Source organism: Chiloscyllium plagiosum, unplaced genomic scaffold (genome assembly GCF_037043375.1).
Source record: "Chiloscyllium plagiosum isolate Xiang-an unplaced genomic scaffold, Cpla_swu_hap1 HiC_scaffold_48, whole genome shotgun sequence".
In the NCBI taxonomy this organism is placed as follows: Eukaryota; Metazoa; Chordata; class Chondrichthyes; order Orectolobiformes; family Hemiscylliidae; genus Chiloscyllium; species Chiloscyllium plagiosum.
In genome coordinates this window covers 33,439,256-33,583,434 of record NW_028270186.1, presented here as the reverse complement: position 1 = coordinate 33,583,434, position 144,179 = coordinate 33,439,256, and the positions used below count along the sequence as shown (strand labels likewise).

The following is a 144,179-nucleotide window of genomic DNA, read 5'->3' as shown; positions in this document are numbered from 1 at the left end:
AAGTATCCGACCGTTAGCCCAGTACCCCATCTTTCTATTACTCTTACCAAAGTGAATCACCTCACACTTAGCTACATTGAACTCCATTTGCCACCTTTCGCCCAGTTCTGCAGCTTATCTATATCCCGCTGTAACCTGCCACATCCTTCCTCACTGTCTACAACTCCTCCGCCTTTCGTATCATCCGCAAACTTACTCACCCAACCTTCTAACCCCTCCTCCAGGTCATTTATAAAAATGACAAACAGCAATGGTCCCAAAACAGATCCTTGCGGAACACCGCTAGTGACGGCACTCCAAGATGAACATTTGCCATCAACTACTACCCTCTGTCTTCTTCCAGCCAGCCAACTCCTAATCCAAACCTCCAACTCACCCTCAATGCCATACCTCCGTATTTTTTGCAGTAGTCTACCATGGGGAACCTTATCAAACGCCTTACTAAAATCCATATACACCACATCTACTGCTTTCCCCTCGTCCACCTCATCCAATCCAAGAGATAAAGAGAAACTTCTTCAGCCAGAGAGTGGTGAATCCATGGAATTCAATGCCACAGAAGGCTGTGGAGGCCAGGTTAATGAGTATATATAGGATTGAGATGGACAGGTTCTTGATTGTTAAGGGGATCAAGGGTTATGGCGAGAAAGCAGAAGAATAGGGTTAAGAAACTTATGAACCATGACTGAATAGTGGAGCAGACTCGATGGGCTGAATATTTCAATTTCTGTTCCTATGTCTTATGGCCCTCATCATGCCTTGTATATTCACATTCAGAACATTTATGTAAATAACAAATAACAAAGGTCTCAGCACCGACACCTGTGGCACACCATTAGTTATAGACCTCCAGTCTGAGAAACAATCTTTAACCATCACCCTCTGCTTCCGACCATCGAGCTAATTTTGAATCCAATTAGCTAGCTCTCTCTGGATCGCATGTCACCTAAACTCACTGACTAACCTGCCGTATGGGACCTTGTCAATCGTCTCACTAAAGTCCGTATACAGATCATCCACTGTCCTACCCTTATCCATTCTCGCAGTTATCTCTTTGAAACAATTTAAAAGATTTGTCAGACATGATTTCCCGCACACTAATCCATGCTGACTATTTCTAATCAGACCTTGCATTTACAAATGTTGGTTCATCCTGTCTCTCATTATCGTCTCCAACAACTTGCCTAACACTGATATCTCACTCACTCACTAAGAGCTCCCTGGTTTGTCTTTGCTACCTTTCTTAAACAATGGAACCACTCCAGTGGCAAACGATGAAGCACAAATCTGTGCAAGAGCCTCTGCAATTTTTTCCCTAGCCTCCCATAACATCCGAGGATGGACATGTTCTTGCCCAGGGGATTTATTCACCTTATTGTGCTTTAAGGTAGCAAATGCCTCCACTCTGATAATATGCTTGCAGATCAAAACATTCCCACTTGCTTTCCTTATTTCCTTAGTAAGCATCATTTGCTCCTGATTAAACATGGAGAAGAAATATTCATTAACAATTCCCCCCACCTCCTGGTGATTCCACACAAGGACAGCCATGCTCATTAGTAAGGGGACCTATTCTATCCTGAGTCACGCTTCTACTCTTAATATGGCTAGAGCACCTCTTGGGATTATCTTCCACCTTTTCTGAGAGATCCATGTCATGTCCTTTTTTTGGGATTCTGATTCACCTCTTACGGGTGCTTCTACACTTTGTGTAGTCATCTAAGGATTGACTTAAGCCCGATATCTTAAACCCAATGTATGCCTTCTTTAATGTCCTTATCAGATCCTCAATATCCCTCGCCATCCAAGGATCAGGTTCCCCCTCAACCACCGTCTATCTAATGAAAATAATCCCAATTTGTTCAATCTCTCTTCATGGCTGGCACCCTTCTTACCAGGCAACATCCTGGTGAACCTCCTCTGCACACTGTCCAAAGCATCCACATCGTTCATCTGCCTTACCTACTATACTTCTTGCATTAAAACTACAACTCCCTCTGTGTTCATCCTCCGCTTCCTGCCTCCTCTTCCCCTCAGTCATGCTGATTTCATAATCTCGTTACTTAGGCTTTAGTTACTACCTCCCTTCTTTTCACCAAACAGATTTGTTTCCCGATCCCTGCCACATTAGTTTAAACCCTTCCCAACAGCGTTAGCAAATGCACTCCATCGAACATTGGCTCCACAATGTAGATGTAGACCGTCTACCAGATATAGACCGTGCAATTTGAAATAATCCCACCTCCCCCAGAACCGGTCCCAATATCCCAAAAATCGGAACCCCTCCCTCCTGCACCATCTCTTCAGCCACACATTCTTCCTGATTATTCGATCATTCCTACGCTGACTAGCACTTGACACCGGTAGCAATCCTGAGATTACTACCTCCGTGGTCCTACTTTGTTAAGTTGGTTCCTAACTCCCTAAATTTTTCTTGTAGGACCTCATGCCGACGGCACATTAATGTGGGGAGAGATCATTCAGGCACACAAAGTATTAGGGATACTATATTAGACTGATGAATGGACTCTGTAACCCCAAATAATGATGATCTTCTTCATGTTTTTTTTGAATGTCCTGCGTATTGTAACCTGCACGCCTTACTATGTCCAAGTTTACTTTTCACCCTATTATCTGTGCGTCCTTGCTTACTGTCATCTGCCTGTACTGCTCGCAAATAAAGCTTTCACTGGACTTAGGCACATGTGACAATAAATCTAATAAATTAATTATTTCTCACCCTAACAGTGTCTCTTTTAGAAATATGTGATAGTCGCTAACCCTCACGTTTCAGCGTAATCATCCCTCGTTGTCTCCTACACGACAGATTAAATACTCATTTCCATCACTGTCTCCTCATGGAATCATCATCTCATGGACTAGACTGCTAATACTAGCTTGAGTTGTATCAGTGTTAATGAGATCGTGCCTTACAAAGGAGATCATACCTATTCACAGTGCCCCAAATACTCTCTCATCAAGGCCCTACAAATACAGAAAGACGGCTTTACTTATGCACTTGAATCATATTACAATAAAGGGCAGCATACTATATAAGATGCTAATACTTCCGGCCTTGGGTGTGCTATTTTTGATGACTCATGATCAAGGACATTTAGGTCCTTTTGAAAAACAAAACTTCTCAACCTTGTACTGTTTAGTCAATACAAAATGAGATGCATGCTGTTTATTTCTCACATCCAAATCATTTCTATGCCTTGCAAATTGTTGTGGTTCAAACACTGAAACTTGTGATATCCCATGGACTGCCTTCAGTCCATAAAGTGCCAGAAGCTCAGCATTGCTTCCACTGACCAATTCTCAATCCATGTGGTATATACAGATCACCCCGTCTGCAACTTATCAATGTACTCTAACTTCCTTTGCTCACTTGTTAACAACAATGTAAAAAAGTATTCTGCAAATTCAAATACACCACTCGCACTCTTTCTCTCTTGTGGATGTATCAACTAACACAAACTCCACAGGTTTCTCAACGATGATTTCCGGTTTCTCAGTCTAAGCTGACTGTACCAAGTCACATCATGATTCGAGTGTCGAGTGTCGAGTTATAAAATTTCTCAGAAAAGATTCTAATATTTTCCTCAGACCTAACATCAAAGTACCTTTTTTTGTTTTACCTCCCACTCCGGTTTTAAGTATTTAGGATAACAATAACTACTTTCCAGTCTGCAGGAACGAGAAATTCCAGAGTTTAAAGAAATTTGTAGGTAATCAATACTTCTTACTTGTCGTTACAACATTTAAAATACATTTGGATAAGTACATGAAGAGGAAAGGTTTGGACGGATTTGGGCCAACCGTGGGCAGGTTGTTTGGAATTGGAATAGTCAGCATGGACTGGTTGGACCGAAGGGCCTGTTTCTGTCCTGTATGGCTCTATAAGTCATTCACTTGCTGTAATGCCACTTCCCTGAAAACTCGGATGGAACTCATTTGGTGCAGGAACTTGCCACCCTTCAATTCAATTAGTGTTTGACTAAATTCACTTTAGTAATTCTAATCATGTTCTTATTTTCACCAGTCAATCTGTCCCATATTATTTCTAGAAGAGTTTTGGTATCTTCGATTATGGAGACAACACAAAGGTATTACCCTCAGCAGCAGGCAGAGATGGATTCCGTCACTGTGTGAATACATTGGAGATGGGAGATGATGGACGTGACACCCACTCCTGCTCAGAAAGTTCCCGAATCAAGACAGTTCAATGAAACTGTCACTTCCTGGTCACTGACAGCATAGTCCTCTCCCTCGTGGGAGGTTACAGGTTATGCTGAAACTCATTTTAGAATCAAACTGACTTCACACTTTGCATAGGTCCAGGTCGAGGTAAGAAAAAGTTTGTGATCAAAATATGTGTAACGAGAAGAGTTGCCAGAAGAGAATTGTAACTGGAAAGGTGTGGATAATGGTTTATTCAGAAACAGTGTTGAGGCAGAAGTGAAGACTAGGAATATCGTGAAGGTGGGAGTGGACAGGTTTTGTGGTAGACGGAATATTGAGATATAAATCCATTCAGGATAAAATGGGGTAATCGTGGTTATGAACACTTGCGTTTCTCCTCAGATGCTTGTAAGCGAGGGATATGAAATTCATGGCATAGAAATGGAGATTGTGATTGAAAGCGAAGAAAATAGTTTGGATCTTTGCCAAATATACACTACAGAGAAAACGATGACATTCACAATGGGTGAGAGAATTAGTAAATGGGCAGAGATAGACTCACCAGGAACACCAACAATAGCGAGGATGGGATAGTAACCTGCCTGAATAGTCATCATTACACAGCGTCAATAGAATGTTGTTACTACACTGAAGTCTCCTCCACCACAACAACTTCCAATATAAAAATTGCTTCTGGGCACGACTGCCCTGAACATACACAAGAAATACGGATTTCCCTCGGTTTTACTCTCACAGCTCTTACCAGTTAATTGTTATCGTTTACACTATGCAATTCTATAATCTGTTTGTCAAGATGCAAAGACCTTATTGCACAATTTATATGCCTTTTCTTTTTGAGATTTTTTGTAGCCTTAGCGCAAAAGTAAGTGTTCTGTTTAAAATTGACCTGTGTATGGGGATTCAAGGGTCAGACACAGTACGTATTTTTCATGGGTTAAGAAACAGAAAAGATTCGAAGACAGTGGCTGTGGAGACTGACGAGGAGTATAGTGACATCCCTGCCAGTCCCCAATGTTTTCTTGATAGATAGAATAAAATAAAATGCAATGAAAGAAACAGAATATATTCAGAAGAAGGAATTGCAAGTGACAATGTAAACAAAACAGCATCATTTCAAATGGAATGGCTGAACAGTGATGGTGTGTGTGTGTCTGTGTGTGAGTATGTAGTTAGGTAAGATTGTTCATATGTGTGCAAAACATTCAGAATGAACGAGAGACATACTTAACAAACATGATGCATGTGATGTACAAAATTTATAAAATAGTAATATGTTATTTAATCTTCAGCTGAGATGTTATGTTCCTCTAATCTCAACGTACCGTCTGCCTCCTGCCCCTTTCTGGCATTTCCTGATCTAATCTTTCATTCTTATCGGATGGATGTTATAAATTCCTGCTTCTGGTGTTCCACCTTGTTTCAGTTAATCCATTTTCTACCAGGAAACATATACTGGGTTCTGTCAACAGTTGGTGTCTGTCATATTGATGGAGATAAAAGTTCTGGCATCAAACCCAGGATTTCAACAGGTTAATCTGTTGCACATACACTGTACAAAGGACCATAGCACAAAGGAATTATCAAACCAAATACGGAAGCACATCTACTTCTATCAATCATGTAGACTTCCCTATTTTTACATCTCCACGTCTATATTCTCTCTCTGTCTCTATCTTTCCGTCTAGTTAATAAGTCCTCCAATCGTTCTTCGTGTCCCATGTCTCAAACCCCCCTCCTTCAGTTTACATCTATTTCTCACTTTTGGATGAGATAGCTTATAATTGAGTAATGTAACTAAAAAGACATGAGGGTGGCGTTGGCCAGAGTTAGTTGGAAGGGGAGCTGAGCACGGGAATATGGTGAAGCAGCAATGACAGGAGTTTCTGGAGATAATTCAGCAGCAAGTCAGAAATTCATCCCAAGTAAGAAGAAAGATATTCAGCGGAAGACAAGTCAGCCGTGCGTGATAATAAACTCTGGGACAGCATAAAAGTAACAGAAAATGCACACAATGTGATGAAGATTATTGGGAATTTAGACGATTACGAAGCCTATAAATTCCAGCACGGATAACTAAGAACAGCAAATGGGAGGAGAGGGTGAAATACGAAATTACGCTTGTTAATCATGTAAAAGAACATTGAAAGAGATTTTTAGATATATAACAAGGAAGACAAGGAGTAAAGAGCAAACAGAGGAATATTGGAAAATGAAGCTTGAATAGTTACGGGAAGCAATGGAATGGCAGAGGAATTGAATACATTGCAACAGTCTTCACGGTGGAAGACACCAGCAAAATGTCAGAACTTCAAGACAGTCAGAGTTTAGAGGTGAGTATAGTGACCACCAGTAAGGAGAAAGTGCTGGGGAACGAGAATTTGGATCAATCAGTGAGACCAGTTGGAGAACACCCCGTAGTTGTAAATAGATGCCGAAGGTGATTGTGGAGGCATTGCTGGCGATTTTTCAGGAAACTTTGCAGTGAGGGAGGACTGGCAAATGTAAGGAGAGAGGGACACAGAAGACAGGAAATTACAAATGGCCAGGCAAGTTGAAACTGTTGTATAAAAGGACTTAATGAATCCTTACGTTTATGAATAGATGCGTGGAGAATAAGAACAAGGAAGTTCTAAAGTATATTGGACGTGGTGTGATTAAGCTACAGCATAACAATAGTGAAATTTACAATACTATTGCGAACAGCAGACTTGAAAGTACAGTTAAAACAAAGGAAATCATTTCGAAGCGGACAGGAGCATTCGTGACAAAGAGGCTGTTTCCTTGACCCTGTAGTGAGAATGTTGAGATAAGCTTGTCAGTAATCAGACTAAAATAAAATGTATAGAAAGCACAATAAAATCTGTTGCTGTGGATATAGCAATACACAGCAGGTCAGACAGCATCCATGGAACAGGAAAGTCAACATTTCAGGCTGGAAGACTTCATCAGGATTGGTCCGGGGGAAAGGGAGCCGGGAAGAAAATAGAGGGAGAGGCGTGGAGCTGGGGGAAGGCTAGATGGGATGACGATAGGGGATGCAATAGGGGGATAATGTGATTGGTCAGTGGGAAGGGTGCAGCGGATATGCGAATAGAAATCTGGACAGCTTAGATCAGGTAAGGGAAGGGGAACATGGAATAAGGCTGTGGGTGGAGAGTTCTGAAGCCAGTGAAGTCAATATTGAGATCAGTGAACTGTAAACACTCAAGCTGAAAGATCAGGTTCTGTTCCCTAGTTTCTATTTGGCCTCACTCTGACAGTGGAGGAGGCCAAGGATGGATCTGTCGCTGGATGAGCAAGGTTGAGGGGTGGGGGTTAGGGAGCAATTGAATGGCAACTGGAATGTAGGGTTGGTTAAAGCGTGCAGAGAGCAGCTGCTCCATGAATATGTCCCTGAATCTCCCTTTGGTCTCCCTGATAGAGGGGAGACCACATCGGGAGTTGGAGGCGTGCTTGGTGGTGCAGGATCAGGCTCTGTATGGAGCACCAGTGCTCTAAACACAACAACCAACCCAACATTCCAGTTCACTTCCATTTCAATTCCCCCTTCAACTCTTCCGGGGACATGCCCATCCTTAGCCTGTCCACTGTCAGAGGAACACCACCTGAGAGTCTACCTTTGAAGCTGATACCCAATGGCCTCAATATTGACTGCAGAAGCTTCAAAATCCCTCCACACGCAGCCTTATCCCCTGTCCCTTCTCCCTGACCAGACCCACCTGTCTATCTTCTCACTCACATATCTGCTCCATCCTTCCCACTAACCAATCACAGTAACCTCATAACTACATGTATACACCACCATCATACCTACCCTTCACCCTTCCATATCCCATCACTCCGTTTCTGGGCTCCCCTCCCCCTCGCCAGTCCTGACGAAAGGTCCAATATCAAAATATTGCCTTTTTGCTCCTCTCATTCTGTCTGGTCTGCTGTGTTTAGCCAGCTCCAAGTTTATTAAATCTGGCCTCTCGCACCTGTAGTACTTACTCTCTCCAAGTTGTGGAACTATGTCGTCTACATGTAAGAAGAAATACATTTGGGCATTTGAAAAGATCGCTGACTCATTCCTCATTTCTGAACAACCCAACACACACCTTCCAGATGAAGCAGCATTTCACTTGTAATCTTTCAATCCTGTCTCCTGTCATTGCTGCTCACAATGCAGTCTCCTTTAAATTGGGGAGACCAAACAGAGACTGCATTGAGGAACACTCCCACTCTGTCTGTAGGAAGAGCCCTGATCGTCTCATTGTTTCCCATTTTAATAACCTACCTTGCTCTCATGCTAACATTTCAGTCCAGGGCAGCTGCAATGTTCCAATGAAGCACAACCCAGGCTCGAATAACACCTCACATTTTACTTTGGTACGTTACAGCCTGTAGGAGTTTGTATTCAATTCCATAACTTCACAACATGACGTCATTATGGCTGTACTCAAATCTTCCTAAATTCCTTCTCTTGGTCTCCCAATGAACTTGCCCTGTTTGCCAATCTTTTGTCTTGCACGCAATTAAGGAACCCAATTCCCCCCTTTACAATCTAATGTATGCTCATTTCCATAACTATGTTAAAATGAAGACAGATGTGGTAACTGGACCCAAAGTGCTCTCCGACTTCATTCACTTAGCCGACCTCGTTTTCTGAGGGCAGGTCTCGTGTTGCATCCGCCTGAGTAGCATAGAGCCCTCTACATCTTGATTTAGGAAACTTTCTTAGACATTTTGACAAATTCCACCCCGTATGGTCCTTTTACACTCTGGGTGACCTAGTCAATCCATGGGAAGTTAAAATCTCCATCCAATACTACTCTATTATTTTTATAGGTACCTGCAATCTCACTACGCATTTTTTCCTCTCGTACCTGCTGGCTATTTGGGGGTCTAGAACACCATCCCAGCAGACTGACCATCCCCTTTTTGTTTCTAACTTTTAAAAATATTGCCTCATTTGAGTACCGCTTAACAATATCGTCTCTTGGCACTGTTTTTAATGTTCTCCCTAATCAAAGGGACAACTCCCCCTCCTCACTTACTTGTCCTTCTGTCACGCCTGTAGCTTTTGTATCCTGGAACTCTGAGCTACAAGTCCTGCCCTTCTCTCAGCTATGTTTCTGTTCTGGCTATAATATCCCAGTCCCCAGAGCTAATCCATGGTCTGAAATTGTCTGCCTTACCAGTCAGGCCTCATGAGTTGAAATTAATGCCCTTTAAACCAGAAGTATTTTCCCCCCTATGCAGTGTCCCAGATATCCTGGATAGGAAATTTGCTCTCGATGGCTGATGTATTTTCCCCTGACTAGTTGATGGCCCCTAGCTTATTTAGAGTCTCAACTCCCTGCCAAACTAGTTTAAATCATGCCAGGTAACACTAGCAAATCTCCTCCCAGGGATACTGGTGCCCCTCTGCTTCCAGTGCAAACCTTCCCCCGGTACAGGTCACCTCTACCCCAGAAGAGATCCCAATGACCTAAGAACTGGAAACCCTGCACCTTACACCAGCTCCTCAGCCACACATCCTTCTGACCGATCTTTCTATTTCTATCCTCACTAGTGCGTGGACTGGGAGTCATCTGGAGATCATTAACGTCAATAACCATTTTTAAAAAACTTCTTACCTAAATCCCTGTAATTATTTCACAGGGGCCTATCCCTGTGTCTACCTCGGTCACGTGGGCCGATGTGCACAATGACCTCTGGCTGTTCACCCTCCAGAATGTTCAGTAACCGCTCAGAGACATCCTTGACCCTGGTACCTGGGAGGCAACACACCATCCTGGGGTCCCTTCTGCAGCCACACAGTCTTCTGTCTGTCCCCCTCAAAACTGAGTCTCCCATAAGTATTGCGATCATTAGAGATGATCTGGCAAACATAGACTGGGAGGAACTCCCTGCAGTTGGGTCCATGTTAGGAAAGTGGAGTATTTTAAAGTGATGCAGTGAGAATGCAAGGCCAGTGTGCTCCTTGAATAGTGAATAGTAAAGGCAGCAAGTCCAGCGAATACTGATCAAGTGATATCGTGAGTTTGATAAAGAAAATACAGTGCAATACAATCAGGTGAAGCCCTTCACAAGTATAGAGAGTGCAAGGGGATTGTGGAAAACGAGGGACAAACAATAGTCATGAAATATATTTGGCAGACACGTTTGTGGAAAAACCACAAGTATTTTATCAGCATCGTGAGAGTAAAAGGATTCCCAGTGAAAGAGGGAGGCCTGTGAGTAACCAAAAGGACAATCTGTACATGGAGCCAGAGGAAGTAGGCGAGGTCTTCAATGAATACTTCCCATCTGTATTCACACGGGACAAAGACATTGTAACCGGGGATTTCAGTTGGGATGCTGAGTTTGCAGAATATGTTAAGATCAATAAGGAGGAGGTATTAAATATTTTCACAGGCATAAAGGTGGAGAAATCCCCAGTACCCAATGAAAAGTATCCCAGGCTGCTATGGGAGGTAAGGAGGAGATTGCTGAGGCCCTGGGGGATATATTTAATACTTTGCTAGCCACAGGTGAAGTGCCGAATGACTGAAGGTTCACTAATGTGGTTCCTTTGTTCAAGAAGGGCAGCAGGAATAGGCCAGATAATTACAGAGCAGATAGTCTGACAGCAGGGGGAGGTAAATTATTGGGAACAATTCTGAGGGACAAGTTGAATCAATAACTGGAAAGACAGGGATCGATTAGTGATAGTCAGCATGGATTTGGAAGAGGAAGATAATGTCTGATGAACTCAGCTGAGATTTCTTTGAAATTACGATTGAAGAGATTGATGAGGGCTGTGCAGATGTTGTGGTTTACATGGAGTTCATTAAGGCCTTTGACAAGGTCCCAGGTGGAAGGCTGGTCCAGAAGGGAAGAGCCCATGGCATCAAACGCAAGTTGGGAAATTAGATCCAAAATTGTTGTGTGGGTTGGTTTTGTGATTGAAAGCCTTTGCCCAGCGGGTGTATCACAGGGATCTGTGCAGTAACCATTGCTGTTCCTTATGGGCATTAGTCACTCCGATGTGAAGCAGAAGGTATCATTAGTAAGTTTGCAGATGACATGAAAAGTGAGGGCGTTGAACACATTGAGGGGGATGGTCTCAGGCTACAATCTGAACATTGAGGCTGGGACAGAATTTCAAGAGAGTCATTTCAATTGACAAGGCAGGCATGAACACAGCAGGCAATGAGGGAAAACGCATCAATTAAGCTGCATCTACTTTAATGTAAAAGGCCTAACAGGTTATACAGATGAACGCACGGCATGGATGGGAGCATGGGACAGGGATATCACAGGAATTACAGAAAAACAGCTGAGAGTGCAGGGCAGGACAGGCAGCTCAATGTTCCCAGGACAGATGCTCCAGGAAGGATAGAAGGGGAGGCAAGAGAGGAGGGGTATTGGAGTTTTTGATCCGTGAAAACATCACTGCAGCACTGAGAGAGGATATTCCTGGGGATCGCCCAGTGAAGCTGTATTAGTGGAACTGAGAAATTATACTGAATGATCAGTTTAATATGACTGTACTACAGTCAGCGAGAAATTGAGCAGCAAATATGCTGGAGATCTCAGATATCTGTAATAATGATAGGGCTGTAATGGTCGGGGATTTTAACTTTCTAAATCTAGACTGGTATTGCCAGAGTGTTCACAGCTTGGATAGAAGAAATTTGTTCAGTGTGTTCAAGAAAACTGTCTCAGGCAGTATGTAACTGGTCCGACTGGAGGAAAGGATAAAAACTGACCTCCCTTCGGGAAACAAGGGAGAGAAAGGGGCTGAAGAGTTCTTGGGGGAGCACTTTGGCAAAGTCACCACAATTCTATTAGTTTGAAAATAGCGATGGAAAAGGACAGGCCTGGTCCACAAGTTAAAGATCAAATCTGGCCTTGCCCCAGTCCAGAAGGTATTCGGCAAGACTGTCCAAAATTTGATTCGTGGAGGCTATTTGAAAGTAAAGAGACGTCGGGTAAGTGGGATTCTTTCAAAAGAGAGATAAATTAAGATTTCAGGGACAGCATATTTCTGTTAGTATGAAGGACAATGCTGACACAAATGGGAAACACTGGATGACTTGGGATATTGATGTTCTGAGCTGAAAATGTGTTGCTGGAAAAGCGCAGCAGGTCAGGCAGCATCCAAGTAACAGGAGAATCGACGTTTCAGGCATAAGCCCTTCTTCAGGAATATTGAGGTTCTGGTCAAGACAAAAGGGGACACGTGTCCTATATAGCCAGCTGGATTAAGTCAATCTCTTGAAGAACATTGTGGGTGTCGTAATACTCTTAAGAGGGAAACCATGAGGGCCTAAAGGGGAACTGACAGCTTTGGCAGATAAGGTTCAGGAAAATCCAAAGAGATTCTACAAGTATATTAACAACAGAAGATTAACTCGAGACAGAATGTGACCCCTGAAAGATCAATGAGGCCATCCGTGTGTGAACCCACAGGAAATGGATGAGATCCGAAACAAAAATTTCAAGTCAGAACTTACTGTGGAAAAAACACTGGGAAAGCAGGGAAATAAACAGTGATGATTTAAAGTCAGAAGTTACTGTGGAAAAAACACTGGGAAAGCAGGGAAATAAACAGTGATGATTTCAAAAGAGTCTACATTGACGAACAGGAGGTGATGAAGGTTTTAAAACGCATTAAAATTAGACAACTCCCAGGGAACTAATCAAGTACATCCCAGGACATTGGGGCAAGTTAGGGAAGAAACTTACAAAGATATTTCTATCACTGACAGCCACGGGTGGTGAGCTGGGAGCCTGGAGGGTGGCTAATGTTATACCAGCATTTAGGAAAGGCCGCGAGGGAAAGCCAGGGACATAAACACCAATTAGCTTGATGTCGGTGGTGCCAATGTTGTTGGAAGCGATTCTGCGGGACAGGAGTCACATGCATTTGGAAAGGCAATGATTGATTAGGGATAGTCAGCATAGCTTTGTGCGTACAAAGGAGTGTCTCTCAAACTTGGTAGAGTTTGTTAAAGAGGTGACCAAGGAGATGGATGAAGACAGAGCAGTCGACGTTAACTGTCCTGACTTCAGCAAGGCCTTCGACAGGGTTTAGCCTCGTGCACTGGTTATTAAGATTAGATCACATGGGATCAGGTTGAGCAAGCCAAACAAACACAAATGAGCTTGACAGTAGGAGACAGAGGATGGTGGGAGAGGGTTGTTGTGCAGACTTGGGGCCTCTGACCAGCGATGTGCCATGAGGATCGGTGCAGGGTCCATACATGTGAATTATTGACATAAACGAGAATATATGAATTAGTGTTAGCATGTTTCTGGATAGTAAAATACGTGTTATAGTGGGCAATGAATATAGTTATCAAAGGTAATCTTAACCAACTGAGGCGTGTGTCAAGAAATGAAAGGTGGAGTTGAATTCAGGTGTTGGAATTTGTTAAGACAAACCAGGGAGGACTGACACAGTTAATGGCAGTGCTCTGTTCAGTGTTGTCTAACGGAGAGAGACCAAGGGGTACAGTTACATTGTTCCTTGGTTGTGGCTTCACACGTGGAGAAACAGAGAGGCTGGAGAAGCTGGAAAGCAAAACAGGGCGATGAGATAGCTTTGGCAGATAAAGTTAAGGAGAATTCAAAGAGATTCTACAGCACACAAGTATAAAAAAGCAACTCGAGATTATCCTTCGTATTTCCCTTGGGCGGAGGTGGCCGAGAGGTGACCTTATAAAGGTTTATAAAACCATGAGGGGTATACTTAATGTGAATAGTAAAGGTTTCTATCCCAGGGTAGTGGAAATCCATTACTAGAGGGCAGAAATATGAGGTGAGAGAAGAAATACTTAAAAGTGACCAGAGGAGAACATTTCCACATAGAGAATGGTGCATGTATGGAATGAGCGTCTGGGGAAGGGGTAGAGAAAAGTAAGATTACAACATGGAAAAGACATTTGGGCAGATACATGGAGAAGAGAAGGTTTGAAGAAATATGGACCAAACACATGCAAATGCGACTCGTTCATGAACAGTAGTCAGCATGGACTAGTTGCATGGAAGGATAATAAATGCAGTACATTTCAAATATGGGGAGGGACAATAGGGAAGGTGGTGGTTACAGGGACAGGCACTGTTGTAGGTGTTACAAATTATTGAAGTCACTGGTCCACGAGACATGGAATATGTACAGTGTTGGAGGGGGAACACAGAACAGAAAGATCCCAGGCAGCTTTCCCACCCACTCATGGGAAGCCTGCTTTCCCCTTGTTGTCCTGATGCTCACTAAGACGTCACAGGCATGGATTGATAACTGTGACACTCCTGATACTGTCTCAGAACAACAAAACTTTCAGTAGACGTGGTGATTGAGCCTGGGGTGTGTCTGTACACTGCTCCCCCTCCAGCACTGTTAGCTGATGTTTGGAGCCCTCTCGCTGCTCTGTGCACTGTGAGTGATCTTACCTCAGTGCAGAGTTTATTGAAGGCTCCAGATCTCCCTGCCCTTTGTCTCTCTGGCTGACAAACCATCTTCAATGTGGTGATGGATGGGACACCCAGCAGCTGGGAAATCTAATGAGTCAGGAACTTCCAGAGTACCTACAGGAGACAGAGAAATAGACGGAATGGGAAATTAGACTGATGCAGTGAGGGTTACACATGGAGAATAGTACTGTGTCCCACGGAGATCTGGAAAATCCCAGTCTCCATCCCTGGCCTGTGCAGGATTCTGATGGCTCAGAATCTGGAGTAGCTGTAAGAGTGAGAGACACTGACAGAGGCAGCAATTAGGCCCACACAGTGAGGGATACCACATGGAGAGAGACTGAGTGATATCACCAGACTGCAGGAAGGTATCAGGAACAAACAATCATGAAGGAAAACAGGTTTAGCTTCATGATACACTGGTATCAGTGTTCAGGGATAAATAGCCTGTGAGCAGACAAAGTAATGGCCTAGTGATATTGTTGCCAGAGCATGTATCCCAAACCTCAGCTAATGTTCAGGAGAGGCAGGTTTGAACCACCTTATCTGAAATGGTGGAATTTGAAATAAATTATTTTTAAAATAGTAATTGACCATCTATAAATACCATTACTGATGTACAATAAATCCAAACACTTGTCATTCAGAGAAGGACATCTGCCCACCCTCAGATGGTCTGCACGACATAGCCACAGCAAAGTGTTTGCCTCCCAATTGCCCTCTGAAATGGCCGAGCAAGCTAATCAGCTCAAGGGCAGCTAGGTCTGGGCAAGAAAGGCTTGTCAGCCAGAGACACCCACATCCCATGCCTGTTTTAATAAATAATCCATTAGGATGGGGTCCCACTGGAACTGAGCTGGGACCAGTGTCCAGGCCAATCATGTCGGTAGGTTTATGGACAGGGCTTTAAACTGAAAGAGGGTTCAGGTGAAAGGAGCTTTCCAAATCCAAATAGAAAAGATGACGCATGTGAACAGCATGGGGATGTGGCCGAAGACAAGCAGAAAGTTACAGGAAGGGACAGATTTTAACTAAAACTGTGTATCAGTGAATCGATTTGTGACAGGAAATTGTGGGAAAGAGTAAATTATCTTTTTTTTTGGAATGGACAAAGTCTCTGCAGCAAGGTAGACTGATTTGTGATAAAGAGATAAAAGAGATTTAGATACCAGGGAGACATGGTTACAAGACGAACAACAGTTGGAACATAAATATTCAATGGTTCACAACCTTGCGGAAACTCAGGCAAAATGGGTAATGCTAACAATAATGGATAACAAAGGTATTACAGAGAAAGCATTTGGCATCAGATCATGAAGTAGAGTCAGTCTGAATGTAAATTCTGGCGACTACTTGCGAAAGACACAAGCGGCAGAACAGTTTTCGGCCACTGAACAACATTTCATTGCTCATCATTTGCATGAAAGAGGAACTCATTGGATTTTTTAATAAAGGCATTGTGATAATTTAGTGAAACTTGAGTATTCATATAATCTTGGCAATCATACTGGCAAGAGTGATATTCGAAGAAGAGATTGTGGAATTTTTTTCAGTGTTTCTTTGAATAACACATTATGCAACTGGCTAGAGACGTCACTATCTCAGTGCGACCGTTGTGTCATGAAACTTAGTGAGTAATGCCACCTGGGGAGATCCTCTGGGAAATTGTGTAAAGTGCAGTTTAAAGAAATACAAAGTTTTAAAGTGAATCACAGAAAGGACAAGCTACATCTGGAAACAAAAACAGCCAATTACATGAGTTTGAGAGGAGACCTGACCAAGGTAAACAGGCTAAACAGACTGAAATATGTGTCTGTAAATGAACAGTGGAAAACATTTGAAGGAACAGTGTAAAACATTCAACAAAAGGACGTTCCATTGAAATAGAAAATCCTCAGCAAGAAATTCCCACCCATCCCTCACTCAGGACAAAATGGATCATATCAGATTATGAGGCTTAGACGATTACCACAAAGTACTTAAAATCCTGAAATGAGAGAGAGTTTAAGCAGTAAGTTTTAAAGGGATTGCAAAGGGAGGAGGGCAATGGGAAGGGGAATCATTGTCAGGGTTTAATGACACAATAGGAACAGGGAGAGGTGAAGATGCTGGAGGTGGTGAGAGAGTGGTCCGGGCCTGAACAGTGTGACAAAGCAAGCTGCAGCTGGAGGAGTTTGCAAAGGTAGGGAGGGACGAATGCATTTTTATTTATTTATTCATGGGATGAGGGTGATTGGACCAGCATTCTTTGCCCCACTGCTAATTACCCAGAGGGTAGCTCAGAGTCAGACATACTGCTGTGGGTCTGGAATCACATGTCAGCCAGACCAGGTTGGAATGTCAGATGTCCTTCCCTAAAAGAAGCTAAGTGAACCAGCTGAGTTCTTCCTACTGATCAACAATGCTTTTATGGAGGCCGCACCAATGTCCTGTACAGCCACAACATGACATCCCAACTCCTACTCTCAATGCTCTGCCCTATGAAGATAACCATCCCAAACAACTGCTTCACCAGCCTGTCTACCAGTATCGCCACTCTCAAGAAACTGTCTACCTGCATCCCTGGGTCTCTGACTGACAACACTACCCAGTGCCCGAACATTAACTGTACAAGTCCCGCCCTGGTTTGTTTCACCAAAATGTAACACTTCACATTTATCTAATTAAACTTCATCTGCTATTCTTCAGGCCACTATCCCAGCAGTACTGTTCATCTGTTGTTTCATAGATAATCTTCTTCACTGTCCACATCACCAGCAATTTCAGTGTCACCCCAAAAGACTTACTTACCAGGAAACCAATATTCCCATCCAAACCATTTATCCAAATGACAAACAACAGGGGACCCACTACACCGCCGGTCACATGCCTCCAGTCAGAAACACAACATGTCTCCCATCGCCCTCTGTCTCCTACCATCAACCCCAATTTTGTAACCAGTTTCCTTGCTCCTCCTGGATGCCGTATCCTTTTACAATGGTCGAGGCTTATTACCCAGTTTACCACACGGAACGTAGAACACTGAACAGTACAGTACAAAACCCTTCGGCCATGATGCCATGCCAACCTTTTATCCGTGTGTAAGATCAAACTAACCTACATACCCTTCATTTTACTGCCATCCATGTGCCTATCCAAGAGTCTATTAAATGTCCCTCATGTATCTGACTCTCCTACCACCACTGGCAGTGCATTCCAACCACGCAACACTCTTTGTAAAGAACCTTCCTCTGAAATTTCTCCTTACCCATCCACCAATCACCTTAAAATTATTTATGCCCACTGACAATAGCCATTTATGCCATGGTATAAAGAAGTCTCTCACTATTCACTCTATGTCTCACATCATCTTGATCACCTCTACCAAGTCGCCCCTCACCCTTCTTCACTTCAATGACAAAAGGCTTACCTCCCTGAACGTTTCTTCGTAAGACATGCTCTCCAGTAAAGGCAACATTCTGGTAAATCTCCAATTTACCCTCCATAAAGCTTCCACATCCTTCCTGTAATGAGGGGATCAAAACTGAACACAATATTCCAAGTGGGGTCTAACCATGGCTCTATAGAGGTGCAGCATAACCTCACACTTGAAAACTCAATCCCCCAGCAATTGAAAGGCAACACAACATATTCCTTCTCAACAACCCTATCAGCTTAGATGGCAACTTTGAGGGATAGATGGATGTGGAACCCAAGATCTCTCTGTTCCACAACACTACCAAGCATTCTGCCTTTAACCCTGTATTCTGCATTCAAGTTAGACTTTCCAAAATGAATCATTTCACACATTTCCAGATTAAACTCCATCTGCCACTTCTCAGTCCAGCTCCGCATTCTGGCAATATCCTGCTGCAACCTACAACAGACCTCCACACTATCCACCACTCCACCAATCTCCATGTCATTGGCAAAATTACTAACCCATTCTTCCACAACCACATTCAAGTAGTTTATATAAAGAATCACAAAGAGCAGAGTTCCTGCAACCGATCCCTGCAGAACACCACTGGTCACCGAGCTCCATGCTGAATGCTTCCCATCTATCATCACCCTCTGTCTTCTATGAGGCAGGAATTCCATATCCAGACAGACAGGTTTCCTGTATCCCATGCCTCTGTATTTTCTGAATGAGCCATAAATTTGTTTTGTCACATTCTCGAAGGATTCAATAAGATTTGTGATGCATGACCTGTCCCTTACAAAGCCATGCTGACTATCTCTAATCAAACTATGGTTTTCTACGGAGTCATAAAGCCGCTCTCTCAGAGTCCTCTCCAATAAATTGCATACCACAGACATAAGAAAGTGGAGGTCTGAAATTCCCAGGATTAGCCCTATTCCCTTTCGTGAACAAGGGAGCAACATGTGCCGCCCTCCAATCATCTGGTACGACTCTGGTGGACAGTGTGGGTGCAAAGTTGAAAAGTGTGGTGCTGGAAAAACACAGCAGGCCAGGCAGCCTCCGAGGAGTTGGAGAATCAACGTTTCGGACATAAGCTCTTCTTCAAGCCTTTTCTCCTAGTGTGGGTCCAAATGTCATCGCCAAAGGCAATCCCTTCCCTCGCAGTAACTTTGGGCATATCTGGTCTTGTCCAATAGACTTATCTATCTTTAAGTTTTACACAATCCTCAGCACATCCTCCTTCTCAACATCAACCTGTTCACATATATCAGTCCTTTTCACGCTTCCTCACAAATGACAAAGTCCCTCTTAGTAGTGAATACTGAAGCAAAGTATTCATTAAGGTCCTCCCCTACCTCCTGTGATTCCAGACACATGTTCCCTCCACTATCCCTGACCATCCTCTTGTTCCTCACATAAGTGGACAATGCCTTACGGTTTTCCTTAATCCTTCCCAAAAAAAGATTTTTCATGTCCCATTCTAGCTGTCCTAAGTCCATTCTTCAGTTCCTTCCTGGCTATCTTCAGAGAGTCCGCAGAGTGTGGAAACAGGCCATTTGGCCCAACAACTCCATACAGACCGTCTGAAGAACATCCCGCCCAAAACCATTCCCCCACCCTATTATTCTCCATTTTCCCTGACTAATGTGTCAATCCTGCACATCTCTGAATACTATGGTAATTTACTATGGCTGATTCACCTAATCTGCACATCTTTGGGTAGAAACTGGAGCACTTGGAGGAACCCTACACAGATATAGGGAGAACTTGTAAACTCCACACAGACAGTCGCCCGGGGCTGGAATCGAAATCGGGTCCCTGCTGCTATAAGGCAGCCGTGCTAACCATTGAGCCATCGTGCCGCCCCCATATAACCCTATAGAGGTCTAACGATCATAGCGTCCTCAACCTTAAGTAAGCGTCGTTCTCCCTCTTGACTAGATGTTCTACATCCCTTTGAACCTTGTTAAATGCTTCGCTAAAGTCCACGTGGACAATGTTGACTGCTCTGCCTTCATCTATCTCTTGGCCATCTCCTCGAAGAGTCAATCTGGTTTGTGAAACATGGTTTCCCACTCACAAAGCCATGCTGACTATCTCTAATCAGCCCTTGCCTTTCCAAATATATGTAGCTCCTTTCTCTCAGAACCTCCTCCAACATCTTCCCCATCACTGGGCTCACGGGGCTGTAATTTCCTGGCTTTTCCCTGCAATCCTTTAGTGATGGAACAGCATTAGCCGCCCTCCAGTCTTTCGGCACATCACTGCGTCTGTTGATAATATAAATTAAAATATCTCTGTTCGTAATACTACAATCTCTTCCCTAGCTTCCAACAATATTCTCAGATCGACCTCATGAGCTACTAAGAATAGATCTCCCTTTACTTGTTTTAATATTCCAGCACTTTCTCTTCTCTGTTGAGGATTCTTTCCAAGACATCGCAATTTATTTCCCAACGTTCCCGAGCTTCCATGTCTTTCTCCACAGTAAATACTGACAAGACTTTTTTTTCGTTTAATATCTCACCAACCTACTCTGGTTCCACACATAGGTGACCTTATTGATATTTAAGGGGCCCTATTCTCTACCAAGTTACTCTTTAGCCCTTATTGAAACTTGCACAAAGGCTTCTGAAAATTCAAATAAACCATATTCTCCGTACCAACATCCTTATCTATTCTGCCATTTATATTCACACCAACAAATAAATCCAACAGGCTCAAAAACAAATTCTCTTTTATAAAATGTGTTTCTAAGGGTCCAGTTATTTTTTATTGATATGTCGTTTCTTACTCATTTCAGCATGCTCCTGACTTACTGTCAGGCTAACAGTATTTGTTTTTAGACTGGAAACATAAAGGGTTGTGGGAGTTCTTGTTTATCAATCTGAAAAAAAGTAGCTTACAGGGTCATCAAGTAATAGAGAAGGCAAATCAAATGCTGTCATTTATTACAAAGGGACTGGAGTCTAAATATAGGGAGGTCTTACTAAAACGATGCAAGGTACAAGTCAGACCACACCTAGACTATTATGAACAGTGTGTGTGCCCGAAGGTAAGATATTCTTGTATCAGAGGCAGGTCAGAGAAGGTTCACTCGGCTGATGTTGGAAATGGAGGGATTATATAATAAGAGGTGGAGTAGATTGAGAATGAACCCATTGAAGTTGAGAAAAATTAGAGAGAAACTGAATGAAACATGCAAGATTCTGAAGTGCTTTGACCGGTTAAATGCTGGGAAGTTAGAAAATAGAACAGTGCAGCAATAGGCCCTTCGGCCCACCTTGATATCATTCTCAACTCATCCTATCTGTATGTACATGGTCCATGTCACTCTATTCTCTGGCTGTTCATGTTTCTGTCTAAATGTCACTTCAAAACTTTACTCACATTTCTGTTTCTATGACCTCGCTTGGCAACTTCCACTCTCTTCCAACCCCAACCTCACTATCAAACCAGCAGACAAGGGAGGCGCGGTAGTAGTTTGGCGCACCGACCTTTACACCGCTGAGGCTAAACGCCAGCTCGCGGACACCTCCTCCTATTGCCCCCTTGACCATGACCCCACCTCCCACCACCAAACCATCATCTCCCAGACCATCCATAACCTCATCACCTCAGAGGACCTCCATCCGCCGCCTCTAACCTCATAGTCCCACAACCCCTCACCGCCCGTTTCTACCTCCTGCCCAAAATCCACAAACCTGACTGCCCCGACCGACCCAATGTCTCAGCCTGCTCCTGCTCCACCGAACTCATCTCTGCATACCTCGACATGGTCCTGTCCCCCTTAGTCCAAGAACTCCCCACCTACGTTTGGGACACCACCCACGCCCTCCACCTCCTCCATGATTTTCGCTTCCCCGGTCCCCAATGCCTTATCTTCACCATGGACATCCAGTCCCTGTACACCTCCATCTCCCATCACGAAGGACACAAAGCCCTTCACCCTTTCCCACCGTACCAACCAGTACCCTTCCACTGACACCCTCCTTCGACTGACTGAACTGGTCCTCACCCTGAACAACTTCTCTTTCCAATCCTCCCACTTCCCGCAAACCAAAGGAGTAGCCATGGGCACCCGCATGGGCCCCAGCTATGCCTGCCTCTTCGTAGGATATGTGAAACAGTCCATCTTCCGCAGCTACACTGGCACCACCCCCCACCTTTCCACTTTACCAACACCTTCCACCCCGACCTCAAATTCACCTGGACCATCTCAGACTCCTCCCTCTCCTTCCTAGACCTTTCTATTTCTATCTAGGGCGACCGAATCAACACGGACATTTACTATAAATCGACTGACTCCCACAGCTACCTGGACTACACCTCCTCCCACCCTGCCTCCTGTAAAAACGCCATCCCATATTCCCAATTCCTTTGTCTCCGCCGCATCTGCTCCCAGGAGGACCAGTTCCAATACCATACAACCCAGATGGCCTCCTTCTTCAAAGACCGCAATTTCCCCCCAGACGTGATCGACAATGCTCTCCACCGCATCTCCTCCACTTCCCGCTCCTCCGCCCTTGAGCCCCGCCCCTCCAATCGCCACCAGGACAGAACCCCACTGGTCCTCACCTACCACCCCACCAACTTCCATATACATCGTATCATCCGTTGTCATTTCCGCTACCTCCAAACGGACCCCACCACCAGGGATATATTTCCCTCACCTCCCCTATCAGCGTTCCAAAAAGACCACTCCCTCCGTGACTCCATCGTCAGGTCCACAACCCCCACCAACCCAAACTCCACTCCCGGCACCTTCCCCTGCAACAGCAAGAAATGCAAAACTTGCACCCACACCTCCCCCCTTACTTCCCTCCAAGGCCCCAAAGGATCCTTCCATATCCGCCACAAATTCACCTGCACCTCCACACACATCATTTATTGCATCCGCTGCATGCGATGTGGCCTCCTCTATATTGGGGAGACAGGCCGCCTACTTGCGGAGCGTTTCAGAGAACACCTCTGGGACACCCGGACCAACCAAAACAACCACCCCGTAGCTCAACACTTCAACTCCCCCTCCCCCTCCACCAAGGACATGCAGGTCCTTGGACTCCTCCATCGCCAGACCTTAGCAACACAACAGTTGGAGGAAGAGCGCCTCATCTTCCGCCTAGGAACCCTCCAATCAAAAGGGATGAACTCAGATTTCTCCAGTTTCCTCATTTCACCTCCCTCCACCTTGTCTCAGTCAAATCCTGACTGCAGGGGGCTGTCGAGGCTGGGTCAAGAATATTTACAGCAGAGATGGTCAGATGTTAATTAAACAGAGAAACAAGAGTTTTGTAGAAAAGGCAGGTAAATAGAATAGAGGATCATCAGATCAACCATGATCTGACTGAAGGGCAGAGCATACGCAATGGGCCAAATGGCCTAATTCCGCTCCTACATCTCGTGGTCTGAACTCAAACTCAGTATGTCTTGCATAACATTATGGGTCTCTGCTCACAAAACTTCTTTATAATGGCATTATTGGATATTTATTATTACACATCGTTTGATCTACACAAGACAATTTTGTTGATGGTTCCTTGATATGATGTTATAGAAAACCATCTCATATACAATCCAGGAATCCATCCGTTACAGCCCTGATACTCATCAGTTATCCAGTCGGGGTGGAGACCACTATCACATACAGTCACTGTACTGCCCTTGCTACAAGTACATTCAGTGTCCTGACTGTAATCACATTTACATTACCATCACTGGTTGGTGCATATAAAAGAATTCCTGCTAATGATTGCTGCTGTTTGCTTATTCTCAGCTCCACTCAACTGGACTCCAACTTTTGATCTTCAGATCCACGTAACTGTCTCATTAATTCATTAACCTCATTCTTTCTTCACAACTTGTTGATGTTTTGCCTCGTCTGCCTCTTGGGACTAGATTGGATGGGGATATCTGGTCGGCATGGATGGGTTGGACTGAAGGGTCTGTTTCCATGCTGTACATCTCTATGACTGTATGACTCTAACGCAACAACCCTTCAATATTCCCTCCCCAGCGATGGTGATTCTGCAGCTACATCTCCGGAATGACAATTCCATCATATCTGTTCACTGTCATTTCATCTGCCCTGTGGCGAATACAGGGAGTCATTCCTCAGTAGTGGGGGGTTGAATGGATGGGTACAGAGATAGGGAGGCTACAGGGGCTCGAGGATTTTAGAGTTAAACAGAGTTACACCTGGTCAAGAATGTCGTGGGACAAAGGGGTTTGGGGATTGGAGGAATTTACAGAGATAGAGGGAGCTGGATTAAATTCTGGAAATAGGGATAGGGATGGATGTAGGGAGAGGGAGGCAGTCTGAGAGGCACAGACGGGGCTGTTTCATCTAGGAGATTATTGTGCATACTAACAGAGATATGGAAGGTTGTCGTGACTGAAGACGTTTACAGATAGAAGAAAGCTTCTAGGCTCTGAAGGTTACTGAGATCGGAAGGCAATGGAGAATGCCAGGTTGGCGAGTTGGAGACAGTTACACAAATGGGGAGCGTTACACAAACTGAAAGAGGTTCCTGTGGTTGCGAGGGGTATGGTGTCGTGAATGAGGATGAAATTTAACAAGATAAAGATCAAAGAATTGGAGAAGGATAAGGAGATTACAAATTTTTCACAGCTAGGGAAGGGTTATAGGAGCTGGAGAAGATTACCTAGGTCGGGACCGATAGAGAGGTTAAAGACAAATACATTGACATGTAGGATGATATTGATGGGAGGAGCTTACAGGGATAGACAAGACTGTCAGGGTTTACTGGGATGAAGGAATTTAGTATCTACTGGAGAAGTTTAGGAATTAGTGTGTTTGGGACTGGAGAACCTGACAGAGACAAAGACAGAGGTGTGGTGCGGACGAGAGGAGATTACAAACAGAGGTAGGATTATCGGGACTGGAGGATATGACAGAGTTCATGAATACAGCATGGGCCAGGATTGATGCCTGCAATCCCCTGTGCTGTCGCATTGAGGGCCAGTACAGCAGAGGTGAAAGCAGGACCCTCACAAGATGGTTGGAATGAAGACTAGAATGTTGCTGTTCCTTGCCCAAATCTGTATCTATGTCCCGTCTTCCAGGTCTGAATATAGAAATCTACTACCTCCACCCGATGCTGTTTACTGTGAGTGATCTTACCGGCTGCAGGATTTACTGAAGGCTCCAGATCTCCCTTTCCATCTCTCTCTGGCTGACTAACCAGACTCAATGAGGTGATGGATGAGACAGGAGTTAGGATCATCCGGATTACCTGCACGAGACAGAAATAGACAGAATGGGAAATTAGACTGATGCAATGAGGATAATTCATGCAGAGTGGCACTGAGTCCAGCAGAGATCTCGAAAATCCCAGTCTCCATCCCTTGCCTGTGCTGTTGCATCTCTCTGGAGTGGACAATTCTGTTGACTCAGGATCTAAGAGGGAGAAATGCTGACAGAGGCAGCAAATAGTCTGACACAGCAAGGGATACCAATTGGAGACATACTGAGTGACATCACATTATTAGACACTGCATTAACAGGGAATTGTTTGAATTGGTAACAAAGGCACTGGGATAATTGAGGGGATTCAACCTTCCTATCTCATCATCTCTTTGGTGGTGGATCACAGACGAGACTGACTCTCTCCCACTCTCGGGGGGGGGGGGGGGGGGGGGGGTTCTGGAGCTGGCTGTACAGACCGATGTGGCTTTCCACAGACTCTGTTACACTCTGTTGCGGAAGGTGGCCATGGGAAGGGGGTGGGTGGGGCGTTGGTGTGGTCACGCACTCCTTGTGCTGTTTTCCCCTGGATTCTCATTCTCCCCACAGAAAGTCTCGAGGTGCTCGACACCTTCCCAATACTCCTCCCCCACTTTGGACGGTCTTGGTCCAGGACTTAACGGATTTGATTAAGAGATGAAAAAAAACCTATCAATTCTGAAGAAGCCAACGTTTAGAAATGTGGACACATTTGTTAAAGAGATCGCTAGGTAGTCTCCGAGCAGGAGGAGTGCAGTAGGAAGAGGAAATATTGTCAACGTTTAATCAGATGATCAGAACAGGGAGAGGTGAAGGTGCTGGAGGTGGTGAGAGTGTCACAGAGAGGGGCAAAGGCCTGAACAGTGTTACAAAGCCAGTACGATTTGCTGCAACTAGCGTTGTTTGCAGAGGTAGGGATGGACATCTGTTTTTTGGTTGATTCATTCATGGCCTGAGGATGTCACCGGATGGACCAGCATACATTATCCCACTGCTAATTGCCTAGAGGCAACTCAGAGTCAGCCATATTGCTGTGGGACTGGAGTCACATGTGAGCCAGACCATGTAAGAATGCCACGTGCCCCTCTCTAAAGGACATACGTGAACAAGTTGATTTTTACCAGGTAATCAACAATGCTCATACAGTGGCCTCACTAATATCCTGTACAGGTACACCATGACATCCCAACTCCTACTTTCAATGTTCTCCCCAATGAAGGTAACCATTCCAAATGCCTGCTTCACCAGCCTGTCTACCTGTGACACCACTTTCAAAGAACTGTGTACCTGCATCCCTGAGTCACTGATTGACAACACTACCCAGGGCCCAAACATTAACTGTACAAGTCCAGCCTGGTCTGCTTTACCACAATACAACATCTTGCATTTCTCCACCTGTTATTCCTAACCTCACTGGTCCAGCAGTACTGTTGATCCCATTGTACTCATCGATAACCCTCTTCACTGTCCACTTTATCACCAATTTCAGTCTCACTCACAAACTTGCTAACCATGACTCCTGTGTTATCATCCAAACTGTTTATATAAATGATGCACAACAGTGACCCGGCACCGAACCCCATGGCACACCGTTGGTCAGTTTGAGCGGCAACCCTCTATGAACACGCTCGGTCTCTTACCGTCAATCCTGTTTTGTATCCCGTTGGTGAGCGCTCCCTGGTTATGTGTGATCTCAACTTACTAACCAGTCTGCCATGCAGAACCTTGTCAAAGGCCTTGCTAAGGTCCATGGAGACATCATGTCCTGCTCTGCTTTGATCTCTCACTTGTCTACCTCCACAGTGAGGTTTGAGACATGGTTTCCCATGCACAAAACCATGCTGACTGTCATTGATCTGTCCTTGCTTTCCAAATGCATGATGATCGTTTGTCTCAGAATCTCCTCCAACAACTTACCACCGCTGTCATCAGTCTCACTGGGCTGTAGTGGCTGTTGATGAAAAACATATCTCTGGGAGGGGCCCTGTAATTTCCTCCCTCACTTCTCACAAGGCACTGGGGTACATGTGATCATGTCCCATGGTTTTATCTAACCTTTTGCATTTTGAGACATCCAGCACCTCCTGTACTCCAATGTGCACTCTTTTGAAGACATCACTATGTATTTTCCCAAGTTCCCGAGTTTCCATGTCTTTCTCCACAGTAAATCCTAACACAAAATATTTGTTCAGTATCTCACCCATCAGCAGTGATTCCACACAGACAGCCTCATCGACCTTTCAGGGGCCCTATTCTCTCCCAAGCTAATTTTTAGCCCTTGTTGAAACTTGTCAAAATGCTTCTGAAATTTCAAATACCCCTCTACCGCAACTAGACTCCCCCACCCTTATCTATTCTGCATTTATGGTCACACAAAAATATAGAATCCAACAGATTGAAAAATATTCCTCTTTTATAAAATCATGCGTCTCCCATTGTTTCTAAGCATCCAGTCATCATTTATTGTCATATCCTTTATAACACATTCCAGCACGTTCCCGACTTACTGTCAGGCTAACACTATTTGGTTTCAGACTAACAGCAGAAAGGGTTGAGGGAGTTCTTGTTTACCAATCTGAAAAAGGTAGCTAATAGGGTCAGCAGGTAATAGAGAAGGCAAAGCAAATGCTGGCATTTATTACAAAGGGAATGGAGTTTAAAAATAAGGAGGTCTTGCTAAAACGATGCAAGGTACAAGTCAGACCACACCTAGATTATAATGAACAGTATGCATGCCCTAAGTAAAGACATTCTTTTATTGGAGGCAGGCCAGGGAAGCTTCATTCAGCTGATCCTGGAGATTGCGGGATATTCCAATGAGAAGAGGTGGAGTAGATTGACCTTGAACCCATTGGGGTTTTGAAGAATGGGAGAGAAATTGAATGAAACATCCAGGATTCGGAGGGGCTTTGACAGGTTAGATGTCATTAAGTTAGAAAATCGAACAGTACAGCAGAGTAATAGGCCCTTCGGCCCACCATGGCTGTGCTGACCATGATGCTATTCTAAACTAATCCCATCTACCTGCACATGGACGATATCCCTCTATTCTCTGCCTGTTCATGTTTCTGTCTAAATGCCACTTCAAAACTTTGCTCTTGTTGCCACCTCTCCCACCTCCTGGGCAGCTTCCACCCTCTCGGTAAAGAAAACTGGTCTCATTCATCTCACTTAAAACTTCTCACACTCACCTTAAAACGAGGCGCCCTAGTATTTGATATTTCTACATTGGAAGAAGGATTCCAATTATTCACACTATTCACGCCTCTCCTAATGCTATATACCTGTACCCGGTCACCCCTCAGTCTCCGATATTCTCGCAAAACAATCCAACTGCGTCCAACCTCCTTAAAGTAAACACATTCTCATCCAGGCAACATTCTGCCAACCCTCTGTTGCAACCTCCTTCCTGTAGTGTGGCGATTAGAATGACACGCAACCTTCCAAACATGGCCGAATGAAGTTTCTTTCAGTCACAACATGACATGCAAACGCGTGTACTCAATACTGTGACCAATGAAGGTAAGCATACCATACTCCTCCTTTACCACCACATCCTATTGTGATGTTATTTTGAGGGAGCTACAGATTTGCATCTAAGGTCATCTGTTTATCAATGTTTCCATATAGTCAATTAGTGCACTTCTCTCTTCTATTTGACTTCATAAATGCATCACTTCACATTTGTCCCGATGAAATTCGATTTGCGATTTCTCTGCACAGCGTTCCAGCTGATCTACATACTGCTGCAACCTTTAACACTCTTCCTCATTATCCACAATTCCCCGAACTATCCCTGATCATTACATGCCTTTCCAAATGTCATCTGCAAAATACTAATCAAACTGCTGACCTTTTCATCTGAATCACAGATATAAATTACACACAGACATCACAGCACTGATCCTTGTGAAACACCATTGACCACAGACGTCCAATCAGAATTCACCACTCCACATGCCTCAGACTACAATCACCAAGAAAATATTGCATCCAACTTACCAACGAGCATGGACTGTGATTTGATCTTCCAGATGCCCCTTGCTATTTGGAAGCTGTCCATTCAAAATGACTCTATATTTTGATTACCAGATTAACTTGGCTGTCTCACCAATGCACTGACTGCATTCTGCACAACAAAACGGGACCTTGTTTGGTTTTTTGCTGATCCTGCCTCAATCCCTACAACCCCTCAATAATCACATCCCAGCCATGATCATTCTGCAGCCACCCCTCCACAATAACAGTTCGATCATATCTGTTCCCTTCAGTTAATGCTGTCATTCCATCTGCCTTGTTGCAAATGCATGGCGCGTGTCACCGAGAGAGGCCTTTGAGGGATGGATAGAGGTCACAGAGTGGGAGAGATGTTTGGGGGCGCGACAATGTTGCAGGGTTAAACATAGTTACAGTTGCTACAGAATGTTCGCAGGAGAAAACATTTTATTGTTTGGAGGAAGTTAGAGAGATAAAGCGTCTTTGATTAGACTTCAGAGATAGGGATGTGTGTAGGGTCGTGGATCGTTACATGGTCTATGTTGATCAGGGTGTAGAAACATTCACATGATTCCAGGACGTCGTACATTTAACAACAGTTGTGGGATCTGGAGAATATCACAGCGATAGGGAGGATGGTATGGACTGGAGAATATTACAGGGAAAGGGAGGGTGGTATTGACTGGAGAATGTTGCAAGCACATGGAAGATGATATAGACTGGAGAATGTTGTACGGATAGGGAGGAAGTTGCAGACTGGATAAAGTTAGAAGGAGAGATGATTTTATGCACTGATAGGTATGTCAGAGAGTGGTGTGCATGCTGCAAGATACGACAGGGATAAGGAAGCTTGTAGAGATGGGAGGAGAGAGTCGTAGAGAGGCTTATGAGAGACCAGATTCACTTATGAGCATAGGAAGTGCTACAGTGAGCGGAGCGTTTTGCAGACATAAACGAGGATACAATGGCACGAACTGAAGGAATTGAAGAGATTACACAGGCTAGGAGTGTTGTATGCAGTGGAGTAGATTAAACTGATAGGGATGGTTTTAGAGACTCAACAACGTTAGGAAATAATGGGGGTTGCAATGCTGAGAGCGGGTTTCAGCACGGTGGAGGATAAAGACCTGAAGGAGCTTTCACAGATAGCGATGGCTTTCGGGTCTGGTGGGGGCTGCACAGTACAGGGAATTGTAGTGGCTGGAGATATTTACACAGATAGGGAGAGTATTAGTGGTTGGCTGAATTCACAAAAATAGGTCTGCAGGACACGACAGAAATCAGAAGGGTTGTATCAACTTGATGGTGTACACAGGCAGGAAATGTTATGGGGGTTGGAGCAGCTCACCATGACAGAGAGACTCATGGAGACTGGAGATGTTGCAGAAAGATTACTCTGTTTAATTGTATAGAACTCCACATAAGTCTGTCCTGCTTCTTTCTTTATGTTTCTGAACCGCTGTCGATACTGGTACTAATCCATAAGCACTTACAATAGCCTGTTCAACATGTGCATAATCTCCTGACCACTCATGAGGCAGCGCTGCAAATACCTCACTGGCTCTGCCTAACAGCTTAGACTGAACTAGCTTTACCCACAAGACCTCAGGCCACTCCATCTGTCTATCCAATTTTTCAAATGAATTACAGAGGTCCTTGAATGTACAGTCACAGGTCGATAGGATAGCAAAGAAGGCACTTGGTATGCATTCCTTTATTGGTCAGAGTATTGAGCACAGGAGTTGGGAGGTCATGTTGCGGCTGCACAGGACATTGTTAGGCCACTTTTGGAATACCGTGTGCAAGTCTTGTCTCCTTCCTATCAGAAGGATGTTATGGAACTTGAAAGGGTTCAGAAAAGATTTACAAGAATGTTGCCAGGGTTGAAGTATTTGAGCTGCAGGGAGAGGCTGAATGGTCTAGGGCTGTTTTCCCTGGAGCACCAGAGGTTGAGGGGTGACCTTATAGAGATTTATAAAATTATGAGGGGCGACCTTATGGAGATTTATAAAATCATGAGGGGCATGTATATGATAAATAAGCAAAGTCTTTTCCCTGGGGTCAAGTGTCCAGAACTAGAGGGCATAGGTTTAGGCTGAGAGGGAAAATATATAAAAGAGACCTAAGGGGCAACTTTTTCACACAGGGGATGGTACGTGTTTGGAATGAGCTGCCAGAGGAAGTGGTTGAAGTTAGTACAAGTGCAAAACTTAAAAGGCATATGGATGGGTACATGAATAGGACGGCTTTAGAGGGAGATGGGCTGGGTGCTGTTTGATGCGACTGGATTGTCATGGAGAAGTTGGACCGAAGGGCCTACTTCCATGATGTACATCTCTATGATTCTCTGACTTTAATTGCTGAAGTTTCAAATCACTCCAGGCAGTTAGAGACTCAGATAGAATTGTAAGGTCTTTTGGAGGTTCCACAGTTCGGGAGGTTTGTAGGGACTTGATGATGTTGTAAATGGAAGTAGAGTTCTCGGGACTGAAGCATGGAACAGAATAGAGAGACGCGCAGGGGATTACAGAGATATGGTGGCCAGTGGTCTCTGGTGGAAGTTCCATGTAGAGGTATGGTTTTTGGAACTGTTGGACTTTGGAAAGATAGGTAGATTTGGAGTGGCTGGAGAGGTTTACAGATGCATGCAGAAATTTTAGTGACTGGAGCATACGGAGATGGTGAGGGCTGGAGGAGATGCAATAATTTGGATAGACTGCAGAAGCTGGAGGTGTTCTCACAGAAAAGGAGAATTGTAGGTATGTCAGGAGTTTACAGAGATAGGGGGTTGGAGCATTCTCAGTAATTAGTGGTTTGGAGCACTGTCGAGACTGGGGGAGGTTTCAGAATAATGGAGGAACAGAGCAAAACGAAGTGTTCCCAAAAATTATAGAACATAAACAGGTCATTTCAGTGCTGTGACATTGAGGGTCATCAGGAGGACAACTGTCTTCATTAAAATGTACAGATCCTCAGGGGAATGGACAGGTAGATGCTGAAAGGATGCTTCCTTCTCCTTATGGGAGATAGGCAGACAAGGAGACTCTGTTTGACAAAGGTGGAGAAGAGGGAGTTGTCTTTTTCTTCCAATGGCCCAAACCTACTTCAGGTTTGTTCCCACACAGCTGAAAGGAAAGCAATGCGATAACAAAGAGCAAGGTCGGTTGGGACTGCAGGAGATACGAGACGAAGGCCAGGTTAGAAGGGCTGGAGGGAGTGAGAGAGAAGGGAGATGTTCAACAGCTGGAAGGGTTTACAGGGAGAGGACACTGTCAGGACTGGAGAACATGACACGCTCACTCATGAGAGGGAGATAACGATATGGCTCAAGGTCAAACACAGCAGGAGGATCCCAAGCTCCGGACCTGTCATTTACTCAGGGAACTACTCTCACCCAGTCTGGTGCCAAGCTCCACATGCAAACAGCATGAGGTTTCCCAGTTCCTGGTGCTCAGAGCCCAATGCACTCACCCCTGAACCAGTCGGTGAAGTATTTACATAGTTATACATTCTCCAGAAATCCTGTGTCCCAGCCGACATAAACTGGAAATTCACACTCTACCAGGCAAAGACCATCTGCAATCAGATTCCCTGGTGATACAATCCTCTGAGTGATAGTCTGCAGAGAACAACAGAATCCATGAATCCCCATTGCATGGGCCAGGGTCAATGACAAAAGTTTCATTCTTTCAAAAATGACAACTCCTCAATTCCTGCATCTCACAAAACTGCCGTTTAAAAATGTTAAAATAAAGAACATTCCAAATGAAGGCTTTGATGAGGTGAGCTCTGGTCAGTAACATAGTTCTGGATGTTACGGAGAGTGCGTTCTACCAAGCACCACCAGGTCAGTGTCAGGCACACAGACAGAATGGAAAAATAGATTCACATTGGAATTCACATCTCCCAGCCTGGGAATTTGAAGCTGTGCTCACCCATTTCGGTAAAGATCTATAGAAACAGGACATCAGAACCAGAAGACTGGAGGTTGGCTATCGTGTTGCTATTATTTAAGGAAGGCAGTAAAGAAAAGCCAGGAAACTATAGACTGTTGAGCCTGACATCAGTGGGCAAGATGTTGGAGGGAATCGTAAGGGACAGGATGTACATGTATTTGGAAAGACAAGGACTGATTAAGGATAGTCAACATTGATTTGTGAGTTGGAAATCATGTCTCACAAACTTGATTGAGATTTTTGAAGAAGTAACATAGAGGATTGATGAGGGCAGAGCGGTGGATCTAAATGGACTTCAGTAAGGTGTTCAACAAGGTTCCCAATGGGAGATTGGTTAGCAAGGTTAGATCTCACGGAATACAGGGAGAACTAGCCAATTGGTACAGAACTGGCTCAAAGGTAGAAGACAGAGTGTGGTGGGGAAGGGTTGGTTTTCAAACTGGAGGCCTGTGACCAGTGGAGTGACAGAAGGATTGGTGCTGGGTCCAATACTTTGCATTATTTACGTAAATAATTTGGATGTGAGCATAAGAGGTATCGTTTGTAAGTGTTCAGTTGACAACAAGATTGGTGGTGTAATGGTCAGCGAAAGAGGTTACTTCCGATTACAATGGTATCTTGATCAGATGGACCAATGGGCTGAGAAGTGGCAAATGGAGATTAATTCAGATAAATGCGAGGTGCTGCATTTCGCAAAAGCAAATCTTTGCTGGACTTATACACTTAATGGTAAGGTCTGACGAAGTGTTGCAGAACATAGGGAAATTGGAGTGCAGGTTCATAGCTCCTTGAAAGCAGAGTCGCAGGTAGGTAGGATAGTGAAGAAGGTGTTTGGTATGCTTTCTTTTATTGGCCTGAGTATTGAGTACAGGTGTTGGGAGGTCAAGTTGTGGCTGTACAGGACATTGGTTAGGTCACTTTTGGAATATTGTGCCCAATTCTGGTCTCCTTCCTATCGGAAAGATGTTGTGAAACTTGAAAGCGTTCAGAAAATATTTACAAGGATTTTGCCAGGATTGGAGGGTTTGAGAGATTGAATACGCTGGGGCTGTTTTTCCCGGAGCCTCGAAGGCTGAGGGGTGACCTTATAGAGGTTTTTTAAATCATTAGGGGCATGGAGAGGATAAAGAGACAAAGTCTTTACCCTTGGATGTGGCAGTCCAGAACTGGAGGGCATCGGTTTATGGTTAGAGGGGAAAGATATAAAAGAGACTTAAAGAGCTTTTTTTTTCCCCCGCAGAGGGTGCTACGTGTATGGAATGAGCTGCCAGAGGAAATGGTGGAGGCTGATACAAAGACATCTGAATGGGTATATGAATAGGAAGGGTTTGCAAGAATGTTGACCAGAGATGCTGGTAGGTGGGACTAGATTGGATTGGTATATCTGTTCGGCATGGACGGGTTGGACCAAAGGGTCTTTTTAACTCTAAGAGGGGCTGAATGGTCCAATCAAAAATGATCTGTGGTCAAATCATAACTTCCTTCAGGTTCCACAATCTATTCTTGGTTCCATCTCGCAGGCTCTATGAATCCCGCTCCCTCTACACTCCTACAGGACCCACGTCCATTCCCATGTTTGTACCATCCTCCAGGTTCTGCAGCCCTTCCTGCCTCTGTAACATGGCCCGGACACAACAGCTCTTCCTTCTTCTGCAAAGTTCCCCAGAAGAGTACGAGAGGCCGGTGGCATTTACAGAGTTCGGGAGGGATATTGGGACTGGAGGATTTTGCAGGCATTAGGAATATAGGGACTTGAGGAGGTTTCACAGTTTATGAGTGTTGTAGGGACTGGAGGAAGTTACAAAGATAGGGATGGTTTCAGATTGGAGGATTCTGCAGAAAAAGAACTTTACATGGTTAAAGGCAGGATACTTAGCAGTGTGCATGAACAGAGGGTTCCTGTGTCCCTGAAGTTACTCCCCAAGTTGAGAGGGTGTTAAGAAGGCATACGGTGTGTTGGCTTTCATTAGTGGGGGATTGAGTTCCAGGGTTTTGCTGCAGCTCTATAGAGACCCAGTTACACCACACTTGGAATACTGTGAACAGTTCTGTTCTCCCCATTATAGGAAGGATGTGGAAGCTTTAAAGACAGTGCAGAGGATACTTAGCAAGATGCTGCCTGGGATCTTGATCAGATGGACCAATGGGCTGAGAAGTGGCAGATGGAGATTAATTCAGATAAATGCGAGGTGCTGCATTTCGCAAAAGCAAATCTTTGCTGGACTTATACACTTAATGGTAAGGTCTGAACCTTACCATTAAGTGTTGCTGAACATAGGGAAATTGGAGTGCAGGTTCATAGCTCCTTGAAAGCAGAGTCGCAGGTAGGTAGGATAGTGAAGAAGGTGTTTGGTATGCTTTCTTTTTTTGGTCTGAGTATTGAGTACAGGTGTTGGGAGGTCATGTTGTGGCATGCCCATTGAAGGTAGGTTGTGGAAGCTCGGGCTTTTCTGATCGGAGTGAAGAACGAAGAATGGTGACATGATAGAGATGTACAAGGTAAAGAGAGGCTGAAAATGTGTTGCTGGAAAAGCGCAGCAGGTCAGGCAGCATCCAAGGAGCAGGAGAATCGACGTTTCGGGCATGAGCCCTTCTTCAGGAATCTTCAGGAAAGAGAGGCATCAATTGCGTGGATAACCAGAGACAACTTCCCATGGCAAAATGGCTATCACAAGGGGACATTTTTTTAAGGTAATTGGCGGAAGATTTAGCTCAGATATCAGAGGTAACTTATTTACACAGAGTGTGGTGGGTGCGTGGAATGGATTGCCAGCTGAGGTAGTAGATTCAGACACATTACGGACATCTCAGCAACTCTTGCATAGGCACAGCGATTGTAGCAAAATGTAGGGTATGTAGGTTTGTTTCGTCTTAAGAGTAGGATAAAAGGTCAGCACAATATCGAGCGCTGAAGGACTTGTCCTGGGCTATCCTATTCTATGTTCTAAATAGCGAGTGTTATGAAGGCAGGAAGAGGTTTCGTGAAGCTGTAGAGGATGGGGTCTGAATGAAGAGACACAAAGAGGAGGCGTTGCTGAGGTTGTATGAGGTAACAGAGACAGAGGGTTGTGGAGACTGGAGGTGGTTTCACAGGGAGGGAGGAGCACAGAGCCACAGCAGGTTACAGAAATGTGGAGAGCTGTAGGGCCTACAGCGGTTTCATGGAGCTGGGGAGGTTGGGAGGAATGGAGCAGTTTACAGGGAGAAGGATGTTGGTAGGATGGGGTGTTTTACACAGACAGGAATCTTTCAGGTGAATGGAGCTGAGTACAGAGATAAAGTGGGTTGTACAGATTGGAAAAACAAACAAACCTATGGAGGGTAGTCGTGACTGAAGATGTTTATAGATACAGGAAGGCTTAGGTTCTGCAGGTTATTTAGACATGGAGGGTGTGGAATCAGACAGATTTTCTAAGTGATAGAGAAGCAATTTTGGTTGGAGACAGTTTCACAGATTAGGGAGCATTAGTAACCTCCAGTTTGGTCAAAGTGGGAAGGGTTGTAGGGGAGGGTGATGTTTACACATGTAAGAGCTGGAGAATATTATGGGAATGAGTAGATGGATGGAGACACTGGAGGAGCTTACATTGACAGGGTGGGTGCTGGCAATGAAAAGATATCACATAGATGGTGGGTCTTGTAGGAGCTGGACTGGAAGAGTCACAGGTATTGGAATGACTTCTGCAGATTGGGATTGTTACAGGGACTGAGAAGATCGTAGGGTCTCCACAGATTGATCGTGTCTTTAAGAATAGAAGAGTTCATGTAGATATGGAAAGCTTAAACCCAACGCATGCAGTCTTCATTTCAAGACCAGAGCCTTATTACCCCTCATCAGCCGAGGATCCCTAACCCTGCCAGCTTTTCCCTTTATCCCAATGGAGCATACTGGCCCTGGATACTTGATATCACACTTTGAAAAGCCTCCCATTTGCCAGTTGTTCCTTTTCCTTCAAACAGACTCAACCAATCGATTAGAATCATAATATGGAGGTGCTGGTGTTGGACTGCGGGTGGACAAAGTTAAAAATCACCCGACATTCGGTTCCAGTCCAACCGGTTTATTTGAAAGCACTAGCTTTCAGAGCACTGCATCTTCATCAGGTGGTTGTGGAGCACAATCCTAAGGTACAGAATTTATAGCAACAGGATGGCAGTGTCATGGAATATAATATCAAACAAATTTAATTTAAGCCTTTCATCTGTTACAGTGATCACCAGCGCTTCCAAAGCGAGTTGAATTATAACTGGGCGTTGTGCAATTTTAAATTTACGGCATTATCGCTGGCCAGATCCTTCAGAATGGCCCCAAAGCTGGCCCTGTTCCAGTTTTCCTCTTCAATCTGTGGACCTGCTGATCTTTTTCCATAACTATGTTAAAACGAAAACAGTTGTGGGCACTGGACGCAAAGTGCTCTCTGAATGACACTTCAGTCACTTGCCCGACCTCGTTTTCTGAGGGGAGGTCCAGTGTTGCACCTGCCTGAGTAGAATAGGGCCCTCTGCATGTTGAGTTAGGAATCTTCCTTGGACACATTTGAAAAATTGCTCTCCTTCCAGGTCTTTTATACTCGAGGTGGCCCAGTCAATACAGGGAATATTAAAATCTCCAGCCTGCACTTCTCTATTATTCCTATAGTTATCTGCAATCTCTCTACACATCTGCTCCTCTGGTATCTGTTGGGTCTACAACAGTCTACAATACAGTCCCAATAAAGTGGCCACCCCTCTTCTTCTTTCTAACTTCTAATCATGTGGAAGTTTAAATGAATATATGTTTTAAAAATTGGAATTAACAATCCATAAATAAGTATTGATAAAAATCCAAACACTTGACCTTCAGAGAAAGACAACAGTTCGCTCTCATGTGGTCTGCACGACATACCCACAGCAAAGTGTTTGCCTCTCAATTACCCTGTGAAATGGGCGAGCCAGCTGCTTAGCTCAAGGGCAGCAAGGGATGGGCAATAAAGGCTGGTCAGCCAGAGACACCCACAACCCATACCTGATATTATTTTAAAAATCCATTCAGATTGTTCCACTGGGACCAGTGTCCTGGCCAGTCACGTTGGTAGGTTTATGGACAGGGCTTTAAACTGACAGAGAGGATGCAGGGACAGGCTTCAGGTGAAAGGAGCTTTCCAAATCCAAAGAGAAAATGTGAAGCATCAGAGCAGCATGGGGAATGTGACCGAAGACAACAGAAAGGAACAGGATGGGACAAAGTTTAACTCAAACTGTAGATCAGCAAATCCATTTGTGACAGGAAATTGTGGGAACGAGTAAATTATGTTTTTTATTAATGGACAAAGTCTCTGCAACAAGGTAGATGGATTTGTGACACAGAGATAAAAAGGATTTAGACACCAGAGAGATGTGGTTACAGGCTGAACAAAAGGTGGAACATAAATATTCAATGGTTCACAACCTTGCGGAAACTCTGGCAAAATGGGTAACACTAACAATAATGGGTAAGAAAGGCATTACAGAGAAAGCATTTGGCATCAGATCATGAAGTAGAGTCAATCTGAATGTAAATTCTGGCTACTACTTGCCAAAGACACAAGCAGCAGAACAGTTTTAGACCACCGAACAGCATTTCATGGCTCGTCACTGCAATAAATAGGAATTCATTGGAATTTTTAATACAGGCATGGTCAACATTTAGTGAAACGTCAATATTCGCAAAGTCTTGGACAATCACACTACAAGAGTGATATTGGAAGAGTAGTACAGAGAATTTTTTTTCCCAGTGTTTCTTTGATTAACACATTGTGCAACTGACTAGGGACATAACTATCGCAGAGTGACAGTTGTGTGATGACACTTCGTGAATGAGTAATGTCACTTGGAGAGATCCTCTGGGAAATTGCGATAAAGTGCAGTTTAAAGAAATATAAAGTTTTAAAGTCAATCACAGAAAGGACAAGCTACAACTAGAAACAAAAATAGACAATTACATGAGTTTGAGAGGAGAACTGACCAAGGTAAACAGGCTGAACAGACTGAAACATGTGTCTGTAAATGAACAGTGGAAAACATTTGAAGGAACAGTGTAAAACACTCAAAAGGACATTCCACTGAAACAGACCAAACCTCGGCAAGAAATCCCCACCGGTCCCTCACTCAGGACAAAATGGATCATATTAGATTATCAGGCTGAGAAGATCACCACAAAGTACTTAACATCCTGAAATGAGAGAGTGTTTTAGGAGTAAATTTTGAAGGGATTGTAAAGGGTCTGCTAGCAGGGGGAGGGCAGTGGGAAGGGGAATCATTGTCAGGGTTTAATGACACGATAGGAATAGGGAGAGGTGAAGGTGCTGGAGGTGGTGAGAGTGTTACAGAGAGTGGTCAGGACCTGAATGGTGTTACAAAGCCAGAAAGGATTGCTGCAGCTGTGAGGTGTGTCAGAGGTAGGGATGGACATATGTATTTTTATTTATTCTTTCATGGGATGTGGGTGTCACTGCCTAGACCAGCGTTCTTTGACCCCATGCTAATTACCCAGAGATTGCTGGGGCCCTGGCGGATATATTTAATGCTTTGCTGGCCACAGGTGAAGTGCCAAATGACTGGAGGATAGAAAATGTGGCTCCTTTATTCAAGAAGGGCAGCAGGGGTAGGCCAGGTAATTACAGAGCAGATAGTCCGACAGCAGGGGGAGGGAAATTAATGGAAACAATTGTGAGGATGAATCAACACTTGCAAAGGTAAGGATCAACTCGGTTTAGTCATCACGGATTTGGCAGAGGAAGATACTGTCTGAAGAATTCAGTTCAGTTTTTTTATTAAAATGGTGCTTAAGTATATTGATGAGGGCTGTGCAGATGATGTGGTTTACATGGACTTGAATAAGTCCTTAAACAAGATCCAACATCGAAGGCTGGCCCAAAAGGACTGGGTTCCAAGGCAAGTTGCCAAATTGGATGTAAAATTGGTGGATAGAATACTTTCACCAGTGGATGTACCACAGGGAACTGTGCAGGAACCATTGCTGGTTATTCTGTCAAATAGTAACTTTGAAGTGAAAGCAGTAGGTATCAAGAGTAGGTTTGCAGATGACATGAAAGGTGAGGGTGTTGTTCACAGTGAGGAGGATGGTCTCCGTCTGCAGTCCGATGTCAATCGGATGATAATCTACGCAGAGTTTAGTTCTGATTGAAGTGAGGTAATATTCTGGGGGAGGTACGATAAGCGAAGGACAGACATAATGAATGGTAGGACCATGAGGAGTACTGAGAAATACAGGGACGTTGGTGGACAAGTCCATAGATCCCTGAAGGTGTCAGCACAAGGAGTCAGGGTGGGAAAGGCATCTCAACTGGGAGCAGGAGAGGGACCCATATCCTGGTGGGGTGAATTGCTAGAGCTGCTTGACAGGATATAACCTAATCTGGAAGGGTGTTGGACCTTAAACAGTCGTAAGGCCGGAAAGAAAATTTGAGGCTGGTACACAAGTTAAAGAAAGCGATTTCAAAAGACAAGGCAGGCAAGAACATAGCAGGGAATGGGGGAAAACTGGTTATTGAACTACATGTATTTCAATGCAAGGGGCCTGACAGCTAAGGAAGATGAACTCGGGGCATGGACTGGAACATCAGACTGGGATATAATAGTTATCACAGAAACACAGCTGAGGGAGGGGCAGGGCTGGCAGCTCATTGTTTCAAGGTAGAGGAACTGCAGGAAGCATCGAAGGGGAGGCAAGAGAGGATGTGTGGTGGTGGGTTTTGATTGCATGAATCATCACAACAGTACTTAGAGAGGATATTCCTGTGGGATTGCCCAGTGAAGCTATGTTAGTGGAACTGAGAAATAAGAATGGGTCATCACTTTGACACGACCGTACTGCTGACGCCTAATAATCTGTGGCAGACTGAGGAACAAATATGTGGGGAGATCTTAAATATCAATCATAATAATAGGGCTGTTATGGTAGGGGTTTTTGAACTTTCCAAACCTAGACTGGGACTGCCAGTGTTTGCAAGGGAGGAATTTGGTAATTGTGTTCCAAAAAATCTCCCAATCAATATGTAAATAGCCTGAAAAGAGAAACGGCAAAGCCTGACCTCCCCTTGGGAATCAAGGTAGGGAAAGGGACTGAGGCGTTAGTGGGAAAGCATTTTGTCAAAGTGACCACAGTTCTACTAGTTTGAAAATGGCGATGGAAAAGGACAGCATTTTCCATCAGCATTCTGACAGCATTCGGAAACACTGGTTGTCTATTGAGGGTCTGGTCAAGGAAAATGAGGCACATGTCAGGTATAGCCAGGTGGATCAAGGGAATCCTTAAGGATCACAGGGGCTGTGGGAATACACTGTGGGTGGAAATCAGGAATGCAGGAAGGGTACAAGAAATAGCCTCGGCAGAGAAGCATAAGGAGAATCCAAAAGTGATTGTATAAATATATTAAGAGTAAAAGAGTAACTTGAGACAAAATTGGGGCATTTAAAGATCAATGAGGTAATTGATGTGTGGAACTACAGGATATTTGCTAAGACCCTAAGCATTTTTTTCACGCCAGAACTTACTGTGGACTAAGACTGGGGAACTCAGGGAACAAGAGGAATACGTTAAACCACAATTGGAGTTCTCTGCAATTCCAGTCTCTCTGCTCTAGGAATGATGCTGTGAAAGTAGAAAGTGCTCAGAGAAAATTGACAAGATGTTGCCAGAGTTGTTGCTGAATAAGATGAGGTTATTTTCCCAGGAGCATTGGAGACTGAGGGGTGACCTGACAGAAGTTTATATAAACATGACGGGTATGAATTGGGTAAACATTCAAGGTCTTTTCGCAGGGGTTGGGTAGTCCAAACCTAGAGGGCATAAGTTTAAGTTTAGAGGGGAAAGGTTTAAAAGGGACCGAAGGGACAGCTTTTTCATGCATAAGGTGATGCATGTATGAAATGAACGGAGAGAGAATGTAACAGATACAGATACTATGACAACATTTAAAAGGTATCTGGATAGGAATATGAATTGTAATGGTTTAGTGGTACATGGGCCAAATGCTGGTAAATGAGATGGATTTATTTAGATCTTCTGGTCAGCATGGACGAGTGGGACCGAAAGGTTTGTTTCCATGCTGTAGATCTCTGTGACTTGAAAAGAGTGCATGTTGTAGAAGAGGTGGTGCTGGAAGTTTTAAAACACAAAGTTATGGAAAGCCCCAGGACCTGATCAACTGTAAGACAGGCGATGCTAGGGAAGAAATTGTGGAGCCCCGAGCAAAGGTATTTGTACCATTGATAGCCATGTGAGATGGGCTGGAAGGTTGGAGGGTGGAATGATTGACAGTGTAGGAGGTTTTCTAAGATTACAAAGGGATCTTGATGAGTGAATGGGCTGAAAAACTGTAGAGGGAATTCAATTTGAATAAATGCAACGTAATAAATTTGGTAAAACAGCTGGGATGGGTTTAGTTTGAGATTATGTTTTCTACCAACTGTAGGGTCTGTTTCCATGCTGTACAACTATGACAAGAATATAGTTTTGGTCCATTTTTTGAGATACGCTGTGATGGAATGCTAGGGAACTAAAGACCAATTAGCCAGATGTCAGTGATGGGTAGGTTGTGGAAGTGATTCTGCCAGGTGTTTTAAAAAATTCTCAAGGTCAGGTTCGTAGGAGAGTAGTCTGACACAGAACAAACGACCAAGAGGCGAGTCTGCTAGAATATGAGCATTTTATTCCCCGCAGCGTCGCCACAACCAGGTCTCATACTTACAACGGGTCTGGCTTATACTCACTCTACATGTTACCGGAACTGGGAGCCGTCAGTTCTCGTAGAGCGGTTGCCAACAACCCACGCTCGGCGGTTAAACGTAACCCCGGAGCAGACTCCCGGGTCTGGCTTATACTCACTCTACATGTTACCGGAACTGGGAGCCGTCAGTTCTCGTAGAGTGGTTGCCAACAACCCACGCTCGGCGGTTAAACGTAACCCCGGAGCAGACTCCCGGGTCTGGCTTATACTCACTCTACATGTTACCGGAACTGGGAGCCGTCAGTTCTAGTAGAGCGGTTGCCAACAACCCACGCTCGGCGGTTAAACGTAACCCCGGAGCAGACTCCCCGAACTGGAGACTTTTCCAGCTGATATACTCTTTTCCAGATATAAACATTCATGTGAACAGCAGAGCAAGGCTAAAAAACACATTCCATTCTGGTTACATACAGATAAGAAGATTCACACGGGGAGGTGTGTAATAAGATTCACACGGGACTAAGCAACACCTCCATTCCGGTTAGATTCACACATGTATTGGGACATAATTTTTAACCGTTTCACCACATTCCACTGCTTGGCCCAATACATGTGTTACATTATGATTCACACATGTATTGGGACATAATTTTACACCACACCAGGCAGGAGTTACATCCATTTACAAAGGCAAGGATTGATGAAAGCTAGTCAGCACAGCTTTATGCGTACAAAGTTAGGTCTCACTGACTTGTTTGCTTTTGTTGAAGTGTTGACCATACATTGTCTACACTAAAGTCAGCAGGACCTTTGACAGGGTTCAGCATGATATACTGGTTCAGAAGGTTAGATCACATGGGATCAGGGAGAGCTAGCCAACTGGATACAAAATTGGCTTGACTGTTGGAGACAGAGGGTGGTGGAAGGGGATTGTTGTTCAGGCTGGAGGCCTGTGACCAGCGGTGTGCTATAAGTATCGGGGCTAGGTCCACTGATATGTATCATCTACATAAACGATTTGATTGAGAATATAGGAGTCATTGTTAGTAAGTTTGCAGATGATCAAATTAATAGCGTCGTGTGCAGTGAATATGGTTATCAAAGGGGCTCTTGAATAACGGGGCCAGTGGACCAAGGAATTAAAGATGCAGTTGACGTATGGTGTTGGGTTTTGTTGAGACAAACCAACGAGTACTAACACAGTTAATGGTTTGACCCTGGACAGTGTTGTCGAACAGAGAGAGAGACCAAGGGGTGCAGTTACATTGTTCCTTGGAAGTGACATTGCAGTTGGACAGGGTGGGGAAAGCAGTATTTGATGCACTTTCCTTCATTGTCCAGAGCTTTGATATGAATTGGAGACATTTGTAACATTGTCCTAAATATTTGCCTTCGGCAGAGGAGGCTACGGATTGACCTTATAAAGGTTTATAAAACCATGCGGGGCCTCAGTAAGGTGAAAAGCCAAGGGTAGGTGACTCCAAAGCTAGAGGGTGTAAACAGGAGGTGAGAGAGCAAGGATTTAAAGAGGGAGCTGAGCGGCAACATTAGCCACAGAGGATGGTGCATAGATGGAACGGGCCGCCAGAGGAAATGGGAGAAACGTGTACAATTACAACATGGAAAAGACATTTGGGGAGATACATGGAGAGGAGAAGGTTTGAAGCGATAAGGGCCAAACACAGGCAAATGCGACACGTTTAGTATAAGAATCAGGGTCAGCATTGATGGGTTGGAGTGAAGGTCCTGTTTCCGTGCTACATGACTCTGTATCCAGTTAAAGAGGAGGAGACTACTGAGATAAGACATGTTGTAGACACTGAAGCAAGTTACAGCGATAGGGATGGTAGGCTGGAATGCAGTACGTTTCAAATTAGTGAAGTGACTATAAGGAAGGGAGGAGGTTACAAAGATACCATCTGTCATAGGATTTAAAAAATGATTGAAGACATTGGTCACCAAGATATGACATAGATTCAGTGTTGCAGTGTGGGGTTAGTCTTAGTACAACAGACCTTACATTATGGGCAGGGATTGAGCCTGGGGGGCATGTCTGTATTGTGCTCCCCTCTGGCACTATATCCATGTCATGTCTAGTTTGCCGATGATTGGAGACCTCTCATTGCTCTCTGCTCTGTGCACTGTGAGTGATCTTACCTTGCTGCAGGATTTATTGAAGGCTCCAGATCTCCCTGTCCTTTGTCTCTCTGGCTGACCAACCATCTTCAATGTGATGATTGACGAGACACCCAGTAGTTGGGAAGTCTATTGAGTCAGGACCTTCCTGAGCACGTGTAGGAGACAAAGAGATAGACAGAATGGGAAATTAGACTGATGCTGTGAGGGTTACACATGGAAAATAGCACTGTGTCCCACAGAGATCTGGAAAATCTCAGTTTCCATCCCTGGCCTGTGCTGCTGTGTCTCTCTGGAGTGGAGAATTCGGTTGGCTCAGGATCTGAAGATCCTGAGCGAGAGACACAGACAGAGGCAGCAATTAGACCGATACAGTGAGGGATACCACATGGAGAGAGACTGAGTGATATCACCAGAGTGCAGCAAGTTATCAAGATCAAACAATTGTGTCGGAAGAACGGGTTTAACTTCATGATGCACTGGTGTCAGTGTTCAGGGATGGGCAACCATTGAGCAGGTGAAGTGATGGCCGAGTGGTATTACTACAGCACGTATCCAAAACCTCAGCTAATGTACAGGGGAGAAAGGTTTGAATCCCACCATCAGAAATGGTGGAATTTGAAATCAATAATTTAAAAAATAGCAATTAACAATCCACATGTAAGTATGAGACCATTGCTGATGTACAAAAAACCCCAACACTTGTCCTTCTGAGATGGACATCTGCCCATCCTAACATGGTCTGCACTACATAACCACAGCAAAGTGTTTGCCTCTCAATTACCCTCTGAAATGGCTGAGCAAGTTACTCAGCTCAATGGCAGCTAGGGCTGGACAAGAAAGGCTGGTCAGCCAGAGACACCCACATCCCATAGCTGATTTTTTAAAAAGTAATCCATTAGAATGGACCCACTGGAACCGTGCTGGGACCAGTGACCGAGCCAATCATGTCGGTCGGTTTATGGACAGGGCTTTAAACTGACAGAAAGGATGCAGGGACAGGGTTCAGGTGAAAGGAGCTTTCCAAATCTAAAGAGAAAAGGTGAAGCATCGGAACAGCATGGGAATTTGGCTGAAGACATTCAGAAAGGAACCGAAAGGGACAGAGTTTAACTTAACCTGTACATCAGTGAATAGGTATGTGACAGGACATTGTGGGAAAGAGTAAATTATGTCTTTTTTTTCGCATGGACAAGGTCTCTGCAATAAGGTAGAAGGATTTGTGACACAGAGATAAAAGAAATTTAGACACCAGGGAGACATGGTTACAGGGCGAACAAAAGGTGAACATAAGTATTCAATAGCTCACAACCTTGCAGAAACTCAGGCAAAATGCGCAACGAGAACTATAAAGGATAACAAAGGCATTACAGAGAAAGCATCTGGCCGCAGATCAAGAAGTAGAGTCGGAATGTAAATTCTGGCTACTACTTGCCAAGGACAGAAAAAGTAGAACACTTTTAGCCACCGAACAGCATTTCATTGCACATCACTGCATTAAGCAGGAATTAATTGGAATTTTTTAGCAAATATATTGTGATAATTTTGGGAAACTTCAATATTCACATAATCTGGGACAATCACACTGACAACAGTGATAGTGGAAGGGGAGTACAGATAATTTTTTTCAGTGTTTCTTTGAATAACACATTGTGCAACCAGCTAGGGACGTAACTATGTCAGATCGATGGTTGTGTGATGAAACTTAGTGAATGAGTAATGTCACCTGGAGAGATCCTCCGGGAAATTGTGATAAAGTGCAGTTTAAAGAAATATAAAGTTTTAGAGTGAATCACAGAAAGGACAAATTACAATGAAAAACAAAAATAGCCAATTGCGTAAATTTGACAGGAGAAGTCACTAAGGTAAACAGGCTAAACAGATTGGAACATGTGTCTGTAAATAAACAGTGGAAAACATTTGAAGGAAACGTGTAAATCACTCAAAAAAAGTTCATTCCATCGAAACAGACAAAACCTCAACAAGAAACTTACTCCTGTCCCTCACTCAGGACAAAATGGATCATATTAGATTATGAGGCAAACAAGATCAGCAAAATGTGCTTAAAATCCAGAAGTGAGAGCGTGCTTTAAGAGTAAGTTGTAAAGGGATCGCAAAGGGTCTGCTCGCAGGAGGAGGGCAGGTGGAACGGGAATCATTGTCAGGGTTTAATGACGTGACAGGAACAGGGAGAGATGAAGGTGCTGGAGGTGGTGAGAGTGTTACAGAGAGTGGCCAGGACCTGAACGGTGTTACAAAGCCAGTACAGATTGCTGCAGCTGGAGGGGTTTGCAGAGATAGGGAGGGACATTGGAGGGAGAGGATCAACCAGCTGCTCATCCAAAACCACTACATCAGTGGCCACAGGATTTTTCGTACACACTATTGACCATACTCAGGCCATAGGATTACTCACACACAGTATTGACCATTCTCAGCCCACAGGCGCATTTACATAAAGTATTTACGAATTACAGGCCAGAGGATAATTCACACACTGTATTGACATCCTCAGGCCACAGGATTATTCACAGATAGTGTTGACCATCCTCAGGCCACAGGATTATTCACACACAGTTTTCAGCATTCACAGCGCACAGGATTATTCATACTCTATTGACCATGCACAGGCCACAGTATAATTAACAAACAGAAATGACCATGCAGAGACAACAGATTATTAACACACAGCATTGACCATTCACAGGCCACATTATTACTCACACACAGTATTGACGATTCACAGGCCACAAGTTTATCAACACACAGTATTGACCATTCTCAGGCTTCTGGATTATTCACACACAGTATTCCCCATTCATAGGTCTCAGGATTATTAACACACAGTATTGACCATCCTCAGGCCACATGTTTATTCACGCAGAGTATTGAGCAGTCACAGTGCACAGAATTATTCACACTCAGTATTGACTATCCTTAGGCAAAGGTTTATTCCCACACAGTATTGACGATTCACAGGCTACAGGATTATTCATACACATCATTAAATAATCATCCGGACGGATGATGGTCACACACAACATTGACCATCCTCAGGCCACAGGTTTATTCACACACAGTATTGACCATTGACAGTCCAAAGGATTAACTGCACACCGTGTTGACCATCCTCAGTCCACAGGATTACTCACATACAGTACTGACCATCCAAAGACCACAGGATTATTCACTCGCAGTATTGACCATTCACAGCCCACAGGATTATTCACACAAGCATTGACCATTCACAGGTAACAGGATTATTCACACACAGTTTTGATCGTTCTCAGGCCAAGGGTTATTCACACACAGTACGAATGATTCACAAGCCAGAGGATTAGTCACACACAGTATTGACCAACCTCCGGCCACAGGAATATTCACAAAAAATATTCAACATTCTTAGGACACAGGATTAATCACACATTGTATTGATCATCCTCCGGCCAGAGGATTAATGGACACACTGTTTTGACCACTTACAGGTCACAGGATTATTCACAGACAGTACTCACTATCCTCAGGCCACAGGATTATTCACACACAGTATTGAGCATTCACAGTGCACAGGATTATTCAACACTTTGTATAGTCCATCCACAGGCCACACGATTATTAACAAAAAGTATTGACGGTTCACAGGCCACAGGATTATTCGCACACAGTTTTGACCACCCTCAGGCCACAGGATTGTTCACACACAGTATTGACCATCCTCAGGCCAAGGGTTATTCACACACAGTATTGACGATTCACAGGCCAGAAGATTATTCACCCATGGTATTGACCATTCACTGTCTAAGGATAATTCACACACAGCATTGACCGTCACAGGCCACAGGTTTATTCACACATAATATTGAGTATCCTCAGGGCACAGGATTATTCACACACTGTATTGACCATCCTCAGGCCACAGGATTATTCACACACAGTGTTGACCATTCTCAAACCAGAGGATTACTTTCACATGTTATTGACCACCATCAGCCCACAAGATTATTCACACACATTATTGAGCAACCTCAGGCCACAGGAGTATTCATAAACAGTATTGAGCATTCATAGTTCCCAGGATTATTTAAACAGAGTATTGACAATCCACAGTCCACAGGATTATTCACACAAGCATTCTCCAACCTCAGGCCTCAGGATTATTCACACACAGTATTCACCATTCACAGTTCACAGCATTACCACACACAGCATAGACCGTTCACAGACCACAGGATTATTCGCACAGAGCATTGAACAACCCCAGTCAACATGATTAATCTCACATAGTTTTGACCATTCTCAGGCCACAGGATTGCTCACACACAGTATTGACCATTCACAGGCCAGAGGATTATTCACACGTGGTTTAGATTAGATTACATTACAGCGTGGAAACAGGTCCTTCGGCCCAACAAGTCCACACTGACCCGCCGAAGCACAACCCACCCAGACCCCTACATTTAACCCTTACCTAACACTACGGGCAATTTAGCATGGCCAATTCACCTGACCTGCACATCTTTGGACTGTGGGAGGAAACCGGAGCACCCGGAGGAAACCCACGCAGACTCGGGGAGAACGTGCAAACTCCACACAGTCAGTTGCCTGAGGCAGGAATTGAACCCGGGTCTCTGGCGCTGTGAGGCAGCAGTGCTAACCACTGGGCCACCGTGCCGCCCAAAATGCTATTGACCATTCACTGTCCAAGGATAATTCACACACAGCATTGACCATCACAGGCCACAGGTTTATTCACACACAGTATTGAACATCCTCAGAGCACAGGATTATTCAGTATTGACCATCATCAGACCATTCACACACTGTATTAACCAGCCTCCGGCCACAAGATTATTCACAACGGTATTGACCATCCACAGGCCACAGCCTTATTCCCACACTTTATTGACTACTCTCAGGCCACATGATTATTAACTCACAGCATTGACCATTCTCAGGCCAACAGGATTATTCCCATACATTATTAACCATTCTAAAGCCACAGGATTATTCACTCACAGTATGGACCATCCTCAGGCAACAGGATTATTCACACAAAGTATAAGCAATCCTCAGGCCACATGATTTTTCACACACAGTATTGAACATTCACAGGCCACAGGATTATTCGCACACTGTATTGAACATCCTCAGGCCACTGGATTATTCACACGCAGTACTGACCATCCTCAGGACACACTAGTATTCACAACAATATTCAATATTCCCAGCCCACAGCATTATTTACACACAGTATTGATTGGAACATGGCCACAGGATTAATGAACACACTGTCTGAACCATTTACATGGTCACAGAATTACTTCCACACAATATTGACTATCTTCAAGCCACAGGATTGTTCACACACAGTATTGACCATTCTCAGGACACAGGATTATTCCCACACAGTATTGACGATCCTCAGGCCACAGGATTATTCCCACATAGTATTGACCAGCATACGGCCACAGGATTAATGAACACACTGCCTTGACCATTTACAGGTCACAGAAATATTCGTACCCAGTATTGACCATCCTCAAGCCACAGCATTGTTCACTCTCAGTATTGACCGTCCTCAGACCACAGGATTATTCTCACACAGTATTGATCATCCTCGGGTCACAGGAGTAGTCACACACGCTATTGACCATCCTCAGGGCACATGACTATGTTCACACGTATTGACCATCATCAGGCTACAGGAATATTCACTTACAGTATTGACAATTCTCAGGTCACAGGATTGTTCACACACAGTATTGACGACTCACAGGCCAGAGCATTATCCATACATGGTATTGATCATTTACTGTCCAAAGGATTATTCACACACAGTATTGACCATCCTCAGGTCAAAGGTTATTCACACACAGTATTGACGATTCACAGGCCACAGGATTATTCCCATACATTATTGACTATTCTATGGCCACAGGATTATTCACACACAGTATGGCTGTCCTCAGGCAACGTAATTTTTCACACAATGTATTGACCATCCTCAGACCACAGGATTATTCACCACTGCATTGAACATCTTATTTAACACACACAGTATTGACTATCCTTCGGCCCAACGGTTATTCCCACACAGTATTAACCATTCTCAGTCCACAGGATTATTCGCACACAGTATTGACCACCATACGGCCAGAGGATTAATGAACGCACTGTCTTGATCATTTACACATCACATGATTATTTCCACGTAGTATTAACGATTCTCAGGCCACAGCAATGTTCACACACAGTGTTGACCATTCTCAGGCCACAGGATTATTCACACATGGTATTGAACATTCACAGTGCACAGGATTATTCCCACACAGTATTCACAATTCTCAGGCCACAGGTTAATTCACACACAGTATTGACAATTCTACGTCTACAGGATTACTCCACACAGTATTGACCATTCACAGTCCACAGGATTATTCACACTCAGTATTGACAATCTTCGGGTAGCAAAATTATTCACACACATTATTGACCAGCCTCAGGCCACAGGATTAATTACACACTGTGTTGACAGTACAGAGGCCACAGGAGTATTCACACACAATATTCAACATTCTCAGCCCATAGGATAATTCACTCACAGTATTGACGAACATACGGCCAACAGGATTAATAAACACATTGCCTTGACCATTCAGTACAAACAGTACTGAACATGCACAGGCCACAGTTTATTAACACCCAGTATTGACCATCCACAGGCCATAGTTTATGAACAAACAGTATTGAACATGCACAGGCCACAGATTATTGATACACAGTATAGACCATCCACATTACAAAGGATTATTATCACACAGCATTGACCATCCACAGCCCACATTATTATTCACTCACAGTATTGACCATCCTTAGGCAAAGGGTTATACACACACAGTACTGACGATTCACAGCCCATAGCATTATTCACACACAGTATTGACTGCCCTCAGGTCACAGGATGACTCTCACACAGTATTGATCATCCTCAGGTCAAGGGTTATTCATATACAGTATTGACCATCCTAAGACCATAAGATCATTCACACACAGTATTGACCATCCTAAGGACATAAGATCATTCACACACTGTATTGACCAACCTGAGGCCACAGGATTAATGAACACATTCTCTTTACCAATTAACAGGTCACAGGAATATTCCCACACAGTACTGACAATCCACAGGGCACAGGATTATTCACACACAGTATTGAACATCCTCAAGTTCAGGATTACTCTGACACACTATTGACCATTCACAGTCCACAGGATTGTTCACATATAGTATTGTTTATACTCAGTTCAAGGATTAGTCAAACACAGTATTGATGATTCACAGGCCAGAGGATTGTTCACACACAGTATTGACTAACCTCAGGCCACAGGTTTATTCACACACTGGATTGACTAAACACAAGCCACAGGAGTATTCACGCACAATGTTCAATATTCTCAGCCAACAGGATTATTCAGATATAGTATTGACCAGCATACAGCCACAGGATTAATGCACGCACTGTCTTGTTCATTTACACGTCACAGGATTATTCCCACACAGTATTGACGATTCTCAGGCCACAGCAATATTCACACACAGAATTGACCATTCCCAGGGCACAGGTTTATTCACACACAGCATTGACTAGCACATGGCCACAGGATTAATGAATACTCTGTCTTCAACATTTACACGTCACAGGATTATTCCCACATAGTATTGACCATCCTGAAGTCACAGGACTATTTACACACAGTATTGACCATCCTCAGGCCATGAGTTATCCACAGAACGTATTGACAATCCTCAAGGAACAGGATTTTTCCTGCACAGTATTGATCATCCTTAGGCAATAGGATTATTCTCACACTATATTGACCATTCTCAGGCCACAGGATTATTAATAAATGGTATTGAATAATCTCAGGCAACACGATTGTTCACACACGGTATTGACCATCCTCAGGCCAAGGGTTATTCACGTAGAGTATTGACCATCCTCAGGACACAGTATTATTTGCAAACAATATTGACCATGCACAGGCCACAGATTTTTAACACATAGTATTGACCATCCACAGCCCACATGATTATTATCACACAGCATTGACCATCCACAGGCCACATCATTATTCACACACAGTATTGCCTATCCTTAGGCAAAGGGTTATTCGCACACAATATTGACCATCCTTAGGCCAAGGGTTATTCTCACACAGTATTTACGATTCAATGGCCATAGGATTATTCACACACTGTATTGAGCATTCACAGTGCACAAGATTATTCACACACTGTATTCACAATTCTCAGGCCACAAGTTAATTCACAGACATATTGACCATTCACAGTCCACAGCATTTTTCACACACAGTATTGACCAATCTCAGGCAACAGGATTATTCACACACAGTATTGACCATCCTCAGGCAAAGATTATTCACACCCTGTATTGATGTTTCATAGGTCACAGAATTATTCACACCCAGTATTGACCATTCTCAAACCACAGGATCATTCACACACAGTATTGACCATCCACAGGACACAGTATTATCTGCAATCAGTGTTGACCATGCACAGGCCAGAGATTATTAACACACAGTATTGACCATCCACAGCCCACAGGTTTATTATCACACAGCATTGAACATCCACAGGCCATATTATTATTCACACAGTGTATTGCCCATCCTTCGGCAAAGGACTATTCAGACACAGTATTGACAATTCACAGGCCACAGAATTATTCACGCAGTATTTACCATCCTCAGGCCGCAGGATTATTCATACAGTGTATTTGCCATTCACAATTCAAAGGATTATTCATACACAGTATTGACCATTCTTTGGCTAAGGGTTATTCACATGCTGTATTGACAATTCGCAGGCCACAGGATAATTCACACACAGTATTGACAATCCTCTGTCCACAGGATTACTCTCACACAGTACTGACCGTTCACAGCATTTTTCACACACCGTATTGACCATCCTCAGACCACACGAGTTTCCACACACATCATTGATCATCTTCAGGCCACAGGATTACTCCCACACAGAATTGACCATCCACAGGCCACAGATTATTAACAAACAGTGTTGACCATCCACAGGCCACTGGATTATTAACACACAGCATTTACCATCCACAGGCCACATTATCATTCACACACAGTATTGACAATCTTTAGACAAATGCTTAATCACACACAATATTCAGCATTCACAGTGCACAGGATTATTCACACACTGTATTGACCATTCACATTCCAAAGGATTATTCTCACACAATACTGACCACCCTCATTCCACAGGATTACTCAGCCGCAGTGATGATCATTCTCAGTCCACAGGATTAACCACACACCGTACTGATTATCCTAACCCACAGGATTATACAAAAACTGTATTGACCAACCTCAGGCCACAGGATTATTCCCACACAGTATTGACCATGTTCAAGCCTCAGGATTATTCACACGACATATTGAGCATTCACAGTGCACAGAATTATTCACACACTTTACTGACCATCCTCAGTCCACGGGATTACTCACACACAGTATTGACCAGCATACGGCCACAGGATTATTCACACACAATATTGACCATCCTCACTTCACAGGATTATTCACACACAGTATTGACCATTTTCTGTCCACAGGATTATTCACACACTGCATTGAACAGACACAGGCCACACGATAGTTCACACAGAGTATTGACCCACTACAGGCAACAGGATTAATTACACACGCTTTTCACCATCCTCAGGCCAAAGGATTATGCCCACACTGTATTGATCATTCTCAGGCTTCAGGATTATTCAAACACAGTCTTGATCATTCTCAGTACTCACGATTAATCATGCATAGTATAGACCATCCTCAGGCCACAGGATTAATCAAACACAGTATTGATCATTCTCAGTACATAGACTTATACACACACTGAACTGACCAATGTCAGGCCACAGGATTATTCACACACAGTATTGGCCAAGTTCAAGCCTCAGGATTATTCACATACAGTATTGAGCATTCACAGTGCACAGGAATATTTACACACTATATTGACCATCCTCAGTCCACAGAATTACTCACACGCAGTATGGACCATCCTAAAACCATAGGATTCTTCACACACGGTATTGACCATTTACAGTCCACAGCATTACTCATACACAGCATCGACCATTCACAGGCCACAGGATTATTCACACACACTATTCTACATCCTGAGGCCTCAGGATTTTTCAAACACAGTACTGACCATCCTCAGTCGACAGGATTACTCACGCACAGTACTGACGATTCAGAGGCCAGAGGATTATGCACACATGGTTTTGACCATTCACTGTCCAAAGGATTATTCACACACAGAATATGACCACACTCAGGCCACAGAATTATTCACACATAGTATTGCCCAACCACAGGCCACAGGATTATTCACACACAATATTCAACATTCTCAGCCAACAGGGTTATTCACACACAGCATTGACCAGCATCTGGCCACAGGATTAATGAACACACTGTCTTGACCATTTACAGGTCAGAGGATTATTCCCACGCAGTATTGACCATCCTCAGACCACAGGATTATTCACATACAGTATTGAACATCTTCAGGGCACAGGATTATTCCCACACAGTATTTTCAATCCTCAGGCCACTGGATTATTTCCATCCTGTATTGACCATCCTCTCACAACAGGACTTTTCACACACAGTATTGAACATCCTCAGGCCACAGGATTATTCACACACATTATTGACCTTTCTCAGCCCAGAGGATTATGCACACACTATATTAAACATCCTCAAGCCACGATTATTCTGACACTCTATTAACCATGCTCAGGCCACAGGATTATTCACACACAGTATTACCCATCCTTAGGCAAAGAGTTAGTTACACACAGTATTGACCATCCTCAGGCCGCAGGATTATTCACACTGTGCATTGACCATTTACAGTCCAAAGGATTATTCACACACAGTATTGACCATTCACAGTCCACAGCAATATGCACACATACCATTGACCCTTCACAGGGCACAGGATTATTCACACCCAGCATTGAACAACCTCAGGCAACAGGATTAATTACATACAGTTCTGACCATCCTCAGGCCACTGGATTGTTCACACATAGTATTGATCATCCTCAGGCCAAGGGGTTTTCACACACGGTATTTACGATTCGCAGGCCACAAGATTAATGAACACAGTATCTTGACAATTTAAAAGCCACAGGATTATTCATACACAGTATTTACCACTCTCCATCCAAAGGATTACTCACACACAGTATTGATCATCCTCAGGCCAAGAGTTTTTTTACACACTGTATTGACCATTCACACTGCAGAGGATTATTCACACACAGAATTGACCATCCTCATACCACAGGATCATTCATTCACTGTACTGACCAACCTCAGGCCACAGGAGTATTCACACACAGTATTCAACATTCTCAGCCAACAGGATTATTCCCACACAGTATTGACCAGCCTATGGCCACAGCATTAATGAACACGCTGTATTGACCATTTACAGGTCACAGGATTTTACACACACAGTATTGACCATCCTCAATCCACAGGATTATACACACACAGTATTGAACATCCTCAGGCCACAGGAGTATAAGCACACATTATTGACCAGCCTCAGGCCTCAGGATTAATCGCACACAGTATTAAACAACCTCAGGCCAGAATAATATTCACACACAGTACTGACTATCCACAGACCACAGGATTATTCCTACACAGTATTGATCATCCTCAGGCCGCAGGATTATTTTTACACAATATTGACAGTACAAAGGCCACAGGATTACTCACACACAGTATTGACCATTCACAGGCCAAAGGGTTATTCCCACACAGTATTGATCATCCTCAGGCCACAGGATTATTCACACACAGTATTGACCATTCACAGGCCACTGTCTTATTCACACACAGTATTCTCCATCCTCAGGCCACAGGATTATTCACACACAGTATTGACCATTCACAGGCCACTGTCTTATTCACACACAGTATTCTCCATCCTCAGGCCACAGGATTATTCACACACAGTGTTGACCATTCACAGGCCACTGTCTTATTCACACACAGTATTCTCCATCCTCAGGCCACAGGATTATTCACACACAGTATTGACCATTCATAGGCCACTGTCTTATTCACACACAGTATTCTCCATCCTCAGGCCACAGGATTATTCACACACAGTGTTGACCATTCATAGGCCACTGTCTTATTCACACACAGTATTCTCCATCCTCAGGCCACAGGATTATCCACACACAGTATTGACCATTCACAGGCTACTGTGTTATTCCCACACAGTATTGGTCATCCTCAGACCAAAGGCTTATTTACAAACAATATTGACCATGCACAGGCCACAGGATTACTCATAGTATTGACCATTCACAGGCTACAGGATTATCATCACACTGCATTGACCATCCTCAGGCCGCAGGATTATTCACACTGTGCATTGACCATTTACAGTCCAAAGGGTTATTCGCACACAGTATTGACCATCCTTAGGCCAATGGTTATTCACACACAGTATTTACGATTCACAGGTCATAGGGTTATTTACACACAGTATTGACTGCCCTCAGGCCACAGAATTATTCACACTCTGTGTTGAGTATTCACAGTGCACAGGATTATTCACACATAGTAATGAATAACCTCAGGCAACAGGATTAATTACACAAAGTTTTGACCATCCTCTGGCCAAGGGTTATTCACACACAGTATTGACCATTCACAGGCCAAAGGATCACTCACAAACTGTGTTGACCAATCTCAAGCCACAGAGGTATTCACACACAATATTCAACATTCTGAGCCCACGCAATTATGCACACACTTTATTGACCAGCATGCGGCCACAGGATTATTTACACACTGTATTGATCATCCTCAGGCCACAGGATTATTCACACATTTTATTGACATTTGTTAAGCCACAAGATTATTCTCACACAGTATGGACCACCCTCAGGCCAAAGGATTATTCACACACAGAATTGACCATCCTCAGACCACAGGATTATTCTCACACAGATTGACTATCCTTAGGCCACGGGATTATTTACACAGAGAATTGATCAACCGCAGACCACAGGATTATTCTCGCACAGTATTGACCATCCTCTGCCCACAGGATTATTCACATACCATATTGTCCATCCACATGCCAAGGGTTATTCACACACAGTACTGGCCACACAAAGTGAGAGCGTTAGAGGTGTTTGGAGGAGCTGACAGTGATGTGGAGTGTTGTTGCGACTGGAAAAGGGTCTGAAAAGGATTTGACAGTGACAGGGTGGACTGTAGTTATTGTGAAAAACTACAGAAATAGTGATGATTGTACTGAGTGCAGGATGAGATTATTGAGATTCGGCATGTTATCAAGACTAGAGCAATTTTCAAATATGAAGAATCATCAGAATTGGAGTAGGGATCAAACTAATAGTGGGATTGTGGGCGGGGTTAAGGTTACAGAATTACAAGCATTCAAGGCCCTGGCACAGATGAGTTGGACCGAAAGGCATGTTTCCTTGCTGAATGACTCCATCCCATGACAAAAGTCAGCGTGATTGGGGGAAGTATGAAATAGAAAGATCCCAGGATTCAAAACTATCTCCTTAGGGGAGGCATGCTTTCCCCTCTGTTGTACTGATCCTCACTAAGAGAGCACAGGCCTGGATTGATAACTGTCAACTTGCTATATTGACATAGGAAGGCTCAATGCAGCAGAGATGAAAGTAAAGAAGAGAGTGGGGATTGAGCCTGGGACCATCACACTCTGTGTTCACCCTTCAACTCTGTATCTATGTCATGTCCTCCATACCAAAGATCAATCGCTGAAATGCTCTCTGCTCTGTTCACTGTGAGTGGTTCTATCTCGCTGCAGGATTTCTTGAAGGCTCCAGGTCTCCCTTCCCTCTGAATGAAATGTATCCCAATCTGCTTTGGGAGGTAAGGGAGGAGATTGCTGGGGCCCTGGTGGATATATTTAATACATTGCTGACCACGGGTGAAATGCCGAATGACTGGAGGATAGCAAATGTGGTTCCTTTGTTCAAGAAGGGCAGCAGGGATAGGCCAGGAAATTACAGAGCAGATAGGTCACCCCATTAGAGGAACGATGTGTAAGATTTGGAAAGGGTTCAGTGGAGATTTACTACGATGTTACCTGGTATGGAGGGAATGTGAAATGAGGAACTTGAAGCTGTTTTTGTTCGAGAGAAGACGTTTGGGATGAATTTATTGAGACATTAAGATAATCAGAAAGTGTAATGGATTGGACAGTGAGAGCCTTTTCCCTCAGATGGCGATCTGAGGGGGGATAGCTTTAAATTGAGGGGTGAAAGATATATGACAGATGTCAGAGATAGTTTCTTTACTCAGAGTAGTAGGGGCATGGAACAAACTGCCTGCAACAGGAGTCGATCTGCTAACCTTAAGGGCATTTAAACGGTCATTGGATAGTCACATGGACGAGAATGAAATAGTGTTGGCTACTTGGGCTTCACATTGGTTCCACAGGTTGGCGCAATATCGAGAGCCGAAGGGCCGGTACTGTGCAACCATGTTCTATGTTCTAGAAGGAATAAATCTAAGGTGAGAGGGGAAAGACTTAAAAGGGATTGGAGGAGAGCTTTTTTCACACAGAGGATGGTGCAGGTGGTAGAGAAAAGTACAATAACAACACGTAAAAAAGATTTGGGCAGAAACATGGAGAGGAGAAGGTTTGAAGGGATTTGGGTCAAAAGCAGGAAAACGCGACTCGGTCAGGGACTCTGGTCAAGATGGACTGGTTGGATTGAAGGAACTATTTTCGTGCTGCATGACTCAGGCTCCTCCTCCAATAACTGGAGACAACCGAGATAAGGCACGTTGTAGACACTGAAGCAAGTTACAGAGATAGGGATAGTAATCTGGAATGCAGTACGTTTCAAATACGTGGAGTGACAGAGATACGAACTGTTATCGGAGTTAAAAATTATTGAAGACACCGGCCCACAAGACATGCCATAGGTGCAGTGTTGGACTGTAGCAAGTTTTAGTACAACAGAACTTAAAGTAGGGGTGGGGATTGTGCGTGGGGTGGGCCTGTACTGTATTCCCCCTCCAGATCTGTATCGATGTCATGTCTTGTTAACAGAGGTTTGGAGCCTTCTCATTCCTCTCTTCTCAGTTATCGAGACTGGATGAAGTTATCAATACTGAGGGTTGCAGCGTTAGCAAGGAATCTTCAGACTGGCCAAGGTTACAGGTAGAGAGAGTTGTTGGGACTGGAAGAGGTGACAGTCCTCAATAGGATGGTACACATTCACGGATGATTTTAGTGACTGCAGGAGGTTACAGAGTTAAGAAGGCTAGTAGCGACGGGAAGAGGTCACAGAGATAGATAAGATTGCAGAGATTGGCCAAGGTTACAGATCTGGGCAACGGTCACGTGGCTTCATAATTTACACAAAGGGAGGATGGGCAGAAATGTCTGTGGGAGCTGGAGGGGTTTATAGGGATGGTAGAAGGTTCATAGGAGTGAGGTGCTGTAGGATAGGATGGAGGAGTGCTGTGGGGACTGGAGAAGTTTGCAGTGATATCATATGATGGAAAGGCTTGAGGAAGATACATAGATGGGGCGATTGGTAAGGGCTGGAGGATATTAAAGAGACAGAGTGGGCTGTAGGTACTGGACATTTTGACAGAGATAAGGATAAGGTAGTGTTTGGGGATAATGACCATAATTCTGTACGTTTTGAAGTCATGATGGAACGAGTTAAGGATCATGCAGAAGTTATGTGTCCAAATTTGGGGAATGCTACTTATCATTTCATTATCACTATCACTGATCATTATTACTAGTATTAGACAGGATGTGAAAAATATAGACCCAGAGGAACTATTTGCAGTCGAGCTACAATTGGAAAGAGGGAGTATTTTCAAGTGATACAGTGAGAATTCAGGGCCAGCGTGTACCATGAACAGTGAATGACAAAGGCACCAAGTTCAGCGAATACTAATCAAGTGATATTGGGAGTTTGGTAAAGAAAATACAGTGCAATAAAACCAGGTGAAGCCCTTCAACAACTATAGAGTGCAAGGGGGTCCTTAAAAATGAGGGGCACTCAATGGCCATGAAACCTCCTTGGCAGACACTAGTAAGGAAAAGCTACAAGATATTTTATGACGAGAGTCAGAAGAAGAAGATTCCCAGCTAAAGAGTGCGGCCTGTTGGAAACCAAAGGGACGATCTGCGCATGCAGCCAGAGGAAGGAGCTGAGGTCTTCAATGTATGCTTCCCATCTGTATTCACACAGGAGAAACATACTGTAGCTGGGGATTTCAGTCAGGATGGTGAGACTCGAGAACATGTTAAGATCAATAAGGAGGTATTAAATGCTTTCACAGGCATAAAGGGGGAGAAATCCCCAGTGCCCAATGAAATGTATCACAGGCTGCAGTGGGAGGTAAGGGAGGAGATTGCTGGGGCCCTTTTGGATCTCTTTAATACTTTGCACAGGGATATTGGGTAAAAATTGGGATCAATTCTCAGGGACAAGATGTATCAACATTGAAAAGGAAGGAATAGATTCAGGACAGATTTTGTAAAGGAAAATCCTGTCAGATGAATTCATTTTAGTTTTTTTGAAAAGTTATCTAAAAATATTTATGAGAGCAGTGCAGACGATGTGGTTATCATGGCGTTCGGTAAGGCCTTTGACAAGGTCTCAATCAATATGTAAATGGCCCAACTGGAGAAAGGAGTGAAACCTGACCTCCCCTTGGGAAACAAGGTAGGGAATAGGACTGAGGTGTTAGTGAGGGAGCACTTTGGCAAAGTGACCGCAATTCTATTAGTTTGAAAATAGCTTTGCTGAAAGACAGACCTGGTCCAAAAGTTAAAGTTATAAAATGTGGCAAGACAAATCTTATAGTATTAGACATGAACTTGTTTTAAAGTTGATTAGAGAGTTTATTTGCAGGTAACGGGAATTCTGACAATTGGGAATATTTTAAATGTGAGATAAATTGAGCGATTACCACCAGCATGTTCCTGTTAGTGTGCAGCTCAATGCTGACAGCTTTCGGAAACACTGGCTGTCGACTGAGACTCTGGTCAAGGAAAAGGGGGCACATGTCAGGTATAGCCAGCTGGATCAAGGGAATCCCTGAGGATCATAGGGGCTGTAGGAATACTCTTTGGATGGAAATCAGGAATGCAGAAAGGGGACATGAAATAACTTTGGCAGATAAAGTTAAGGAGAATCCAAAGATATTCTACAAGTGTATTAAGAGCAAAATAAGAGCTCGGGACAAAACCGATATCCTTAATGATCAACAAATCCAACGATGAGTGAAACTACAAGATCCTAAACAAATATTTCACTTTGGACCTTACTGTGGATAAGGCCTGGGGCGCTCAGGGAAATAAACAGTGTTTGGCCAGAACACTATTGGAATATTGTGTATAATTCTGGTCTCAATGCCATCAGAAGGATGTTGTGGAACTTGAAAAGGTTCAGAAGAAACGAATAAGGATGTTGCCAGGATTGGCAGGTTTGTGCTACAGGGAAAAGCTGAATAGACTGGGATTATTTTCACTTTAACATGGGATGCTGAGGAGTTATCGTATAAAGGTTTCTTAAAATCATGATGAACATGGGGTCAATAGATAAGGACTTTTCTCTGGTCGTGGGTTGGGGGGGGGGGGGGTGTCCAAACCTACAAGACATAGCTTTAAGGTGAGACGAAAAGATTTAGTAGGGACCAAAGGGACAGCTGGGATATGTATGATATAAACTGCCAGAAGAAATGGTGGAGGCTGACAGAAGTATATTTAGCAGGCATCTGGATGTGTATATAAATAGCAGGATTTTAGAGGGATATTGGCAAAGTTCTGGCAAATGGGATGAAAAACGTCATGGAGGAGATGGACCAAAGGGTCAGTTTCTTGCTGTACATCTCAATGACTCCATGTCTTGAAATGAGTCCACATTATAGAAGAGGCGGTGTTGGAAGTTTTAAAACATAGAGGTAGATAAATCCCCAGGACCTGATCAAGTGTATCTCAGAAAATTGTGGGAAGCTGGGGAAGAAATTGTAGGGGCCTGAGAAGTGATATTTGTGGCATTCTGATGGAAGTTTTCTGAGATTACAAAGGGATCTTGATGAAATGCATGAATGGCTGAAAAACTGCAGATGGAGTTCAATTCGGGTAAATGCGAGGTAATACATTTAGGTTACAACAAACAAGGGTCAAGCTTCCACAATTAATGGTAGGGTCTTCAGTAGTGTTGTGCGCCTTGGGGTTCAGATATGTAGTTCTTTGAAGTTTGCCACAAGGAGAGACAGGATGGTTATAAATGGTACTTGCCTTCATTGCTCAGTCATTCGAGTTTAGGAGTTTGGGAAGTCGTGTGTAGATTGTACAGGACATTGGTAAGGCCTGTTCTGGAATACTCTGCCCAATTATAGGAAGGATAATAAGCTGGAGAGGGTTCAGATCACATTTACCGGGATGGTGATGGGTATAGAAGGTTTCAGTTATAAAGGAAGGTTGTATAGTCTGGGACATTTTTCACTTGAGCCTGGAGGTTGAGAGGTGAGCGTATAGAAGTCTATAAAATAATGAGGGGTATAGATAGAGTTAAGGTGACTTGTCTTTTTCCCAACAGCAGGTCATTTTAGAACTAGGGGCTAATTTCTTAAGGTTAGAAGGGAGAGATTTAAAATCAGAAAACATAAGGAGCAAACTGTTACAGAGTGTGTTTTGTGTGTGGAATGAAATTCCCAAGGAAGGGGTACAATTACAAAGCTTGAAATATTAGTACAGGAATAGGAAAGGTTTGAAGGGATGTGATCCAGGAACAGGCAGGAGGGACGAGGTTAGTTTAAGATTATGATCGGCATCAACCGAACAGTTAGTTTCCGTGCTGTATGACTGTCTGACTATGAAAATAATGGTGTGGCCTTATTTAAGAAAGACTGCAAGAGGAAGCCAAGGAACTGCAGACTGAGGAGGCAGAAATCAAGGATGGGTAAGTTGTTGGAGATCATGCTGAGACGTAGGATTTACATGCATTTGGAAAGACAGGACTGATTACAGACAGTTAGAGTGGTTTTGTGCGCGGGAAAACATGTCTCACAAACTTGACTGAGTTTGTTGAAGACGTGACTAAGAAGATAGATGAAGGCAAAGCAATAAATGTTGTTTCTGGGTTCAGCAAGGCCTTTGACAGGGTTGAGCAGAGTACACTGGTTAGTAAGGTGAGATCACATGGGATGAAGGAGAGCGAGCCAACTGGATACACAATGGGTTTGATAGGAGGAGGTAGAGGGTTGTTCTTCAGACTGGAGGATTCGGACCAGCAGTATGCTGTAAGGATTGGTGCTGGGGCCACTGATGTGCATCATATATAGAGAGAGGATCAGGGTAAAAATATAGGAGTCACTGTTAGTATGTTCGCGGATACCAAAATTAGTGGAAGAGTGGGCAGGGAATATAGTTATCGAAGGGGATGTTAATCAACTGGGCCAGTGGCCAAGGAATGAAAGATGGAATTTAATTCAGGTGTTGGATTTAGTTAAGACAAACCAGATAGGACTAATGCAGTTAATGATCGGGCCCTGGACAGTGTTGTCGAACAGAGAGAGACCAAGGGGTGCAGTTACACTGTTTTGGAATGGCATCACAGGGTGACAGCGTGGGGAAAGCAGCATTTGGCACACTTGTCTTCATTGGTCAGAGCATTCAGTACATGAGTTGGAGATATTTGTAACATTGTCGTCAATATTTCTCCTGGGCAGAGGAGGCCACGGGGTGACCTTATAAAGGTTTATGAAACCATGTAGGGCCTAAGTAAGGTGAAAAGCCAAGGGTAGGTGAGTCCAAAGCTAGAGACATAAACGTGAGGTGAGAGAGCAAGGATTTAAAGAGGGAGCTGTGCGGCAACATTTTCCACAGAGGATGGTGCATAGACAGAATGAACTGCCAGAGGAAATGGTAAAAACAAGTACAATTACAACATGGAAAAGATACTTGGGCAGGTACATGGAGAGGAGAAGATTGGAAGGGGTATAGGCCAAACACAGGCAAATGCAACTCATTCCGTTTAGGAAACTTCAAACAAAGAGTCATGCAGCACAGAAACAGACCCGATGTCTCCAGTTATTGGAGGAGGAGACTGTCGAGACAAGGCATGTTGTAGAGACTGAAGCAAGTTACAGCGATACGGATGGTCATCTGGACTGGAGGTTTCAAATATGTCAATTAATTGGTAAGAGGGGAGGAGATGACAGAGATAGGAACTGTTATAGGAGTTAGAATGATTGAAGACACTGGTCCACAAGATGACCCATAGATACAATGTTGGAGAGGGATTAGAGAACAGAAAGATCACAGACAGCATTACCACTCTCTCATGTGAGGCCTGCATTCCCCTCTGTTGTCCACGTGCTTACCAAGATAGCACACGCCTGGATTGAAAACTGGGAACTCCCGATGCTGTCTCAGTACAACAAAACTTAAAGTAGGGGTGGTGACTGAGCCTGGGGTGTGCCTGTACTGTGCTCCCCCTCCAGCACTATGTCTATGTCATGTCTTGTTAGCTGATGTTTGGGGCCTTCTCATTGCTCTCTTCTCTGTGCACAATGAGTGATCTTACCTGGAGTAGGATTTATTAAAGGCTCCTGACCTCCCTGACCTTTGTCTCTCTGGCTGAACAATCATCTTCCCAACCAGCAGTTGGCAAGTCTATTGAGTCAGGAGCTCCCTGAGTACCTGTAGAAGACACATAAATAAGCAGAATGGGAAATTAGATTGATGCTGTGAGGGTTACACATGTAGAATGGCAGTGAGCCCACAGAGATCTGGAAAATTCCAGACTCCATTCCTGGCTTGTGCTGCCTCATCTCTCTGGAGAGGAGAATTCTGTTAGCTCACGATTTGGAGTAGCTTCAAGAGTGAGAGATGCTGACAGAGGCAGCAATTAGACACATACAGTGAGGGATCCCACATGGAGAGATACTGAGTGATATCACCAGAGTTCAGGATCAAATAATTGTGCGGGAAGAAAGGGTTTTGATTCATGTTGCACGGGATGCGCAACCTGTGAGCAGGCAAAGTGATGGCCTCGTGGCATTATTGTGAGGCAATTTATCCAGAAACTCAGCAAATGTTCTCTGGACACAGGTTTAAATCCAGCCATTGCAAATGATTGAATGTGAATTAAGTACTTCAAAAAAGATACAATTAAAAACCTGTAAGTGAATATTAAACAATTGCTGATGTTAAGAAAAATCCATCGGGTGCATTCCTGTCTTTAGTGAAGTAATCTAAGGTGGGACTGGTATATCTCATGTATTACAGAAACACATCTGAGGGAGGGACAGGACAGGCAGCTCAATGTCCCAGGGGACAGATGCTGCAGGGAGGACAGAAGGGGAGCTGAGAGAGGAGGAGAGCTGCTGGTTCTGACTGGGTGAACCATCCCAGCAGGACTGAGAGAGGATATTCCTGTGGGACCGCCCAGTGACGCTGTGTCCGTGGGATTATTCAGTAACAATGGGTCTTCCCTTTCCTCTGATTGTTCTACAGACCCCGAGAGCCCCGCCCTCCTGCACCTTGACCTTCTCAAGATGGCGGCCGCCAGCGCTCCCTCTTCCCTCAAACAAATGGCGGCCGTGACCCTGGGCCCCTTCCCTGATCAGAGACCGCCGCCTCCTTACCCGGGCCTGGAGGGTCTTTTCCGAGTTATTTTTAACCTGTATCCAGGACTTGTGAAATCTCTCCGCTCCTTTCTCCCAGCGACGCTCCCACACACCGGCTCTGAGCGCCGCTCTCTGAAGGCGATCGCAGCCGCTGCCGGAGAAAGCAGCTCCATGTCTCTCTCTATAATGATCAATGTGACACTGCGCATGCGTCTGAGGTTTCCGGTGAGTTTATAGAGAATATTCATAACTGCACAGAATCATGGGAGAAATATGTGTCATTAACAACTGTTTGTGTCGACTTAGAGACATAGAGCTGTCTAGTATGCGAGTAGATTGTTCGGTACAACTCAACCATACCGGCCAAGTATGTAAATTACCAGTCGTTCTGAATTTGAAAAGAAGTTTCTTACTCAATTTGTGCAAATCGATTGGAAATATGTACGTTATCGGATTTACATCACAACTATTTCTTAAAATCTCACATTGATTTATGAGAGAGGTTTAACACTCCACTACGTAGCGACAACGATCAATCCTGCAAAACAGTTTGCTTTCTGACCAATCCTGAAGCGTGCACTCCCGAGAATGCTTTGGCCCCTCTCCTCACTCACTCTAGTTGGAAGACCAAGCCGCTGCTTGGTCCTCCAGTTCCGCCCCTTCCACCCATTTGCAAAGTTGATTCGGGAGTGACTCAGCAGCTAAGCACGAGAAACATTAAGGGACAAGGGAAGTTAGAGTCGATGTCTTGTGATGCGGTGAAAATATCCCGAATCTTGGACTGGGAGGCTGGGTTCAATTCACAGTGAGTGCAGATGTGTCTAATAACAACTTTGAACAGGTTCATTCGGAAAATCATGGGAAGTCAGGAATAGAGTAAAAACAATAGAAAATGCATACAATGTGGTGGGGTTTTCAATGCTCAGATGATTTTAGTCTTTACCAAGTGTTTCAAGGCCCCAGTGGGTCCCAGTACAGACTATTCCACTCCACCTAGTACACAGCCAGATACCACGATTGGCGGGCAAAGTGTTGTGGTGGGATACAGGGGTGCTTTTCTGCAACTCCCTCGGTTTGGAGGTGAAAGTAGGTGAGAAGAAGCAGGGTTTTGTATGGAGTTACCTGTTGCCCTCCTGTTGCAGCAACTCGTTATTGCCCTGACTCGACCTCATACATTTTTGGTAGAGATCAGTGACATTTCGTAAGCCAACATACAAGATCTGTCACTCTGTTTAAGACAGTGGAAATCTCTTGTAGCACAATAGTCAGAACAATACAGCGCAGAACAGGCCCTTCAGTCCTTGATGTCACGCCGACCTGTGAGCTGTTCTCAGCTCGTCCCCCTACACTATCCCAAAATCACCCATGTCCTTATCTAAGAATTGTTTAAATCTTCCTGATGTTGTTGAGTTGTCTATATTAGCGGGTAGTACATTCCACAACCTTACCACTCTCTGAGTAAAGAACCTGCCTCTGACATCTGTCTAAAATCTATCACTCCTCATTTGTAGTTATGCCCCCTCGTGCATACTGACATCATCATCCTAGAAAAAGACTTCCACTGTCTACACTATCTAAGCCTCTGATCATCTTGTATGTCTCAATCCCCTCTTAGCCTTCTTCTTTCCAAGAAGAACAGGTTCGAGTCTCTCAGCCTTTCCTCATAAGACCTTCCCTCCAGACTAGGCAATATCCTGGTTATTCTCCTCTGCACCTTTTCCAATTCCTCCCGTCCTTCCCGAAATATGGGCACCAGGACTGCACACAATATTCCAAGTATGGCCGCACCAGCGTTTTGTATATTTGCAGCATGATATTGTGGCTCTGGAACTCAATTACTCCATGAATGAAACCTAACACACCGTATGCAGCCTTAACAGTACTATCCACCTGGGTGGCAACTTTCAGGAATCTATGTATATGGACTCCGACATCCCTCTGCACATCCACACTACCAAGAATCTTTCCATTGACCCAGTACTCTGCTTTCCTGTTATTCTAAAGGGCATCACCTCAAATTTAGCTGCACTGAACTCCATTTGCCACCTCTCAGCCCAATTCTGCAGTTTATCCAAGTCCCCCTGCAACCTGTAACACACTTTCACACTGTCCACTACTCCACCGACTTTAGTGTCATCAGCAAATTTACTTATCCATCCACCTATGCCTCCGTCTAAGTCATTTCTAAAAATTACAAACAGCAGTGGTCCCAAAACAGATTTTTGTGGCACACCACTAGTAACTGGACTCCAGTTGAATATCTTCCATCAACCATCACTCGCTGCCTTCCTTGAGAAAGCCAGTTTCTAATCCAAACTGCTAAATCACCCTCATTTCCATGCCTCTGCATTTTCTCCAACAGCCTACCATGTGGAACCTTATCAAAGGCTTTACTGAAGTCCATGTACACCACGTCAACTGCCCGACGCTCATCTACATGCTTGGTCACCTTCTCAAAAAACTCAATGAGGTTTGCGAGACATGACCTGCCCTTGACAAAACCATGTTGATTATCTGAAATCAAATTGGTGTTTGCAAGATGATTATAAATCTTATCTCCTATAATCCTTTCCAAAACCTTTCCTACAACACAAGTCAGGCTCACTGGTGTATAATTACCTGGGTCATCTCTACTACCCTTCTTGAACAAAGGCACAACATTTGGAATTCTCCAGTCCTCTGGTACCAAACCTGTAGACAATGACGACTCAAATATGAAAGCCAAATGCTCTGTTATCTCCTCCCTAGCTTCCCAGAGAATCATCGGATAAATCCCATCTGACCCAGGGGACTTATCTACTTTCACTCTTTCTAGAATTGATAACACCTGTTTCTAACTAATCTCGATCCTTTCTAGTCTAATATCACGTACCACATTCTTCTCCTCTACAATATTCTCTTTTCCCTGAGTGAAAACCGATGAGAAATGTTCGTTAGCACATCTCCGATCTCCACAGGGTACACACTCAACTTCCCACTGCTGTCTTTGATTGGACCTATTCCTACCCTAATCATCATTTTATTCCTCACATAGCTATAGAAAACTTTAGGATTCTCCTTTATTTTATTTGCTAAAGACTGCTTGTGTCCTCTCTTTGCTCTTCTTAACTCTCTGTTTAAATCCTTCCTATCTGATCTGTAACTCTCTATCTCCTCATCTGAACCATCTTGCCTCATCAACACATAAGCCACCTTCTTCTTCTTATCAAGCAATGCAATTTCTGTAGTAAACCACGGTTCCCTTACCATATCACTTCCTCCCTGCCTGACAGGGACATACCTATCAAGGACATGCAATATATCTTCCTTAAACCAGCTCACAGTTTCATTGTCTGCATCCCCTGCATTTTTCTACCCTATTCTATGCATCCTAATTCCTGCCTAATCGCATTATAATTGTCCTTGCCCCATTGATAACTCTTGCCCTGTGACATGTACCTGTCCCTTTCCATTGCAAAACTAAATGTATCTGAATTATGGTCATTCTCTCCAAAGTGCTCACCTAAAACTAAATCAAACACCTGGTCTGGCTCATTACCAAGCACCAAATCCAATGTGGCCTCCCCTCTTGTTGGCCTTTGACATACTGTGTCAGGAAACCCTCCTGTACACACTGGACAAAAACTGATCCATCCAACGTACTAGAGTTATAGCATTCCCAGTCAATGTTGGGGAAAAGTCCCCCACAATGGCCACCCTGGTACTTTTGCTCTTAGCCAGAATAATTTTGCTAATCCTCTCTTCCACTTCCATGGAACTCTGTGGAGGCCTATAAAAAACTCCAAGCAGTGTGACCTCTCTTCTCCTGTTTCTAACCTCAGCCCACACTATCTCACTAATAGAGTCCTCATCAAAAGTACTCTCAGCCACCGTTATACTATCGTTGACTAACATGACTTGCATGGACCCATTGCAGTGCTTCAAACTCCATGAATCAGCAATACTCTGTATGATAGACAGACTCAGTTCGGAACCTCCTCTGTTCTTAAGACCTTATACACTGCCTGCATTCCTCCGTTTCCCCTTTGCATGTTCCTTTTCCAATCCACCCCACCTGCATCACTCCACAATTGGAGCTGTCAAGGCCAGAAGTCTGTGGAATAGCCTCCCTAACCTTTTCTATCCTCCTTTTAAAATGTATTTTAAAATCATTCTCTTTAATCAATGTTTTGATCATCCATGAAGCACCTTAGGAGATTTGCCATTGTGAAAGATTCCATACAATGCAAGTATTTGTTGTTTTTGCCGTACATTAGGAGAAACAGGAATGATGCATTCAAAATTCTAACAAGAAAGTCACTGATAGACGCAGTGTATAGGCCACCAAATAATAACATCACATTGGGATGGGCAATAAACAAAGAAATAACTAATGCCTGTAAAAATGGTATGGTTATTATCATGGGTGATTTTAATCTACATGTAGATTGGTCAATCCAGCTCAGTCAGGGTAGCTTTGAGGAGTTTATTAAGTGTATCTGTGATATTTTACGTGAACAGTATGAAATGGATCTACAAGGGAGCAGGCTACCCAAGATCTGGCCCTGTACAATGAGACAGGAATAATTAGTGATCTCAGAGTTAGGGATCCTCTCGGAAGAAGTGATCACTGTATGGTTGAATTTAATACATATGGAGAGTGTGAAGATAAAATCTAATACCTGGGTCCTTTGCTTGGACATGGGGAACTACAATAGAATGAGGGAGAACCTGGATAACGTAGACTGGAAACAAAGATTTTGTGGTGAGACAGTTGATGAGCAGTAAAAGATTTTCATAGACACTTTACAAAGTCCTCAGCAAAGGTATATTCCAGTGAAAGGGAAGGACTGTAAGAAAAGACGTTCTCTGCGATGGGTATCTAAGGAAAGTGATCAAATTGAAAGGCATACAAACTGGCCAAAACCAGCATGAAACTAGAACTGGGAAAACTTTAAAGGTCAACAGAAAGCCACAGAAGAGCTACAAAGAAATGTAAGATAGAACAGGAGAAAAATAAACTAGACTATAAGGACAGAGAGCAAAAGTTTATATAAACATACATAATGAGAAAAGAGTGGCGAAAGTAAATGTTGGTCCTTTGGAAAAAGAGGAGAATTTCGTTATGGGATATCACAGTGGAGGATACTAATATCTTGCCAGTAATTAACAAAGAGACAAAGGTAGGTGAGGATTTGGAAACTATCATTATTGCAGAACAGCTAGTTTTGAACTGTTGGAGGTAGTTGAGCTAATAAAAGAAAATTCTCCTGGCCCTGACAGAATGTATCCCAGGGTACTAAAAGAGATGCCAGGAGAAATAGCAAATGCACTGTCAGTAATTTTCCAAAATTCACTGGACATTGTGGCAGTCCCAGCAGATTGGAAAGCAGCAAAAGTGACACCATTATTTCAAAAAGGAGGTGGACAAAATTACCCCAGTTAGCTTTTTGTCTGTAGTGGGAAAGATGCTTGGGTCTATTATCAAGGAAGAAATAGCAGGGACTCGATAGAAACTGCAGACACAGGGTTCATGAAGTGCAGGTCATGCTTGACAAACCTTTTGAAATTCTATGAAAACATTTCGAGCAAGGTGGACAATGGAAAACAGTGAATATGGTGGACCTGGATTTCCAAAAGGCCTTCAACAGAGTGCTGTGCAAGAGGCTGTTGTATAATATAAGGGTGCATGGCATTAGGCGTGGAGTATTAGCATGGATAGGAGATTGCTTCCTGTTAGTCAACCAAAGTGTGGGGATAAATGTGTATTATTTTGGCTGGCAATCAATGACTAGTGGTGTGCCTCAGGGATCAGTGTTGGGACAGCGATTATTTAGAATTGATACTGATGATTTGGAGTTTGGGACTACATGTAGGGTGTCAAAGTTTGCATATGACACTAAGATGAGTAGCAGGACAATGTGTGCAGAGCTCTGTGAAAAGTATGGGAGAAGCTTTGTAGCTCGGGTGCTCGCTGTTGTGGTTCTGTTCGCCGACCTGGGAATTTGTGTTGCAGAAGTTTCGTGCCCTGTCTAGGTGACATCCTCAGTGCTTGGGAGCCTCCTGTGAAGCGCTTCTGTGATCTTTCCTCCGGCATTTGTAGTGGTTTGAATCCGCCGCTTCCAGTTGTCAGTTCCAGCTATCCGTTGCAGTGGTCGGTATATTGGTTTCAAATCGATATGCTTATTGATTGAATCTGTGCATGAGTGCCATGCCTCTCTGAATTCCCTGGCTGTTCTCTGTTTGGCTTGTCCTATAATAGTAGTGTTGTCCCAGTCGAATTCATGTTGCTTGTCATCTGCGTGTGTGGCTACTAAGGATAGCTGGTCTGTCGTTTCGTGGCTAGTTGGTTTTCATGGATGTGGATCGTTAGCTGTCTTCCTGTCTGTCCTATGTAGTGTTTTGTGCAGTCCTTGCATGGGATTTAGTACACTACATTGGTTTTGCTCATGCTGGGTATCGGGTCCTTCGTTCTGGTGAGTTGTTGTCTGAGAGTGGCTGTTGGTTTGTCTGCTGTTATGAGTCCTAGTGGTCCTAGTAGTCTGGCTGTCAGTTCGGAAATGCACTTGATATATGGTAGTGTGGCTAGTCCTTTGGGTTGTGGCATGTCCTCGTTCTGTTGTCTTTCCCTTAGGAATCTGTTGATGAAATTGCGGGGGTATCCGTTTTTGGCGAATACATTGTATAGGTGTTCTTCCACTTTTTGCAGTAGTTCTGGTGTACTGCAGCGTGTTGTGGCTCTTTTGAATAGTGTCTTGATGCAACTTCTTTTGTGTGTGTTGGGGTGGTTGCTTTCGTAGTTCAGGACTTTGTCTGTGTGAGTGGCTTTCCTGTATACTTTTGTGGTGAATTCATCAGGTGGTTGTATGTTTTTAACTTTGTCCCTCACTCTTATTACTTATGAACAGCAACAAAAGCCACGAAGCAGTGCGCATGCTCCATCCAACAATGGTCCCCGGATGATTGATGTCAGGGGCGGAGCTGGAGGACCTGGCTAGGCAGTTGGTCCTCCGACCAATCAGTGAGCATGGGGCGGGACTTGGCTATACCACGTGATCAGCCTCGCGGACAGCGCAAATGTGCGGGCGGAGAGTTGTTGGTAAGGAAAGGAATAAGGAAAGGAAGCGGGAGGGAAGTGGTGTCGGTATGGGCTGAGAGATTTTGCAAACATTTGGTGCACATCGGAAAATACAAATTTGAAATTTAGTATCGTTTTTTGCAGTAAACGGAAAAATGTCTCATTTAGCGATTGACTCGAGTAAGCGCCGCCATCTTTATGCGGGGCAGCAATTCACTGGACACGTGCGGCCGCCAGCTTTGTAGGGGGCAAAGTTCAGAGGGGTGTCTGTGCAGCCTTCTCTGGTAGAGAGTCATAGGGCAAGATTTACACAGAGCACATTCAAACACAGAGAAATTGATTTTTTTTCTCTGGATTTGTTTCGTCATTCATTTAAATGATTTGGATATGAATAGAGGCGGTACAGTTAGTAAGTTTGCAGGTGACACCAAAATTGTTGGTATTGTGGTCAGTGATAAAGGTTGTCTCAGAATACAACGGGATATTGATCAGATGGGCCAATGGGCTGGGGAGTGGCAGATAGGGTTTAATTTAGATAAATGTGAGGTGCTGCATTTTAGAAAAGCAAATCAAAGCAAGACTCACACACTGAATTGTAAGATCTTGGAGAGACTTGCTGAACAAAGAGACCTTGGAGTGCAGGTTCACATTTTCTTGAAAGTAGAGTCACAAGTAGATAGGATAGTGAAGAAGGCATTTGGTATGCTTCACTTTATTGGTCAGAGATTTGAGTAAAGGAGCTGGACAGGACATTGGTTAGGCCACTTTTGGAATATTGTGTACAATTCTGGTCTCCCTCTTATCAGAAGGAGGCACTGAAACTTGAAAGGTTTGAGAATTGATTTTCAAGGATGTTGCCAGGGTTGGAGGATTTGAGTTGCAGGGAGAGGCATAATAGGCTGGGGCCATTTTCCAAGCAGTGTCATAGGCTGAGGTGTGATGTTGAAGAGGTTTATATAATCGTGAGGGGCATTTAGATTAGATTACATTACATTACAGCGTGGAAACAGGCCCTTCAGCCCAACAAGTCCACACCGACCCGCCGAAGCGCAACCCACCCATGCCCCTACATTTACCCCTTACCTAACATTACGGGCAATTTAGCATGGCCAATTCACCTGACCCTGCACATCTTTGGACAGTGGGAGGAAACCGGAGCACCCGGAGGAAACCCACGCAGACACGGGGAGAACGTGCAAACTCCACACAGTCAGTCGCCTGAGGTGGGAATTGAACCCGGGTCTCACGCGCTGTGAGGCAGCAGTGCTAACCACTGTGCCACCATGGATAGCGTAAGTAGACAAGGTGTTTACCCTGGGGTGGTGGAGCCCAGAACTATAGGATATAGGTTTAGGGTGTGAGGGGAAAATTCAACAGGAGCCTAAAGGGCAACAAAAATTGTAATATTTCAAAGGCATTTGAATAGGAAGGGTTCAGAGGGATGTCGGACAAGTGCTGGCAAATGGGAATAGATTAGGTTAGAATATCTGGTTGGCATAGATGTGTTGGATAGAAGAGTCTGTTTCGGTGCTAGACATCTCTGACTGTGGGATCATAAAAGTGAACACTGCTCTGATTCGGCTGTGAGACCCTTGATGTCCACTTGTTCATTATCTAGCTTCCTCAGTCTCTTGAGTGTATTTTATGTTTACGTTCACAGACCTTTCTGTAAATGAATTGTCCACTGCTGCCTGGCTCCTTGCCATATTACAAAGGAGGTAGTACTGGATGTCTTAAATCGTAGCAAGGTGGATAAATCCCTGGGACCTGTTAAGGTGTATCCCAGACATTTGTGGAAAGCGAAGAAAATGATGGCAGTTCCCCTCCCTGAGATATTTATATTGTCATTGGTGACAGGTGAGGTGCTGGAAGACATGTGTTGTTATTTTAAAAGGTGGTAAGGAAAGGCCAGGGAACAAGAGAACAGTGAGCCTGAAGTCAGTGGTAGGCAAGTTGTTGGAAGGGATTCAGAGGGACAGGATTTGCATGTATTTGGAAAGACGAGTAATGATTAAGGCTAGTCAATATGGCTTTGTGTGTGGAAAATTCTCTCTCTCTAACTTGATTGAGTTTTTTTTAAGGTAGACTATGGACGTTATCTATATTGACACTGAACGATGTTCCACAAAGCAGACTGGTTAGCAAGGTTAGATAACATGAAATGTTGGGAGAACTTGCCATTTGGATACAAAACTGGCTTGAAGGTAGGAGGCAGAGGGTGGTGAAAGAGGGTTGCTTTGTGGACTGGAGGCCTGTGAGCAGCAGTGTGCTGCAGGAATGGATATTGGGTCCTTAAATAATTGACTTGGATGTGAATATATGAGATATGGTCAGTAGCTTTACAGAAGACAACAAAATTGGAGGTGTCGTGGACAATGAAGAAGGTTAGTTCAGAATGCAACAGGATCATGCATAACGACACCCAGCTCCCTCTGAACAGCAGCATGATTTCACAATTTCATCATCCAGTTTGCTGTTAGTCCGACCAAAATGGCTGAACTCACATATCCCAACATTGAACTCCATCTGCCAGACCCTTACCCACTCACTTAACCTATCTGTATCCTTGTGCAGACTGACAGTGGCCTCTGCACACATTGCTCTATCTCATCTTTGTATCAAATGTGAACTCTGACACCGTACACTTGGTCCTCAACTCCAAAACACTTATGTAAATTGCAAACAGTTGTAGTGCCAACATAATCCAAACACCTGTTTATCCCCATTCTTTATTTATTGTTGGTTAATCGATCCTGTATCTTTGATAATACATTACCCATAATGCTGTGCATCTTTACCTTATTCAGCAGCCTTTTATGTGGCAACTTATCGAATGCCTTCTAGAAATCCAGGTGCACCACACCTCCCGAGTCCCCCTTGTCCAACGCACTCGTCGTATCCTCAAATAATTCCAGTAAATCCTTAAACATGACCTGCCTTTCATGAATCCATGCTGTGTTTGCTAAATGAGACAATTTCTACCCAGATATAGATATCTCAACACTACCTCCTTGAGAGATTCAAGCATTTTCTCCACTACAGAAGTTAAGATAACGCATCCTTTTTGAAAAATAGTGGCACTGCATTTGCAGCTTCCAGTCTGTCAAAACCATCCCAGAATCCAACAAATTTTACTGAATTACCATGAGTCTATTTGTTATTCACCCTTTTCCCCCCCCAACCCCATCCCCAAAACCACCACCCCTGCCATCTCCTTCAGTCCCTGGGATGCAATCCATCAGAGCCAGGAGACCCATCTACCTTTAGACTGTTATCTCTCAACATTACCTCTTTACTGGGAATGATTGCTTCTCTGTCCTCATCTGCCATTGCCTCCATAGGCCTGCGACAACAAGAGTACACAGACAGTATGTTCCTGTTAAGGCCGAGACTGGTAGGTGTAGAGAATGCTGCCTATCGAAAGAAATTGAGGGCCTGGTCGAGAAAATGAAGGAGGCATATGGCAGGTACAGAGAGCTGTTTCTGTGTGAATCCCTAGAGGAGTGTAGCGGCAGTAGGAGTATAGTCGAGGTAAACCAGGAGGGCAAAAAGGGGACATGAGATAGCTTTAGGAAATAGGTTTAAGGAGAATCCAAAGTGATTGTACAAATACACTAAGGACAAACGAGTAACCAGGCAGAGAATAGGTACCCACAGAAATCAAGGCTGTCTGTGGAACCGCAGGAGGTGAGAGCGATTCTGTATGAGCGGAGAGGTTTTACAAACAAAATGTGCACATCGGAAAACATATAAATTTGAACGTCCCAGTCTCGTGTTTTCAGTAAACGGGGAATTGCCTCAGTGTGGCTGCAGGCATGGGTGCGCGCCGCCATCTTTATTCGGGGCAAGAATTCAATGGACATGTGCGGAGCTGCCAGCTTTGTAGGGGGCAAGGTGCAGCCAGGCGCATGTGCAGCCTTTCTCTGGTACAGAGTCATTGGGCAGGATTTACACAGAGCACATTCAAACTCAGAGAAATGGTTTATTTCTGGATTTGTTTTGTCATTCATTTAAATGATTTGGTATCGTAAATGAGTTTGCAGGTAATACAAAATTGGAGGTATTGTGGATAATGAAGAAGGTTACCTCAGATTACAATGAGATATTGATCAGATGGGGTTTAATTTAGATAAATGTGAGGTGCTGCAGTTTGGAAAAGCCCTGGAGACGTTTGCAGAACAAAGAAACCTTGGAGTGCAGGTTCATAGTCCTTGCAAGTCAAGTTGCAGGTGGATAGGATGATGAAGAAGGTGTTCAGTATATTTTCCTTTATTGATTAGAGCATTGAGTACAGGATGTGCGAGGTCATGCTGCTGTACAGGACATTCGTTAGGCCACTTTTGGAATATTGTGTGCAGTTCTGGCCTGCATCCTATCAGAAGGGTTCTGTGAAACTTGAAATGTTTCAAAACAGACTTACAAGGATGTTGTTAGGGATGGAGGATTTGAGCTGTAGGGTGAGGCATAAAAGGCTGGGGCTGTTTTCCCTGGAGTGGCATAGGTTGAGTGGTGATGTTATGGAGATTTATACAATCATGAGGGGCATGAATAGAGTAAATGAACAAGGTGTTTTCCCTGGAGTAGGAGTGTCCAGATGTAGAGGGCATTGCTTTAGGGTGAACGGATAAAATTTCAAAGGGACCGAAAGGACAACTCTTTTATGCAGTGGGTGGAATGAGCTGCCAGAGGAAGTGGTGGAGGCTAGTACAATTAAAACATGTTAAAGGCATCTAAATAGACACATGATATGATTAGGAAGCATTTACAGTGATATGGGCCAAGTGCTGGCAAATGGGAATAGATTAGGTTTGGATATCTGGTTAATATAGATGAGTTGGACTGTAGGGTCTGTGTTGGTGCTATACATCTCTGTCTGTGGGATCATAACAGCTTATACTGCTCTGCTTCATCTCTGGGCTCCCTCATGACCCCTTTGTCAATATCTAGCTTCCTCAGTCTCGAACAATGCGTGTATATTTGGTCTGTTTAGTATTTTACTATTACTTTTACAGACATTTTTGTAAGTTAATTTTTCACTGCCGCCCAGCCCCTGACCATCTGCTGCTTATTAATTTTTTTCTGGAAAATCTTTGACAGTCAAGAATTCTTTTTTCCAATAAGCAAGTGCATTTTCCTTCCATTTCTAACTATCAAATTCTGCACCATTTTCATTCCCTGTAATCCGTTTTGCACTCCCTGAAACATCAACTGTGTTTCTCCCTCCACAGATACCAGTGATTAATGCCAAATCCCTGTTGCCTGTGGAGAGGGTGATGTTTGACTTTCTTGTACAGCTGCAGTTTGTGTGGTGAAGACACTCCCACAATGTGGTTGGGTAAGAGACATTACAGAGTATTCACTACTGCAACAGTGATGATTTGAAGATAATGTCCAAATCAAGAACAGTTTGTAGTTTTCTCATCATGCTTATAATTTCACAAAAATACTATTGGGAACTTTAGGCATAAGGTCAGAGACTGATGATATTGGGTCAGGTGACCAAAAGCATTGCCAAATAAGCAGGCTTTGAGGAATGTCTTAAAGGAGGAAAGCAGACCTGTGAGGTTTTGGCTGCGAATTTCAGAAAATGTTGCTTTGGCAACTGTAAAAGCAGCCACACAGGTGAAATAATGAATGAACAGATCAATGGGTGTTTCGAACACAATGGGTTGTCGAGGTCTTCAAGGATGTGAGATGCAGCGAGCTAGGGATGATCACAACCAGGAATTAAATCAAGAATGAGAATTTTAAATTGAGGGATGTGGGCCAGATGCTGGCAGATGAGACTACATTGGGTTGGAATATCTGGTCGGCATGGACGGGTTGGATTGAAGGGTCTGTTTCCATGCTGTATATCTCTGTGGCTCTATGTTGTTGATTATGAATAGGAGCCTTTTGATGGATCAATATGTTTTGGTACAAGGGAGTACTTGGGCAGCAGAGATTTAGTTTTTCTTGAGATTACAGGGAGGTTGAATGTGGGAAGCTGGCCAGGAGTGTGTTTGGATAATGAATTCTGGAGATAACACAAGGTGGATGAGAGTATATGAGCTGAGAGAAGGGTAGAATCAGCTAGAAATAGTGATCTTGGAGTGGGACTGGGCTGTCACCCTCACCTTACCTCTGGAATTCAGTTGGTCGTCAGGTTGTGAATCAGGGCGGTAACACAATCGGGAGCTGAGTGGCCATGGTGGAGCCTAAAATGAGTGTCGCTCAGCTGGCTGTTGCTGAGCAACTGCTGCTTGGTGACATCTTCCATCACTTTACTGCTGATCGAGTGTGGACTGATAGAGGGAAATTGGCTGGGTTGGATTGCCCTGTGTTGAACATGTCTGGCAATGTTCTACATTGTCGGTAGATGCCAGTGGTGGAGCGGTACTTGGCTCGGTTGGTGGCAAGTTCTGGAGCACAAGCCATCAGTATTATTGCCAGAATATTGGCAGGGCCCATAGCCTTTGCACTACTTAGCCATTTCTTGATGTGATTCAAACTGAATCAAACTGGTTTAAAACTCACATCTGTGATGTTGGAAACCACTGGAGAAGGCTGAGGTGGATCATCTCACTTTACACTTCTGGCTGCAGTTTGCTGCAAATGCTGTCATCTTATCTGGTGCATGGATGTGTGAGGCCCCTCCATCAGTAAGGGTGGGGATTTCTGTGATCCTTCCTCCAGTGAGTTGTTTAATTGTCCATCACCGTTCACAACTGGGTGTGGCAGAACTGCAGAGCTCCGATCTGTTCCATTGGTTGTTGGATCGTTTAGCTCTGTTGCTTGCTGCTGATGCTGTTTGAAATGCAGATGGTCCTGTTTGGTAGCTTCACCAGGTTGGCACTTCATTTTTAGGTCTGCCTGGTGCTGCTCATGGTATGCCCTCCTTTACTGTCCATTGTGGTGGGTGAGAGCAGGATTTACAAACCCATGAGATTTCAGATTGTGCTGGAGTACAGTTCTGCTATTGTTGATGTCCCACAGTGCCTCAGAGATATCCAGTTTGAGATCCTACATCTCTTCAAAGTCTGTCCCAATTAGAACGGTGATAGTGTCACTCAACACAATGGAGGTTTTTCTCAACTTTCAGCCAAGACTTGTGTCTCCAAAAGGAATGTGTGATGGTCACTCTTACTGAAACTGTCATGCACAGATGTATCTGTAGCTGGTCAATTCATAACAATGAGATCAAGTATGTTTTTCTCTATTGTTGGTTCCCTCACCACCCGCTGCAGACTCAGTTGAGCAGCTATGTCCTTTAGGACCTGACCAGCTCAGTCAGTAATTCTGTTGCAGAGCTAGTCTCGATTGTGGACATTGAAATCCTGTACCCGGAGTACGTTTGACACCATTTTACTTCCTCAGTGCTTCCTTCAAATGTTGTTCAACATGAAGGAGAACTGATCCATCAGCCAAGGGAGGAGGGGATGTGGTAATCAGCAGGAGCCATGAGATTTCCTGGTGTCCGGAGTCAATGCTGAGTACTCCCAGGGCAAATCCTCCCTGTCTGTGCCACGACCTCTGCCTGGTCTGTCCTGCTGGTGGGGCAGGACATATCCAGAGATTTCAGGAGAAAGTGAAGACTGCAGATGCTGGAGATCAGAGTCAAGAGTCTGGTGCTGGAAAAGCACAGCAGGTCAGGCTGATGAAGGGCTTAGGCTCAAAACATCGATTCTCCTGCTCCTCAGGTGCTGCCTGACCTGTTGTGCTTTTCCATCACCACAATCTCAATATCTAGGGATGGTGATGGTGGTGTCTGGTCATTGTCTGTAAGGATTGATTTCATGAGTATGACTATGTCAGGCTGTTCCTTGATTGGTCTGTGAGACAGCTCTGCACAGTTTGGCATCAAAATCCAGATGTTCGTCTGGAGGACGTTGCACCATCGAGAGGGCTGATTCTGTGGTTGTATTAAATGGTGCCTTCTTAGCTGCCGAGTGGTCCATCCAGTTTCATTCCTTTGTTGAGACTTTGCAGTGATTAATACAGTGAGTAGCTTGCTGGGCCACTGTCAGGTTGGCAGGTTTTTTTTTCCGCCATTGACAATGATTCCATGGAGATCAGGAGATTCCTAATTCCAGGTATTTTTTTCTTGAATTCAGATTCCACATCTGCCAAGATGGGATTCGAACCAGGACTTCAGTCGTTTGTTTTAATATTTTGGATAAAATTTAAACACATTACGTTTGTTCACTCACTTTAAATATCACTTACCCAGGTTTTGTTTCTTTGTGAAACACTGTTCATCATCCTGTCTCCTCCATCCTTCGCTCCAACAACAAGAGTTTGGAGTACATGGAGTTTCTCTGTCACTAAGACTGAGATAATCTGATCTGCTGCATCCCTCCCTCCCACTAGCCCACTGAGTCAAACTGCCTCACGTGGTGCTCCCGTTTTTTGTCCTAAACTTGCATCTTTCTCCAACCTCATGTCAAGCCTTATCAGAGCTCATCTTGACCTTTTACCCTAATCTCACTAAATCATAGACTTTCCAACTCTCATTCCTCCTCCTCCTCCTCCTCCTCATCAGTCTCCCTCACCGATTCATAGATATTGTTCCTTGTTCTGTCTTTTCTGGTTATGTCCTTCTCTCCCAAAATCCTGCTCCATCTCCACTCTCCCTTTCCTTTCTGAATTCTTTGCATTTGGTGTCCTTGGTCCCTTCTGGATTTTACGTACATACTACGAGGAAGTGACATTGTGTAAAAGTACCATGTTGGGTTTCACATGTACACTGACGATGCCCAGCTCTCCCTCCTCATCATCCCTCTCCATTACTCCACTGTTACTCAGTTATCAAACTGCTTACCACATTCCCACTACTCGATTAGGTGCAGTTTCCTCCATGAAACATTGTCGTGGTTAAACCCGTTGCCTGATAAATTCCTTTCCCTTACTGCTGAGCCCCTCCCTCTCACTGGGAACTATGCAGCAGAACTACACTCTTCACAATATTGCAGTTATATCTGACGCGAAGCTGACCTTCTGATCAGACATCTACACAATCCCAAACACCAGGAATTCCAATCTCTTAAACATTGCTTGTCTCCTCCTCATCCCAGCTCCATTGCGACTTAAACCCCTTACCCGTGTCTGTGTTGCCTTAAACTTGACGAATCCAAAGCAGAGCCCTTAATTCTTTGACTGGCTCAGAATTTGGTTTCAGGCTCCCCTCTCAGTATTTACGTTCAGACACATCAGTACTCATTCTGTCAAACCCCTTAAGAATCTGGTGGTGCGGTCTGATTGTGGCTGGTGGAAATGGCAGAGGCTGATGTGTTGTATTTGGGTGGAAGCTAAGGACTTGGGGGGGGGGGGGGGGGGGGTATTCTATCCTCGTTGGAGATGCGGGTTTCAAAGGCAGAGGTGCAGGAAGTGGAGGAGATATAGTGGATGGTATTGACCACATGGGAGTGGAAATTGCAGTCCTTGAAGTACGGGGCCATTTGGTATGTTCTGGCCTCACTGGAACACAGCAGTAAGCATGAGACAGAGATGTTGGCCAGGGAACAGGCTCGTGTGTTAAAATGGCAGGCAGCTGGAAGCTTGGGGTCTGTTTTTGCAGCAGAACGGAGATCATCTGTCGCCATTTCCGCCAAGGCCACTGAGATGCTGCCAGACACCAGTTCCTGTCCCCTCCATTAACAGCTATGCACCCTCCCAGCCAGATCATAATCCACTCCTTTGTCTTTCCAAAAGTTCCAGTCTCTCTCTGGGTTCTGTCCCTGCCTATTATTTACTGTTTAACCCCTATCTCCTGCGTACAAAGATCTGCAGGTTAGTTTAATTGGCTAAGCTAAATTTCCCATAGTGTTCAGGGACAGGTTAGGTGCATTAGTCAGGTGAAATATACAGAAATAGGGTAGGGGGATGGGTCTGGGTGGGATACCCTTCGGAGGGACCTTTTGGGCCGAATGATCTGTTTCCACACTGTCAGGATCCTAATTTTCCCAGCTCCCATCAGTTCTGAGGCAGGGCCACTGGACAGATTTCTGTTCCCAGATGCTGCCAGACCTGCTGAGCTTTCCCAGCACCTTCTGCTTGCTGTTCCTGATTGACACCACCCATACACCTTCCAGGTTTGATTCAGACAGGGGGAGGATCCCACCACTGACCTCACAATGGGGTCCAGCTGATTGATGGCAGCTTCGGACCAATAGGAAAAGGTGGCGGGACTGGTGGACAAGTCGAACCAGCTGGTCATCCAAACAATGGGAGTGAATGAGGGGCGTGGCCAGTGGGATGACACGTCACCAGTAACTCGGTAGATGCAGTGCCATGTGACTCGGCTGTTAGTGAATATGGGAGAGGCAAACAGGGAAGGGGAGAGTGGCCTCGGAGACACAGAGATAATGAGTCACTTTAGACTGGGAAGTTTTAATTACACTCTGTGCGGTTCGTAAGTCTGAATTAGAAACTCTAAATCCCGCCTTTGCAGCAGATTGGAAAATGGCTGCGGCCCTCAGGCGGTGAAAGGTCCTGGGGTATGGCCGCCATTTTTATTGGAGGCAAGATACAGTGAGGCACATGTGCATGTCCCCTTCCTAGGATGGGTTGGGGGCGGGGGGGAAGCGTACGATTTCAAGAGAGGCATTTACACATCAAGCACATACCAACAGAAAAGTATGTCTTTATATTCTTCCTGCACTGACTGTGAGTTTTGTTTTGTGAATTCATTTCATAGGATATTAAATCCTAACAATTGAGGCTGGGATCTCAAAGCAAGTTTTTTACAGTCAATGGAGTCATCAGGATCTGAATATCATTAGCATTTAATTGTGGAAGGAGAAAGGTTTGTCTGTTCTGTTTGAGGGAAGATATCTCCAATATTTTTGTTAAGCAGAAAGATGTACAAATTCGTGGTTGGATCACCCATTGGGTGTGTGCTCTGTTCTGGACCCTGCAGCTGAGGAAGGAGATATTGGCCTGAGAGGGAGCACAGATTTATCCAAATTACACCTCGCCTCTTTGGAAGAACTCTCAGATTGAGACCCAATCATCTACTTTATGAAAAACTTCATATTTTCAATTACCTTCAAACTTCCCATTAAAAATCCTTTCGGACTCAAATTCCAGTACCTATTCAGGTGGAATGTTGCAGCTTCTGACAACTGTCTGTTCATTCAGAAACTGCTGAGGTCCATGTTGACTCTGGGGTTACAAAGGGCTGAATTGAAAGATGTGGTGCTGTCCCTGAGCTCCCATTGAGATGCATTGGAACAGTACAGGAGGCTGAGGGGAGTGTAGGTGTGAGCAGACAATGAAAATGACAGGGCTGCAATGAGAGTGCTGCTTGGCTCAATGAGAGTGTTTTGGAGTTGGGTGTAAACAGACTGATGTGAGACAGGGAGAAGGTGAAGCTGAAACTCAGTTTTAGTTCAGGCCTTTCAGAAATTCACATGGTCCCAATGGAAACAGCCAGTTTTTAAGTGATACCTGCAGAGTATTTGTTAACAGTTTTTAAAGTATTTTTCCTGAGGGCAGTTGAGAGTTAACCACATTGCTGTGGGTCTGGAGTCACATGTTGGCCAGACCAGGTGAGGATGACCGTTCCCTTCCCTACAGGACATTAGTGAACCAGGTGGGTTTCTAACAATCGACAATAGTTTCATGGTCATCATTCGCCTTTTCATTCTAGATTGTATTCAATTCCGATGCCACCATCAGCCATGTTGGGATTCTATCCCTAATCCTCGGAACATTGCACATGTCACTCATCTGGCAGGAATACCATTAAGCCATTGCCTCCCTTTTAGCAATGTTTAAAAGAAAGTTCCATCATTCTAGGTGTACAGTGTGAGATAAAATACTGCAACGTCCATGTGTCAGCCTCTCCGAAAGGTCAATCAACAGAAATTTGTTTGGGGGGAAATATTTCACTTTTTTGGGGGGGCTTATTAAACAAAAATGAATCCAAATAAAAATCTTATGCCACGGACATGTAATTTCTGAAGCTGGAGGGGGATTACAGAGACAGGGAGGGTTGTGGGGCCAGAGGGAGATTGTTGTCCAAACATCACTGTGGTGTACATGGACTGCAGCATTTCAGGGAGGCGGTTAACCACCACTTTCTCCAAGACAAGTGAAGGTGGCCAATAAATACTGGTCTGGGCAGCAAAGGCAACCCCCAGTGAATAAAACCAAGCAGTGACCTCTCTGAGCTGACTTGCTGTGAAGTTAAAAACCTCTCTGGAAATGGAGTGGGCAGAGAAGAGAAACAGAGACATTTCACAGCTGCCCTCAGAGAGACCTCACCCTTGGAAGTACTCCGAGCCGGGGATCAGCACAATGAGTTTCAGTCTCTTCAAATATCAATCTTAGTCGGTTTTATTTTATTCAATCTACAATAGTGAGTAAGGTGAGGATTTATTTGTAATGTCTTATGGTCTCTTGATTAAATGTTTAAGATATGAAACGTAAGCATGAAGTTATTCTCGGGCAGTATTTTTCGAGCAGTAAGACTGTGCCTTTGTCTTGGTCTGTAAATTGTTAAGGTGGAGAGATGGCCTGTTGTAGAGTGGCTTGCTGTTCCTGTCGGATGTGGGAGATTAGGGAGAGTTTCAATGATCCTGATGATTGTCTGCAGGAAGTGTGATTGCTAATCCTATTGGATCGCATGGATTGGTGGAGGAGTGATTAAAGGCAGCGAGGAATTGACAGGAGCCAGGGGGTGTGATAGGTCGCAGTGTCAGGAATGCAGGATACTGCAGACACAGTCAGGTAGATGGATTACCGCCAGGAAAGCTAGGAGGGGTAGGCAGGAACTGCAGGAGTCTCCTGTGGCTATCCCCATCTCGGACAAATATACTGTTTTGGAAAATGAAGGTGAGAGGGAAAAGATTTAAAAGGGATCTAAGGGGCATCTTATTCATGTTGAGGGCAGTGCAAGTATGGAATGAACTGCCAGAGGAAGGGGTGGAGGCTAGTACAATTGCAGCATTTAAAAGGCATTTGATTGGGTACATGAAGAGGAAGGTTTTAGAGGGATAAGGGTGAACCGCTGGCAAATGGGACTCCATTAACACACTCCGTTATTGGTCAATGCATTGAATACAGAAGCTGGGACGTCATACTGTGGCTGGACAGGACGTTGATTAAGCCACTTCTGGAATTCCGTTTTCAGTTTGAATTTCCCCGTTCTGGGAAGGATGTTGTGAAACCTGAAAAGGTTTGGACAAGATTTACAAAAACGTTGCCAGGATTGGAGGATTTGGCCTACAGGGAGAGGCTGAATAGGCTGGGGCTATTTTATCTGGAGAGTCAAAGACTGAGAGGTGACTTCATGAAGATTTATAAAATCATGACGGGCATGGATAAGGTGCTGGCGTCCTTTTCCCTCAGGTTAGGTGCGTCCAAAACGAGAGCACATGGGTTGAAGTTGAGAGGGCAAAGATTTAAAAGGGATCTAAGTGGCAACGTTTTCAAGCTGAGTGTGGTGTGTGTATGGGAGGAGCTACCAGATGAAGTAGTGGAGGCTGACAAAATCACAACATTTAAAAGGCTTCCAATTGGGTACATGAATAAGAAGGGTTTCGATGGATACAGGCCAATAGATGGTAAATGGGAATCCATTAGTTTAGGATTCTTTGTTGGCACGGACTAATTGGACCGAAGGTCTGTTTCTTTGATCTTAATAAATTAAGATGCATTCCTCTATTTTGTGGAGAGCTAGCTGAAGCACAGATAATTATCCTTGGAGCTGAAAAGGTGAAGCAGTGATTTCGATCTGGTGCAGATTTGGTTCCAAGGTCTTGAATTTACAGAGAGAGAGAGAGAGAGGAATTGTTAACACGGTCACAATTTTTAGTAACTACTTTCAAGTAATTGGCAAATAATACAAGGTGAAAATGTGAACACTATTTTACTCAAAGTTATGAGCACCTGGAACAGTCTGAACGACACAGATTCAGCAGGTATTCTGAAACAGACTTGGAATTTACTTTGTAAGGAAAGATTTGGAGGGCTGTGGGCACATGGGAGGGGACTTGGGACAGTTTTGCAGCATCTCCAGAGGGAGAGAGTACAGCCCCAATGGGCTGAATAGCCCCCAGGCCCTGTGCTCTGTGATACTGCCCCATTCACTGTCAATTATGAAGCTCATCTCAGGGAAGAGAGAGGGATTAACCCTCCACTCTCATCACAATGAGGCCCGGCTGATTGACGGCAGCTCTAGACCAATGGGAGGAGAGTCTGTGTGGTCCTGCAGCCAATGGGCTGGATGAGGGGTGTGGCCAGCAAGACAACACCTGTCCATGAGCTGTGCGGATGCAGTGTCACTGTTTGGGGTTGGGAGAGACAGCAGAGACTGGGACAGATGCTGTTGGACCTGAATTACAAACTCCCGGTAAATTAAAACCAAAAGAACTGCGGATGGTGTAAATCAGAAACAACAACCAGGAGGTTCTGGAAAAGCTCGCAGGTCTGGCAGCATCTGTGAAGAGAAATCAGAGTTAAAGTTTAAGATCCGGTGTCCCTTCCACAGAACAGATGTTACTGAGAATAAAAGTCAGTTTATGTGCAGAAAATAGTGTGGGGGGAGGATAAAAGGAGTAAAGGATAGGTGGGGATAGAGTGAGAAGAACAGTTGGATAAAGGATAACCATCTGGATGGGGGAGGGTGACTCGGTGTTAATGGAGACTGTTAATGGCTAACCATAGGTAATGTGTAATGGCAGGCTGTGAGAACAAGGCCTGGTGTGTGGGGTAGGGGGCTACGACATGACGTTGTTAACCTATGGTTAGCCACTGTCTCCATTGTAAGCTGTTGCCCACCTATATCACTCCACGATTGAAGCTGCCAAGGACACAAACCTTTGGAATATCCTCCCGAACCCCCTCTGTCCGCCTTAAAGATGTATCTAAAAATCGTTCTCTTTAATCAACGTTTCCATCATTCATGAAGCATTTTAGGAGATTTGTCAATGTGAAAGGCTCCATACAATGCAGGTAGTTGTTGTTATTGTCTGACATCAGGAGAAACAGGGATGAGCCCTCTCTCTTTCATACCTGATGAACAACAGCAAAAGCAGGAAGCACTGAGCATGCTCCAGCCCACAATGGACCTCGGATTATTGATGTCAGCGCACGACCAATAAGAATGGGGGAACGGGGGCTAGAGGTGCCAGTTAGTCCTTCAACCAATCGGAGTGAATGAGGGGCGGGACTATACTCAACCACGTGATAAACTTCACTGACAGCACAGTGTTGTTGTGGCCAAGGCATTGGAAATGTGTGAAGGTGAAGGGCAGGGGAAAGGAAAGACATATTGACCAGGAAGAGGAGGAAATTTTCATGGTATGGGATGAGAGGTTTTACAGAACTTGAAAAGGTTTTACAGCACATTCTAAAACGCAAATTTGAAAATCCCAAATTCTGCACCATTTTCCCTCCCTATAATGCATTTTGCACTCCCTGAAATATCAACTGTGTGTTTCTCCCTCCACAGATACCAATGATCAGTGCCAAAGCCCCATTGCCTGTGGAGAAGGTGATGTTTGATTTCCTTGTACAGCTGCAGTTCGTGTGGTGAAGGTGCTCCCACAATGTGTTTGGTAAGAGCTGTTATAGATTATTCACTCAGTAACATTGAAGAGTTGACAATGTATGTGCAAATCAACAACAGTTTGTTTTTTTTTATCATGTTTATAAATCCACAGAAATACTATTGAGAACTTCTGACGTAAGGCCACAGATGGGGATATTAGGTCAGGTGATCAAAAGAATTGCCAAATAAGCAGGTTTTCAGGAATACCTTAAAGGAGGAAAGCAGGTCTGAGGGGTTAGGGTGGGAATTCCAGACCGCGTTGCCTTGGCAACGGTAGAAACAGCCAGACAGTTGAAGCAATCAATAAACTCATCGTTGGGAGTCTGAAAGAAAATGAGTTGTCGGGGTCTCACAGGTTGTGTGGTGCAGGGAGACAGGGGTGTTCACAGCCAGGAATTACATCAAGGGTGAGAATTTGAAATTGTTGCTTGTTAATAGGAGCCTTTTGATGGATCAACAAGTTTTGGTACAAGTGAGCACTTGGGCAGTCGGGTTTTAGACACTCTTGAGATTACATGTAAGTTGAATATGGGAGGCTGGCCAGGAGTGTTTGGATAATGAAGTCTGGAGATAACACAGGGATGGACGAGTATTTCGGTCAATGAGCTGAGACTAGGGTGGAGTTGGGTGATGTCACTAATGTAGAAATAGTGCTTTTGGAGTTGGGCTGCTCCTCCTCCTCATCACTCCCCCTCACCAAATCACATATTGTTCCTTGTTCTATCTGTCTGTCTTTTCTGGTTATGTCCTTCTCTCCCATTCTGCTACAAACTAATATTTGACCCCACCGTTGTTGGAAAACCTGCTCCATCCCGACTCTCCCTTTCCTTTCTGAATTCCTTGTATTTGGTGTCCCTTAAGGATCTCTCCTTGGTCCCTCCTGTTTCTCACCTACATACTTCCAGGAGGTGACATCGTCCAAAAGCACCATGTTAGGTTTCACATGTACACTGACAATGCCCAGCTCTCCCTCCCCATCATCCCTCTCCATTACTCAGTTATCAAACTGCTCATCACGCTCTCACTACGCGATTGGCTGCAATTTCCTGCAACGGACCGTTGCAATGATTGAACCCATTGCCTTCAGTTGCTATTACAAATTACTTTCCCTTACTGCTGAGCCCCTCCCTCTCCCTGGGAACTATCTGAGGCAGAACCGCACCCTTCACAATATTGCTCTCATATCTGACCCCAAGGTGACCTTCAGGCATCTACACAATCACAAACATCAGAAATTCCAATCTCTTAAAATGTTGCTTATCTCCACCTCATTCCAGCTCCATTGCTAATGAAACCCCTGACCCGTGTCGGTGTTGCCTTAAACTTGACGAATCCAAATCAGAACTCATGATTCCGTGACTGACCCAGAATCTGGTTCCAGACTCCCTCATGATGGGAAACATCCTCCCAGTATTTACCCTGTCAAACTCCTTAAGTATCCTGCATGTTACAATGAGATCCCCTCTCATTCTTCCCAAATCCAGTGAGTAGAGTCCCAACTTCTTCAGTCTTTTCTTAAAAAATAATCCCTGCAAACCAGGGATCATCCCAGTCAATTTTCTGTGAAATGCCTCTGATGAAATGACGTATTTCCTTAAATAAAAGGACCAAAACTTCTGTCATTTCTCCAGATGTGGTCTGACTCGCACTTTATAAAGTTACTCTCAGGTATATACTCCAAACAACTTCCTTTAAACTTGTACAGATGTTGTTGGAAATGTTCAGCAGGTCATGCAGCATCTGTGAAGGAAAATCAGTTAAAGTTTCTGGTCTGGTCACCCTTCCTCAGATACGTTAACTCTAATTTATTTTCGCACCTGCTGTTAGACCTGCTAAGCTTTTCCAGAAACTTCTGTTTCTCTTCCTGGTTTCCAGCATCTTCAGTTGTTTCGGTTTTCACATCCTTTAAAATTGCCATCTCTCCTCTAGAATTTGTCATTTCCACATTGGAAAAAAGATTCACATTTGTTTGTTCTCCCCTACCCTGGGAAAAAAGAAACCATGACTAGTCACCCTATCATTGCTCCTCATAATTTTATAAAGTGCGATAAAGCCACCTAAAATGTCCAGTGCTGCAGGGAAATAGCCTCAGCCTATTCAGCCTCTCCCTATGGTTCAAATGTTCCAATACTGGCACCACAAGGTAAAACTTTTCTGAACTCTTGCAAGTTTCCCAACATCTTTCCTGTAACAGGGAGACTGGAATTGAAAGCAGTCTGGGGATTCCAAAAGTGGCCGAGCCAATAAACTGTACAACCGAAACATGATCTCCCAACTCCAATACTCAATGTACTGCCCAATAACAGCTAGCATACAGCACACCACCTTCACCGACCTGTCTACCTTCAACCACACTTTCAAGGAACAATCAACCTACACTGCGTGGTCTGTTTGTTTGTCAACACTTCCCAAGAACTTGTCATTAAGAGGTTTAGTCCTCTTCTGGTAACATCTTTCTGAAATCAGGGAGACCACAATTGAATGCAGTATTCTAAAACTGGCCTCACCAATGCCCTACTCAGCCACAACGTGACCTCCTAACCCCTATACTCAGTGACAGAATCCCTACAGTGTGGAAGCAGGCCTTTCGGCCCATGAGACCATACCAACCATCGGAACAGCATTCCACCCTAACTCTGTAACCTACCATTACCCAAAGCTAATCCAGCTAAAGTGCATGTCTTTGGAATTGTGGGAGGAAATTAAGAGCACCCAGGGAAGCCCACGCAGACACACGGGGAGAATGTGCAAATACCACACAGACAGTGGAATCAAACCAGAGTCCATTTATTGACCAGCACATTCCATTAAAGGTCAGTGTCCCAAATGCCACATTCAGCACCTGATCTCCCCGAAACTCCACTTTCCCGGAACTATGCAGTTGTTCTGAGCCCTTCAGAGGAAATTAAGGTGAGGAGGAGAAAACACGAACAGGGTTGAGTTATAGATCTATAAAATAACTCTCCATCTTCCCCCTCTCTGTTCCCCCCTGCCTCCCCCCACTCTGTCTGGTTCCCCCCCTCCTGTCGGTCAGTCCTTTGTCGGCTCCCCCACCTCGTCGGTCGTCCCTCCCCCGTTGGTCTGTCCCACAATCTGTCGGTCTGTCCCCCCATCTTTTGCCCCCTCGGTGTGTCCCCCCTCTGTCAGTCGCCCCCCTGTCGGTCGCACACCCGTCTCTTTACCCCTCCATCGGTTGCCCCCTTCAGTCTGTTCCCCCTCTTTGTCGGTCGCCCCCCCAACTGTCGGTCGGTCGCCCCCTCTGATCCCCCTGTCTGTTCCCCTCCTCTCTAATCCCGCTTTCTGTCCCCATCCATTTCTGTGCCTCCCCTCTCTATCCCCCCTCTCTGTCCCCACCCATTTCTGTCCCAACCCTCTCGATCCATCCACCCTCTCCTACCCTCCGTCCACCCCCTCTCTGCCTACCCTCCCCTTTCAGCCCCCTAGTTCTGTACTCCCCCCTCCGCAGGGAAAATATCTTGTCTATTTACCCTATCCATGCCCGGCCTGATTTTAAAAATCTCTTTCAGGTCACCGTTCAGCCTCTGACGCTCCAGCGAAAACAGCCTATCCAACCATGGCAACATCCTTGTAATTCTTTTCTGACCCCTTTCAAGTTTGAGAACATCCATCTGATAGGAAGGAGACCAGGATTGAATGGAATATTACAAAAGTTGCCGAATCAATGTCCTGTACAGCCCCAATATGACCTCCCAACCGCTACACTCAATGCTCTGACCAATAAAGGCAAGCAGACCAACTGCTGCCTTCACTATCCTATCTACTTGCTACTCTACTGTCAAGGAACGATGAACCTGCACTCCAAGGACTCTTTGTTTAGCAGCACTCCCCTGGAACTTACTATAAACTGTATAAGTCCTGCTAAAGTTTGCTTTTCCAAAATGCAGCAGCTTGCATTTTTCTTAACTGAACTCCTCCGCCCATTCACCCTTCTGATCCAGATCCCCTTGTACTCTGAGGTAATCTTTTTCACTGTCTGCTACACCTCCCATTTTGATGTCATCTGCAAACTTACTAATAATACCTCTTATGTTCACATCCAAATCATGGATATAAATGGCGAAAAGTAGTGGATCCAGCACCGATCCTTGTGACACTCCACTGGTCACAGGCCTTCAGCCTGAAAAGCACCCTCTGCCTTCTACCTTCGGGCCAGTTCTGTACTCCATGCGATCCAACCTTACTGACAGTCTCCCATGAGGAACATTGTCAAACACGTTACTGAATCCATGTAGATCATGTCCATGCTCTGACCTCAGCAATCCTCTTTGTTACTTCTTCAAAAAAAACTGAGTCAAATTCATGAGATATGATTTCTCATGCACAAAGCTGTTAATAGTATCCAGTATTTAACTCTGTACATTCGGGTCTGCGTTGCCCAGTTATAGGTGTTAATATTCTGGATGAAGTTTAAGTACACCAGCATTTTGTCAGTGAGTCTGTATTGAGTCCTGTTAATGTCACCAACACAGGTGAGTTCCTTTTGAAAGGCAGTCTCTGTATTCCTTGCCCACCAGGAAATAGTGTAAGTGTCCTTACCTCTGGACCAGGAGGATCAGGCTCAGAGTTGTGTAAAAGCATCTTTGAAGAGGCTGATTAGTAAACCTGCCCAAGCCACCAGGCCATGCTGTCTCCCAGCTGTCCCTGCCTGAGCCTCCAAACAGAACCTTCCTGTAGTTTCTCTCCTGTCAGACTCTCCCATTGCTCAGTTTGTCCAGGATCCCCTCTTGCTGCTGCACTGCTCCTGTCCCTCAATGACCTGTCCATCCCCCAGTGTCATCCACATTCATTCACTGTTCACAATCCCATTGACCCAGTCCTCCAGCCACGCCCCCTCCACTCGATAGAGACGGCTCAGTGGTTAGCACTGCTGCCTCACAGCATCAGGTACGCGGGTTAGATTCCGGCCATGAGCGACTGTCTGTGTCGAGTTTGCGTGTGCTCCCCGTGTCTGAGCGGGTTTCCTCCTACAATCCAAAGATGTGCAGGGGAGGTGAATTGGCCATTCTAAATTGCCCATAGTATTATTTACATTAGTTAGGGGGCATGGGTCTGTGTAAGTTACTGTTTGCAGGGTCAGTATGGACTTGTTTGGCCGAAGGGCCTGTTTCCATACTGTAGGGATTCTGATATATTGGGCAGCAGCTGCTGTCAATCACCCGGACTCCTGTATGATCGGGAGCACGTGCTGTAGGAGGGAGACCAGTGCACGGTCGCAGTGCTGGCAACTGTGGGAGTATGTGCAGTCTTGGGTCAGTGCCTGGGAAGGAGGCTGTGGGTGTGAGGAATTAATCTATCATTAGCAGCGTCATCCCTCTGGGAGCAGGACCCAGGGAAATGGCCCCTTTCTTGCTACCCTGACATGTGATCAGACTATCAGTGGTGCAGCGTTTTGCAGAAAATTATCAGAACTCTTTTGTGAAGAGTCAGAGTTGTTATGGAAAGGGACAAGGATGGGCCTGCAATTAGAATTCTAATTTGGCTCATTTTAGTAAGATGGGTCTTGGCCAGAGTTGCAGGAAGCAGTGCATGCAGGATGGTTCTCATCAGGAGCTAGGAAACTGAATTCGAAGAGAGAGTGTGTGAGAACTGGGTGTGGAGGAAAGGAGTGGGGCGATTGGTTTGGATTTCAGTTCACAGAAGAGAGAAATTGTGAGACTGAGGCTTAAAGCTTTGGAGGAACAAGGAAGCTACAGTTTAATACTACAATTGTCTTATGAATTTCCATTCTGTATTAACAGTGGTAACTTGTGTGCTCTGTTGTATGGTACTGAAAGAGTGGATTTGCAGATGAGAAATTCAAATTGAACTTCATGTTCAGATGTGATAGTTACTTGATCCGTGCCGATCTGAATATCATTGGCCTTTTCATCTGGAAGGAAAGGTGTGTATTCTGTCCATGGGCGAATATTCCAAATCTCAGTGTGACTGCAAAAGTACTGAGACACAGCCAAGTCCATGTCAGCATGATGACTGGGGAGAGAGATTCCATTTGTTTTTGAAAGTCTGGAAAATCATGGCACATTTCCCAGGAACAATTAAGCCACAACTTTGCTTTCTAGAAGGACAAGTCTTTAATTAATAATGCAACCAGAAAGACACAAGGATACCTGCACCATGGGAAACACTATGAAAACGGGATTGTTGTAAAGGAGTTCATTCTCGATCATGGATTCTAATCCATTGACATTGTCACGTCGGTTCCAGCGCTGTGGGGAAATTGTGTTGCATTATTTTCAGTACACATTATACCTTACATAAGGGCATCAGTTTAATTTAGTTTCACAGCTTTTTAACAGGTGCAGAGAAGGATCAACTCTATATATGACAGGTCCATTCATAAGTTTGATAACAGCACGGAAGAAATTGTTCCTGAATCCATTGGTGCGTATTTTCAAACATTTGCATCTTCTGTCCGTTGGAAGACGTTGGGAAAGAGCATTGCGGTGGGGGGAGGGGCCTTTGATTGTGTTGGCTGCATTCCTGAAGCAGTAGGAATCCAAGTCCGAGTCAATGGAAGGAAATGTGATTTGCGTGATGGATTGGGTTAGGTACACGCAACTCTGCAATTTCTTGCAGTACGGCCAGAGCAGTTACCATACGAAGTGTCTGGATAGAATGTTTTCTGCGGTGCAATGTTAAAATTGGTCAGAGTCATTGCCAGAATGCTAAATTTTCTTCCCCGTCTGAGGAGGCAGATGCATTGATGTGCTTACTTGGCTGTAGAGTTGACATGGATAGACTGATTATTTGTAATATTTATTATTGGGAACTTGAAGCTGTCCATCACCTCCAACTCAGCACCAATGACAGAGAGCAGTGTGTGTCCTTCAGTCCAATACCTGAAGTCAATGGCCAGTTCCCAATGCTGAAATTGAGGGAAAGATTGTTGTCTTTACACTATGTCAGTAAGCTCTATTTCCTGTAGGAGAAAGTGAGGACTGCAGATGCTGGAGATCAGGGCTGAAAAATGTGTTGCTGGAAAAGCACAGCAGGTTAGGCAGCATCCAAGGAACAGTAGAATCGACCTTTCGGGCATAAGCCCTTCTTCATGAATGAGGAGTGTGTGCCAAGCAGGCTAAGATAAAAGGTACGGAGGAGGGACTTGGGGGAGGGGCGTTGGGAATGCATAGTTTGAAGGAGGTTAAGGTGAGGGTGATAGGGCGGAGAGAGGGTGGGGCGGAGAGGTCAGGAAGAAGATTGCAGGTCAAGAAGGTGGTGCTGAGTCTGAGGATTGGCACTGAGATTAGGTGGGGGAGGGGAAATGAGGAAGCTGGAGATATCTGCATTCATCTCTTGTGGTTGGAGGGTTATTAGGTGGAAGATGAGGTGCTCTTCATCCAGGCGTCAGTTGCCATGGACTGGCGATGGAGAAGGCCAAGGACCTGCATGTCCTTGGCGGAGTGGGAGGGGGAGTTAAAGTGTTCAGCCACAGGGCGGCTGGGTTGTTTGGTGCGGGTGTCCCAGAGGTGTTCTCTGAAATGTTCTGCCAGGAAGCGGCCTGTCTCCCCAATATAGAGGAGGCCACATCGGGTGCAGTGGATGCAGTAAATATTGTGTGTGGAGGTGCAGATGAATTCATGACGAATATGGGAGGATCCATTGGGACCTTGGAGGGAAGTGAGGGGGAGGTGTGGCCGCAAGTTTTCCATTTCTTGCGGATGCAGGGGAAGGTGCTGGGAGTGGAGGTTGGGTTGGTGGGTGATGTGAAATTGACGAGGGAGTCGCGGAGGGAGTGGTCTTTCGAGAACGCTTGTAGGGGAGGGGAGGGAAACATATCCTTGGTGGTGGGGTCTGTTTGGAGGTGGCAGAAATAACGAAGGATGATACGATATCTGGAGGTTGGTGGGGTAGTAGGTGAGGACCAGTGGGGTTCTGTCCTGGTGGCGATTGGAGGGGCGGGGTTCAAGGGCGGAGGAGCAGGAAGTGGAGGAGATGCAGTGGAGAGTATCGTCAATCACGTCTGAGGGGAAATTGCGGTCTTTGAAGGAGGCCATCTGGGTTGTTCGGTATTGGAATTGGTCTGCCTGGGAGCAGATGCGGTGGAGGTGAAGGAATTGAGAATATGGGATGGCGTTTTTACAGGGGGCAGGGTGGGAGGAGGTGTAATCTAGGTCGGTTTTGAGACCTACCCACTATCGTGGTGTCATTAGTAAATCTGTAAATGGAGTGAGAGCTGAATTTGGCGGTACACTCAAAAGAGGGTAAGAAATATTGAAGGGGGCTGAGTACACAGCCTTGAAGGGCATCAGTATTGTGTATTATTGAAGAGGAGGAGTTTCTAGCTATCCTCATTCATTGTGATGTGCAGGTCAGAAAGTTAAAGATCCAGTTCTCGATGTGAGGAAAGTCCTAGGACTCAGAAATGTCAATGACTCTTGTTGGCATGAGGGTCTTCAAGGCAGAGCTAAAGCCAATATACAGAAGTCTGATGTAGGTGTCCATGTTATCCAGATGTTCCAAAGAGAAGTGCCAGAGAGATGGGGTCTGCATAGATCTAGTACGATCGTGGCGAATTACCGAGGACCTGAGCAATGTGGGAGTTAATGTTTGCTATTCCTAACCTCTTAAAGCACTTCATAGATGAGATCGGTCATGATTGTATTAAAAATCGGAGCAGAGTCGAGGAGCCGAATTCCAGATTCATGTTCCTATTTCTTGTGTTCATTTGTTCCTCATAGCTCACAGGGAAACATGTAAATGAATGGTCCTGGCAGACAATGAAGATCCACACACACAAATCCCATTTCTCGGCTATCAGCCCATCGTCCAGATGATTTCAGCAATGCATGGGATTATTGAAATACCACATAGGTAATATAAATGCTTATGGTTCAAACTTTCTTCCTAGTAATGAGAGTGTGTGAGACTTTCCGTTTTTCTGGGTGCATGGTAGCAGACTGTAAAATGAACCTCAGCAGGAACTGCAAAGAGGAGGATATCAGAATAAGGAGCACAACCAGTCCAAGAGCTGCAAATGTTGTTAGGAAGAGGACGACCTGCACAAGAACTACCCAAGACAGGGGAGGGGGGGGGGCCTGGGAGTGAGGGTGTCGATCCAATATTACCAGACGTGTTAACGTGAGTTGATCACTCAATGAATTAATTAACATTTGATGAAGAAATGTATCTGACTCTCTGTCACTGTCAGTCCCTCATTTTTTAAACTGATATAATACCGCCCTCTGCTGGCCTCCCAGTGTCACTGTACAAGCAGCAGATTTTTTTTTTCTCTCTGGGACACTTTGCTCCTGTCCCTGTACATTCTATTATTTCTGACATTCTCACAATGCGCTGAATGACGCAAAGGCGCAAGCGGCTGCGCAGTGACGTCACAAAAAGAATCGTCACAAAAAGAATGGCCACAACCAGCGGGGAAGGTCTGACACCGAGGAAGCGAGAGGAGGCAACAGGTGACTCGTGCCGGGGCCGTGAGCTGAGGGAGAGCGATCCCCTCTGGCCACCACGAGAGGAACCAGCAACCACTTTCTGAATGAAAGCAACTAGTTATTTTTGGAGAACTACGTCGTTTATTCTTATTTCCGTAACAAGGCAGCACGCACCCCCTGAAATACTTCAATACTATAGTACAGGAAATGTATCAATGTTAGGAACCACAGAACGATGAAAAGGTTTAACATTGTTGCTTGGGCAGACTTTCAGCAGTGGCCCTGTTTACTGCCTCCCTCCATTTTCAAATCGAAAAGTTACATTTGTTGCTTCCGAGTTTAAATGAACCTTCTCTGAATTTAATGAAGGAAAACAAAAGAAGTGGAGAGCAATAGTGATAGGGGGATTGCATTGTTCGGGCATCAGGCAGATGTCTGTGACAGTGTAGATGCGACACCAGCTGGCACGCTGCCTCCCTGGTTGCAGAGTCTGGGATGTCACTGAGTGGCTGAAGGACAGTCTGAAAAGGATACTAGCAAATATAAGATGTGGCAACGGATGGAGCCTTGAAAACAGTATATCGGAAGCTGTGAGATCAATTGACAACACAGGGTTAAATACAGAGAGGGAGAGAGAGAGAGTGGAAGGGAGAGGGGGAGAGCAAGAGGGGACGAGAGAAGGGGAGACACAGGGGGCAGAGAGAAGGGGAGGGGAGGCTGGGGGAGAGATGGGGCAGAGGGGGGGGCGCAAGAGGGGAGCGAGATAGGGGAAAGGGGTGAGAATGATAGGGGAAAGAGGGGGCGAGAGAGGAGGGAGGGGGAGAATGAGAGGGAGAGAGAGATGGGGAGAGATTGACACAGGGAGTGAGGGGTGAGAAAGAGAGGTAGAGAGAGGGGGGAGTGAGAGGCGGTAGAGGGATGGGGTCGAGAGAGGGAGAGAATAACACGGGGAGTGAGGGGTGAGAGAGATGGGGAGTGAGAGGAGGAAGTGTGGGGGGGAGTGAGGGGGGAAGAGAAAGACGGTAGAGAGATGGGGGAGAGAGAGGGGGATGCAGAGGGGGGGAAACAGACAGAAGGATAGAGAGAGGGGGGAGAGAGAGTGGAAGGGAGAGTGGGAGAACGAGAGGGGACGAGAGAAAGGGAGACAAAGGGGGCAGAGAGAAGGGGAGGGGAGGCTGGGGGAGAGAGGGACAGAGAGGCGGGCGAAAAGAGGGGAGCGAGATATGGGGAGAGGGGTGAGAATGATAGGGGAGAGAGGGCGCGAGAGAGGAGGGTGGGGAAGAATGAGAGAGGGGAGAGAGTGGGGGAGAGAGGGAGAGAATGACACGGGGAGTGAGGGGAGAGAAAGAGGGGGAGAGAGATGTGGAGAGGGGGGGAGTGAGAGGCGGTAGAGGGATGGGGTCGAGAGAGGGGGGGAGAGAGGGAGAGAATGACACGGGGAGTGAGGGGAGAGAAAGAGGGGGAGAGAGATGTGGAGAGGGGGGGAGTGAGAGGCGGTAGAGGGATGGGGTCGAGAGAGGGGGGGAGAGAGGGAGAGAATAACACGGGGATTGAGGGGTGAGAGAGTAGGGGAGACAGAAGGGGGAGTGAGAGATGGGTCGGGGGGGAGTGAGAGGGGGAGAGAGAGAGGGAGTAGAAAGATGGGGTAGAGAGAGAGGGAGAGACAAGGGGGAGAGGGGCGAGAGAGGGGGAAAGTGGGGAGAGAGAGAGGGGGGCGAGAGAGGCGGGCGTGAGAGAGAGGGGGGCGTGTGAGAGAGGGGGAGAGAGCAGAATAGAGAGGGCGAGAGAGGGGAATAGAGGGGGCGAGAGAGAGGGGGAGGGAGAAGGTGCAGGACAGAGGGCAAGAGTGCAATGAAGAAGGGACAACAACACTGGCCTTGCCAGCAGTGCTGACATCCAGTGAAAAACAAAATGTTGAAAAGCCTGACCCGTCATCAGTCTGCTACAGAACCCTGAGCTCCAAACCTAACAGCACGCGAGGGTTGATATGTTCATGTTTACCCAGCAGACTTCAGTGGCTCAAGGCAGCTCACCACCGTGACCATTTCGAGAATGAGGGAAAGGTAACAAATACCAGCATTACCGGAAACATCTAAATTCAAAGAACGAATTTAAAAATCTGAAACAAAAAATCAAAATTGACTTCATTCTACTAAATCCACAACAGTGTTATGGGGAATGATGGTGTGAATACCTAGATTCTGGACAACAGGGTCACTGCAATGAGAAAAGACTCTGGTTTTCCTCCCTTCTCTGGAAAGGATTACTGGAAGGAGCTGCACATTCTAACATCACATTTTTGAAAGGCTATTCAGCTTCACATCGCTGCATAGGTCAGCGCCTCCCTTTTTCTGGGGCTCCAACCAGGCCAGCTCTGTTTTGGGCTTTTCCTTCAAGGCTTGTCCTCGCAGCCTAAGGAGTGACACCTGGTGCTGTGCACGCAGCTCCTCCTCCTCCATGTACTGTTACACCATCTCCACGGTGAATGGAGAGAAACTGGCTTGTCTCCCCGAGAAGGGCATGCTCAAATAATACTGGACAGTTAAAGACAGGAAGACAAACAGTACACAGTGAAGTGAGCTGCTTCCCCTGACTCAAGTAAAACTTGCTCAGTAATCCACGAAAACACCGGACTGAGTGCAGACAACAGCAACACTTAAAAAATAGTTGGAGTATCATCAGACATGCTAATCATGCTGCATCACAAGTGATCCCATCAAACTATCCCAATATTTATCAGGATTAGTAAATGTTGGCTGTGTCATTTCATCATCTGTGAAACACTAAGACCGGCGAAGTCCTTCATACTGATAATATTCTGGCCAGGACTCCAGTCACTAATTTGCTGCCAGGTTCTGACAAATAACCAGAAACACAACAGGAGTTGCCCTTGCAGAGAATAAGGGTGCCATGGTTACATCATCATCAGAACACGAGGAGGCTATTTAGCTTCTTGAGCCTATTCCACCATCCACCCAAATCATGGTAATCTTCATCATCATGACAAATCCCTGTCTTTGTCTCATAATCCTTCAGTATTTTCATTCAAAATCTACTAACCTCAGATTTAAAACTCGCAAATGATTTCCAATCAATCGCTGTTTGTGAAACTTTATCAAACTTTACCCATTTCTGTGTATAAAAGTGTTCCCCGTTATCACACCTCAATGTTCTGACTCTTACACTTTATCTGTTTAATCTTTCTTCTTAAGTTAAGCCTTGGAATCCAAGTATCACTTCAGTAAATCTACACTGCACTTCCACTCAGAGTGATACTCTCCTTAAGCCATGGTGCCCAGCCCTGTCAGCTTGGTCTAACTAGGTTCTGATTTGCTGATGCACGACGTCTCAGCCTTTGGTTTCTAGTCTTCGGTAGAGATCAATGTCAACATTCCACTGGCCTGTTGATTACTTTTCTGAACAAGTTTGTGACATATTCATAAACTATACAGCTGGATCAATCCCACCAAGTTTGTTTGGACTCCACTCTCTCTCTCTCTATTTTCACAATCAAGAAACATTTTATTTTGATCCAACCTCTCACTTGCCGACACAAACTCATCTGTCGTTATTTTCATTTACTGAATCTATCAAGATTGCTTTCTACTGCTATGCTTCATCTACCTACACTTGAAATCGCTGTAATCTGTAGAGTGGCCCCAAATTTTGATTGTGGCTTTCCTTTCATTATGAATAGCGAATAATTAGGGCTCCAACCTCGATCCTTGCAGGATATCACTAACCATATCCTTCCAATTAGAATACCTCTTATTATCTGCACAAATGTTTCTTGTACAAATCAAATTCCTCTGCAAACACCCCCTTTCTTTTCTATCTTATTATCACCTTTAATGGACAGTAGAAAAGTGTAAATTCAGGAACATTCTTAGCAGTCAGATTTAGCTTGTGTGTACCTGATTGGGTGAGCAAGGAATCCCAGTAAATATTAATCTTTGTCTTCACTGCATGGGAACTCGATCACAAAGATTAACAATGTGAAGTATTTATCCTTCTTCAAGATTTATAAACTCTGGGCACATTATTACTGAGTAGTACTCAATTTCTTTTCAAAAACTCAGGCCCTGCCCAACTGTTGGCTCACACCCGTTACACCATATGGTCCTCGTCCTCTCCAACTGAATCTCCTGGCAAGATACCTCGAACATGGAGAGGACCAACTATTCCAAGCACTGAGATCCCAGTAATTGTTACCACCACTCACCCTAATCCATTGGAGAGGCCATTGGTCCAGCACTATGTCCTCATCTGAGTCATCCTGCTGGCTGCGTTTCCTCCCCATATTAAAGCGGTTATGGCTCTCTGATGGCAGAAGGGAATGGAAGGATTTCTCTTCAATCTTTTGTCATTGACTCGTCGAACTTAAGGGAGTACTCAGTGGCAACAGAAGCAGAGTCTGGAGAGACAATAAATGATTGACATTTTTCTTTGTTATTTTCCATTGCTCACTGAAAGGTTTAGAACTTGAACTTCAAATTTAGGGCTGAGCTAGAATCCTTGGATTAATCATCTGCTCAAGGAGGTGATTAATCCAATATATTCTTCTGCTTTAACATTCTAACTATAGTCCCATTCCAGTTTAGCGAACTACTACCTTATACCCTTGTAACTGCCTTTAAGTTTAGATACTAGTTGAAGAACCAAATTCCTCACCCTCAAGCTAAATTCTATCATGCTGCATTGCATCTTACCAAAAGGGTCTTTTACTTTGAGCTCATTAATCAATCACATTATCAGGTCTAAAATAGCTGTTCCCTGATTGGTTCCAGGGCATCTGTTCTGTGAAATTGCACAGAGCAGTCTACCTCAAATAGCTTCAGAAGGTAACATAAGCTGAGTGCGCAATACAATTTTAACTAACAGAGAACCCTCTGAATACCAGGATTCTGTTAGATCCCCCAAATTACTCAGAGCATGGAATCCCTAATTTGTGGAAACAGGCCCTTCAGCCCAACAAATCCACACCAACCCTCCAAAGAGTATCCCAAACAAACCTATTCCTCAACGTTTACCCCTGATTAATGCACCGAAACTGTGCATCGCTGGACACTATGGCAATTTAGCATGACCAATTCACCTAACCTGCAGTTCTTTGGATTGTGGGTTCGCAGCCCTGGTTCGCAGTTGCTTCATGAAGTCTGAATGTTGCTGCCTCTATTAGTCCAACAGCACTGTCACTGACCCAGGAGCTGTCCCCCCAGATCGGTTTGTGGCAGTCAGAGATCCTGCTACAACCTGCGCACATGCCAACCCAGTCATCTCAATCAGAAAGAATTAGTACAGCACAGAATAGAAGACCAGTTGGATCACATTGTGCTTTTGAAATCAGAGGCCCCTATTCAACCCATCACAACTGTGCCACCTTTTTAAAATAGCTATTTGGCTAGATCCCTGCTCTCACAGTAATGCAAATAATTTCTTTTTGCAAATATTCAAATTAAGTTTGGAAATTAACAGTGAATCAGCTGCCACCTCCTTTGCAGATGATCTCAGCTCTTCTTTGAAACAGCAAAACCCAATGAGAACATTAAGGCATCCAACGTTTAAAAAAAATCACATGCTCAGTCACTGTAATATGATGAGTTTTGTTTTACATAATTCTTAGCAAAAGTTAATTTGAAGCAAAAAGGAGAACTCGAAGAGAAAGGTGAACCGCCCGTGGGTAATAAAGGCAGTCAAGGGCAGTACCCATAAGGAAAAGAATGACATAGCCGCGGATGACTAAAAAGAGGAAAACTGATCATGTAACTAAATTGGCAAGAAGCAAAAATGAATGGCAAGAGTTGTACAGGTATATAAAAATTGAATATCTAAAGTCAGCATCGAACCCTTGGAGGCTCTGACTGTGGAATTGATAATGGGTACAAGGTAACAGCAGATAATTTAAAACTATATTTTATATTGATCTTCATGAAGGAGGATACCGTTATCATCCCAAAGGTAGCAAATAAGCAAGTTAATCATGGGTAGAAAAATGTTATAACAGTCTTTGTCACAAGGGACAAAGTATTGACCAAGTAATAGGACTAAAGGCAGACAGGACCTAATGGCCTGGATCAAACATTTTTAAGGCAACTGACTGCAGAGATATTCAAGGCATCGATTGGAATATTCCAGAATCAGGGGATACTGGAAGCATCCAGTGGATTGATGAACATGTTCAAGAAGGGAAGTGAAACAGAAATCAAGAAACTGTAGACTAGTTAGTTTAGTATCTGCTTTTGTAATACGGCAGAGTCGAATATTAAAGTAATAAATAGCAGGACATTTGGTAAAGCTTATCATTAAACATGGTAGACTGGTTTTGTGAAAGAGACACTATGACAAGTTTGCGACAGTTCAATGAGGAGATAACAAGCAGGGCTGATAAAGGGCAATCCAATGAAGTTCTGTATTTGGATTTTAAAAATGCAAATGATAAGGTGCTTCAGAAAAGTTAATTGCATAATACAGGACCTCACTGTGTCAGGGGCAATGTATTTGCATGGAGTGAGGATTGGTTAACCACACTGGCTGTTGCTGAGGCCTCACTTGGAGTACTGTATACAATGTTAGCTCCCATATTTAATAAGGGATAAACCAGTATTGGAGACCATTCAAAAAACATTCAGCTAGCTGCTTCGAGGACGAAAAGGTTGACCTATCAAGAATAGCTAAACAGGTTAGGTCATTATTCAATTGAATCTCGACAAACAGATTACATACAGTGTGGAAACAGGCCCTTTGGCCCAACAAGTCCACACCGATCCACCGAAGCACAACCCACCCAGACCCATTCCCCTACATTTACCCCTTCACCTCACACTACAGGCAATTTAGCATTGCCAATTCACCTAACCTGCATTTTTTTGGATTGTGGGAGGATACTGGAGCACCCAGAGGAAACCCACGTAGACAACATGCAAACTCCACACAGAGAGTCACCTGAGGCAGGAATTAAACCCAAGTCTCTGGCACTGTGATACATCATTGCTAACCACTGTGCCACCCACATAATATAAGGGGTGATCTTATGGAAACAAGATTCTGAGGAGCTTGACAGGGTAGATGTTGACTAGATCTTCTAGCACCAATGAAGTCTCAAACCAGGGGACATTACATAATGGAAAATTCATTTTGTAAAACATGTAAAGAATTTTTTTATCTCAGTGAATGGCCAGAATTTTCTAGCCCAAATAATTGTGAAAGCTAAATGTGGTAGGGGAATGGATCTGGTTGGGTTACTCTTCAGAGGGTCAGTGTGGCTTGTTGGGCCGAAGGACTTGTTTCCACACAGTAGGGAATTTATGATTCTATCTCAAATTATTTTAAAAGAGGGCAGATAGATTTTTGAAATATTGAGCAGTTGAGGGCTATGCAGATCAAGCATAAAAGAGGTGTTGAGGTCTGGGTTGGCCCAGCCATGATCTGATAGAATGGGGGGAACAAGCTGGAGGGGATGAATGCTCCGATTCCTTGAGGCTCCATTTCATGTTTTTTTTTGTTTCCAAAGAAGAGTGTGATACAATGTGCTGAAGATCTCAGATGTTGTGAAAATGTGGTGTTTATGTACTGGTTCAGATGGCGTTGGTTCATCAATCACAGCTGTACAGTCATGACGAGGAAGTCAATGCCCTCCATGAATAAAGGAAATCTACTGCAGAGCTCACACAAAGGGAATCCTTCCCCTCAATAAACACTCTCATCACATTACCCAACAGATCAGGACACACCGCGCATGCTCTAGCCAACAAAGGGACCCCGGGTAATTGATGTCAGCACCGGACCAATGAAAGGATGGTGGGCGGAGCTGGAGGACCTGGGTGCAGGTTGGTCCTCCAACCAATCAAAGTGAACGATGGGCGGAACTAGACTAAACCACGTGATCACCCTCGCGCGCGGCGGAGAGTCGCTGTATTGAATGCTCGGGAAGTTATGGAGCGAAAAGATACGGTAAGGAAAAAAATAAATAAACAGAGGGAAACGGGAGAAAAACTGTGTTGCTATGAGCGGAGAGGTTTTCCAAACATATTGTGCACGTCGGAATACACAAATTTGAACGTCCCAGTCCCGTGTTTGTAGTAAACGGGCTATTGCCTCAGCGCGGCTGCAGGCCTGAGTGAGCGCCGCCATCTTTATTCGGGGCAACGATTCACTCGACACGTGCGCGGTCGCCATCTTTGTAGGGGGCAAGGTGCAGCGAGGCGCATGTGCAGCCTTTCTCTGGTACAGAGTCTTTGGGCAGGATTGACACAGAGCACATTCAAACTCAGAGAAATGGATGTTTGTTTCTGGATTTGTTTCGTCATTCATTTAAATGACTTGCTATAGTAACTGTGTTTGCAGGTCATTCAAAATTGGAGGTATTGTGCATAGTGAAGAAGGTTATCTCCGGTTACAGTGAGATATTGATCAGATACGGATTAATTTAGATAAATGTGAGGTGCTGCATTTTGGAAAAGCAAGTCAGGGCAGGACTTATGCACTAGGGGAAAGCGAAGACTGCAGATGCTGGAGATCAGAGCTGAAGAACGTGTTGCTGGAAAAGCACAGCAGGTCAGGCAGCGTCCAAAGATCAGGAGAATCGACATTTCGGACATGAGTGTCCAAAATGTCAATTCTCCTGATCTCTGGATGCTGCCTGACCTGCTGTGCTTTTCCAGCAACACGTTTTTCATCCCAGGACTTGTACACTGAATGGCAAGGCCCTGGAGACGCTTGCGGAACAAAGAGACCTTGGGCTGCAGGTTCATAGTCCTTACAAGTGAAATTGCAGGTAGATAGGATGATGAAGAAGGTGTTCAGTGTATTTTCCTTTATTGGTTAGAGCATTAAGTATAGGATGTGGGAGGTCATGTTGCTGTACAGGACATTCGTTAGCACTTTTGGAATATTGTGTGCAATTCTGGCCTGCCTCCTATCAGAAGGGTGCTGTGAAACTTGAAAGGTTTCAGAAAAGACTTACAAGGATGTTGTTCGGGTTGGAGGATTTGAGCTACAGGATGAGGCATAAAAGGGTGGGGCTGTTTTCCCTGGAGTGCCATAGGCTGAGCGGTGATGTTATGGAGATTTATACAATCATGAGGGGCATGAATAGAGTAAATGAACAAGGTGGTTTCCCTGGAGTAGGAGTGTCCAGATGTAGAGGGCATTGCTTTAGGGTGAACGGGGCAAAAATTCAAAGAAGCCTAAAGGACAACTCTTTCATGCAGTGGGTGGAATGAGCTGCTAGAGGAAGTGGTGGAGGCTAGTACAATTAAAACATGTTAAAGGCATCTAAATAGACACATGATATGATTAGGAAGCGTTTACAGGGACATGGGCCAAGTGCTGGCAAATGGGAATAGATTAGGTTCGGATACCTGGTTGGCATGGATGAGTTAAACCGAAGGGTCTGTGTCAGTGCTATACATCTCTATGACTGTGGGATCACAACAGCTTATACTGCTCTGCTTCATTTCTGGGCTCCCTTATGACCACTTTGTCAATATCTAGCTTGCTTAGTATCGAACAATGGGTGTAATTTTAGTCTGTTTAGTATTTTACTATTACATTTACAGTCATTTTTGTAAGTTTATTTTTCACTGCCGCCCAGCCCCTGACCATGTGCTGCTTATTAATTTTTTTCTGGAAAATCTTTGACAGTCAAGAATTCCTTTTTCCAATAAGCAAGTGCATTTTCCTTCCATTTCTAACTATCAAATTCTGCACCATTTTCATTCCCTGTAATCCGTTTTGCACTCCCTGAAACATCGACTGTGTTTCTCCTTCCACAGATACCAGTGATTAATGCCAAATCCCTGTTGCTTGTGGAGAGGGTGATGTTTGACTTTCTTGTACAGCTGCAGTTTGTGTGGTGAAGACACTCCCACAATGTGGTTGGGTAAGAGACATTACAGAGTATTCACTACTGCAACAGTGATGATTTGAAGGTAATGTCCAAATCAAGAACAGTTTATAGTTTTATTATCCTGCTTATAATTTCACAAAAATATTATTGGGAACTTTAGACATAAGGTCAGAGACTGATGATGTTAGGTCAGGTGACCAAAAGCATTGCCAAATAAGCAGTCTTTGAGGAATGTCTTAAAGGAGGAAAGCAGACCTGTGAGGTTTTGGCTGCGAATGTCAGAAAATGTTGCTTTGGCAACTGTAAAAGCAGCCACACAGGTGAAATAATGAATGAACAGATCATTTGGTGTTTCGAACACAATGGGTTGTCGAGGTCTTCAAGGATGTGTGATGCGGCGAGCTAGGGATGATTACAACCAGGAATTAAATCAAGAATGAGAATTTTAAATTGAGGAATGTGGGCCAGATGCTGGCAGGTGAGACTACATTGGGTTGGAATATCTGGTCGGCATGGACGGGTTGGATTGAAGGGTCTGTTTCCATGCTGTATATCTCTGTGGCTCTATGTTATTGATTATGAATAGGAGCCTTTTGATGGATCAACATGTTTTGGTACAAGGGAGTACTTGGGCAGCAGAGATTTAGTTTTTCTTGAGATTACAAGGAGGTTGAATGTGGGAAGCTGGCCAGGAGTGAGTTTGGATAATGAATTCTGGAGATAACACAAGGTGGATGAGAGTATATGAGCTGAGAGAAGGGGAGAATCAGCTAGAAATAGTGATCTTGGAGTGGGACTGGGCTGTCACCCTCACCTTACCTCTGGAATTCAGTTGGTCGTCAGGTTGTGAATCAGGGCGGTACCACAATCGGGACCCGAGTTGCCATGGTGGAGCCTAAAATGAGTGTCGCTCAGGTGGCTGTTGCTGAGCAACTGCTGCTTGATAGCCCTGTTGATGACATCTTCCATCACTTTACTGCTGATCGAGTGTGGACTGATAGAGGGAAATTGGCTGGGTTGGATTGCCCTGTGTTGAACATGCCTGGGCAATGTTCTACATTGTCGGTAGATGCCAGTGCTGGAGTGGTACTTGGCTTGGTTGGTGGCAAGTTCTGGAGCACAAGCCATCAGTATTATTGCCAGAATATTGGCAGGGCCCGTAGCCTTTGCACGACTTAAGCATTTCTTGATGTTATTCAAACTGGTTTAAAACTCACATCTGTGATGTTGGAAACCACTGGAGAAGGCTGAGATGAATCATCTCACTTTACACTTCTGGCTGCAGTTTGCTGCAAATGCTGTCATCTTATCTGGTGCATGGGTATGTGAGGCCCCTCCATCAGTCAAGGTGGGGATTTCTGTGATGCTTCCTCCAGTGAGTTGTTTAATTGTCCATCACCGTTCACAACTGGGTGTGGCAGAACTGCAGAGCTCCGATCTGTTCCATTGGTTGTGGGATCGTTTAGCTCTGTTGCTTGCTGATGATGCTGTTTGAAATGCAGATGGTCCTGTTTGGTAGCTTCACCAGGTTGGCACTTCAGTTTTAGGTCTGCCTGGTGCTGCTCATGGCATGCCCTCCTTTCCTGTCCATTGTGATGGGTGAGTGCGGGACGTACAAACCCATGAGATTTCAGATTGTGCTGGAGTACAGTTCTGCTACTGTTGATGTCCCACAGTGCCTCAGAGATACCCAGTTTGAGATCCTACATCTCTTCAAAGTCTGTCCCATTTAGAACGGTGATAGTGTCACTCAACACAATGGAGGTTTTTCTCAACTTTAAGCCAAGACTTGTGTCTCCAAAAGGAATGTGTGATGGTCACTCTTACTGAAACCGTCATGCACAGATGTATCTGTAGCTGGTCAATTCATAACAATGAGTTCAAGTATGTTTTTCTCTATTGTTGGTTCCCTCACCACCCGCTGCAGACTTAGATGAACAGCTATGTCCTTTAGGACCTGACCAGCTCAGTCAGTAATTCTGTTGCAGAGTTGGTCTCGATTGTGGACATTGAAATCCTGCACCCAGAGTACGTTTGACACCATTTTACTTCCTCAGTGCTTCCTTCAAATGTTGTTCAACATGAAGGAGTACTGATCCATCAGCCAAGGGAGGACAGGACGTGATAATCAGCAGGAGCCATGAGATTTCCTGGTGTCCGGAGTCAATGCTGAGTACTCCAAGGGCAAATCTTCTCTGTCTGTGCCACGACCTCTGCCTGGTCTGTCCTGCTGGTGGGGCAGGACATATCCAGAGATTTCAGGAGAAAGTGAAGACTGCAGATGCTGGAGATCAGAGTCAAGAGTCTGGTGCTGGAAAAACCCAGCAGGTCAGGCTGATGAACGGCTTAGGCTCGAAACATCGATTCTCCTTCTCCTCGGATGCTGCCTGACCTGTTGTGCTTTTCCATCACCACAATCTCAATATCTAGGGATGGTGATGGTGGTGTCTGGTCATTGTCTGTAAGGGATGATTTCATGAGTATGACTATGTCAGGCTGTTCCTTGATTGGGCTGTGAGACAGCTCTGCACAGTTTGGCATCAAAATCCAGATGTTCGTCTGGAGGACGTTGCACCATCGAGAGGGCTGATTCTGTGGTTGTATTTTCTGGAGCCTTGTTAAATGCTGAGTGGTCCATCCAGTTTCATTCCTTTGTTGAAACTTTGCAGTGATTATTTCAGTGAGTAGCTTGCTGGGCGACTGTCAGGTTGGCAGGATGTTTTTCGCCATTGACAATGATTCCATGGAGTTCAGGAGATTCCTAACTCTAGTTATTTTTTCTTGAATTCAGATTCCACCATCTGCCAAGATGGGATTCGAACCAGGACTTCAGTCGTTTGTTTTAATATTTTGGATAAAATTTAAATACATTAGGTTTGTTCACTCACTTTAAATATCACTTACCCAGGTTTTGTTTCTTTGTAAACACTGTCCATCCTCCTGTCTCCTCCACTCTCCCCTCCAACAACAAGAGTTTGGAGCACATGGAGTTTCTCTGTCACTAAGACTGAGATAATCCGATCTGCTGCTTCCCTCCCTCCCACTAGCCCACTGAGTCAAACTGCTTCATGTGGTGTTCCCGGTTTTTGTCCAAGCCTACATCTATCTCCAATCTTATCTCATGTCAAGCCTTATCAGAGCTCATCTTGACCCTTTACCCTAATCTCACTAAACCATTGACTTTCCAACTCTCTTTTCTCCTCCTCCACATCAGTCCCCCTCACCGATTCACTGACATTGTTTCTTGTTCTATCTTTTCTGGTTATGTCAGTCTCACCCATTCTGTGAAAAACTGACATTTGACCTCACGGTTTTTGGAAAGTCCTGCTCCATCTCCCCTCTCCCTTTCCTTTCTGAATTCCTTGCATTTGGTGTCCCCCGTGGATCTATCCTTGGCCCCTCCTGTATCACACCTACATACTGCCAGGAGGTGACATTGTGCAAAAGTACCATGTTAGGTTTCACATGTACACTGACGATGCCCAGCTCTCCCTCCCCATCATCCCTCTCCATTACTCCACTGTTACTCAGTTATCAAACTGCTTACCACGCTCCCACTACTCGATTAGGTGCAGTTTCCTCCAATAAAACATTGTAATGGTTAAACCCGTTGCCTGACAAATTCCTTTCCCTAACTGCTGAGCCTCTCCCTCTCACTGGGAACTATGCAGCAGAACTAGACTCTTCACAATACTGCTGTTATATCTGACACGAAGCTGACCTTCTGATTAGACATCTACACAATCCCAAACACCAGGAATTCCAGTCTTTAAACCATTGCTTATCTCCTCCTCATCCTGGCTCCATTGCTACTGAAACCCCTTACCCGTGTCTGTGTTGCCTTAAACTTGACGAACCCAAAGCAGAACCCTTGATTCTGTGACTGGCTCAGAATGTGGTTTCAGACCCCCCCCACTCAGTATTTACCCTCAGACACATCAGTATTTATTCGGTCAAACCCCTGAAGAATCTGGTGGTGCAGTCTGATTGTAGCTGGTGGAAATGACAGGAGATGATGTGTTGTATCTGGGTGGAAGGTAAGGACTTGGTGGAGGGGGGGGGGGTTCTCTCCTTGTTGCAGTTGGAGATGTGGGTTTCAAAGGCAGAGGTGCAGAAAGTGGAGGAGATACATTGGATGGTATTGACCACATGGGAGGGGAAATTGCAGTCCTCGAAATATGGGGCCATTTGGTATGTTCTGGCTTCACTGGGACACAGCAGTAAGCATGAGATAGAGATGTTGGCCAGGGAACAGGCTCGTGTGTTTAAAGTGGCAGGCAGCTGGAAGCTCGGGGTCTGTTTTTGCAGCAGAACGTAGATCATCAGTTGTCATTTCGGCCACCTCCACTGAGATGCTGCCAGACACAGGTTCCTGTCCCCTCCATTAACAGCTATGCCCCCCCCCCCCCCCCCCCCCAGCCAGATCGTAATCCACTCCTTTTTCTTTCCAAATGTTCCAGTCTCTCTTTGGGTTCTGTCCCTCCCTGTTCTTTACACTTTAACCCCTATCTCCTGCAATACAAAGATCTGCAGGTTAGTTGAATTGGCCAAGCTAAATTTCCCATAATATTCAGGGATGTGTAGGTTAGGTGCATTAGTTAGGAGAAATATACTGTAGTAGGGTAGGGGAATGGGTCTGGGTGGGATACCCTTCGGAGGGACTCTGTGGACATTTTGGGCCGAATAGCCTGTTTCCATGCTGTCAAGATTCTAATTTTCCCAGCTCCCATCGGTTCTGAGGAAGGGCCACTGGACATATTTCTGTTCCCAGATGCTGCCAGACCTGCTGAGCTTTCCCAGCACCTTCTGCTTGTTGTTCCTGATTGACACCATCCACACACCTTCTGGGTGTGATTCAGACAGGGGGAGGATCCCACCACTGACCTCACAATGGGGTCCAGCTGATTGATGGCAGCTTCGGACCAATAGGAAAAGGTGGTGGGACTGGTGGACCAAGTGGAACCAGCTGGTCATCCAAACAATGGGAGTGAATGAGGGGCGTGGCCAGTGGGATGACACGTCACCAGTAACCCAGCCAATGCAGTGCCACGTGACTCAGCTGTTGGTGAATGTGGGAGACACAAACAGGGAAGGGGAGAGTGGCCTCAGAGACAGGGAGATAATGAGTCACTTTATTTTTTTTTTATTTTTTTCTCCTGTTTATATATTTTTTTCTCCTGTTTTTTTTTTTAAAATTTAACCCCCACACTACCACCTAACTGCGGTAGTGCTTATTTTTCCCCAGCACCCATGGTGTGTGTGTGTAGGTGTGAGACACAAGGTGCACAAATGTTTATTCAATTTCCACCACCAGGAAGATAGGAAAACACCCGGGTGGCCAGTGACAAACACTGCCCTTAATGAGTCACTTTAGACTGGGAAGTTTTAATTACACTCTGTGTGGTTCGTAAGTCTGAATTAGAAACTCTTAATCCCGCGTTTGCAGCAGATGGGAAAATGGCTGCGGCCCTCAGGCGGTGAAAGGTCCTGGGATATGGCCGCCATTTTTATTGGGGGTAAGGTTCAGTGAAGCGCATGTGCATGTCCCCTTCCTAGGATGGGTGGGGGGAGGCGTGCAACTTGAAGAGAGGCATTTACACATCAAGCACATACCAAGAAAAAAGTATGTCCTTATATTCTTCCTGTACTGACTTTGAGTTTTGTTTTGTGAATTCATTTCATAGGATATTAAATCAGAATAATTGAGGCTGGGATCTCAAAAGCAAGTTTTTACAGTCAATGGAGTCATCAGGATCTGAATATCATTGGCATTTAACTGTGGAAGGAGAAAGGTTTGTCTGTTCTGTTTGTGGGAAGATATCTCCAATATTTTTGTTAAGCAGAAAGATGTACAAATTCGTGGTTGGATCACCCTTTGGGTGTGTGCTCTGTTCTGGGCCCTGCAGCTGAGGAAGGAGATATTGGCCTGAGAAGGAGCACAGATTTATCCAAATTACACCTCGTCTCTTTGGAAGAACTCTCAGATTTAGACCCAACCACCCACTTCATGATGCTAACCTGTAAACTTCATGTTTTCAATTACCTGCAAACTTCCCATTAAAAATCCTTTTGGACTCAAATTCCAGTACCTTTTCAGGTGGAATGTTCCAGCTTCTGACAACTGTCTGTTCATTCAGAAACTGCTGATGTCCATGTTGACTCTGGGGTTACAAAGGGCTGAATTGAAAGATGAGGTGCTGTTCCTGAGCTCCCATTGAGATGCATTGGAACAGTACAGGAGGCTGAGGGCAATGTAGGTATGAGCAGACAATGAAGATGACAGGGCTGCAACTGTGAGGGCTGCTTGGCTCAATGAGTGTGTTCTGGAGTTGGGTGTAAACAGACTGATGTGAGACAGGGAGAAGGTGAAGCTGAAACTCAGTTTTAGTTCAGGCCCTTCAGATATTCACATGGTCCCAATGGGAACAGCCAGTTTTTAAGTGATACCTGCGGAGTATTTGTTAACAGTTTGTAAAGTATTTTTCCTGAGGGCAGTTGAGAGTTAACCACATTGCTGTGGGTCTGGAGTCACATGTTGGCCAGACCAGGTGAGGATGACCGTTCCCTTCCCTACAGGACATTAGTGAACCAGGTGGGTTTCTAACAATCGACAATAGTGTCATGGTCATCATTCGCCTTTTCATTCGAGATTGTATTGAATTCCGATGGCACCATCAGCCATGTTGGGATTCTATCCCGAATCCTCGGAACATTGCACATGTCACTCATCTGGCAGGAATACCATTAAGCCATTGCCTCCCTTTTAGCAATGTTTAAAAGAAAGTTCCATCATTCTAGGTGTACAATGTGAGATAAAATACTGCAACGTCCATGTGTCAGCCTCTCCGAAAGGTCAATCAACAGAAATTTGTTTGGGGCCAAATATTTCACTTTTTTTGGGAGGGGCGGGGGTTATGAAACAAAAATGAATCCAAATAAAAATCTTATGCCACGGACATGTAATTTCTGAAGCCGGAGGGGGATTACAGAGATCGGGAGGGACGTGGGGCCAGAGGGGGATTGTTGTCCAAACATCACTGTGGTGTACATGGACTGCAGCATTTCAGGGAGGCGGTTCACCACCACTTTCTCCAAGACAAGTAAAGGTGGCCAATAAATACTGGTCTGGGCAGCAAAGGCAACCCCCAGTGAATAAAACCAAGCAGTGACCTCTCTGAGCTGACTTGCTGTGAAGTTAAAAATCTCTCTGGAAATGGAGTGGGCAGAGAAGAGAAACAGTGACATTTCACAGCTGCCCTCAGAGAGACCTCACCCTTGGAAGTACTCCGAGCCAGGGATCAGCTCAATGAGTTTCAGTCTCTTCTAATATCAATCTTAGTCGGTTTTATTTTATTCAATCTACAATCGTGAGTAAGGTGAGGATTTCTTTTTAAAGTCTTACGGTCCCTTGATTAAATGTTTAAGATATGAACCGTAAGCATTAAGTTATTCTCGGGCAGTGTGTTTTGAGCAGTAAGACTCTGCCTTTGTCTTGGTCTGTAGATTGTTAAGGCGGAGAGATGGCCTGTTGTAGAGTGGCGTGCTGTTCCTGTCGGATGTGGGAGATTAGGGAGAGTTTCAATGATCCTGATGATTATGACTGCAGCAAGTGAGTTTGCAAATCCTATTGGAACGCATGGATTGGTGGAGGAGTGATTAAAGGCAGTGAGGAATTGACAGGAGCCGGGGGTGTGATAGGTGGCAGTCTCAGGAATGCAGGATACTGCAGATACAGTCAGGTAGATGGGTTACCGCCAGGAAAGCTGGGGGGGCGGTGTAGGTCGGTACTGCAGGAGTCTCCTGTGGCTATCCCCATCTCAGGCAAGTGTATTGTTTTGGAAAATGTAGGTGGTAATAGACTTTCAGGGGAATGTAGCACTGACAATCAAGTTACTGGTACTGAGACTGGCTTCTAACATAATGTGAGGTATATCCAGTTCCACATGATCGATGGTGATAGGGGACTCTCCAGTCAGGGGCACAGTCTGCCATTTCTGCAGCTGACAGTGAGACATCAGAATGGGGTGATGCTGCCCTGGTGCCAGTGTCAAGGATGTCTCACAGAGGGAGCGGAATATTCTCAAAAGGGAAAATAACCAGTGGGAGGACATTGTACATTGGTACCAATGGTATAGGAAGGGGAAAGCATGGGGTCCTGACGAACAGGGAGATTTGCTAGTGCCTCTCGGGAGGCATTAAACCAGTGAGGGAGTCGGGGTAATCCTAAAGAGATAGTGAGAAAAGAGGTGAGTCTGAGGCTGGTACTGTTCACCAGTCAGACTGTCAAGGCAGGCAAGAGCAAGCCACAGAATAAAGTGGGACGGACCAGTTGCACTGCATTTATTTCAGTGCAAGAGACCTGACAGGTCAGGGAGGTGGGCTCAGGGTTTGGTTTTGAACATGTGACTGGGATATTACAGCAATTACAGAGGCATCACTCAGGGATGGATAGGACTAGCAGCTTAATGTTCCAGGGTATAGATGCTATAGCAAGTATAGAAATGGGGCAACAGAGCAGGGAGAGAGGTGTTTTTGATTAGGACAACATTATGCTTGGGCTTCAGGAGGATCTTCCTGGGAGTACATCCAGGCAAGTTATTTGGTTGGTACTGAGAAATAACAAAGGGATGACCATCTTACTGGGATTGTATTATAGACTCTCTCCCAATAGTCTGCGGGGAATTGAGACACAATTTTGCCAGGAGACCTCAGTTATATGTAAGAATAATATGGATGCAATGATAAGGGGTTTTAACTTTACCAACATAGCCTCGGAGTGCTGTAGTGTTAAGGGTTTGGATGGAAAGGTATTTGTTCAGTGTGTACGAGAACATTTCAGATTCAGTTTGTAGGATGTACCTACTAGAGAAGGAACAAAACCTGACCTGTTTCTTTATTCATTCACAGGATAAGGCTGTCACTGGCTCGGCCAGCATTTATTGCTGCATTTACCCAGAGGGCAGTTAAGAGTCAACCACGTTGCTATAGGTCTGGAGTCCCATGCAGACCAGGCCAGGTAAGGATGGCATTTTCCTTTCCTAAAGGTCATTAGTGAACCAGATGGGTTTTCCAACAATTGACAGTGGAATCCTTGTTGTCACTAGATTATTTTTTCCAGATATTTATTGAATTCACGTTCCAAAATCTGCCGTGATGGGATTCAAACCCGGGTCCCCAGAACCTTATCTGGGTCTCTGGATTAACTGTCTAGCGATAATTTCACTCATCACTCATCTTAGGAAATGAGGCAGGGTGAGTGACTGAGGTATCAGTGGGGCAGCACATCAGCACCAAAGATCCCACAGTATTGTGGCTCAGTGGTTAGCACTGCTTCCTCTGCACCAGGGACCTGGGTTTGATTCCAGCCTTGGGCAACTGTCTTTGTTGGAGTTGGCACATTCTCCCCAGTGCTGAAAATGTATTGCTGGAAAAGCACAGCAGGTCAGGCAGCATCCAAGGAACAGGAGAATCGATGTTTCGGGCATAAGCCCTTCTTCCCATAGTGTCCAGATGCAGTATATGAGGTTTTGGGATGTGCAGGCAAATCTCTGCCTGATGTGAAAAGACCCTTTTGGGAACTTGGACAGATGTCAGAGGGAGGTGTGGCCGCATGTTTTACATCTCCCATGGCGGCAAGGGAGGGTCAAGGATGTGGAGCGTGGGTTGGTGGGAGGGTGTGGACCGAACAAGGAAGGCACAGCGGGAATGGTCTCTGCGGAACGCAGATAAAGGTGGGGAGGGAAATATGTCTCTGGTGGTGGGGTCTGACTTTAGGTAGCAGAAATGACAGAGGTTAATGTGCTGTAACTGGAGATTAGTGGGTGGAAGGTGAAGACCGCAGGGTTATATTCTTTATTGTGGCTGGAGGGGTGGGGTAAAGGCGGAGGTGCGGGAAGTGGAGGGTATGTGTTGATCAAGTCAGAGGAAATTTACGGTCCGTGAAGTAGGCCTTTCTGGGATGTCCTGGAATAGAATCCAAAGAGATTAAACAAATATATCACAAACAAAACATTAACTGGCCCAGAGAATAGGACCCCTTAAAGGTCAACAAAGCTGTCTATGGAACCACAGGGAGTGCGAAAGATATGCAAATATTTCACGTCATTTTTACTGGAGAAGTATATGGAAGCTCGAGAGTTTGGAGAAATACACAGTGATAACTTGAAAAGTATCCATGTTACAGAGGAGGTGGTACTGGATGTCTTAAATCGCATCAAGGTGGATAAAGCCCTGGAAAATGATCAGGTGTATTCTGGAACTTTCTGGAAATCTAGTGAAGTGATTGTTGGGCCTCTCCTGAGGTAAAAGTGAGGTCTGCAGATGCTGGAGATCAGAGCTGAAAATGTTTTGCTGGAAAAGCGCAGCAGGTCAGGCAGCATCCAGGGAACAGGAGAATCGACGTTTCGGGCATAAGCTCTTCCTGAAGAAGGGCTTATGCCCGAAACGTCGATTCTCCTGTTCCCTGGATGCTGCCTGACCTGCTGCGCTTTTCCAGCAACACATTTTCAGCTCTCCTGAGGTATTTGTATCATTGATAGCGACAGGTGAGGTGCCATTATTTTAAAAAAGGTGGTAAGGAGAGGCCATGGAACAAGAGAACAGTGAGCCTGAAGTCAGTGGCAGGCAAGTTGTTGGAAGGGATTCTGAGGGACAGGATATCCATCTATTTTGGAAAGGTAAGGAATGACTGGGAGAGTCAATGTGGCTTTGTACGTGCACAATTATGTCTCACTAACTTGACTGAATGTTTTGAAGTGACAAAGAAAATTGATGAAGCCAGGCGGTGAATGTTGTTTATATGGACATTCAACAAGGGTCCACAAAGCAGACTGGTTAGCAGGGTTAGGTAACATGGCATGCAGGGAGAGCAAGCCATTACAAAACTGCCTTGAAGGTAGGAGACAGAGGATGATGATGGAGGGTTGCTTTGCGGACTGGAGGCCTGTGAGGAGCAATGTGCTGCAAGGATGGATATTGGGCCCTTAAATAAATGACTTGGATGTGACTATATGAGGTATGGTCAGTAGGTTTACAGAAGACACCAAAATTGGAGGTGTTGTGGACAGTGAAGAAGGTTAGTTCAGAATACAACAGGATCTTGATCAGATAGGCCACTGGGACGAGGAATGGCAGACAGAGTTCAATTTAGATAAATGTGAGCTGTTGTATTTTGGAAAGGCAAATCAGGGCAGGACTTATACACTTAATGGTAAAGTCCTGGGGAACACTGCTGAACAAAGAGATCTTGGAATAGTTCCTTGAAAGTAGAGTCACAGGTAAGCGGGGTAGTGAATGCAGCATACCCCCCCCCAGTTATTGGTCAATGCATTGAATGCAGCTGTTGTGACGTCATATTGTGGCTGGACAGGGCACTGATTAAAGCCCGTCTGGAATTCTGTTTTCAGTTCCAATCTCCCCGTTCTTGGAATAATGTTGAGAAACTTGAAAGGGTTCAGAAAATATTTGCAAGGATTTTGCCAGGGTTGGACGGTTTGAGCTATTGGAAAAGGCTTAATAGACTGGGACTATTTTCCCTGGAGAGTTGGAGGCTGAGAGGTGATCTTATAAAATCATGAAGGGCATGGATAAGTCGAGCAGTCAGGGACTTTTTCCCAAGTTCGGTGGGTCCAGAACTAGATGGTACAGGCTTAAGGTGAGAGGGAAAAGATTTAAAAGGGATCTAAGGGGCATCTTATTCATGTTGAGGGCATTGCAAGTATGGAATGAACTGCCAGAGGAAGGGGTGGAGGCTAGTACAATTGCAGCATTTAAAAGGCATTTGATTGGGTATATGAAGAGGAAGGTTTTAGAGGGATAAGGGTGAACCGCTGGCAAATGGGACTCCATTAACACTCTCCGTTATTGGTCAATGCATTGAATACAGAAGCTGGGACGTCATACTGTGGCTGGACAGAACGTTGATTAAGCCACTTCTGGAATTCCGTTTTCAGTTTGAATTTCCCCGTTCTGGGAAGGATGTTGTGAAACCTGATTTACAAAATCGTTGCCAGGATTGGAGGATTTGGGCTACATGGAGAGGCTGAATAGGCTGGGGCTATTTTATCTGGAGAGTCAAAGACTGAGAGGTGACTTCATGGAGATTTATAAAATCACGAGGGGTGTGAATAAGGTGAGCAGCTGGCGTCCTTTTCCCTCAGGTTAGGTGCATCCAAAACGAGAGCACATGGGTTGAAGTTGAGAGGGCAAAGATTTAAAAGCGATATAAGTGGCAACGTTTTCAAGCTGAGTGTGGTGTGTGTGTATGGGAGGAGCTACCAGATGAAGTCGTGGAGGCTGACAAAATCACAACATTTAAAAGGCTTCCAATTGGGTACATGAATAAGAAGGGTTTCGATGGATACAGGCCAATAGATGGTAAATGGGAATCCATTAGTTTAGGATTCCTTGTTGGCACGGACGAATTGGACCGAAGGTCTCTTTCTTTGATCTTAATAAATTAAGATGCATTCCTCTATTTTGTGGAGAGCTAGCTGAAGCTCAGATAATTATCCTTGGAGCTGAGAAGGTGAAGCAGTGATTTCGATCTGGTGCAGATTTGGTTCCAAGGTCTTAAATTTGCAGAGAGAGAGAGGAATTGTTAACATTGTCACAATTTTTAGCAACTATTTTCAAGTAATTGGCCAATAATACAAGGTGAAAATGTGAACACTATTTTACTCAGTAAGTTCTGAGCATCTGGAACACTCTGAACGACACAGATTCAGCAGGTATTCTGAAACAGACTTGGAATTTACTTTTCAAGGAAAGATTTGGGGGGCTGTGGGCACATGGGAGGGGACTTGGGACAGACTTGCAGCATCTCTAGAGGGAGAGAGTACAGCCCCAATGGGCTGAATAGCCCCCAGGCCCTGTGCTCTGTGATACTGCCCCATTCACTGTGAATGATGAAGCTTATCCCAGGGCAGAGAGAGGGATTAGCCCTCCACTCTCATCACAATTGGGCCCGGCTGATTGACAGCAGCTCTAGACCAATGGGAGAAGAGTCTGTGTGGTCCTGCAGCCAATGAGATTGAATGAGGGGTGTGGCCAGCAAGACAACACCTGTCCATGAGCTGTGCAAGTGCAGTGTCACTGTTTGGGGTTGGGAGAGACAGCAGAGACTGGGACAGATGCTGTTGGACCTGAATTTCAAACTCCCGGTAAATTAAAACCAAAAGAACTGCGGAAGATGTAAATCAGAAACAGCAACCAGGAGGTTCTGGAAATGCTCAGCAGGTCTGGCAGCATCTGTGAAGAGAAATCAGAGTTACAGTTTAAGATCCGGTGTCCCTTCCACAGAACAGATGTTACTGAGAATAAAAGTCAGTTTATGTGCAGAAAATAGTGTGGGGGAAGGATAAAAGGAGTAAAGGATAGGTGGGGATAGAGTGAGAAGAACAGTTGGATAAAGGATAACCATCTGGATGGGGGAGGGTGACTAGTTGTTAATGGAGACTGTTAATGGCTAACCATAGGTAATGTGTAATGGCAGGCTGTGAGAACAAGGCCTGGTGTGTGGGGTAGGGGGCTACGACATGAGGTTGTTAACCTATGGTTAGCCACTGTCTCCATTGTAAGCTGTTGCCCACCTATATCACTCCACGATTGAAGCTGCCAAGGACACAAACCTTTGGAATATCCTCCCGAACCCCCTCTGTCCGCCTTAAAGATGTATCTAAAAATCGTTCTCTTTAATCAACGTTTCCATCATTCATGAAGCATTTTTGGAGATTTGTCAGTGTGAAAGGCTCCATACAATGCAGGTAGTTGTTGTTATTGTCTGACATCAGGAGAAACAGGGATGAGCCCTCTCTCTCTCATACCTGATGAACAACAGCAAAAGCAGGAAGCACTGAGCATGCTCCAGCGCACAATGGGCCTCGAATTATTGATGTCAGCGCAGGACCAATAAGAGTGGGGGAACGGGGGCGAGAGTTGCTAGTTGGGCCTTCAACCAATCGGAGTAAATGAGGGGCGGGACAATACTCAACCACGTGATAAACTTCACTGACAGCACAGTGTTGTTGTGGCCAAGGCATTGTGTGAAGGTGCAGGGCAGGGGAAAGGAAAGGACCAGGAAGAGGAGGAAATTTTCATGGTATGGGATGAGAGGTTTTACAGAACTTAGTGCATATTGTAAAACACAAATTTGAAAATCCCAAATTCTGCACCATTTTCCCTCCCTATAATGCATTTTGCACTCCCTGAAATATCAACTGTGTGTTTCTCCCTCCACAGATACCAGTGATCAATGCCAAAGCCCCATTACCTGGGGAGAAGGTGATGTTTGACTTCCTTGTACAGCTGCAGTTCGTGTGGTGAAGGTGCTCCCACAATGTGTTTGGGTAAGAGCTGTTTTAGATTATTCACTCAGCGACAGTGAAGAGTTCACAATGTATGTGCAAATCATCAACAGTTTGTTGTTTTTTTATCATGTTTATAATTCCACAGAAATACTATTGAGAACTTCTGACATAAGGCCACAGATGGGAATATTAGGTCAGGTGATCAAAAGAATTGCCAAATAAACAGGTTTTCAGGAATACCTTAAAGGAGGAAAGCAGGTCTGAGAGGGTTAGGGTGGGAATTCCAGACCGTGTTGTCTTGGTAACAGTAGAAACAGCCAGACAGGTGAAGCAATGAATAAACTCATCGTTGGGAGTCTGAAAGAAAATGAGTTGTCGGGGTCTCACAGGTTGTGTGGTGCAGGGAGACGGGGATGTTCACAGCCAGGATTTACATCAAAGGTGAGAATTTTAAATTGTTGCTTGTTAATAGGAGCCTTTTGATGGATCAACAAGTTTTGGTACAAGTGAGCACTTGGGCAGTAGGGTTTTAGATACTCTTGAGATTACATGTAAGTTGAATGTTGGAGCTTGGCCAGGAGTGTGTTTGGACAATGAAGTCTGGAGATAACACAGGGATAGACGAGTATTTCAGTAAATAAGCTGAGACTAGGGTGGAGTTGGGTGATGTCACTAATGTAGGAATAGTGCTTTTGGAGTTGGGCTGCTCCTCCTCCTCATCACTCCCCCTCACCAAATCACATATTGTTCCTTGTTCTATCTGTCTGTCTTTTCTGTTTATGTCCTTCTCTCCCATTCTGCTGCAAACTAATATTTGACCCCACCGTTGTTGGAACAACCTGCTCCATCCCAACTCTCCCTTTCCTTTCTTAATTCCTTGTAATTGGTGTCCCTTAAGGATCTCTCCTCGGTCCCTCCTGTTTCTCATTTACATACTTCCAGGAGGTGACATTGTCCAAAAGCACCGTGTTAGGTTTCACATGTACACTGACAATGCCCAGCTCTCCCTCACCATCATCGCTCTCCATTAATCAGTTATCAAACTGCTCATCACGCTCCCACTACGCGATTGGCTGCAATTTCCTGCAACGGAACGTTGCAATGGTTAAAGCCATTGTCTTCAGTTGCTATTACAAATTACTTTCCCTTATTGCTGAGCCCCTCCCTCCCACTGGGAACTATCTGAGACAGAACCGCACCCTTCACAATATTGCTCTCATATCTGACCCCAAGATGACCTTCTGATCAGACATCTACACAATCACAAACACCAGGAATTTCAAACTCTTAAAATGTTGCTTATCTCCACCTCACCCCAGCTCCATTGCTACTGAAACCCCTGACCTGTGTCAGTGTTGCCTTAAACTTGACGAATCCAAAACAGAACCCGTGATTCCGTGAGTGACCCAGAATCTGGTTCCAGACTCCCTCATGATGGGAAACATCGCTCAGTATTTACCCTGTCAAACTCCTTAAGAATCCTACTTGTTACAATGCGATCACCTCTCATTCTTCCCAAATCCAGTAAGTAGAGACCCAATATCTTCAGCCTTTTCTTAAAAGATAATCCCTGCAATCCAGGGTTCATCCCAATCAATTTTCTGTGAAATGCCTCTGATGAAATGACACATTTCCTGAAATAAAGGGACCAAAACTTCTGTTATTACTCCAGATGTGGTCTCACTCGCACTTTATAAAGTTACTCTCAGGTAGATACTCCAAACAACTCCGTTTAAACTTGCACAGATGTTGTTGGAAATGCTCAGCAGGTCATGCAACACCTGTGAAGAAAAAAATCAGTTAAAGTTTCGGGTCTGGTCACCCTTCCTCAGATACGTTAACTCTAATTTCTTTTCACAGATGCTGCTAGACCTGCTGAGCTTTTCCAGAAACTTCTGTTTCTCTTCCTGGTTTACAGCATCTTCAGTTGTTTCGGTTTTCATATCCTTTAAACTTGCCATCTCTCCTATAGAATTTGTCATTTCCACCTTGGAAAAAAGATTCATATTTGTTTGGTCTCCCCTACCTGGGAAAAAAGAAACCATGACTAGTCACCCTATCATTGCTCCTCATAATTTTATAAAGTTCGATAAAGCCACCTAAAGTGTCCAGTGCTGCAGGGAAATAGCCTCAGCCGATTCAGCCTCTCCCTATGTTTCAAATGTTCCAATACTGGCAACACCCTGGAAAAACTTTTCTGAACTCTTGCAAATTTCCCAACATCTTTCCTATAGCAGGGAGACTGGAATTGAAAGCAGTATGGGATTCCAAAAGTGGCCGAACATGATCTCCCAACTCCTATCCTCAATGCACTGCCCAATAACAGCTAGCATACTAAACACCACCTTCACTGACCTGTCTACCTTCAACCACACTTTCAAGGAACTATCCACCCACACTGCATGGTCTGTTTGTCTGTCAACACTTCCCAAGAACTTGTCATTAAGAGGTTTAGTCCTCTTCTGGTAACATCTTTCTGAAATCAGGGAGACCACAATTGAATGCAGTATTCTAAAACTGGCCTCACCAATGCCCTACTCAGCCACAACGTGACCTCCTAACCCCTATACTCAGTGACAGAATCCCCACAGTGTGGAAGCAGGCCTTTCGGCCCATGAGACCATACCAACCATCGGAACAGCATTCCACCCTAACTCTGTAACCTACCATTACCCAAAGCTAATCCAGCTAGCCTGCATGTCTTTGGATTTGTGGGCGGAAATTAAGAGCACCCAGAGGAAGCCCACGCAGACACACAGGGAGAATGTGCAAACACCACACAGAGAGTGGAATCGAATCGAATCAGCACATTCCATTCAATGTTAGTGTCCCAAATGCCACTTTCAGCACCTGATCTCCCTGAAACTCTACTTTCCAAGAACTATACAGTTGTTCTGAGCCCTCCAGAGGGAATTAAGGTGAGGAGGAGAAAACAGGAACAGGGTTGAGTTTTAGATCTATAAAATAACTCTCCATCTTCCCCCTCTGTTCCCCCCGTCTCTCCCGCTCTGTCTGCTCCCCCCCTCCGTCTCCCCCCACTCTGTCCGTCCCTCCCCTCTGTCGGCCTGTTTTACCACCCCCCCCCCTTCGGCCTGTTCCCCCTTTCTGTCAGCCTCCCCCCGTTCCCCCTGTCTGTTCCCCTCCTCTCTAATCCCACTTTCTGTCCCCACCTGTCTCTGTGCCGCCCTCTCTGTCACCCCCCCTCTTTCCCCAGCCATTTCTGTCTCACCCCTCTCGATCCACACCCCCCCCCCCCGTCTGCCTACCCTCCTTCCCAGTCCCCTAGTTCTGTACTCCCCCCACTGCAGGGCAAATATCTTGTCTATTTACCGTATCCATGCCCAGCCTGATTTTAAAAATCTCTTTCAGGTCACCATTCAGCCTCTGACGCCCCAGGGAAAACAGCCTATCCAACCCTGGCAACATACTATAATTCTTTTCTGATCTCTTCAAAGTTTAAGAATATCCATCTGATAGGAAGGAGAACAGAATGATATGGAATATTGATTCAGCAACTTTTGTAATGTCCTGTACAGCCGCAATGTGACCTTCCAACCCCTATACTCCATGCTCTGACCAGTAAAGACAAGCAGACCAACTGCTGCCTTCACAATCCTATCTACTTGCTACTCTACTGTCAAGGAACTATGAACCTGCACTCCAAGGACTCTTTATTTAGCAGCACTCCCCAGGAACTTGCTATTAACTGTATAAATCCTGCTAAAGTTTGCTTTTCCAAAATGCAGCAGCTCGCATTTTTCTAAACTGAACTCCTCAGTCCATTCACCCATCTGATCCAGATCCTCTTGTACTCTGAGGTAATCTTTTCACTGTCTACTACATCTCCCATTTTGGTGTCACCTGCAAACGTACTTACAATACCTCTTATGTTCACATCCAAATCATGGATATAAATGGCGAAAAGTTGTGGATCCAGCACCGATCCTTGTGACACTCCACTGGTCACAGGCCTCCAGCCTGAAAAGCACCCTCTGCCTTCTACCTTCGGGCCAGTTCTGTACTCCATGCGATCTAACCTTGCTGACCAGTCTCCCATGAGGAACCTTGTCAAACACGTTACTGAAGTCTATGTAGACCATATCCATGTTCTGACCTCAGCAATCCTCTTTGTTACTTCTTCAAAAAAACTGAGTCAAATTCATGAGATATGATTTCCCATGCACAAAGCTGTTATTAGTATCCAGGATTTAACTCTGTACATTGGGGTCTGCGTTGCCCAGTTATAGGTGTTAATATTCTGGATGAAGTTCAAGTACACCAGCATTTTGTCAGTGACTCTGTATTGAGTCTTGTTAATGTCACCAATACAGGCAGTGCCTGTCTCTTGCCCACCTGGAAAAAAATGTAAGTGTCCTTACCTCTGGACTAGGAGGATCAGGCTCAGAGTTGAGTAATAGCATCTTTGAAGAGGCTGATTAGTAAACCTGCCCAAGCCACCAGGCCATGCTGTCTCCCAGCTGTCCCTGCCTGAGCCTCCAAACAGAACCTTCCTGTAGTTTCTCTCCTGTCAGACTCTCCCATTGCTCAGTTTGTCCAGGATCCCCTCCTGCTGCTGCACTGATCCTGTCCCTCAATGACCTGTCCATCCCCCAGTGTCATCCACATTCATTCACTGTTCACACTCCCATTGTCCCTGTCTTCCAGCCCCGCCCCCTCCCGTCGATAGAGACGGCTCAGTGGTTAGCACTGCTGCCTCACAGCACCAGGTACCCGGGTTCGATTCCGGCCACGGCGACTGTCTGTGTGGAGTTTGCGCATTCTCCCCGTGTCTGAGCGGGTTTCCCTCGGGTGCTCCGGTTTCCTCCCACAATCCAAAGATGCCCAGGTCAGGTGAATTGGCCATTCTAAATTGCCCATAGTATTAGTTTCATTAGTTAGGGGGAATGGGTCGGTCTGGACTTGTTTGGCCGAAGGACCTGTTTCCATACTGTAGGGATTCTGATATATTGGGCAGCAGCTGCTGTCAATCACCCGGACTCCTGTATGATCGGGAGCACGTGCTGTAGGAGGGGAGACCAGTGCATGGGTGCAGTGCTGGCAACTGTGGGAGTATGCGCAGTATAGGTCAGTGCCTGGGAAGGAGGCTGTGGGTGTGAGGGATTAATCTATCATTAGCAGCTTCATCCCTCTGGGAGCAGGACCCAGAGGAATGGCCCTTTTCTTGCTACCCTGACATGTGATCAGACTATCAGTGGTGCAGCGTTTTGCAGAAAGTTATCAGAACTCTTTTGTGAAGATTCAGGGTTGTTATGGAAAGGGACAAGAATGGGCCTGCAATTAGAATTCTAATTTGGCTCATTTTAGTAAGATGGGTCTTGGCCAGAGTTGCAGGAAGCAGTGCATGCAGGATGGTTCTCATCAGGAGCTAGGAAACTGAATTCGAAGAGAGAGTGTGTGAGAACTGGGTGTGGAGGAAAGGAGTGGGGGATTGGTTTGGATTTCAGTTCACAGAAGAGAGAAATTGTGAGACTGAGGTTTAAAGCTTTGGGGGAACAAGGAAACTACAGTTTAATCTACAATTGTCTTATGAATGTCCATCCTGTATTAACAGTGGTAACTTGGGTGCTCTGTTGTAAGGTACTGAAAGGGTGGATTTGCGGATGAGAAATACAAATAGAACTTCATGTTCAGATCTGATGGTTACTTGATCCGTGCCGATCTGAATATCATTGGCCTTTTCATCTGGAAGGAAAACTGTGCATTCTGTCCGTGGGCGAATATTTCAAATCTCAGTGTGACTGCAAAAGTACTGAGACACAGCCAAGTCCATGTCAGTATGATGACTGGGGAGAGAGATTTCATTTGTTTTTGAAAGTCTGAAAAATCATGGCACATTTCCCAGGAACAATTAAGCCACAACTTTGCTTTGTAGAAGGACAAGTCTTTAATTAACCATGCAACCAGAAAGACACAAGGCTACCTGCACCATGGGAAACACTATGAAAACGGGATTGTTGTAAAGGAGTTCATTCTCGATCATGGATTATAATCCATTGGCATTGTCACATCGTTTCCAGCGCCGTGGGGAAATACTTGAAATATGATGAATGTAATGTAGGTTTCAGTTATTAAACTGTAAAAAGTGCAGAACAATTTACAAGGCTGTTGCCAGGGCTCAGGGGTCTGAGTTATAGGGAGAAGTTGGACAAGTGAGGATTTAATGTTTAGAACAGAGGAAACTGAGGGGGCTCTTTTCTAGAAGTGTATAAGACCATGAGAGGCATGGATAAGGTGAATGCACTCAGTCTTTTTCCCAGGAACTCAAGGATTGGACGGCTTGATTGGATCAGTTTAAGGTTAGAGGAGAAAGAATAAAAGGGAAGCTGAGGGGCAACTGTTTTACACAGAGGGTGGTATGTATACGGAATGAGCTGCCAGTGGAAGTGGTTCAGGCAGGAACACTCACAACAGGTAAAAGACATTTGGACAAATACATGGATAGCAAAGGGTCAGAAGCAAATGGGCCAAGTGCAGGGAAATGGGGTTAGTGTGGATGGACATTCTGGTTGGCATGGGCCAGTTTGGGCCAAAGGCCTGTCTCTGCTGTAGGCTTCTATGACTCTAAGTGCATTTTCTATTTCTCCCATTAACTCTGGTATCCTGGGATGTATTCCATCAGGGCAATGAGACTTGTGTACCTTTAGCTCCATTAGCTTGCCCAGCTCTAACTCTTTCACGATAATGGTTATTATCTAGGTCCTCACCTTCCTCAGTCTCCTTATCAATTACTGGCATGTTCTTCGTATCCTCCACTGTGAAGACTGACTGCTGTGTACTCGTATTCCTGAACCTTGCTGGGTAGGAATAACTGGGCACAGAAGTCTGAGAGGTCTTCTTTGAGTCTTTATTGATGAGACACGGCAGTTACCTGGATAGTGTACATGCAGAACACCTCCAGGCAGCATCAGGTAACTCCCCGCCTGTCCGATGTGCCGCTCCCATTCTTATACCTTTGTGGTTTGGGACTTTGAATAGAGACTGTCTCTCAGTATTCTCTCCATGGCAACGGCAGTTAGAAAGTCGAGTTCAGCTCAGCACTTTGTGGTTAAACCACACACACCTCCCCCACGCCCCCGTGGCTCCCTCAAGTATCTGGCAGGTGCTTCAGTTTCAGTGGGGTATCTATCAGGATTCTCATGTGGAGGAGCCGGTTTTGGGGTGCGGTGAACAAACTTATAAATCACACAACACCAGGTTATAGTCCAACAGGTTTATTTGGAAGAACAAGCTTTTGGAGTGTGCTGTGATTTGTAACTTGATCAGGATTATCTCTATGGTAACAGTTAAGTGCTTCAACAATTACAGAGGCCATATGTTCCCCACACAATAGGTTCCCCTCTAGCAGTGTAAACTGCTATTCTGGCCCTGGGGATAGGTATTAATCACTTTTCTCCCCCAATCCCATCTCGCTTTCTGTTGATCTTTAAAGTTTTTTCTAATCTCCTTGGTCTTTGGCAATTTGTATGCATTTTATTTCAGTTTGATAGACTCTCTTATTTCGTGGGTAAAAGCAATGACTGCAGATGCTGGAAACCAGATTCTGGATCAATGGTGCTGGAAGAGCACACCAGTTCAGGCAGCATCGAGGAGCTTCAGCAAAATCGACGTTTCGGGCAAAAGCCCTTCATCAGGAATCATGAAGGGCTTTTGCCTGAAACGTCGATTTTGCTGAAGCTTCTCTTATTTCCTGAGCCACCCATGGCAGATTATTCCTTTTCCTCCAGTCCTTCTTTTTCCCTGATATATACTTTTGCTGAGCACTTCAAAAAATTGCTTTGATATTCCCCCACAGTCCGTCAACTTTCCCACCGTAAAGTCTTTGTTTCCAGTCTACATTAGCCAACTCCTGCCTCATCCTATTGTAGTCTCCTTTTGTTTCAGCACAGGATCTTGGGAGCGGATCTAATCTTCCAGCTTTCCATCAGTGTTCTAAGTTCAATCAGACTTATCAGAAGTCTTTTATCAGATTACGAGGGGAGGCGATGTTTCCTGGGTGTTTTGGTTTTCATTGTCAGTGACCTTGGCTTTGTAATAAAGTACAGGGTATATATTCACAACAGCGTACTCTGGACGCTGCCAATGTACGACGCAATCTAAAACCATAAATCACTGTCTCCCCTCAGTTTAAAATTTCAAAATCATTATCTCCTACACATTTCCTCACTATCTAAGCTTGGAACGCTAATCCACCTGACTATCTGGTCATTTTCCAAAAATCTCCTTTGGTGAAGGTGGTGATTTTTGGATTCAGCTTTCCAGTTATTACCGTAAGAAGATAAGCACTGGGCACAGGAGAACCAGCCCCACTATTTAATATGGTGATGATTGAGCTCACATCGGTCTCAGCTGGATTTTCCCGCCTGCTCTCTCTCACCCTTCATCTCATTGCAAATTCAACATCTGTATCTCTTCATTAAATTGGCTCATTGTCCTGGCATCCACTGCATTTTGAATAGGGAATTCCACAGATTCACAACACATCGAGACAAGTACATTCTTCCTCATGAGAATAGAATAGAGTCTCTATAGTGCAGAAACAGAGTATTCATCCATCGAGTCCACACCAACCCGATGATGAACATCCAATTCAGACCCACTCGTTCCCTGTAACATTGCATTTCCCATGGCTAATTCTCTAACCGGCATGTGCATGGACACTGTCAGCAATTTAGCATGGGCAATCCACCTAACCTGCGCATCTTTGGACTGTGTGAGGAAACTGGAGAACTGCACGAAACCATGCAAACATGGGGAGAATGTGTAAACTCCACACAGTCGCCTAAGGTCCCTGACGCTGTGAGGCAGCAGTGCTAGCCACTGAGCCACCTCTTCTTAAAGCCGACTGCGCCTTAATAACCTCCCTATCCCCCAATTGGCTGAATCTATTTTCCTTACGTCAGAAATCAGGTTGTCTAAGCGGATGTCTCAGTAAATCCAAGTGACAGCCCACATGTCCCTTGTGTCTGAATGGGGATCCGATACACAATATCCTCCATCCCACACTTTTAATTCACGTTCCAGAGACAGGGCTCCAATGGCTGCATGAGGACTGCAACTCCCAAATTCCAAGGCAGGGACCACACGTCTGTGGGGAAACCTGGCACTGCATAAGTCCAGAATGTGGGTGAGTTTTGGAGCATGTGCTTTTGGGTAACTAGTGGAAAGTATTTCACACTGTGATTGTCTGGAGGAGGAACGTATTTGCTTGTAGTATTGATCTGTTGGAGGATCAAAGTGTCACCACACCTACATGGGACCAAGTTACATTCCCAACTTGTCATAACACTGGAATCAACCAATGAGAAACAAAGGATGTGACCCATTCTCCCAGACTGAAGGTTCCTATTCTGTCCAGGATCTGCCACCTCCCTTTCTGTTTTGTTTCATTCTGCTGTTACATTACTGACTTGCAGCAACTGAGGGAAAGGAAGTGAACCCAGAAAGGGTGCAGCGTCTAACCAGGGACGGGAAGTGGTGGCATAGACCTATTTGTCAACAATTCCATGAGAATGGGGAGGGTGTACAGTAGGGGGTAGTAGAGTCAGAATGGTGGGAGAGAGTAAGAGAGCTGGAGGGTTACAGCTTTGGGGGAAGAAAGGGGAAAAAGATATTCCAGAGAAACTAGAATTGTCTGCTCTGAATTTCTAACCTGTACATATTCCTTTATACAGGGTGCTAGATGGTGAAGATTTGCAGACTGAAACCTCAAAATCATGTGCAGACCGTGATTAAGTTAAACAACATTTGAAGAACCAAAGATAGAGAATCACTCAGCCAAAATCCTGCAACACTCGCCCTCCCAGCATTGACGGTCTATCTGCGCCAAATGGACTGCGAATGGGTCAAGACAGCAGCTCACTACCATCTTCTCAAGGGTAACGAGAGATGGGGTATAAATGCTGGCTGAGCCAGTGATGCCCATATCCTGGAAATGGTTTCTATCTCTAGTTGCTGAAACCCAATTGATGTTACTGCAGGATGATAAGGAATGCTGAGTGCATCCTCCAGCACCATCACATTAACCCTGCCTACACCCACACAGTAACATAGCAACGCCACTGGAACAAAAGGCAGTGAAACCAAAGGAGGGCTTAGATATAGTTCTTCGAGGTAAAGTCATGAAAGGGGATTGGAGCATAGCAGGAACAGGAGACTGAGCTGGATGGTCAGCTGTTTCCCATTGAATGGTGGAGCAGGATTGAAAGGCTGAATGGTCTCCTCCTGCTGCTATCTCCCAGGTATGTATATAGCCATGGAGCCCGGGTAGGAAGAAGGGGGCAGGGATTCTCCAGGAGATTGCACTTCCACAACAGTTTTCAGTGAGGGATGGTTTGATGGATTTTATTTAACATTTATCTTTAACACAAGGTTTGTAAATTTTGGTTTTAAAATGTTGTAAAAGTTTTTTGCACAACAAATAAAATTAAAGAAAATAACTGACTATAACAGTTTTAAAACTTTCAACCTTTGTAAAACAAAATCCTGTCTATTCCCGGATACTATCACTTTCCAGCTACTCAAACTCCAGGGAAATATTCCCTCCCTGTCTGAACCTTTGGTTTGATTTAACTGCTTTTCAGTTCTCGTTCTGTGAGCTGTGAAGCGTTCTTTTTTCCCCATTTCTCCGACCCAGAAATGTTATCACAGCAAACTTCCCACCATCAAAATCATCATTACGCCATTTTGCTTTTGGTTAACATATAATCACCAGCAGTGCAAAAGTGAGGACCGCAGATGCTGGAAACCAGAGTCTAGATTAGAGGGGTGCTGGAAAAGGGCTTTTGCCAAAACGTTGATTTTCCAGCTCCTCGGATCCTGCCTGACCTGCTGTGCTTTTCCAGCACCACTCTTATCTAGACACCTAATCACCAGCAGTAAACCATTTGTGTAACCAATTGAATATTTCCAAACAAAGCCCATTATGGGCCAAGCAAACCATTATAAGCGACAGAGTGAGAAGGGACTAAATCAAAGTAGAGTTGTGCGGAGGGGGCAGTGGTGGAGATAAAGCACTATATCCCCTACGGTGCCCACCTCTATCTAAAGGCATCGAGAGTATTGATGCACACCACATGCTCCTTCTCCAAGGACACCTGCCGTGTAGCCTTTATCCTCAATCATAGAATAGAATCCCGACAGTGTGGAAGGAGAGCATTGGCCCATCAAACCCCAGCGACCATCCGAAGAACATCACGCCCAGAGCACTCCATCACTGTAACACTGCATTTCCCATGGCTGATCCACCTAGTCTGCACAATCTTGGATCCTGTGGACAATTTAACACGACTGATCCACCTGACCTGTACATCTTTGGACTGTGGGAGGAAACCAGAGCACCTGGAGGGGATGAATCACTGAATCCCCTCTCCCACACTGAGCATCTGAATGAGCTGTCCCCTGTGTGGGCTCACTGGGGTCTCGGGGTGGGGGGGGGGAGGATGAATCACTGAATCCTCTCTCACACACTGAGCACCTGAATGGCCTCTCCCTCTGTGTGGGCTGCATTTGAGTGAATCTCCCCCCACATTGGGGGCAAGTGAATGATCTTTCCCCAGAGTGAGCTCGCTGGTGTTTAAGTAGGTCAGAGGACTGAGTGAATGCTTTCCCACACACTGAGCAGGTGAATGGCCTCTCCCCAGTGGGAATGCACTAATGTCTCCGCAGGTGAGAGATTTGAATGAATCCTTTCTCACACATGGAGCAGGTGAAGGGTTTAAATCCACTGTGCCCGCTCTGGTGCCTCAGCAGATTGTAAGATCGAGTAAATCCCTTCCCATACGTGGGGCAGGTGAATAGCCTCTCTACAGTGTGACTGTGTTGCTGAGTGTCCCACTGGGAGGGTTAAGTGAATTCCTTATTCTAATTGAGCCCATCCTCCTGTTTTCTCTCAGTTATTATTGACAATCTCACACCAGAACCTGTTCCAGAATAGGCAGAATGGTCAGCTGCAGCTGGTCACCTGACCGGTCACTGGTCCTGAAAGGTTCACTCTCCACAGATGCTGCCAGATCTGCTGAATTTTTCCAGCAATTTGGTTTTTTTTCTTATTTCCCAGCACTTGCAGATGTTTAGTTTTCCAACACTCATCTTGTCTGTTGCAGAGGAGTTTATTGATGAAATTAGAGTGTTTTGAAAATTGTACATTAGGTCACACACCAGCTATTATCATCATGAATGGCAGAGCAAAGTTGAGGGGCTGAATGGCATCCTCCTGTTCCAATGAAAGTTATCCATCGTCAGCTTGTGGTAACATTTCCCCTCACTGCTCACTTCATCTCCATGTCGAACACATTGTTACTGACTGAACAAACCTCCTGTGTTTGAAATAAACTTGCTAATGTTCAGTGGCTCCCTCTCCTGCCACCCGGGTTTAACTCTCATCATGGAATGCTGTCTCATATTACTGCGGGAATGCCCACAAGGACTAATCCTGGAGTCTGTATCCCCTGGGATCCACAATCACCGTTTATTTCCTTCTTCCTCTCTCATTCTGGCTGTTGAACTCTCGGTTTCAATCCTTTCTCCTGTCATGCTCTTCAACATGTCCATGTGGGTGGACGAGATGCAGCTGGGATTTAATGAAGGGAAGTGGGGATTAGGCGGAAGTACGAGGAGAGCTGACAGCAAAGATAGGTCTCATTGTACCGGCAGAGTTTCTCCATGACCCAGTGAGTGGTGAGGCACCTGAGTTTGTGGACGGTGACAGATTCAATCAGGGATTTGGTAAGACACTCAGACATTGACCTGTCCATTTGATAGTTAACTCAGACTGACTGAAAGAAAGATGCACATTTAGACAGCACCTTTGATGATCTGGGGCAATGAAACATGCTTCCAACCCAATGATTTCAACCTCAAATCTCTGAAAACACAGACACAAAGCTTTCTACTTGTAACAGGTTGTCTCTGAGCCTCCTCTTTTCTTGAGAAAAGCGTTTTGAGCTGTTCAGCTTTTCCTGGTGATTATAACCGCTATGTTCCTGTAAGATTTGTGACTGAACCTTTATTTTCCTGTTCCTTGTGAGTGATGAAAGTAGCAGAAACATTTCCTGATCTGTGAGGGGTTATGGTTGGAGTATTTATATTTACAAATCCATTCCCACCCTCACATTCAGTGTGAAATTGATGTAAAACTGAAGGAAATGAGTGAGTGAGCACCCACAGAATCATATGTATGAGTTGAATGAACCTGGCATGAGGAAAACATGACAACAATCACAACTAGTTAGAATCACAGAATCCAGTGGGTGCAGAAAGAGTCTATTCGGCCCATCGAGTCTACAATGACCTACTCACCCACTCTACCCCCATAATCCCACATTAACCATGGCTCGCCCAACCCACCTAAATTGCACACTGCAGGCCATGTTAGCATAGCCAATCCAGTAACGTTACACATCTGTGGGAGGGTCACAAATTACATCCAAATGCTGGGAATTGTGGATGAAGGCTCACAAATACTTGACTCTGACACAAAATAAAATCTGGGGGATACTGCAACCGGAAAAAATTCTGATTATCTCAGGAGGAAAAGAATTCAAAACTCGCGCCATTGACCCAGGGGGGGCGCAGTGAAAGTTACAGAGGTCTGGGAACCATCAGAAATGTAACAGGTTGTGAGCAAGGTGGGGGTGTGACAAGGACAAAAAGACAGTCTGTCACACGGGGGATGGCAGGAGAAATTAAATGGCAGAAATGGTAGTCCCTCAAGGCCACGGGGAATGGAGTTTGAGCTGGGAAAAAAACAAGGAAAGGTGTGCAGCTGCCAAAGAAATATGTTAAAAAACAGATTATAAAAGCATAGAGGGCAGAGTTCAGTCTGAAATTTTTACTCTCAATGGTGAGTACAAGAAGCTGTAAAGCCTGGGGAGTTCTATTACAGTCAACATATACCCAGGATTGGCCAAGTGTGCTGTAACTTTCTGATATTTTTTTTTCTGACATTTGTAGTTCAAGTCTGATGACGATAGTAACTTTTCAAATTGGACTGGAGTTTAATATTCTGGAGAAATGTCAAATAAATCACATTAATCACATTCTGCAGATCTTAGTCCATAACCCTGCATGTTCCAGCATTTCAGTTACATCCATGTCCTGCTGGTTGGACAGGACATACAGAGATGGTGACGATGGTGTCTAGGACATTGTAAGCTATAATTCTGTGCGTATGACTGTGTCAGCTTGTTGCTTGACTCGTCTGCGTTCCAGCTCACCCAATAAGATGTTGGCAGGGTGAGACACTACAGTTGGAGCTCCTCTGCTCGCCAGTTCCTTTCCTTTCTGCTTTTTAAAAAAAATATTTCTCTCTCACTCTCCCATTTGCAGACTCTGACGCAAGTGTCTCAACCTTGAATCATGACAATTAAAAAAAAAACATGTCTCTACAAGAAAACCAATGGAGGAAAATATATTATTCTTGCATCAACTGCATTTTTAAACAAAAACAATCCTGTTCAATAAGCACTGTCTCATTTTTTCCTTCAATTCTATCAAGCGAGCTATTATATTTTGTCCCTCAGTTTACCGATCTTAATAAATATCCAATCAATTTCAGAGCAACATGCTGACAAAGTATAGAACCAATTTACCTGTTTAGGTTTTAGCATTAGTTATCAAGTCATTACCATTACAATAATTGCATAATAATTGGTCTGGGTAACAAGTATACTGAGGTTCACAATTTAATTTATTGACTGTTTGAAAAATGGTACGATATATCCTTTTTTCAGGAATCTAAGAGTAATTGTTAAGGCATTTGCATGACAATAATTATAGTATGCTTTAGTTTAGTCTTGCTAACAACTACAGTGAAGTTTATATTTGAATTTAATCCAATATTCCCTAGTACCTATACAGTAATATAAAAATCCATTTTATTTCCAATCAACACACCTACAAAAGAATCCATTATTTCTGATGCAACGCGCACTGTTAAAAATATGACTTTTCCTCGTTTGAATGATTTGTGTAATCCCAGCCTTATAAATTTAGAAAAACCTAATTGCTTTCCCTGCAACAATTCCTGTTCATTTTTGCAGATAGCACAGTCAAATAGCAAGATGAAATTTATCATTATTCTTAAGTATGCTAATAGAATTTTGAAAATCTATATGTTGCTAATATATAATAATTGTTCATTTCAGTCCATAGAATATAGAACAGTACAGCACAGTACAGGCCCTTTGGCCACGATGTTGTTCCGACCTTTTATCCAACTCTAAGATCAAACTAACCAACATGCCCTTCATTTACTATCATCCATGTGCCTATCCAAGAGTCGCTTAGATGTCCCTGATGGATCTGAATCTACTACCACCACTGGCAGTGCATTCCACACACTCACCACTATCGATAAAGAAACTGTCTCTGACATCTCCCCACAACTTCCCCCATTCATCTTAAAATTATGCCACTTTGTGGGGAAAAGTCTTTCATTGTCCACTCTACCCATCTCTCTCATCATCTTACACAAAGCTATCAAGTAAACTATCATCCTCTTTCACTGCAATGAACAAAGTCCCAGCTCTGTCAACCTTTATTCATAAGACATGCCTTCCAGTCCAGGCAACATCTTGATAAATCTCATCTGCACCTTCTCTAAAGCTTTTGCATCCTGTGTCTAATGAGGTGATCAGAACAGAACACAATATTGCAAGTGTAGTCTCACCAGGGATCCATCGAGCTGCAGCATAACCTCGTGGCTCTTAAACTCAATCTCCCTGCTAATGAAAGCCAACACAGTATGCACCATCTTAATAACCCTATCACCTTGGATGTCAGCTATGAGGGATGTATGGACGTGCACCCCACGATCCCTATGTTCCACCATATTGTCAAGAATCCTGCATTTAATCTGAAAATATGCATTCAAATTTGATATTCCAAAATGAATAACTTCACAAATCACAAAGAACCGAGGTCCCAGAACTAATCCCTTCAGAACACTATTGGTCACCGTGCTCCAAGCTGAAAACTATCCATTTAGTCTCACCCTGTCTTCTATGGGTCAGCCAATTTATTATCTAACCAGGCGGGTTTCCCTATATCCCATGCCTCATTACTTTCTAAATGAGCCTACCATGGGGAACCATATCAAACACCTTGCTAAAGTCCTTATACACCACATCCACTACTCTGTCCTCACCAATGTGTTTGCCACAACCTCAAATAATTCAATGAGGCTTGTGAGGCATAACCTGCCGCTCACAAAGCCATGCTGACCATTTCTAATCAATCTATGCTTTTCCAAATAATCATAAATCCTGTCTCTCAGAATTCTCTCCAAACATTTGCCCACAACTGATGTAAGACTGACTCATCAATGATTCCCAGGATTATCTCAATTGCCTTTCTTGAATAAGGGAATAACATTTGCCACCCTCCAATCATCTGGTATGACTCCAGTGGACAGTGAGGATGCAAAGATCATTGCCAAAACACAGTAATCACTTGCCTCCCTTCTCATAACAACCTAAGTTATATCCTTTCTGGCCCAGGGGACTTATCTATCCCCATGATTTTTAAATATTTTCGGCACATTCTCCGCCTTAGCATCAACCTGTTCGACCACATCAGCCTGTTTCACGTTGTCCTCACAAGGAACAAGGTCTCACTCACTCGTGAATACTGAAGCAAAGTACTCATTAAGGACCTCCCCTACCTCCTCTGACTCCTGGCACAAGTTTGCTTCACTATAAGGGGTATAAATGTGGAATTATGTCTCAGCACTGAATTAATGTAAAGATATTGCAGTGTACAATCACTTGACTACTTTGAATATTGAACTGTATTTTAACTGAGAGAACACAGTTGAATTGACTTGATTATAGTTCACTTCATGCTAACATTTATTGTATTTTGAACCACAATAAGAGTCTCCTTTTTACATATATGAAACTTACTTAAATTAATCACACGTTTATGTGAAGAAAATAGAATTAACATCTGCTTGTTCCTTCCTTTATCAATGCCTGTTCATTTTGAAATTGTGGAAGTTGTACATTGTTGAAAGGAAGGGAACTTGTCTTCGGCTGAATATTCACATTGAATGACTGATGCATTTTTAAAATTAAAGTACAATGATCACGCAGATTTGTCAATGTGTCTATGAAAGAATTGTCATGAGATTCCTCTTCATTTAAGACTATCATTCATTTATTCTATTGTTATTGTAAAATATTGTTTAATTTCCAGTCCATTACACACAGAAAGTACCTAATTAATTCCCATTCGAATTACTACAATAAACAGCTGATTAGTTTTCATTTGTGTAACCACTTTAAACATAATATTGCAGTCCTGCCGTCCTGAGTGGGAAAATTATGAAAGGAGCCTGTGGAGCTGTGGCATTGTCTCTATTACTCGACCCGAGGGAAGGTTTCAAATCACACCTTCACCAGAAATATATCAAGAGCTATCTGAATGGTGATTAGAGAGTACCTAAGCACAGACTGAGTTGCTTTTCAATCCAACATTAGACCTGCTTTTATCTATTATATCAATAATCACAAAAGCTGATACTTACTTGTGTCAGGGTATCAAGAAATATGTGTTGGAAAATTCGCTTTAGCCACTTTGCTTTTACAAAAGACTAACATCTGTCCCTATTTTCTCTAACTGAAAGAAATCTGAAAAGGATTTTCACTTTTACGAAAAAAAGGGGAGGTGTTTCCCATATAAATTAATGCTCCTTCGATCTACGCCTTTTCAGTTTATGTATGGTTTCATAATAACGCTCTATTTTCGGATAGTGGGGATACCTGTATCTAATTCTGTTGCTTATAAGTTCCTGGAGAATATTTGAAAATGTTGCAGAATTAAAGATGTCTAAGTAATGAGATTGATCTTTTTTGTTGCAAAGGGGCAAGTCCAAAAAATTGAAACACATTAAACATTATTCTCTCGTGCTATAAATTGGAAATAAAGTTGATATCTTCTTCAGTAAACTAACAAATGCTACCACCTATTACTTGTCAGTCAGCTGATTGCCTACTTTGTAACTAAATGTTGTGATTCATCTAAATATTCCTCTGTCCTTGGATCAAAGTGAATATGTAATTGTTGTTCAGTTTATGAATTGTCAGAAACTTGTTTTTATTTTTCCATTCACCTGTTCATTTTGATCGTAAGATTGAAATGCTTTGAAAATATTGGAGTTTGTTCATTTAAAAATAAGGTTTGCACATCTCTCACAAATCTCACTTCTTGTACTATGATTCAAGAATGTTTTCTGGTGGAATTCTAGTAAATACCAAACATTTGTTGGTTCCAAATAAGGTCTTTAACACCCAGTTATCAATCTGTTATTAATGTTTCAGCTGTTACATTGACATTGATTAGGTACTCATTCAGTGAGATCAATTGACAATTATAAACTATTTGCAGGATTATTGAATTGAGAAAAAGATATAGACATGGAAACATTTTTTAGAAGGAATTGCTTTTTCATTCAAATGTGTAGGCTGTTCAAGAATTCTATATCGCCTTCCATTGGTTTTCTTGTCGCGAATGTAAATGTATAATTCATGTGAATTTTAATGTGTTCTTTATTTAGAAATTTGTATCAGATTTAAGAAGAAAAAGAGGAGCAATTAACATGAAAACTTCAGTGAATAGAAAGCACAGTAAATTAAATTGACAGAGGTAACTTCTGGTATTGTCTCTGAATATTCAGTCAAATATTTCTAATGGCAAGAGCGTGGTGCCGGTAAAGCACAGCAGGTAAGCAGCATTCAAGGAGAAGCAGAATCGACGTTTTGGGCATAAGCCCTTCATCAGGAATCTTTTCGATACTCCTGCTCTTTGAATGTGCCTGCACTTCTCCAACACCACAGCTTTCCTAACTTTCTCCAAATATGCTAAATGAACATGAACTGAAAATGTTAGGATCAGCAGTTGAACAAGACCAAATAAACACATTTTTTTGCAATATTTATAGTGAAAATTTGTTTGAGAACGTGCAACAAATAAGATCGAACAACATCTCTTGCCGTTAGAACCCTTGGCCCTTCATAATAAAGAATAACCATGCTTTGAACAGCCAGTGTGATGTATAACGACTGAACTGAAGCACCAGAGGATAACGATTGCATTTATTGAAGGGAATGATAACCAGATCCTTACTGTGATAGTGGGGATTGATCTCAGAATCAATAAAAGTTTACTGTGATTATTCCACTGAACAGTAATTAGATGGTCATGAAGATCTTTGTGTGGCTTTATGTGCAGTGTTTTGTTTGAACATTGATATCAGTAACATTGAGATATTTTACAAGATTGACAATTAACAGTTAAAGATAAGTTTTAAATGCAACATTTAAAAAAATTGTCAGCTATGTTTAGCGAAACACAATTCTATGTTTATGGAATCCCTACTGTGTGAAAACAGGCCATTTGGCCCAACAAGTCTACACTGACGTTCCAAAGAATTATCCACTCAGCACCATTCTGCTCTCAGATTACTGGACATTTACCCCTGACTAATGCACATAACCTACACATCCCTGCAGCTTAGCATGGCCAATGTACCTAACCTGCACATTTTTGGATTGTGGGAGAAAACCAGAACATGCAAACTCCACACAAACATGTGGCCAAGGATGGAATCAAATCCAAGTGCATAACATTGTAAGACACGAGTGCTAACCACTGATCCTCTGTTCTCAATGCCCAACTGCATGTTCAAGAGGTCTATGCAGCTGTTCATTGGTTCTCTTGTCAGATACTAATTTATAATTCATATCGCTTTTATTGTGGCCGGAATTTTGAGATTTGTCTCAAAGTTATGAAGAAAACGAGGAGCAATTAATATGAGAACTTGAGAGAATAGAAAACACAGTAAATTTAAATTACAGACTGTGAGAAGCAAAGCTCACTCACTTCAATAATTTCAGCCCAAGACAAGATCTGAAGCAATCAGTTTGTTTATTAGATGCTTGCAAGCGTGGTGCCTGGAATAAGGCACACAGCGTTTAGCAAATACATACCTTATATAGGACTCACTACTCCAAACCCGGTGCACATTACTATTGTTTCTCGCTTGCCTTATCCGGCCTTGTACATAATAACGTACAGTCTTACTTGGCCATTTCACCACATCCTGCTGTGGCCCATTGTTAGGTATATCCTCCTTCACTATTATCTACTTTCCCTACTTGTGACATTTCCTCCCTTTCCCCAACCATATTGATCCTTATGACCTTTTAATTGGGGTTTGTTTTTGTGTTTTTGCAAAAGTGGGAAACAGATGTTTATAACTACTGCTTGTACAAGCATATCTGGCTTAACCTACATCCTCACAGCACCTTATCTCCTTGTCTGTAACATCTACCATTGCTTGCAGGCACGTTTCATTCTTGTAAGCACATTTTAGCTAATACAAAAACAATTATATATTTCCTTCACATAGTTTTCATTCTTGTTGACTCAGCTCTTGGTTGAAGCAATTATACACTGGTGTGAGTGCATAACCTTGCATAAATAATTATGATTGCAGAAGTGACACTACTTTACCTATATCCCAAAATTTCCCCCTTTTTCTTTAATTACAATTTGTTATCTTCTGCATTTTTCTTTTAAGCATTGCCCCCAAAATTCGCAAGCATCATTCTGGAGATTTCATCCATCTTGGTCTCACTCATCCCCTCATTATTTAATCGACAAAGTTCCTCTGCCTGATTCCATTTTAGGGGTATCTGTTTTACTAAGGCTGTCTGAATCAGTCTTTGGGTGAGTCCTCGTTTATAGGGCATGATACAACAGCCAATGGCTACCAATACCCCGGCTACAACTATCAGGGAAGTAAGGATGGAAACCACCAACCCCTTCCATTTTCCAAACCATGATTCACGCCATCCCGTGAGAGATGTATCTACTCCTGAATTCTCAGCCAGTTCCTCTGCTAAGGTAGTCAATCCCCTTAAGGCCCGAGTAATTGAACCATCAGGTGCAGTGTTATTAGGAATAATGGTACAACAGCTTCCTCCTAACATCACACACACACTTTTTCCGCTAAAATCATATCAAGGGCCATTCTGTTTTCCCATGCCATCCTACTTGTTGCATCAAACTGTTCTGATATTCCTTTAACCGCATCTCTTGTATAATTTATAAATCGCTGTTGATTATAGAAAATGTAATT

The 144,179-nt window shown here is 44.4% G+C and overlaps 1 long non-coding RNA gene across 7 annotated transcripts; it reads left to right on the top strand.

The window, feature by feature from the left end:
* Nucleotides 1-89,357: 89,357 nt before the first annotated feature.
* Nucleotides 89,358-133,480, top strand: LOC122546437 (uncharacterized). 7 transcript variants are annotated; one of them, XR_015754795.1, is made up of 10 exons: nucleotides 89,358-89,466; nucleotides 92,987-95,861; nucleotides 98,159-98,291; nucleotides 106,585-106,816; nucleotides 108,640-108,746; nucleotides 111,505-111,587; nucleotides 114,398-114,505; nucleotides 117,621-117,729; nucleotides 122,952-123,058; nucleotides 132,712-133,480. It is a non-coding gene; the product is annotated as an uncharacterized LOC122546437 (long non-coding RNA). The 7 variants fall into 7 exon arrangements; XR_015754797.1 differs by lacking the exon at nucleotides 111,505-111,587 and adding an exon at nucleotides 132,062-132,164 and having other exon boundaries at nucleotides 108,640-108,795; XR_015754792.1 differs by having other exon boundaries at nucleotides 108,640-108,795.
* The last annotated feature ends 10,699 nt before the right edge of the window (nucleotides 133,481-144,179 follow it).